Below are 125,221 nucleotides of genomic sequence, written 5' to 3'. Positions count from 1 at the left end.
CTGAAAAGCCTACCTTGGTCTTTAAATTGGCAACTGAGTGGAGCAAGGAGTTGTACCTCCCTCTAGTGGAAGAGAATGGAATTCCCTCATCGGTATGTCCTTTAACTCTCCATAGGCCTGGTAATGAGCCACTGTTTGACTCAGGTGTATTAACTTGGAGCACAGAAATATCAGTAAGTTGCCGGGTATCAACTGTTTTTCCTTGTGGGGAAGCTGAAAATGTCTTGTATTCTTTGGAAACTAGGAATAAGAACGGGGAGATTTTCTGCCCACCAGCTTCTGTTGGATAAAAATAAATAAATAAATAAATAAATAAATAAATAAATAAATAAATAAATAAATAAATAAATAAAAGTGGGAAAAAGAAGTGTCACACTGAGTGCTCTCTCTCTCTCTCTCTCTCTGTATTTAAGTTAATAATGTATTTTTCTTAAAGTTCTCCAATCAATTGATTAAGGCTGGCTGAATATCTCAATCATTTTAGATAGAGATATTCTGTTCACCACACGGGGGCGATAGACATCTTCAGTTCAGCCGGTTCCTCTCCGATATAGGTGATGTTTAACTCCACTGTGGTATTATTAAAGTAAAAAAACAAAAACCCAGTGACTTGTAGTTCTATTAAATTTGCTTTGTAACATTATTAAAACTAGTTTTACATTCATATTTCTCTACAATGCTAGTTAGTACAAATTAGCATAGTTTAAAAGGCCTGAGGCTTAAGACTGGTACTGATGTAGAGAGATGTACATGCAGAAAGCCAAAGTACAGAGACCAAACATTGTTTCTACAGTGCTAGAGAATATAAAAGGGCATGGCAAAGATCTATCAAGCCTCCCCTCAGCTGACATCTCCATTTAGAGTTAAAGTTCTCCCATTTCTCACTCTTGCCTCCCACATTCCCAAGGTGACCATTATTAGCATTCCTCCTCTGCACCTTCTTGGACTCTTTTCTCTAAAAACCTACACGGTTCTCTAAGTCTTTTTACTCCTCATAAATTTCATTGTTATTTATAATAAATAAGTAACAGTGAGCTGAACTCTCCAGCAGATTTTTTTTTTTTTTTGTCACTTTATGCCAGAAAAGGCAGATCTGTTCCAGCCCATTAATGCGTGTCATAAAACCCAACGACCAGCTCAGGAGGACACTCAGCACTTTCAAAGGACGCATGCAAAAGTCACAATGAACCATCATGAGAGAAGAAAAAAAGGGCATGAAAATCGTTTACAAGACAAATGGGGCCGTATGACTTTATACACATGGACTATTTTGCACGTTTGATTTGTTGTTGTGAATAATTGTGTCTCTTTTGAGGCGATTATTAACACGTGTGGCTGTAAATGAATGCAAGGTAACTCTAGAAGCAGAGTTCTGCTGCTGCCACTTGTTTAAACGTCTGAAAAGGATTCAAAGTGAGCGCCAGGAGTGATTTAATTTGTTGTCCATTGATGCTATTAAATAAAACAAGCCGGCACAATATCCTCTCCTGTTGTTGAATGAGAAAGGAAGCAATTGTGCTTCTCTTCCTCTTTAATAGCATTCTGTAACTTTGTGTTCTGCAAAAGAAAACAATACAAGAAAACGATGAACATTTGCCAGTATCTGCCTTTTTCATGAGTGAGGAGTTTTACTTTATAAGCACACTTTCAGACTGTTTTTGTGTTTAAAGGAAATGATGCGTTCAGCGCATGGAGAATAATGAAGTGCTTGTGCCTTTAATGTTTTCAGTGTTGAAAGCTTCTAACAGCCACAATACCTCCTTTATAGGAATATAAGATTTGCTTTATTTTATGCTCCTTCGGTTTTCATGTTAGAAAAATATGCTCTAGGTTTGTGCATTTTTATTCTTTCAAATAACCTCAAACACAAAAGTAAAATTTTGTAGAATTGTGCAACTCTAATTTGCACAGAACTGTGTGTTTAAACATACAGTGAAATACATTGACTCTCATTTTACTGTCGACCAAAGACACCAAGTACGTTTCTTCTAATCCTTTCACGGTTTGAATGAGGAGTTATTTCAAAGTGCTAAATAAAGATGTGTGTAAAGACTCGTCATAGATTTAGTTACTGAATGTTTTCACTTATGGAAAAAAAAATGAAAAAAATTGATTGGTAATGATAATTCTTCCCCTCACAAATAAGTAGGAGATTCATATAAGAAAACACGTGCTAATTACTTACTTTGCCCAAATCTATCATACTAACTTCTAAACTTATCATGTTTGTTAAATCCTTTAAATCCAAGCAATTACACTCCTTGAAAAATGTACACTAGTTTATATTTTAATATATGTCCCAAAAGTGGTTGAAATGTAGACCACTTACTCTTGTAATTGTCTTCCACAGGGTGATCTATCCTGGTTGAGGTGTCACCTCTACTGTTTTGCACATTAGAGGCATGTTAAACATATGCAGGAATATAAAAGTGTTTTCAAATTCAAAATCTTTGACCCTACTCTAAAAGAAAATGTTGTGACATTAACACATACATAAGCATAGACGAGTCTAAAGTCATAAGATAAAATGTTGAAGTTTGATGGACAAATGACTTGAGGCGAGTTCAGAGAGTCCAGCTGCTGCACACACTAACAATATGACTCAGATTCCACATCACTAACCTGGTTTACCTGGCTGATAAATTTACCATGTTTTTTTTTTTTATGTCCTGCCAGTGCAGTTGTTGCTTTATATCAGCACCGCAGCATTCACCTGCAGGCTCTGAATACTTACTCATAGCTTTCCAATATTATTATACAAATGTTTTCTGGGGGATTAAATTAAAGCTTTAACAAAAAAAAAACAAAACAAAAAACAGTTGTGGTATGACGAGATATTCCAAACTTCAGTTTACAGTATTTTTTTTGTAAAATAATAATAATAATAATAATAATAATAATAATACCAACCAATAATAAATATAGACTGCAGTGTAACTATTAAAGTAGATAGATTAAATTTGTAACACAAGCTAATTAGAAAAGTTGGTAACACTTTATTCACAAACATGACATAACATCTGTCATGAACATGAATAAGTCCTTATGAATGTCTATGACTGTTCTCATGAAGTGTCATTTGGTAAATAATGACACCTTTAATGTAAAGTTGCTTTAAAAGTTGCATTAAAGTCCATTAAAAGTGCCACCTTTGCAGTAAAGTGTGTAAATTTACCAAATAATGCAAAGTTGGCACTTTTAATGGACTTTAATACAACCTTTGAAGCAACTTTGCATCAAAAGTGAAATTATTTACTGAATGACACTTCATGACAACTGTCATAATCACCCATACAGACTCCTTCATGTTCATGACAGGTGTTATGTCATGTTTATGACAGTATCATGTCAGTCTTATGCACACAACTTCAAATAAAGTGTTACCAAAAAGTTTTCCCTCGCCAGGATTTTTCTTTGTTTATTTTTATGTAACTACACATGGAGTGTTGAAGGTGTGAACTGGAAAATAAAATAAGTCTGTATAATAAACTTTTGCCTACTTATATTTCATATTTTATTTAAGAAAAAGGGGGGAAAAAAGTTAAAAATTGACTTCTCGGGACAGGTTTTGTGTGTTGATGTGCATATTGATCTGTTTGGATTCTATAAATGGATCCCGCTGGATAATCCTGACGAACACATTTCAAACTGCTGTAAGTTTTCTGTGCTTCAACGTACAGTCATCAGTGAAAGCACTAATAAAAGGTACAGGAATCCTCTGTCATCTACATATTCACTGATTGTATAACTGAAGTACTATTATTGGCATATAAACACAATAAAATAGTAATTTACCTTGCAGGGTAACCTGAAAGATAGCAGGTATGTTACTAATAATGAAATTGAAAGGACCTGTATTGAATCAACTGTATTGAATAAATTTTTATTTCAAAAATAAAATATTTAATGTGGCTTTGAATGGCTTATTTTGGAGGTGTCCTTTTTTTAAGCCATTGGGTTTATTATTACGTCAGGCTATTGATAACACACTGAATAAATCATGTCTGTGTGCATGAATAATGTAAGAATGCCACTCTGAAGTCTCGGCATTGAAAAGTTGACAGAAAGACTTGTGTGCAATTGAAAAGACAAAGCATGTTTTCTCATTTACTGATGTCTTCTCGGCGTCTTGATAAAACGCAGCCACACTGTGCGCCCAGGGATGTTTCAGAAACCTTTGTTTGCAGTTTCCGAGAGACATATAAAAAAGTGAAACGAAACTTAAAGCAGAGAACAGTGGATGCTTGAGCAAAATAGGAGAGGCAGCTGGGATTATATTAAACACAGACATGACTTAAATGCATATTTTAGCATGCAATAAACTCCATCTTGCCTTCAGCTTGGTTATAAACTGAATGTTAAGTTTGTGCTTTGTTGCCTTCCTAATGGCCATAATTATGTTAATGGGTTATTTTTGAAATTTGAGAAGGCTGTGTGTTGGAGGAATCCACGTCTCCCACGTAAGTATGCTTGTGTGTCCATCTGTTAGCTTAACACGCATGTTAGCATTGGATTTCTGAGTTAGCTGTCTTTTCCTTTAGGTTCGGTTTGGGTAACGTTTTCAGCACTAGTGACATTTATTGAGGACTCTTTATCACGCGACCTCAGATTAATGCACACTTTTGAAACGTCAAGACACAGGGTCAACATTGAAAGAATTGATAAGCAGTACGCATTGCAAAAGAAAATAATTTAACTCATATAATAACACTGACTATCATTCAATAGCACATTTTTGTCAAACTAACACAGTAATTTCCCTTGTTTACGTCATTAGGAGGTGACGACGACGGGCTGCATTCAAGAACATAAAACAAGTCAAATATTGACAAGCATTTTGTTTCAAGGTTGTGTGAACTGTGTGAAAAATTCTCAACTTACTTAGATCAATAGATTACATATAATAATTATTAAATAATTACTTGTTTACCATCCATTTCAGTAAAACATCCCATGCCCACAACTCTCTTCAAATAAGGGCTAAGCTATTTTAGTGAAGGCAAAAAAGTGAAATTCTCATACTCATACTACAGTCATATACGGTGCAATTGTATTAAAGTATTGATTAATTTAACATAATTTGGAATTAAGCTGTAACATAACAAAATGTGGAAAATGTGAAGCACTGTGAATACCCTCTTTATGCTCTTAAATTTTATAGATACTGTCAGTCTCACTGATGGCTGTTTCTTTGTGCTAGGATGTCATAAATTGTAAGAGCCGCCATCTAATGTTACTTGTTGTGTTTCTCACTCTATTTTTCTGTTTTTATGAATATGATAAACTGTGTTTTTTTGCCTGTAAAAAAAAAGAAAAAAAGCAAACCCAGATTTAAAAGGCTTGCGGGTAAAATAAATATGCAACATTTCTTAAAAGAACTAAATATATGCATAAGTAGGAATATCCAGAGACAGTAACCCAAGGTGTAAATAAATGTGGTGAAAAATTTTACTCAAATGTGACAAGATCCAACGATTTCACAAAGAAACCAACAAGCAGCTCATCTTCCCAGGAGCTGAGCTACTTGTTGACTGAACTAGTGCTGTTGTCACTGGTCAGTATGACTTAGCATACAAAACAAAGATCTATAAATAAATCACTGATCCGTCTAAGCAGCCCAGTAAACTTTACACCAGTGTGTACAGATTGTACTAATGCCTTGTCCTTTGTAGCCAAAGTAATTATGAAGGATTTCTTCCACACAAGAATGCAGAAAATGAAACGAATGATTGGCTTATGATATGAGGAAGTGGTTGTGTCCCCTGATGCCTAAGCAGGACATCCCTGTAGAGACAACTAGAAAACCCATATGTTGTTGAACACACAGTTCCCTTTGAGGACTCAGCACAAGAAGCCCTTGAAAGAAAAAGACGGTGACATTGTGTCCTTGCAGCAGAGGCTCAATAAAAGCTTAAAGGACTTGGTTGCCAGGGCTTTGCTGACAACATAGAGATCTTGACATTAGAGGGCAAGCCTTGCACCGAGCCATCAAAGAAATATTCTTGTGAGTGAGAGAGTGGAGCGGGTTGTTCCTCAGTAGAACAGAACCAGCCTGGTTTCCCACAGAGGAGCACTAGATGCATAGGAAAGTGGCCTTGGGACTCCAGAGTTCTCTGTTGCGTCCAATGCATTGGACACAGCTTCACGTTTTTTTTTTTATGATTTGGACAAATAACAAGAACCACACCCTGGATGAGGTTAAATATTTCTTTATTTCCAAACAACAGAATGAGCAAGTTGGTCGGCAGCAGCGTCAGCGTTTTCTGGTTAGACTCTGTGGAGGAGATAGATTGGTGGGTGACAGGGATGAATTGCATCATCAGGAAATGCAGGGTTATCCTGGAGATCCTCTCCAGAGACTCTGAATTTGATTAATTTAGATCCTCTTGGATAAAATGTAACTGAGGATTCACTGGTGTGAGTTTACTGGGGACTGTTTCGCCTGCAGGACTGCATAAAGGTAAAGCATCTATATGCTGAAAACCAATGATGGTGATGTCCTGAAGTGCGGAAACTCTGGTGATTGGGTTAGAGAGTTTATACACACCTCATAATCAGGTCTCAAGATAAAGTAGAGCATAGCTGCTTGGTCTGTAATCTAAGCCTCAGAGGTCAGGTAAACAGACCAGATGGGCAAAAGGGCAGGTAGAACAAGGAGAACAGATCCGAAACAGGATTTCTTCCTTTCATGATAGAGAAGCATGTGGTGAGATAAGTCCTGAAAGAAAGCAAATTCTCTCTCTCTCTCACACACGCACATTTTTTCACACGACATATGGGCCACTTCCACTATTTACTTTTACTGCTCTAAACAGAACTCTGAAGAACATGGTAGACTGGCAAAAAATGTTGCTAAACAAACACAAAGTCTCTGAGGCCTCATTTCTCTGAAACTGACACTGTTGACATAAACCAACGAATAGGGTCGAAGATAAGAATAGCAGTTCCAAAAACTAGAGTTTTTTAGGGGACACCCTAAAAAAACAAGTTATAGTTCAAACTTTTACAATATAGTAAGAAAATTTGCATTTTCTGCTATGATTATTTATGTTTAATTTCATAAAGCGAGTTTCCGCCGGATCTTCATAATGTGTTAAAATGGGATCATTTTTTGCAATTTCAGTAAAAGCGTTAATTTGTTTGTATGCAAATTTTGGCGGGCTACAATGTTTCAAGTCCCAGGTATTTAAGATCCAATCAGCAATAACATATTTAGAAAGTTTGTCTGATTTCCCCTGCCCTGTGTGGCAATATGTAGAGGCCAAAATGCTCACGGATAGCAATGGGATTGTCATGCAGAGAAGAGAAAGGAAAATGCAATGTTATTCTTTTAGCAATAACATCAAAAAGTCGTGTTTTTTATTATTGTACAGAGAAAATAATCAGTTCTAGACAAATTAGCTGCACAGTGTTTTGATGTGTTGCTCGAAGAAGTTGACTACATTGATGACCATGCAGTCAGTTAGAACCACACATTGTAGTGTGTAGTGATGAAATGCAAGCAGAGTGGGAAAAAGTACAATAAAACATAATGCAAATAATGATATAATTGATTTAATGTGTTTGCTGTATTCAGTTTATAGGTTTCTTCAAACTATGAAATAATAATCGTAACACTGTATATTTTAACAGCAAAATGCAATGAAGTGAGTTGTAGCTGATAAATGCATTTAAAATACAAGTGACAGTAAGTGAAGGGCTTTTTGTAAACTGTAATAGTCAATTCTTAGAATGCAGAACCAAGATATAGAGTTGTACTTCCCATCTCTGCCATGGCGTTTTTGTTTTGATGACCAAATCTAAACTTTTAATCTCATAAAGAGGAAACCCTAACGTGCATTGATATGAACTGCTCTATAATGTTGCACTAATGCTAATCTGTAATTCTGAGAATCTGGAGTTATAACACTTGGTAAGTTTTCACAAAGCAATCAACTGTCTTTCAGCTTTACTTGCTTTGCAGCTGGTGCAGCCAACTAATACTTTGTATTTGTACTTTGTATTTGTCACAACTATTGAAAGGTTGTGACAAATTGATTTGCTCTAAATTTTCCACAAACTGCTTTGAAAGCATCAGGAAGCTGGGTCACCTGGGTGCTCCACTAAACCGGTTTGGAAGAATATGTAATAAGGGAAGGGAATATGAATATGTAATAATGGCAACATATGAGCAACCAGCGAAGAATATCATTTCAGGTTTTGGAAAAAAAAGATCGACTAATGAAACATGTAGTTACCACAGGCAGAAAATCATAAAATGTTTAATATAGTTTTTTTAGTCATTTGCTTAGCTTATGTTTTCATCTAAAGCACAACCTGTCATTACTCTTTATTTCGACCTTTCTCGTCAAGCACATCTGAGACACAAAGTGCAAGCCATCTGTTTCAACAAGGGTGTTTAAGACAAATAGTTGTTGCACTTTGGAAATGGGTACGGCATTCTGACAGATGACTTGGCACGTTATTAGCTTTTATGAAAGTCTGAGCCAGATGTCAAAGAAACCCACATTTGTCCCTGTCTTCATTTGAAGCTGTTGCAGACATTACAAATTAATGAGACATCAATCACCCAGCTCCGCAGAAACAGCTCAGGATCAGGTAATAAGTACAATAAATAAGATTGCTGAGCTATGCTGCTGAAGCCTGTTGAGCTCATCCGGGATGAACTCGCCGAAGAGAACGGAGTGGATGGGGAAACGTTCACCCGGAGAGGCAGAGCCACAACTCGAGTGTTGTAAATAAAAATCTATGATTTTAGGTCTATAGTTCAAAGCTCTTAACATGGCACGAAGAGGGATGGTGAAAGGAAAAAAAAAAAACAGTTGGTGTCAGTTTATCTCTTAGAAGGCTTGTTTACTTTGTTCTGACAGGGATTAGGAGAAAACATCTAACATACGGAATAAATAGACATTAATAAAAGCATATAGACATTTCCATGAGTGAATAAAAAACGGTCATATTTAATGACCCAATTTATCGACATTAACTTCATCTTTGTAAGAGAACAGTTCTTTTAACAATGTTTCACTGAAATTTATATATATATATATATATATATATAAAAAAAAAAAAAAATTCCCTTCTCACCCACCGCGGGTGGTTCTTATCCTCTGAGCTCGGGTCCTCTACCAGAGGCCTGGGAGCTTGAGGGTTCTGCGCAGTATCTTGGCTGTGCCAAGGACTGCACATTTCTGGACTGAGATGTCTGATGTTGTTCCTGGGATCTGTTGTAGCCATTGGTCCAGTTTGGGGGTGACTGCCCCGAGGGCCCCGATGACCACAGGCACCACTGTGGTCTTCACCTTCCAGGCCCTCTCCAGTTCCTCCCTGAGGCCCTGGTATTTCTCTAGTTTCTCGTGCTCCTTTTTCCTGATGTTGCAGTCGCTTGGTATTGCTACATCTATCACAACGGCTTTCCTCTGTTGTTTATCCACTACGACAATGTCTGGTTGGTTCGCCATTACCATTTTGTCTGTCTGGATCTGGAAGTCCCACAGGATCTTAGCTCTGGCGTTCTCCGCCACCTTTGGGGGTGTTTCCCACTTTGATCTCGGGGTTTCCAGTCCATATTCTGCACAGATGTTTCTGTACACTATGCCTGCAACTTGGTTATGTCGTTCCATGTACGCTTTCCCTGCCAGTATCTTGCACCCTGCTGTTATGTGCTGGACTGTCTCAGGGGCCTCCTTGCACAACCTACACCTTGGGTCTTGTCTGGTGTGGTATATCTGGGCCTCTATTGCTCTGGTGTTTAGGGCCTGTTCCTGGGCGGCCAGGATGAGGGCCTCTGTGCTGTCCTTGAGTCCAGCTTTTTCCAGCCATTGGTAGGATTTACTGATATCAGCCACTTGGGTTATTTGCTGGTGGTACATCCCATGTAGGGGCTTGTCCTGCCATGATGGTATCTCTGGCACCTCAACCTCCGTTCCCTGTTGTCTGAGATATTCACTGAGCACATTGTCTGTTGAGGCTTTGTCCCTGATGTATTTATGGATCTTAGTTGTTTCGTCCTGGACTGTGGTTCTCACACTCACTAGTCCTCTGCCTCCTTCCTTGCGGCTCGTGTACAGTCTCAGGGTGCTGGATTTGGGATGGAATCCTCCATGCATTGTTAGTAGTTTTCTAGTCTTAATATCAGTGGCTTTTATCTCCTCCTTTGGCCAGCTAATTATTCCAGCAGGGTATCTGATTACTGGCAGGGCATAGCTGTTTATTGCGCGGATTTTGTTCTTGCCATTGAGCTGGCTTCTCAGGACTTGCCTTATTCGTTGGAGGTATTTAGCTGTGGCTCCTTTCCTTGTGACCTCATCGAGGTTGCCATTTGCTTGTGGTATACCTAGGTACTTGTAACTGTCCTCTATGTCTGCTATTGTTCCTTCTGGGAGTGAGACCCCTTCTGTGCGGATGACCTTCCCCCTCTTTGTGATCAGCCGACCACACTTCTCTAGTCCGAATGACATCCCAATGTCCGTGCTGTAGATCCTGGTGGTGTGGATCAGTGAGTCGATGTCTCGCTCACTCTTGGCATACAGCTTGATGTCATCCATGTAGAGAAGGTGGCTGATGTTGGCCCCATTTTTGAGTCGGTATCCGTAGCCAGTCTTGTTGATAATTTGGCTGAGGGGGTTCAGGCCTATGCAGAACAGTAGCGGGGACAGAGCATCTCCTTGGTATATGCCACATTTGATGGACACTTGTGCAAGTGGTTTGCAGTTGGCTTCAAGGGTGGTTTTCCACAGCTTCATCGAGTTTGCAATGAAGGCTCTCAGAGTCCTGTTGATGTTATACATCTCTAAGCATTCAATGATCCAAGTATGCGGCATTGAGTCATAGGCTTTCTTGTAATCAATCCAAGCCATGCACAGGTTGGTGTGTCGGGTTTTGCAGTCTCGGGCAACTGTGCGGTCTGCGAGGAGTTGGTGTTTGGCTCCTCTGCTATTTACACCGATACCTTTCTGTGCCGTGCTCATGTATTTATCCATGTGTTTGCTTATCTTGGCCGCTATGATGCCTGACATGAGCTTCCATGTTGTGGAGAGGCAGGTTATTGGTCGGTAGTTGGGTGGGACTGGACCCTTTGATGGATCCTTCTGGATTAGGATTGTCCGCCCTTCAGTTAACCATTCAGGGTGAGTCCCACTTTGTAGCAGCTGGTTCATTTGGTCTGCCAGTCGCTCATGGAGGGCAGTGAGTTTCTTTAGCCAGTAGGCATGGATCATGTCAGGCCCTGGTGCTGTCCAGTTTTTCATACCTGAGACTCTTTCTTGGACATCTGTCACAGTGATGGTTACCAAGGCTTGCTCAGGGAGGTTATTATGGTCCTCTCGTAGAGAGATCAACCACTGTGCATTGCTGTTGTGGGACGCCTCCCTTTCCCATATGCCTTTCCAGTATTGTTCAGTCTCCAGCCTTGGTGGGTCTACTCTGTTGTTATTACCCTGCCATTGAGAGTACACCTTAGCTGGTTGAGTGGAGAAGAGCCGGTTAATCCTTCTGGATTCATTCTCCCTTGTGTATCTCTTTAGGCGGCTGGCCAAGGCTTGGAGCCTCTGTTTGGCAGTTTCGAGTGCTTCAGGTATGGGCATCTGCCTGTACTTTCTGGGTACTGGTCTTTTCATTGTACCCTTGTGGAGCTCTGACAGTTGGCTCACTTCCCTCCTTGATACCTTGATTTTAGCCTCTAACCATCTTTTCCATGGTGGGTATTGGGTCTCATGGCTGCTCTTATAGCCAAGTGTCTCAAGGATCACTGATGCTGAGTTGTAGATCAGCTCATTGGTTTCTGTTATGGTGTTGGTAGGGATTGTTCTCAATGCTGCATTCACATTCTCAATGATCTCTGATGGTACTTCACTCAGCCGTTGTAATTGGCGCCGAGGAGGTCTGGTTGTCATTCGGGTCATGATTTATATATAAATATATATATATATATATATATATATATATATATATATATATATATATATACAATATATAGTATATATATATATATATATATATACTTTTAAATAAGCAAAATAAACCTTTTTTATACAACATACCTGATGAGAACAACATACAGAAAACAATTGTGTTATAGGCTGCACGCTCCAAGTCCTACACAAAACAAAAGTACATAACAAAAATTAACTTAATAGATCTATAAATAAACTGGACGTATTTAGATGAAAAATAAACAGCACACACCTCTCCTGCAGGACAACATGACAAAAGGGGAGGGTCTAAGGGGCGCAAACAATTTAAAGACAATACCACAGAAGAAGAAATAAAAAGGAGGGGCTTCCGATCTTAAAGTAACACGATTAAAACAAGGACAAAGGGTTTTTTTTAGAGGTGTTTCAGTCAGGCAAGGAACAATACAAATAACCAAAAAAAGACATTTTGTGTAATTATAACAAAAGAGACATACAACCAGGTTACACAAAGCCGCTCTCTGTGGTGGTGAAACTTGTAAGCTCCACTGTTGCAGGAATGTCTATGTTGTAAAGTTAAATTATCATGAGCTTTATTATTTGGGTATAGGGCCCGGTCATTAGCCCGACACTGACTTGTTCCGCTAGTGGATGAATCATTATTAATAATAAAAAACTCTGCTTGATCTGTTTAGAGTACCTTCTTATTTTTTCTCCTCTCCAGCTCTTTGATGTTTGATCATTGTGCAGCTCTCCTGCTGCTCCACTCCATATCACAGAGATCTCTATAGGTGCTTGAATATCAGACAGTTACTCTTCCTCTGTTGCTTTTGTAGAACATGTTGGTTGTTTCTTTCTGGCTCACATTTCAATTCTCGTCCAAACGGACATTTCTAGTTTTAATCTTGAATGGGTATCAGGTAAGTTAGCAAACAATTGTATAGCTTTTGTATTTTAATCTTTTTTCTTTTTTGCTTTGGGGCTCTCTAATGCAATGTCATTTTCATATAATCTCTTTCTTTCTGTTGTACCATAAACACTGTCCTTGGCTGAGACACTGGGGGCCTCCAGTGCTTCAGATGTTGTTCTGGGTTATTTTGTGGACTGTCTGGATCAGGAGTCAGTGTACCCAGAGGAATATATCTGTAAGCCAACCACAAGTGGGAAAGTTTTCCATTCTGTTTCCTCCATTTATTGATCCCACTGTGATTTACTGGAGTCACGAAAGCCTGGCAGACACAGACTGATGTTCAGACCAATAACAAAAATGTTACAATTTCCGGTAAGCTTCATAGCGTCGCACTGGAATTACATATATCACCGCCAAATGTTAGAAATTGGCAGAAAATTTTAAATTTAAACTGTCAATAATCCACACCTCCATGAAGCAATCGTTTCCCAATAGCCATCTGTATGAAGAGAAGTGTAGAACAATAAGGTAGATTTTACTCAGTTTGTGCTCAAGTTCCTTGTGTTAGAATCTGAACTAAAACGTCTGTTCAAATTCAAAGATGCTTTATTGATCCCAAAGGGAAATTAAATATGTTATGCTATGTCATGTTGTTATGTTGATCTCTTTTTTGGGCCCAATTTATCACTTTTCAAACATTTTTGTAAATAAATTACAAATTCCTTTTGAAAATGTCTCGTGTAGCTGGCTGGACTGTGCAAACCCCGACAAGGTGTAAATTATATCTACACGGGGGAAAAATTGCCTCTTAGTATTTCAACCTTTCTCAAATATGCTACATTTTTAATAAAGCTCTTTCAACTTTGACAAAAGGCTGTAATTTAATGTGACACAAATAGACTTTTAACGTCCAAACTGTCGGCTGGGAATATAACCATTTCGGTCAAATGTCCAATTCCCCATTTTCTTCTTACTTTCGTCAATATAAACAGGATAGCCATCCTCTTTAAATAATCTTTATTGGCGGGAGAGTAGGAGCTTGGTGTCGGCAGTAAGTGTTTGCTGTCTTTGTTGATTAAGTTCTTTTGGCCTTAACATTCAAATCTGAAGTGCAACAGAACAAAAAGAAAAGAAAAGTCTGAAGTTTGTCTGCTGATTACGGCTCTAAACTGTTATTTCCTTAAAGTGAAAGGAACCCGATCACATTACAGAGACTGATTTAATCTTTCTCTGCAGCCACTGCAATCAGGGGAAATGGTTGTAATCCCATTCTGGCATGTTTGATTAATATCACTGACCTGATTTGTATTGTGCTCACTAGGCGTGTCATGGTGTTTATGTAATATCGACACCCCACCTATATATAATCTCTCACTGCGGTTGCACAGATGCGAACAGTGTTTTTTCCTTTTCCTTCGTTTCGGTGGCTTCGTAAACCTCAGCTAGCGTTTGTTTTTGGATTTAAGTGCTTTCCACAATAGAGCTGTCACATTTGATTGATTTCAGTTCGACTGGGCTCCTCACAGTGTCTTTGTCCTGGCTCTAAAAGTAGATGTTCGAACTTGTGCTGCTCATTTATGCAACTTCCTATTCAGTTCGAACTGAGAGGAAGTCAGGTATTTTACCGAGGCGGAGAGGCAGAACCCGGAACTTGGAATCCACTTGGGAGTCCAACACGTACGCATGAAATGGTCAGGGCTGTAATTTCAAGCTTTAAATTTTCCAATTCCAGCTGCTGAAGGTCAGGGATCCTTTGAGTAAAACTAGATTTAGTTTTAATATACTCAGACACCGTGCTTAATAATTTATTCAGTAATCACACTGGCGTTTGCTTTTGAAGGTGTCACTCATTGATGGCTGTCCATCTCAGTTAAAATAATTATAATAAAAAAATCTCGGCTTTCACATCTTCCATGAAATTGAAGATTTAATATCTGACCATCAAAAATTAAATTAAACTCAAATTCACCCTCACAAAATACAGGAAAATACTTTCGCCTCATTTTTTCCATACAAGTCTTTAGCTCCATCTATAAGTAAAACACTATGAATTTTTTACAGTCGTGTTAAATGCTTCTTGATTGGAATTTATTTTTTTCATTATTATTATTGGTTTGGGATGGAAGAAACCCTGCAGGGTTTTACTCCTCTCATCGCTCTGGACATTAAGCCATGCACTGCTAATGAATGTGTTTGCTGAATCTGTTCTCGATTGTTAAAATATAGAAATCATCCTGAGTTTGTGTTGAGAGTTGTTCATACAGTACAAAAAGTAAATACCTATTAGCAATTAATGGGCTCCACTTCAGGTAAAAATGTGGTCAAGACAGGTTGGAGGCATAAATTCGTATTCAGGCTCAAACTTTCACTCTTTGCAGCTCAAATCCTCTTGCTTTCCAAATATGCTTTCCTCTGGCAATAAATCCATCAGACTGAGTGAAAATGCTTCAGCATCTTTCCAAAAGTTGCTTGTCCAGAGTTGAGTTTGCAAAAACCATCAAATCACCCTGAAAGGTACTTCTGTCAACATTCTTTTTTTTTTTTTTGTTATATCAAATATTCTTATGCATGATACAACACAAAATTGAGTTTTCAAGATCCCACACAAAAAAAGACACATGCTAAACTAGCAGCCATACATACATAAAACTAAAGACAAAATGGGACTAATAATGACAACTAACAGCGATAGTGTGAACTGTGCAAATGAACAATTATTGAGCCAATTTGTTTGTTAACAGTCTCTCTGCCTCGGGGAACAAGCTGTTCCTCAGCACCTGATGCTCCGCAGCCTTCTGCCAGAGTTTGTTTCTTGGATAAGTTTTCCTTTTTGTAAACTTCTGACTTTGAGATAGTTTAATTACAGTTGTACAAGTACTAAAAGGGAAATGCACTTCTGGCTCATTGCTCGCCGGGGTCAGCTGTGGCTGCAGTCCAGCAGCTCACCGCCGTCAGTGTGTGAATGTGTGTGTGCATACGTGAATGACTGAATGTAGTGTGAAATGCTTTGGGCTCCTCTGGACCTCATAAAGTGCTATACAGGTAATTTACCATAAGTTAAAAAAAACTGTGTTTCAAAAAGGTTTTAATTCACCTGTACACATAAAGATTGGAGTAAAAGAAAGTATATATTTTCCAGATTGTTTCATTGTAAGTGAAAAAAAGTATAATCAGAAGTTTGAGTTTCTGTCTTACTGTTTGACTCCAGCAGCCACGGCTTAGAAAAGAAACTCTATATGCACAGATCCACATCTTAGAGCCCTTCAGACCAGGGGTGTCTAACACGCTTTTGTTTTGGGCCAAATCAAGAGATCATGAAGGCTCTTAAAGGACCGGCTGTGCCAAAACGTATTGATAAAACCCGTTCACAAACTGTTAAAATATCAACGAATTGTTCAAATGAAATATTATTGAATATCTTTTCAGTCCCTCCATGATTTCGTGCTGCTTTTTGTGATTTTTTTGTAATAAAAATCAAAGTGTTTGTGGTACTAATTTGGAAATATTTGTGTTTATTTGTCACAGTAAATGTGAGGTTTTATTACTTGCTGTATAGGTTGACTATGATCTGAGATCAATTAAGAGTGAAGCAGCTCTTTAGTACAAGTAAGAAAGTTTTGACCATTTTTGAGAAAAACTTGCAATAAACTCCCAATTATTAGCGCAAAATTAGTGTGTGGACTTTAGAGTTTGCATGAATTTCCATGACAATTCTCAAGAAACTGGAGGGACTGACTAATATAATTTGGCAATAAGCAGATGAAAACTGCAGTGACATAATTGATGACATAATATTTAAGCACACTTAGTGTTTAGTCTAGAATCTAGAAGGCCACATAAAAAGCTAAGGCGGGCCGGATTTGGCCCACCGGCCTTGAGTTTGACACATGTGATTTAGAGTAACCAGTTAACCTACTAATTGTGTTTTTGGATTGAAACACTTGGCAAATCATTCCTGCCAATACCAAATCCTTTTTGCTTCATAATCGACTGTGTGGTGTTTTTATGATGCAAAGCACTTTGATCTGCCTTGTTGAGGAAATGTGTTGCACAAATAAACTTGATTTGACTTTTTAACTGTGTGGTTATTGGATCAGAGTAAGTAATTATGTCCATGATGTTGATCTATAATGTGTCTTGATCTAGTTCCACACTAAAAGCAATCCTTACTGCTGTTTGCTCAGCGTTCATCCACAAGACATTCCCTAATTAACTATTCTCTGCTGGTTTTCTCCTGTTGCCTCCAGCTGTTTGTGTTTTCTCTTATATGTAAATGTACACCAGGTAGAAGTGATATTTTCATATTGATTTCAGGATCAGTCACACACAACGTAGCTATGCATACATTACTGGGTGTGTGTGCAGCCAATACATAATTCATCAGTTCAAAACATATTACCTTCTTCACCAAAACAAACAAATAAATCAAAGTAATTTTTATGGTGCGTTGACCCAACATTCTTCATAATCAGTCAATCATCTATTTTTGAATGATGTACACATGTCTGCAAATTTAAACGTTTACGCAGTTTATTTGTTTGATTTCTTAAATCAAATTATTTTAGGTTGTGCCTAACAGATGCAAGCAGTCAGCATCTTATTTGCTGCCAGAAGAAAAATAAATGACTTCAGTGAATTGCTTCACCTTTGCTTATGAGGAACATACACAGAGTTCAATGGTGACTGTGTGTCCTCAGTCCATTCCTCCTCATCCAACGCTAAACAAATGCTGTGACATATTTTGTGTACAGTGAACCTGGTCAGAATAACTATCTGAAGCAAAAGGTAACGAGTATTAGGGCCAAGTTAAAAAAAATAAAGTAAAAATAACATGAGAATAAAGTCATAATATTTTGAGATTAGTCATAACAAACATATTAGAATCAGACTATTATCAGTAACAGATTAAGTATTTCCTTTTCTGTAAAACTTATAGCTAAGTATAACTTCACAAGATGCTCAACATTCCTCATTTTACTGCAGCCATAAAACTGCTTTGTTTTGTCTCATAATATTATGACTTTATTGTTGTAATTTTAAAACCTTATTTTCGTAATCTTTTATTCCTTAGCCTCTAGTACTCTGTTGTAAAAAGCTTACTCTAAAGTTTTGCCTTCTCTTTACTTCAGGATGATTATGACATGCTTTGCTTTTCTTCTGTGGTTTCTCAGGTCTGTAGACAAACAAAAAAGTGCCTAGCACTAAATGTTGCTTGATACATCTGAAATTTTAATTTCATTTTGCAAAGTTAGACGTATTTTTTCTTCGGTTTTTGTCCATTTTTATCCAAATTGAATGTTTCGGATCAGCAAACCAATTTTATTATCAGAGAAAGAAAACCTGAGTTAATATGACCAACATTTCTTAAAATATGGTTCCATTTACTCAACAATAAACCCTTTCCAAATCTGGTGTAGCTTCAGCAATGACGAAATGAGGACGTGAACAAGGCCATCCAGTCCATTTCCGACATTACAAACACCACAGCCAAACCTTTGCGATTTTGTAAAATCAGATCCAATCGTTTCAAACTTCTGAGTCCATGCTTCCAGCAAGCAATCATTTCTCAATTTCCGAGTGTCCAGGCCCTCTGAGTGAAGCAAAGCGTAGATCAAAGGGCTGCTTTTTTACGAGACGAGTCTAATACAAAAAGTAAAAACACACACATCAAAAAAGTTTTATTTTGTGTCACCAGTTCATAAAATGTTTTCTTGGGGATCATGACGATTTTTTTGAGTAAAAAAGCTTTAAATTTGGGACTTTGGCCTTTGTGGGGTGTCCAAGGAACACAAATATTTCCTTGGAACTCCTCCATTTTATCTAATCCCTTTGACTCATGAACTTTGACCCTTACTTAAGTAAGCGAGGCCTGCAGTGCTTCAGATCTCGCTCTGGGTTCTTCTGTGACCTCCTGGATGAATCATTGATGCACCCTGGAGTCATTTCAGTTGGTCAACAACAAAAACTTACTCATGAATATATAGCCTCTCACAGACTGACAGATGTCACTTAGTTTGTGCCTCAAATGATCTTTTCTTTGTGAAAATAAACCCATCTTTCCTCAGCTGAGACCTTAAAGTTTATGAGAAACAGAAGTCTGTAAGAGGCATGCAACTCTGACAGCTTACTGAACACTTAAGGCGTCTTCAAAGAACCTCATTTCCAAAAATACGATCAATTTCTTTAACCTGAATCAGGTGCAGTTTTTCACTCTAACGTGTTATCCTTATTGTATTTTTCTTTTTCTGTGACAAACTTGGCAAATGTATCCGTCAGTGTGCCGAGGGAATGTTCGAAAAACTCAATATGTATCCAAAGAGCAATTCTTTGCTGACAGAATTTATTTTTTATGGATTCACAAAAAGAAATTAGACACAACCAGTTTTTTTTTTACTTAAATCTTTTAACCATGTACAGTTTGGCGACCTCTTGACAAATGCTTAAAGTTTAAAGTGGGAATTAAATATATCAAAAGTTAAGTTTCAACCATGTGCACTAGAAATAATAATCTGCCCCTTTACCCACCTTCCATTAACATTTTAATGTTTAATACTTTAATATAGTTACAATGTACACGCCACATTCAAACACAAACTGTTTTCTGTCTCTTGTTTTGTGGAAATCCTCGCTGGTTCAATTCTTCTAGCACAACATTATAAAAATGGTTCTATATTTTTACAACATCTTGCTTCTGAAAATAAATATGATCCCTGACTCAAACTCCAGACAGAATAATATAAATACATAGAAATTAACTATTGGTGTTCTTTACATCACAATGTACAGGTCAGAGGTTATTTAACTGGATATAAAACCTTCACCAGAGAGTATTTTCATCAAATTTAACATCTTTACTTGGTGATGCATTCTGCTTAACACGATCCAATAGAAAACAAAAAAGTATGGGTGCATAGAAAATGGCTGTGCAATTGTAGCAATTGAGAATTACATTCACTTTAATAAGATACACCAAATACATTTTCATAAAGGAAAGTCTTTTTTTCAATTTTTAGCAGTGATAGTGAATCTTTCACACAGAAATTCAGAAATTTAACATAAGCACTATATGGACTACATGAAGATCAAATTATATGCAAGCGACAACAAAGTAGTTTAAATTTACTTATTTTTTTTTCCCTTTAGAGCAAAAATGTTTGTAAAAATGGATAGAATGTTGCCATTTGTATAAAAAAAACATAAAGCTTGAAAAATTGTCAATGCAGAACCCAACTGATGCAAAAATGTATATTATATTTATAGAACTGTTTTATTTTTTGGCATCGATTATTTTAAATCACAGTCATTTCAACACAATCACAGAGTCTTTTGGAAAATGAAAGCCATCCCCGTCTTCAGTGCGGCTCCCTCGGCATGATGCGCTTTTACTACCGGCATTAAGTGCAACAATTCATTTGTCTCGAGTGAATCCCTCAGCCTGGCTCTTCTCATAACATCTGAGAAAATAAGAGCCGCGCTTGCTGCGCTCTTAAAGCCATCCTGTACCATGAGCAAGCGCCCGCTGCTGCAAGCAAACCCGTAACCCCATCAGTCCTCATGATGACAGACAGCAGCGGTGAAGGTTTGATGTTGGACATGTGGTCGTCCAAAACGTCTGCATTTACAGTAAAAAAAAAACATGCTGCGCAGTCACGCTCATCGTTAAATCATTCTTACCGTCTTTCATAATCAATAAATATTACATTAAACATGGTAAGCTTATCTTTTGATTCCTTTTAGGAGTGATCTAAATGCGGTGTTTTTTGCATATTTTTTTTCCATTTAGGTGCACAATCTTTAGAAAGCTGAGAGTTTTGTGCTAAAAACAAAAACAAAATGTCGTCTTCAGACACTTGTTTCGTCTCCCTCCTGTGGGTACGAGCGGTGCTGCGCCCGATCCTCCAGGCTGATGTCCTCTGTCGTGCTGCTGCCCCTGCTGGTGGCGCCTCTCTGAGGTGGGAAGGTGAACTGCAGGGCTTGTCTATTTTTGGCGGATCTGGCTTTGCCCGTCCCGTTGCTGTAGGAGACCACCAGCCTGCGGTTTTCCTCAGCGGAGCAGGACGGGTGGCAATTGGCCTTGTTGGACCGCGGCGAGTCATTGCTTGGGTCGCTGGCGTTGTTGTCCTGAAGGTCGGTCAGGTTCCCGGTGGCGATGCTGCCGCTCTTGACGTGCGGCGTCTGGCTGTGGGTGTGGCGGTATTCCTCGTCGATGTCCTTCCCCAGCTTCCACCTCTTCCACTTTTTCAGCATCTCGGACTGAACCTGAGAGGCGATTGGAGTGGAGAAGCACAAAGGAGCACAGACGACACGGAGCACTTTCGTTAGATGAAGGACAAGTTGGCCAACGACTGCATATAAAAGCTTAGATTTGTAGATGGCTATTGTTGCTGCACGATTTCTATTCAAGCTCAAAATGAAATAGCTTTTAGCTTTATAAGAGAAATAATAAGTGGTTGAACCAAGAACTTTGGCAATATAAAAAATGCTTCCTCTCTACAAATATCAAGCACTGCAACAATGGCAAAGATCAAATTAGAGTTTTTCTGGCATAAAAGCAAAAGCGCCTCACCTCTTTATTGACGAAGCAATACAGTATGGCAACCAGCAGGCCCTGCATTGAAAGTTGGACATTTAATCTGAACAATATAGACAATTTTGACATATTTTAAACAAATAGCTAAAACATGCAATACTCCTGCTTTCTCAATCTGCTGCTGTGAGTTGTTTTTAGTTGTTCTCGCCGTAACATCACTCACAACTTCATTCGACCAACCCTGGGAAGTAATTGAAGGAGTCATAGTGTTGGCATGATTAAATCACGCTAATCGTGACTTAATCAGTTGTGGGACATCAGTTCAGGAACGTTGGACCCAAAACAGTCAGAGCGTTTTCATGTCATACAAGCCTAACAACGCTGTGCCAAGTGGTTGTGTAACAAATTGGACCAGAGAGTGGAAGCAGATTTAAACATCACTTTTCAGCTCTTTGAAGTTTATTGAAGTGTTAACACTGGTTTAAGGGTTGAATTACTCTTTTTCACCTGAATAAATCAAGTGAAAGCTGGAAATGTCAGTTTGAAAAGTACAACTACAAGTGCAAATTTATGGCTAGTGTGGCAAAGTAAAAAGCTTTTTCCAACTTTAAGTACATTTAGCAATAAAAAGTGGAAGAAATACCATCTTCCAAGTTGTTCGGAAAGACTAACACACACTCGCTTCTTATTGAATTTAATCTCGCCCAGAAGTTTAATTTCTTTTAGCAATTTATTAAAACATTTGAGACTCATTTAATAGATTGCATAGAGTCACATATTTCAAGTGTTTATTTATTTGATTTGGATGAACATGGCTTCCAAGTAAACTCAAATGTTGTCCTTTTGAAAAATGTAATTTCACACGAGAGAATTTAAACATATAAATGTTCTGAATTGTTTCAGAGAAGCATTCAGGCGTCCTGCTGAGGTATTCAGGAAGCCTATGCTACTTTAGCAGCAGCCATGGGTCTGATGTCTCCCTCTTGACAATACTCCATTGATTCTGTATGGGGATTAAATCAAGGCTGTTTGTTGACCAATCAGGCACAATGAAACCATGATCAATAAAACAAATATTTGTACTGTTGGAAGTGTGAGTAGGTCCAAGTCCTGTTGGTAAATGATTTAAGCATCTCCATTAAGATTGTCAGCTCAGGGAAGCATGAAATTCTCTAACATGAAGAGATCTGCAGTGATTGTGGTTCTGTGGACCATTCGGTTCTGTGTCTCCCTACTCCTCGTCCAGTGAGACTTGAACACAATAAATTCAACAGTCGCCGCTCACGTCCTGGATACGTCTGTCTGCAGTGGCTCTTTAAGCTCTGACTCAAGCTGCCGTCCTCAAACTCTTCAAGGCGTTTTATTTGTTTTGTTGTTTTTTTTTAAATCACCTCAGGCTGCAGTTCTCTCCTGCTGCTTGTGCACCTTTTCCTACCACATTATTCTGTCAACTCTACTCTCCGTTAAAATGCTCGGCTACAGCAGTCTGTGAACCGCCATCTTCTCTAATCTTCTTTACTTTTTGTGATTTACCTTGTGCAAGACTTTTATGTTACGCAAGCTGCTAGCAAAGCAATATTTTGCATTTGTCATGTCATATTTGCATTTTTAGAGCTGCTGACTCTATTTATCATCAATGAGTTTATATTTTTTTTAATTGAATTGCTTAAATAAATAAGGTAATTAATTAAATTTATTAAAATGCATTTGTTAGTGAAAAATAATTGAATGTGTAACCACATATATATATATATATATATATATATATATATATATATATATATATATATATATACAGTACAGACCAAAAGTTTGGACACACCTTTTAATTCAATGAGTTTCCTTTATTTTCATGACTATTGACATTGTAGATTCACACTGAAGGCATCAAAACTATGAATAACACATGTGGAAATATGCACTAAACAAAAAAGTGTAAAACAACTGAAAATACCCCTTATATTCTAGTTTCTTCAAAGTAGCAACCTTTTGCTGTGATTACTGCTTTGCACACACTCTGCATTTTCTTGATGAGCTTCAAGAGGTAGTCACCTGAAATGGTTTTCTCTTCATAGGTGTGCCCTGTCAGGTTAATAAGTGGGATTTCTTGCCTTATAAATAGTCATGAAAATAAAGAAAACCCATTGAATTAGAAAGGTGTGTCCAAACTTTTGGTCTGTACTGTATATATATATATGTATTGGACGGCTGGCTTTTAAAAGTACAGATAAAGCAAAGAAAAAAAACTTGTTTATTATTCTTATAAAGGGTATACTGTATACAGATAAAGAATGGGATTCATAATGCTCATATACTGTAGAAGGAAAGGTTGTGAGTTCAGACCTGGAAGGAGTTGAACAGGAGGTCACAGAAGAGGCGAATGAGGCGAAGCATGGAGCCCTTCGGGACAGACTCATCAATGACGAAGGTGAAGAGGATGGCGTGAATGCCGAGCAGCGGGATGAGAGTCAGCGTGGATTTCGCCAGCCTGCGCACGATGAGGGGAAAAGACAAGAAAACCAGTGAAGACTTTTTGAGTAGGACACATAGCAAAAATATAAACTCTTGTTTAAAATTCAACCACTTCAACAGACTTCCTCTGCAGAATATGTGGTGTAAAATTAAGATAGCAGAGTAAAGCTTTTAAAAACAGAAAGTGAAAAATACAATATGCTGTACAAAAAGACAATGGTTGATTAATAAAGGTGGATTTGCAATGCCATTTCCATTTCTAATGCTGTCTTCTGTTTGATTAAATTAATATAACATAAAATAATCATTGTTTACCAATCCCGGGCAGTTGTGATTGTTTTACTATGTAGAACGGACCCAATTAATTATACTGAATATATCATCTAAAATATCTTAAAACAGAGTTACTTTCTGCTGAGAAGCACCTTCACTTCCTTTCATTAAATATTTCCACCAAGGTTTGCTGATTCATCAATGTATTTGAATTTAAGCTCTGTGCCAACAAATGCTATTTAGCAAAGATGGCTGCATTTAAAGGTTCTGCTCTCAAACAAAAATGAAACATTTCTGTAGAGAAATTCAAGGTTAACAGTAAATATGATCTACAGAAGGGGATAGACTGGGAGACGATTGAAAGACATTACTGGGACTATTCAACCAGTAAGGTCCGTGTCCCATCACAAAGCTTCATCTTTGGTTCAGGCTCTAGTATTTTTACCTGTTTTTGTCAGTTTTGGTACTGGAAATGTATCTTTAAGATTTACTGTCTTTTTAAAATTCTTCATGTTGTCGGCTTTCAAAAGTACCTTTATCTACTGATTAATTTTCAATAAGAGGGCATTATCTCACCTGAATTTGTAGTCAGTGTATCTCATCTGATGAGCTCTAAGTTTAGACATCAGGATTTTAATTATTCGGATGAAGATGAAGAAGTTAATCTGAAATATGACGAGAGTCACAGAAAAACAATTTAGAAACTGAGGAAAGAAATTTATGGAAAAACAAGGTTGACATTTTGAAGCTGCAGTAGATATTTTTGTAAAGGTTCTGCACATAAAAATGCATCACTTTGTTATGGGAATTTTCTTCTTCTTTCACTATTACTGATGGGGCGGGAATGTCTGAACATGCAGGCGCATTTGTCTCCAAAATAAAAGCATTACATTGAGACCTACGCATGGTGATCAAATTCATGTCCAATTCTGAAGATGCAGTTTCTAAAATTTTCTGTAGACTCTTAATAATACAGCTCTCAAGTTTTTGGAGTTCTAATTTCGCCAACATTTATCTTGCATGGAATCAGCAGTAAATCTTCAGAGGTTCTGATAAACTACTCTTAACATAAGCAAACATCCACATGTGAAAGTCTTGAACAACATTCACGACCATAATTATTTTGCATTCATTTACTAATTCTTTATTTATAAAGTACTGGTGAATGTTTTTGCATTCTGCCATGCAGCCTTAAATTGCATTCATTGTGTGGTCATGTTGTATTTGCACGGTGAGTGCTAGCATCTCATTTCTTGACTCCTGCTATGAGTTTATGTATATCGAAGCACAAATTTAATATCAGAAAACCAACAGGTGTTGACAGCACTAATCTAAACATTTTGCAGTCAGCCTTTCCGCTGGTTTTCAGCATTGTCCTGTAAATAGGGCTGTAACGCACATATCTGCACTAAATCAAAATGGAAGGATGACTCATCATGTGGAACAGAAGAGGGTCTTGTTATTGCAAACATTAACAAGAGATTGTTTGGTGACAAAAACAACATTTTTTAATATATGCAAAGTGGATGAGGAGACCGTTTTTAAGCAACTTCAAAGAAGAAGGAATGAGATTATTTTCTTTTCGGGAGAGCTGGGCGAGATTTGTGAAAGTGAACAGGTGGGAGGATTATTAGTTTTCACCCCACCTTTCTCTGTTGTCTGAATGTAAGTGGCATCACCTACAAGGTTAAGGACAACCGAAAAGGTGTAATTCTGGTTATTTTCAAAGGCCTGAGAGTTTGATAAGCTGCTCTATTGAAATCCAAAGTTTCTTTAAGCACAGCCTTGCCTCTCAGACCTCTGCTCACTCTGGCTAACACAAAAGGTATGCTGATGTTTGCGTTCCCCCTGCACAGTCACCTAGTGTTCTTGTATGTAAGGATTAACCTGAGACACAAAGCATCAGGAGGCACAGGCTGTTTAGTGAGCTGCTGTTAGAGGAGGTGATGCTGCAAGAATTTATAAAACAAATAAATAAAATGAATAATGTTACTAACGCAGCAGCTTTTAATTTGAGGAAACCGTGAATTAGAAAACAACTTTGAATGAAATGAGCTAACAAATGCTGCTATTTTGGAAACTGCTGCAGGATTCAGAGTAGAATAACACAAGGAAAGGCTTCCTCTAGTTACTGGCCGCATTACTTTTCATACAACCTCTATCAAAGTTGTAGTTTTAAAATACTGAATTCATCCATTGTTCACATGTAAACTGGTAAAGGAGGGGAGCTACAACATAAAGAGAACCAGAGTGACAGACACAGACTTACCAAATAAGCAAACAATATGGGAGAACGGATTATCCACCAATACCCCATGTTAATATTCCTCTCCCAGCACCTAAAACACACACACATACACACCCCCACACACACAAATATAATACACTGCAGCTTATTGAGATTCTGTAAACGTTTTTTTTTTTTTTAAATTCTCTACAATATGAATAACCATCTGCCACTAAAAGCTTCAACAATGAAATCTCTTTCACATTTCATGTACTTACTCTATGTTCTCATACAGATATTTCACTGTGATCCACGGCAACACAAATATGAGAGGTGCACCTGAAAATAAGAGCAAGGTCACAAATGATCCGACTCAATCAAAGCAGCCTTTCTGGTCATGAGCAGACGTAACATTTATTTATTCTCTAACAATTTTATTGAGTTGTTATGCGGAATTAGACTGGTTCATTATCTGAAAAAAATTAAAATATCAAGGTTTTCATCTTACTTGATGAGTACTTTAAAGATCTTTAACATGGACAAGATATCTATGGGGATCTGCAGCTGTTCCAGTTCACAGAGCAGTAACTCAGTTGCATCATGTCAGCCAAATAGATAATTTAGCATGGTCATGAGCTGATTTCCACTCAGTGTTAGACCAGTCTTTCATTTCCGCTGTTGCATTAAACCAATAAAATGTAGCGTCATTGTGTCATACTGCAAATCTCGCAGTAAAACTCACAATATTTAACCAGATGACGGAGTTAAAAATAATTAATGCACTACTTAACAAATTATAGGAGTAAGTTGTGTCACTGGATTAGAAATGTAATCCTTATAAGACTGATTTCTGAAAACAATGAAATAAAATGTATATACTGTACAATCATACAGAATCTCTGTGACATAAACAGGCTGAACTGTAAAACAAAGAGGACGTTTCTGTTACGTCGCTGTTAAAAGAGCTGGCCCTGCTCTAGTTTATGTGAGTGTGTTAAAATGTGAACATTTGGGGGATAAAAATTCATCTTCTAACTCATTTGTTTGACCTGCCACTAACATATTGATGAAATAAACATCTTGGAATTGTATTAAGCTCTGCTTTTGTCTTTGGGAGTTCTTATTCTGATTTCTGTTCTGAGCGCTACTCTTGCACGTTTTTCTTTTTTCTTCCTTTTACATTTTGCAGATACAGTATTATGAGGCTGAGCATGAAATGATCTCAGACATCTGTCAGCAAAGACGTTCCCTCGCTTCACAACAACTCCTGCATTTTTTTTTTGTTTTCTTCTTTCATCTGGTCTGAAGATATAGATGGTTTGCAAAAGGAGCAGATATACTTAGTCTTACTTTGTGTCAGAAACATGTTTGTATGTCTGCTCCAAAAGCTTTGAGAAAAAAACACTTTCTGTCTTGCTTTTGTAGTGATGAAGTGAATTATTTATGGGATCTTGTGAGTTTTGGGTGTTTTTACAATAATAAAAAAAAAACAACAAGAGGGATTATTCACTTGATACCATAAGCAAATTATGAGACTGAAGCAATGTAATACTACGCCCAAGACGCATAAAGGTTCTACAAGTTTTAATTATGAGAAAGGTAACGGTCAAACATAGAGATTGTGGAAAAGATTGTGGGAAACCTGAAGCTCATGTTTGTAATCTTATTGTTGAGGGACAATAACTCCACATACTGGTAACCAGTATAAGGAGATACAATTGGCGATTTGATTAATCCAGAAATGCTAGATTTGTTTATGGAATGCTAACTAACTCTAGATCAAATTCAAGATCAAAACACTGAGAGACTGTTTTCAAAAGCAGTAGTGTAATCATAATAAGTAAAGACAGCTGTGACGGCTTGCTAGCAGGTTAAGCTTTAGCAACGCTCCAGACTGCCTGGTTTGTACTTATGTACTTAACTTTTTCAATAAGCTGCACAGTCACTATATTTGGGTGAACCCAAATATAAGAAGACCTTTCAACTACATGTCAGGTGTCTAATAACTCTGTTTTGGTAGCAAGTTAAACAAAACAGGCAACTGAAGAGCTCACACATCTAGCTAAATGCTAACTGATGTTGCATTTGCTGCAGGCGGATAATGCAATGGAGGAAAATGAAGTGGACAGGTGGAGAAGGAGGACTTAATTCACTCTGCTCACAGACTGAAAAACACTCCTATTTTTGCACTAAAACAATGTCTCCCTTCTGTTTTTATCATCTCTCTTGTTTTCCTATCCTTGGCACTCAGAGATGCAACTTAATGGCAGTTGAAACTTTTAAAGTAAAACCTTAATTGGCTGATTTGAATTCATTTAGGAATTTCAAGCAAAAGTAAAAAAAAAAAAAAAAGTATACTACAGCAGTAGTCTTGATTATTCTAAAAAAAACTCCAGAGTTCAGCTTCCCCAGGTGAAATCAAGGCGAAACCAAAACGTCAAATATGTCGTCTTGAGACTGAGACCTGCCTTGAGTGAACTACTTCTAACACTCAAGCTCCTAATATTAGAATATCTCCTCACATCGCTTAAGACTCCATGAATTTAATTCAGATTCTTGAAGGCAAAACAGTTTATCGTCCCAATGCTAATCCAGCACCTCTGTATAGATGTTGTTATATGCATAAGAATTTGCATCAAACCATTTATAGGAGGAGTCTTCAAATCCAGGCCTTGAGGGTTGGTGTCCTGCATCTTTTAGACACGACCCTGATCCAACACACCTGAATCAAATGGCTGAGTTGCCTCCTCAATACGCAGTCAAGTTCTCCAAAGTCCTGCTCAGGGCCTTATTTATTCACTCAGGTGTGCTGAGTCAGAGACGCGTCTAAAAGTTGCAGAACACCAAGCCTGAAGACCCCTGGTCTCTGGTATCACACACACACTGCATGAAAAGTGTACCATAGATAAAGTTTGACAGGTAAATGATTGATTGATAGAGGTATCTCGGTAAAAGTTATGAAGCATGAGCCGTTGGTGGGTTCAATTTAAAAGAGTAACAGAGTTGAAAAAGCCCAAAAGGCTCAATTGAACTCCTGGCTGTTCTGGTGCCAGGGGGCGATTTATTAATGCATTTGTTAAGAGAATGTCTGACACAATGTTTCAGAGTCTTTCAATGCCTGTAATTGATCCAGAATAGATCATAAAACATCTATTTCTGCCTAACCATTATCCTGATAACTTTGCTATCAGACAATAGAAAATGTAAAGTCTCCCCGTCTGTCAGATTTTGTGTTGCGTAAACGTGTCTGTGTCTCAGTTTGGGTTCTGACCCCAGCCGATGGCCAAGTAAATGTAGAAGTATTTCTTCTCGCTGAAAACGGTGATGACGAGGAGGCTGTGCAGATAGATGCCTTCCACCAGCAGCCAGTAGTTGTTGGCGATCACGCTGTACTGCATCATCACCATGGCGCCTCGGCACCACATCACGGCCTGAAATACAACACGGTGAAGGAGAAGGAGAAAAACAAAGCTAAGACACTCTTACGTTTTAGGACACCATGAGTGATCCATCTACATTCAAAACCTCTACATGCAGATGTTAATCTTTATCTTGAGATAAAAAATATTGGTATCAAGTAGATACATCGAAGTGGACTTCAGCTTTTTAGTTAAAAACTGCTGTATGTTGTGTTGACCACTTTCCTGATGAAACTACATAGGACCTAAACAATGAATTTGTGGAAAATGTGCACTGGTATCATCACCAGAGAGACAGTGTCAGGTATGGAGTTTAATTGGGACAAAGCCAAGACTGCTATTGGAGGACAAAGAATCTCCTGATTTAATTTGAACACAAAGCAATAAAACAGGGCATCAAAAGTTCCTCGGCGTTTTCCCTTAAATAGAGAACATTAGCTAAGATTGCTCTTTCAAAACAGGTTAGTTTTACACACCTGATGGTATGTTCCTGTTTTGATTAAGTACTCTTCAGATTTTTGGTTGATTGGTTCAGACACAGAACTGTCCCACTTGAAATGAAACAAATATTTACTAAAGTCCAGGTAAAGAAAAACTGTGTTGTTTTTTTTTTCATTTAAATATCAGGGAAGAACTTGAAAGAAGAAAGACAAGGCTGAGTAAACAGATTGCTGTTGATTTGGAACCATAATTGATGTAATATGTCTCGACACAAAATCAATATTTAATCGGCTTCTTATTCGGCGACAGGCCCAGTGCAACGGCTGCCGAATTTTAAAACATATGTGGGCTGGGAACGCTAAATGTCTCATTGTGGAAAATCTGTAAGTTTTATAACAAGTAACTTTTTCCCAGTAGCTGTGTTATGCTCCTTTTCTGAATATTCTTTTCTCTAGATACACCTTATTAGGAACATTTATGCTGTGTTCGGTTTATTCTAGGATTTTGGAGTCGCTTGGATCTTGGAGTAGCACCGAACGCGAGTGCAGCATGCGCTAATTAAAAGTTGGAAAACAAGTATGATTTGCTCATTTTTGTGTTCCTAAGAACTAGTAGTGATTTAAGCTACAAGACAACAGTTGAAATAAATCCCCGCTTTTCTCAAAGTGTCATAATGAGGGCACTGATTTGAAAAAAAGAAAAAAGAAAAAGCGTGACAGCTGGTGATCTTGATGTTCTTACTGGTATGTTGACCCAGGCCTGTGTCTGGGCATCGCTGCCACTCTTTGGGTCCAGCATCGGGCTCAGCAGAGCGTCTTTGATCAGAATCGAAACCGCTCTCAGGATGAACGAAGCAAACAGGTTCATGTGGATGTTGTTCCTCATGCAGTGGAGCTTCCTATGAAGAACTGACCATGTGGATTATTTATATTTTTGTACTGGTTACATTTATAAATCAATCCACTATAGTTTTCTTTTTTATTACCTACTGTATCTCTCTTTCCCTCATTCCCCCTATCAATTTTTAGTCTTCTCTATCATTATTCTTCACTGCTTAGCTTTCTTCTAGTTTTTGGATCGTCACATTTTAACATCAAGTAAAGGTATCCTGGGTAAATACAAAACCTTTTTCAGGTGAAAATTAAACTTTAAAGACATAAGACACATCTTGGTCCAATGGGAAATTATACTGCAAATTACAGGTTTTTGTTTCAGTTCAGTTTACAAGTCTAGGCAAGATTACTTGCTGTCCTGCAGAATCAATAAACTAAAATAAAACTTGTCTGTCCTAAAAGTCAAATGTCATAGCCCCAGCTATAGAAATTCAGCATACAGACTCTACATCTAAAGAGAAACTAAACCCCAAATTAACTTCATTTTGCAGATGAACTGCCTAAATTGATCCTTATCCTAAGTGAGTCTTCAGACATACCTCCTTTACACAATGAGGCAGAAATGCACAGGGTATACATGTGTTTTCTTGACAAAAACACATGTATAAGGAAAAGAAAACAATATATATGTATATCTGCTTTTATTTTTAACTATGTTAGTTTTGGTCCTCCATAAAAACCCTCAAACATGACTCATTAAGATAATTCAGCAAAAAGGGTTAACATTTCTCTGCAGTGATAAAAGAAGAAGTCACAAATGCTTGGTGGTAGTTGTTTCTGGCAGCAGTGGAGCTGCTGCTTGTTAGCTACAAGGGGCCATTACTTTTTCACATAGTACCATCCGGCTGGTTTGGAAAACCATTTATTCTTTAAAAACTTATTTACTCAAGGTTTCTTTGCCTGTTGTGAAAAGTCGCTTGGCAATCAACAATGTGTTGTGAAACAACAACAACAAAAAAGAAAATAGAAATAATTTGTAGAGGGGAAAACTACTTTTCACAACAATTTATTTTTGCCTTTTCATCATCTTCCACCGGTTTAATTCTTGAATTGTCTCATTTCCATTCTTATACATTTTTCCTCTTGAATATCTATATCATGTGGCTGTGTTTTTATTAAATGTATTTTTCAATTGCTTTCTTATTTCCCCAGATTTCTACCTCGGAACTCTGTTTCCTGTCTCTTTCTTTCTTTTTTTTCCCCAGAAATGTATTTTCCCTCGTCTTCATACCTGCGGCTGTTTCTCTGTGTTTTATCCATATCGTACCTGAAGCTGATGAGAATGGCCAGGGCCAGGAGCAGCGCTCCGAGTGACAGAGAGTATCCCACTGTGTACATGATGCGCAGCTTGCTGAGGATGCGGCCATACTGCTGCTGCAAACCCGACTGAAACGCAAACATGGTTACCTTTAAAGCATTAATGCTCCTCTCACACACACACACACACCCCCACACACACCCGCACACACACCCCCCCACACACACACACAAAATGTAGAAAAGAACTCTCTGTGAACAGATGGGAAGATTTCACATTCTATCTTTCTAGATTGTGTCAAAGTCAAAGAATCACCCGACCATCTGTCATACGTTCAGAGCTAAATATTCACAAAGATTTCACACACCTCGCCGGGATCGTCCTCACATTCGCTGGTGTTCTTTTGTCCCCATTTGCCGTCTTCGTTGCAGACTCTGTAGACCAAACCCCGCTGAACTGTTCACAAAGACACAGCATATGTCGTATGAGGCTGGGTTCAACCGTTCAGAAAGAAAGAAAGGAAGAAAGAAAGAAAGAAATAAAGAAATAAAGAAGAGATATTTATCTCAGAATTGCAACAAAATGTCATCATGTGGTGAAGAAACATCTCCACCTGGAAGCTGTGTTTAGCTCACCTTAACGTCATACTGTTGAGAAAAGTATGTTTTGTTTTCACATTGAGTGAGTGGTCGGTTCAAACACTGTGGATTTTCAGTGGAATGTATTTACAGTCGATGTTTCGTGATGGAGTGCAGATTTGTTGCATGACTATTTTTTTGTTGACTCTTTGGTCACAAACAAACCCTCTAAACCAAGATAGGAGCAACAAAGTCCGTCTTTGCTGTGCTGAATTCCTATAAAAAAGTTTATTATTACAGTTTGTTCAGTTTTTCACTGCTATCATCATTAATGCTAAGAGTCTCTCTCGACTTCAGTAACATAAATGTAAAAATGACTTATGATTTAATTGCAAAATCACACTGCTTTGATAGAGTAAAGCGTATCACACGATTTCCTATTATTTGGTGGGAGACCAAGACGGATCTGACCTTCAGGGTTTAAACTCTGGTAAAATCCATTTAATTTATCTCTCATCCAACAAATGGCAGGTTTCACTTCATTCATTCACTTTTTTTTTCTTTCATTTGATTAAATTGCAAGGGCACAGGAAGAGCTCGGTTTTTGTAGTGAATCCTTCTCCTCCATTGAATCCACAGTATCAAAGGCACTGGATGAGCGCTGCATCCTTGATGTGATTTTCAAAGAAGCTGATGTCAATCAGTTCTGACGGCTTCAGACTAAAACGCCTTGTAAATGCACATTTGAAAAAAAAAACTGCTATAAGACTTTTATTATTATTTTGAACAAAAGAAAGACCTTAAATGTACTGGTGTTTTGTTGGTTAGGAAGAGTCCTAATCCTGTGATGTAAAGGCCCAGTTAACCTTTCTCTTCATGAGTGTTCATATAAATCGAGATCTTTTCAAAGCTATTATTCTGTACTGAATGTCAATAATAGTAAAAGCCTTTTAGCTGTTAGGAAAAAAACCCAAAAACATTCCTCTTTAAAGGCCGAAGATGTGCTTCCACAATTGAAATTTCTAGTTGCAACTTTGTAAACAAGCGCACCACACAGACGCTGACTTTGGCTTATCTCGACATAATTCAACCGCTATGAGCGGTGCAGCGATAATGAGAAAACAGCAGCACTGCGCAGTTAGAAATTTTACCCCAGAGAGTGAGTTCAATTTAACAAGCTGTAGCACCAACACAATGTGATAACAGAGGGAAAATTATCTTTAGAGTTTAATTTTAATTAACGGAAAAAAGCTCGGGTCATAATTACGTGTCTGAAAGTTCAATGATGAGCATTTTATTACAGTACAAGAATCTGTACCAAGAGTTGAAAAGAGGCAGATGGCATGGCAAATAAAATCATCTACTAACAACATTTATATCGTCTAGAAAACGTTTTCACCACCTTGGATATTTTGACCTATTTATTGCTTTTATATATCAATCATGATGAAATTTTACATGGAAAAACAAAAAAAAAATAATAAAAAAACAAATGAAAACTAACAACTACAAAATAATGACAATTAAATAAAAATATGTACCATACAAAGAGCGATTGCAAAAAAAGTTTCACCCACCTTTAAAGTCAATATTTAGTAGATGCACCTTTGGCAACAATCACAACTCAAAGTTCTTTTGTAAGAGCTCTAGGCAGCATGAATTATCCTGTTTCTCTTTTTTAGAAATTTAAGAAGCCATGGCACTCCCAAATAAAAACAATAGTTATTATTTTTACTATTTTAAACAGTTCAAAAACATTGGGATGTTTTTCCTGATGTTCTGGACTTTGGTTTGGACAGAAAACGTAAAGTATGTAGGCAAAACTCATTACAGCTAAACATGGAAGGAAGACATTCAGGCGACGGATTAGAACGTTTGCATGAGGCAATGTAATGATTCGCTGGACGTTGCTCGATAATCTCCAGTTGAAGGTTCAAATATTGTCTTTGATTTAATCTTGTAGAAGAACATTAACACAAGTATCAGTTGTTCAAATTGACCAAAGCAACAAAGATAAATTTTTAAGCAGCAGCATAATCTGATACTGAGAGCATTTTGGAAATTATAACGTTTGATTTAACTGTGTTTAATTAATGGAGCGGGGTAGGGGATAAAACATCAATAAATAAATGTTTTGTTGTTGTTGTTGTTTTTTTACCCAAATTAGTTGCATCCTGACAGATTGTACAAAATCAACTTTCAGCAGATGCTATAAATTCTATTAAATCTAATGCAACTCTCTTTTTTTTTTAAATACAAAGCTATTTGCTCTGGCTGCAATTTGCATAAATGTTTTTTTTAAAAAATCCCTAAATATTTGTATAATTCCTGGTTTGAATGGGAATCTTTTAACTCTGTGAATTTGTCTTAAAAGATCCGCCTTAGCTTCTGGTTCCTGAACAAGAAGACGACTCAAACTCAGGTTTGCTCGTGTTTAGCACCTGAAAATACCTCGGTGAATTTATGTTTTAGACAATAACTTATAAAGTCGACCTGCCATTAGTAACCCATGAATTTCTGTTCTTCTGACATAGAGGCCAATTTCTCTATAGCAACCACTGAAAGTTATAACATTGCAGTTTCTCTCATCCTGCACACACAATATGGTGGTAGCAAGGTTTTAAAAAAAACAAACTCATTCTTATACAAGTGCCAACATTTTTGTTCTTGCTATGTCATGCAGTTTTACTGTGAATTACCTCCTTTTTTTCTTTTACCGGTCTTACTGACCTTTTCGATGCCATGGCAGGAATGTTGGGCAGGAGACATTTACAGTAGTACCTGGACGTCCATCAGGCCAGCAGGCATACAAATCAAAGGTTCTGTTACACACCAACCCTGTAACACACACACACACACGCCCACACATAACAACACTTAATTGTTGCTTTGAATGGATGTAAGTCAGACATTTAATTTACCTTCATGAAGTTCAATCGCTCACCTGTGGCAGGGGGCGTGGAATTGATCTGGCTTGTGCAATTGTCCTTGTAGTTGCTCCACTTCTCCTTCACAAGCTCCAGAGAGTTAGCAAAGGACACCTGCAACGGAGAGGCTTCGTGAGGCTTCAGCAACACAACAGCCTCTTCTCTACGGCGTCTCAGTCTCACTCAGCGGTACCCAAGGATGAGTGGATTAGGGAGGGATTAAAGTTGTGTTTAATTTTATGTGTGAAAGACAGGGAGGGTATTAGTAACACTGTACCTTAGTGCAGCTGGAGAGCGTAAGCAAGGCCAAGAGGAGACACACCTGGGACATCCCACCGATGCTGGGAAGATGGGGGTTGGTGGGGACCAGAAGACAGAGGAATCCCACATGAGGCAGGCTCGGCCCTATTTCACCCCACGGCCTGAACACACACACGCATACAAAAAAAAATAAAAAATAGAGAGGATTTATTTTCTGAGAGTGTGGTGGAGGTGGCTGGAGCTAGACGTTTATGGCCTAACATTTCGCAGCATCAATGTCAAACACATGCTGTTCCATGTCTGCCTTTAGAAAAATAAAGATGCCCATGAGCACAATTTACACCCCAACTCATTTCAGGTCAGTGCACAGCTTTTCAGAGAATGAGCAATCCATAATGTGATGCAGCGCTGTCACTAATGGTCTACAGTACATACACAGGATCTCTTGTCAATAATTCAAAACAGAGTTTTTAAAAACATCAGCTCATGCCGTGCAACGATTGGTTCATCATAACAGACACTGTGCAGTACCTAGAAGAAGTATTTGTACTTTTTAAAAAATGTATGCATATTTTGTTGTATTACCACCACATAATTCAAAATACTTGCAGTACCTAGAAGAAGTATTTGTACTTTTTAAAAAATGTATGCATATTTTGTTGTATTACCACCACATAATTCAAAATACTTTATTATGATATTATGTGACAGATCGATGCAAAGTGGTGCACATCTGTGAAGTGGAAGGAAATTGATGAATGGTTTTCAAATTATACTGCAAATACAATCATGCTTATGGCGAACATTGCAAATAAGATTTCAATAAACGTAGATTATTTTAACTTACATTTTTTTAATAAATCAAAAACATATATATTTTCTTTAAAAAATATAGAATTAAAAATGCATGATTTAAAGAGTTAGTAGATTCTGTTGTTTTAGTTTTGTATTACTGTTTATTTTCCCTTCAACTTTATAATTTATACTGATTTTATGCTTTTATTATGTTCGAAATAAACAAATAAATTTTCTAAGGGCCCTGCAGTGCCTCCTGACGGCCCTCAGGGGGCAGCGGCCTCCACTTTGAAAAAAACATCGTTAGAGAACATTAGCGAACAAATAGCATCATGGAGAACCACAGCAGACAGACAGGTCAGTGAGAGTGACGTGGAGAAGCTTGGTTAGGCATTAAAATGACATTCCAATATTTAAAACGAACAAGAAATACTTTTCAGTTTATCATCCACAAAGAAAATATTTGGCACAACTACAAACTTAGCGGGGCCGTCAAGTAGAGCATTAATCAATAAAATTGCCAAGAGGCCCATTGTGACTGCAGGCGTCCAGGTTGGAGGCTCTGTTAGTCTGACAGCTAGAAGCCCCTCCACAAATCTGGTTGTTATGGAAGAGTGGAAAAAAGAAACACATAGTGGAGACGTCCTGTTTTAACTTACCACTACTGCCAGGAGCCCTGCTGGGGAAACGAAATGTAGCAGAACGCTCTACTCAGATGCATGACTGAGGCTCTACATCAGAGTCTGGTTAGCTGAACAACATAGAACAACACTTTACCCTGAACACACCATCCTCACAATGAAACACGGCAGTGGCAGCATAATGCTGAGCAGGTTCTTTTCTTTAGCAGGAAAGCGGAAACTGCAGCTTGGCATAGTTAGTGGGAAGATGGGTGCAAAGCCAGGGTTTATATCAAAGTATGAAAAAATTTTTGAAGAATCTAAGGCAATTCTTGAAAATTAATGTTTACACACAATTTCCATCTAATCTGACTGAGCTTCAGGCATTTTGCAAAAAAATAAAATAAAAGAATGGGTTAAAATTTCAAGGTGGCATGAGGTTGCTAATGAAATGTGTGGCACACTTTTAAGACAGTAAATTGTAAAAATTGTTGAAAATCATAACGCTCTCATCTTCCAATTTACAATTTTTCACTATTTTCATCTAATATCATTACAAAACTCCAAAGTTGAGTTTTTCACATAACAAAATGCAAATAGATTCACACAACACAAACACTTTTGCAAGGCACTCTCCTTTAATCATGTTTGCTTTTTTTTTTTTTTTTTTTTTTTTCCAGGCTGGGATCATGTGGCACCGGTTGACCGTCTTCGCCCACGCAGTTGGAGAACAAAACGAAATCTGAAACGTTTCTGCAAAAAACACCTTGAGCATGGAAACATTTTTGGCTAAAACGTTTCAAATTCCATTCTGTTCCAGTCGGTTTTTGCTTCAGACGCAGAGGATCCCGTGTAGCGCCGAGTCCGGGCTTCTCACAGGAATCTGAGCAAAACATCAATAGCCTGTCATGCTGTACAGATTAGAGCATTCCTTTTTTTTTTTTTTTTTTTTTTTAAAAGGACTACAGAACAAACAATAAAACAAATTGCTGGGATTTGATGCTACAGTTGTAATCCTCTTTTGCTATGAACACATTGGATTCCTATGTGGATTCCAGCAAACGAGCGCAAAGTAGGACCATAAGTTGTTTTGGGACTAAATACAACAAAACCAAAGGGATTAGATAGGCAGGAATAAATATTCTGAGAAATGTATTTGCTTTTTTTCACAATAAATTAGAATCTTTGAATCTTAGAATCTTAAAATGCATGAAACGATTTAGTCACTAATTTGTTTCCATTCAGCATTTCTAAATAAAAAAAAAAAAAAACTTTTTCATGTATATAAAATCCATCACTGGATTACCTTTCCCATATTTTTAGAACTTTACATGCTGAACAAGAGGATTTAGGAGGATTACGAAAGATAAGCTTCAAAATATGACAGGTTTGAAAGACAAACTAAACATTGTTGGTTTTGCTCTTTCCATAGATTTGTTCGCAACAGCAAAAATAACAATAACAATAATAATCTGTTCTTATCCGCTAAGCTGCAGCGGCTGAGATTATGAGCCATGCCTGCCACTCCCTCTGCTTTGCTGACGGGGTTCCCTACAGTGGACTGAGTATTTTTTTAAGTGGAAATACTTAAATATTAACTCCCATTGTAAATACAGCAGTGCTTCAAATTGAGCCACTGTTGTTTATTTGTGTCATGAGCTGAAAGAAACGCGACAATAACACTAATTGCGGTACTTACTATCACATTGTTAGCGTTTTGTTAAGCTCTTCTCTATGTGAAGATACTTTTGCCCTCAATTTCCAGAAGATCTCTGCAGGTGTCAGGAAGAAAATCGAGGGACTATAAGAACAACTTGAAATAATTTGTATAATAGTTGAAAACATGTATATAATGTTCATTATGTTAGAAAGGATAAAGGATAAATGCCATGAACACACCTCTTTTGAAAATACAAACATTTCTATGCAAAAATCATTAGTGCATGTCAGTCCATAAAAAAGTTTGCTCTTTGGTATAATAATTTTTTAAAAATCAGTTTTTTAAATTATTTTAATAAAAAAATATTTTTTAATTATTATTTAAAAAATGTAAAACCTTAATTAAACCCTATTAATTAAGGTTTTTAACAACCTTAACAACCTTCAAATGTAAGTAAAGATAATGTATGAGGGATTTAGTCACAATTTTGTATTGCAGTGGATTAACCAGTTTGGATATTTTTCTGTGGAATATAATTCTTATTCATGAATAAATTACCCATTTGTGCATACTTTTGCATTTGAAGGACTATAAATCTTGAGAAGCCGCATCACGTTGACTCAGTGCTGTTGGCTGGTGTTTGCAAATGAGCCAATTCATGAGTGGCATTTGTTTTCGTTGGTGCTGTTTCCCAAGGAGTGGAAGTAAGGACGAGCGTGGACGTTAGCTTCTGCGGTAGCCAAGGACAAATTGCAGTCTCAGTGTGAAAAGGTAATAGGCAAAGGCTTCATACTGTAGTGTTTGCACAAGCAGTGAAAATACCATGAGCTCTTTTAATCCTCTTTAAGCGTACAGTCTCATCTTTTTTATTGTTGAATGTTTTACTCCAGTTTCTGAATATTACAATAAATATTTCTCAAGGACTGGAAACACATTTAGTTTGAAAATATGAAATCGCACAGCAGCCACAGTAAAAACCTTTTGGAGATGAAAACCTATATCCCAATTCTCATGACACACGTAGTTGCAGAAGCAATTGATTTGGCCAGATAAGTCTGCATAAAGAGGTTAACGTGTTCATGTTAATATATAGATGCATGTATGGGTTATGCAACAGGCCACCGAGTTAGTGTGTCTGTTTTCATGCAACCAGAATACACAGCAAAGGACGGCAGGCGGAGAACGACATATAACTGTCTCAAACTGATAACCTAATCGACCGCACAGGCAGGTTTAACATTATGCACACACACAATCACAGATAACACAACGTCACGGCATGACGATATCTGACTATAATATGCCATCATATTTATATTCAGTGCAGAGGAAGCTGGGGCTGAAAGCCGGACATTAAATCCTGAAAGCATTTTTCCTGATCTTTAATTTATACCCCCGGCGGTATCTTGGGATCTGGAAGCTTACCTTAATCTTGGTGCACTTTAGAGCTTTGAGGGATAGTTTTTGTAGTCAAAAAGCCTAACACAAAATTCTCCAAATTTGCAGCAGATTTCATTCTCGAAGCTCAAGTTTAGTGCTTTTTCGCATCTTGCCATAATGACTCACTGCCCTTAAAAACTCTGTCTCATCTGTTCTTGTGACCTTGTGTTAAACCCCCATTAAGTATTCACTTTATTTGCCATAGTTTTACTCCGAGACCTCACAGTGAACTCCAGTGATTATTATAGTAATCTACCTGAGATTTCAACTCAAACGTCGCAACGCCACAGAAAAGACTCCGAAGCCATAACCTTCTGTGTGAGGAGCGAAGAAGAGAGAGAGACACAAATAAGCGAGTGATAAAAATAAGAATGTCTGATAATTGTTGTGTGACCAAGTTACTCGGCGTGGCTCATTTGTTTTCCTTTGCGATATTCAGAGCAACGAGTGCACTATGTAAATTACCACACATTACGTACTGTACACTTTGTGTGCATCTGGGAGCCACTAATAACTCTCCATTGCCTGCAGTTATTTCCTTTAACAAACTGTGTGTAGACGCTCATTTGCATTTTTTAATTTGTCCGCGCACGCCTACATACACACACACACACCCGCATGTTTTTTTTAAAGGGACAGTAAAATAATCCTGGTCTCGCTCTACTGCATGTTTCCAAGAATAAGTCTCACGTTACAGCTTGTACAATCATCAGAGGACACTTTGACCTGAACTTTTGCCCTAATTCAGGTTTTGTCCCATTATGACACTAAAGTGTCAAAATGTGCCAAACTTGCTGGTGAAACATGTGTGAACTGGTTACAGTATGTGCAAAGACCTAAAAAAGAGATCATCACTTAAATCACAAGATGTTTCACACTGCTATTTACTACTGATCATTTCTTTTAATTATTTTTGTTGTTGTTGTTTTTTATGCATGATGCAGGAATTTGTCTTTCAAGAAATAAGAGTTAGATTTCTAAGTTTAACTTGAAAGGCTCTTCCAGTCTCTTCTTGGACAATTTTTCTAATAAAATGTTTGCTGAAGAAAAGAATAAGTCTCATAATTTCAAAAGTGGTAATTAAATTATAAAAGGTTGTTTTCGTTTCACTCTATCAAAAAATGTAGTTTATTTGTTACTATGCAAACTAGCAAAATCACTTTTTACTGTCTTTGCACATTTTGTCTACAGGATCTATTTTTTTAAAAAAGAAATAAGAATAGCTTCAGCCAAGACCTTTTCAGCCGCGTTTGTGTTTGATCATAGTTTGGTTTCTCCTCCTTTTGATATCAAATTTGTCAAAATGAATCAGTAAGAATGAAATGTAATTTGACACTGCCTTTTAACTTCTTGTAGGACAAACTCTGGTTTCTCTGCTCACTGATTTTCTTTGCCCTCTCTTGAGACGAAGACGTAATTTTGCAAAGCCAGCAGTTCCAGCCAATAGAAAATCAGCTTGACTGCCTTCTTTTGGCCGCACAAAGATTTCAAGTTTTAATCAGGAATGCTTGAGCAACGGGAGCAGAATGTAAACAGCTTAAACAGAAGATACTTGTGTTAGAGGCATATTTGTAAGCAAACCAAACTTTTTTTTTTCAAATGGAAAAACTGCACTTAAAATATGAGTGTAAAAAAATAATGAATCCTGCAAATCATAAATGTGTGTTTTCCATTTAAAAACTAAAATCTTCCCCACTGGGAAAGACCTGAAAGATGGTGTAGACAGCAAGTGAACAAACACAAATCGAAACATGTTTCCTTTTTTACATCCCAATAAAGTGAGAGATGCAGAGTCCTCCCTTCGCACGTCTCCATTTTTATTTAAAAAGAAAAAGATGTAAACATACCCTGAATGTTTAATTCTCCTCTCTGCATGACCAAAAAAATAATGTCTGCACATGAGAAGAAGTACTTGATATAGAAGATGCTACTAAGTAATGTAGAGTCAAGGAAAAACAGACTCAAGCAGTATTCTGATTGAGTCTGTGTAAACAGCGCTTTCATAGATTACACTCACTATGATTGTAAATAAATGTAGCTCACCAGTGAAAGGGTGAAGCTGAGGAATTTCAGACCTCATGCATGTGTTTATTAGCATAACTACTGCAAACACATGCTACTAAAGCTTTAGGTTTTTAGCAGCAAAAAGCAGGAAGTCACTCTATTGCAAAGGTGCCATAAAGAAAGACTTCACGGGATCCCGTCATGTAAATCAAACTGGTACCCATATTATTTTATTAAGACGTGTCTTTACATTTATTGAGTTGTCATTGGAGGTGAATACACATTTATAGGTTTATATACTGCTTCCTTGAACAGTACATAGATGATACAAAACATATTAATTACACTTTTTACACAAAATCATTCATAGATGATGACATTTTAGTCTGGTCAGTTAAGCTCCTTTCCTTTTAGGGGCTCTTGTCTCTTTAAATTCAAACAAACTGCAGCAGGCCACGCCCACCAACTCAACCTTTACACTCACACATGAAAAAGGCTGTGCAGGAGATGTGGAGCCTCCTGCACAATAAGAATGCACCAAGTGGTTTCTGGATGGTAAGTCAGCAATAAAAACACTTATCTCTTTCAGCAGCCATTGTACAGCGCAAACAACGGTAAAACCAGCTGACCAAACGTGCTGGAGCTCAGCTTGGGTTGCTGGGCGACGCAGTCGTTTTTGAATCGGCTCATTTTCCAGACACCAAAATCTGCGTTAACATAATGCCAAAAAAAGCATCTGCGTGTTTTTTTTAAGTGCTTGGATTGTGTTTAGAAGCAGCTGAAACCCTCCTGGAAGTATAAAAACGTGAATTTTGCATAAAAGGTCCCCTTTAATTGCTAGCAGTGTTGCTTTAAAGAAATAGACATATATACTAGACATCCAGATTCCCATGCTTGGTTTTGTCCTATACAACCTTGCTCTTTGTCCCGCATTTATCTGGCATGAATCTGCTCTCTCTAATGACACATAGTAGTCAGCTGATTTTTTTTTTCTTTTACACTTAGTCTCATCTATAATCATCTCTGCAATATTAAACTGAACAGCTTCCCCTCTTCCTTCCCAGACCGTACCAATGCGTCTGCCATGAGACCGTGCCTTTCTCTTCTCCACTCACACACTTTCATCAAAGTGCACAAAACTGCACGATTATCCTGAGAAAAAAAAAAAAAAACATTAGTAAGACGAGCCAAGAGAAGTTGAGTGAGCGTGCGACTCCGGATCCTTTTAAAGCTTTGACCTTAAATGATCAAATGACCAGTAATGAAATTTATGTAAAATGTAAGCTGTTGTTGATTACTGTTAACGTGACACTGGTCACCCGTGGGTATGGGGTAGTGTTACGGAGTAAACGCATTACCCACATTGAGCGCTTCCCAATTCTGTTGTTTAAATCAATCAAGCCTTCCCAGGGAGACAAGGAGAAGATAATTAAGCAGAGTGTGGAGACTACGTAGGAGGTAACAGAAACATGCGAGCAGCGGCTGTAATGGGACTAAGCTGAGCCGTAATTATGTTGTTTCTGCTTCGGTAAGCCGCTGTGCCCTGTATGACGAATGACACTAAACTCTAATGTTATTCCTCTCTAAAGCTTTTTTTTTTTTTTTTACTCTTTCTGTACTTTATACCAGAGAAAAGAAATGTTGTTTTTTTGTTTGTTTGTTTCAGTCTGTTGTGTATTGTTTTGGTCAATTTAACCGGATGATTCAATCAGGCTGTGATCGGTTTTAATAGGTTTTAATCCGTCGCGCTCAGATCGATGCGCTTTCATTTCCTTTCACAGTTTAACAGAACAAAAGCAACTGGCCATCAGCCAAGTGGAACTTTTGCTGAGAACAATTATTTACCCGCATGCAGATTTCTTCAGCTTTTGCTTGCAGAGGTTTGTCAGCATCAAACAAATCTTAATATTAAACACAACCTGAGAAAAAACAAACAAACAAGAAGCTGTTTTCAAACTGCAATATTTAATAAGTGGAGAAAAGCAATCCGAAACAACCTCGGCCTGTGAAAAAAAAGAAACTGACTTTCAAACTTTAACTGTACGAAGAACGATTTAGCTAGCTGATATTTTGGCCTTATGATATTTTTTTATGCATTCTCCCAGAGAAAGAAATACTGAAACACAGTCACTACTGAACAAAACACAGAAGTGAAACAGTTTATGACAAGTCGCCCAGATCATGAAGCATCAAACCACCCCACACCGTCGCACTGTCACCATTTTCTGATTTTCTGCATGTTAGTTTTATACTGTATAGAACAGGATTCACACCCTTTAAAAAGGCACACTTATGTATCAAAAGTCTGCAGAACAGTTTCCCAAAAGTCTTTTAGATCAGATGCTTTTTGGCAAATGTGAAGAAAGCCTTTTATTGCATTTTTTTCCATTTCTGCCCAGTCAACTTCTTAATGTTGAGCGATGAACGTAATGAAGCCAACCTGAGGCGAGACGTTTTTCTGGGTTCTTCAGTTCTCCCGGATGAGTTATTGATGCACTCTTAGATTGCATACTGTTTTGCTTATTTAAATCTTTATTTTTTTTACCCACATCACATTTTGAGACAGAAACTAAAGTGATTTTTCTCTTATTCCATATGCCAGACAGTCATCTGGTGTATCTTCTGAGATTTAGCTCAGTTGTCCAACAACGTGTTCAATCACAGTTGGTTTGAATATTTTCTTTTCTCTTAATAAAATAAATTCTATTTTGAACATACTGTGTTCATTTATTCAAGTTATTTTTGTCACATATCAAAAACTGTGTAACTAAAAAGTAAAACAGACAACATGTGAAAAGGTGCAAATGCTTTTCTTACGTCATTTTTAAATATCAATTTTCACATTTGAATCTATATGCTCTTGAACAGAGGCAGTAAAAGTAGTTTTGTTTTGTTTGTATTCCTCGTATTCATCAGACCTCATTGTCTTTTCTCTGTGTCTGTGCAAAGAAGCAATCCCAACGATGCGTTTTGACAGCTGGTAATAAAGGATTCTCAAAGCTTTGAGCACCGAACAACAAATCCACTCAGCTCATCTGCATGGAGGTAGCAGCAGAACCTCGAACGCCCCGCCCGTTATTCAAACTTTACGATTTGCATTTTTAGATCCTACCTGTGTTTGGAGAAGACTGCAGATAAGACTTATTCAATTCTGCTCCGAAAGTGGATCATTTTAGGTTTAATGAAATGACTTGTATGATATCGCTCGCATAAAATAACAGCATGAATTTGTACATTTATATTTTTATGATGCTCCGAGCACAAATTTGCTGCAAGACCAGTCAGCCAGATAGCATTTGAAGTACTCTGAGAAAAATAGTAAGAAATGTAACTTCTCTTACTTTAATACATCTCTCAGACCAACATAGTGTGATGCTGCAGATTTAATTGCCCTGCTACAAAAAATTAAGCAGCATGAATGCAACGACTGTGAAACATTTCTTTCACATAAGTAAGTTATATTCATACTACCCAGAGCTCTCCACCATCTACAACAACTTTATGACACATATTCTGTTGTCTTTATCATCAGAGTCTGTTGGGACTATTCTCAGACACCCACATGTTAAATGGTGGCAGCAAATACATGTGAGATAAAAAAAATACAGTTTTATAAAAATTTAAATCTGTTTTCCCCCATTTAGTTAATTTATTGCTCAAAAACAGGCATTGATACAGAGTCAAATTTAGATAAAGGGTGAAATGACACCACATTAAACAGTCTGCAAGTCGTGCCCTACATTAGTTTCTTTGGTTGTTTCAGATGAAAACAAATGAGCTTCTGTAAGACAATATCGCTAAACACTAGCCCTTGCATGTTGGCATCTGCGTTCGATTTGACTATGTAAGTTCAGTCCATTTACCGTTTATGATTTAAAGGACTGTTTAATTTTTCATTTTTCATTGGGCATTTTCAAAATTGAAAACACTGGTATAATCTGAGTTGAATAATTCTTTACCTATGATAAATTCTGCAATAAAACCCTTAATTTCTTCCTGAAATTTCAATGTTTCAGACAAAGACTCCCCAAACTGAAACATCGATCAAAACCGATTTTCTACACTAACTGAAGGTGGAAGAAATGGGGACAGAAGGAGGGATTCGCTCAGGTCCAGTTAAGTCAAGAACTACTGCATTGATTGGAGATATTACTTGCTTTTTTTTTGCTTTCAGTTCCTTCCTTCCTTCTTTTTGTTTTTCTCTTCTGAGTTGACATATCAGTGGATTGTTACCTCCCATGAGGCTTTATTTAAAAACGTCTCCAACTGGACCGTCCGGTTCATCAAAACAAAAGCCGATGTTAATAGAACTGGTGGCGTTAAAGTGGCGTGCTTTGGCAAAGAATTCTGGGAACTTAAAGGAGACACACCTTGAAAGTTGAAATGTACAAACAAGCGCACTTGATCTCCTCATGTTTGGACCGATGAAGAAAACTCCAGCATATTTTTTACAACCAAGCGACTGTGACCTAAGCATCTAAAGTCCCTCCCGACAAGCAGGAGATGATGAAAAAAGGTTTAAAGTCACATAATTTAATCCTTTATTTACATCCAGCTCACCGCTCTCATGCTGCATAGTGGTGTCCAGATGTGGTCGGGATGTTTTTCTCAAAAACAAGGAGAGCTGTTCCCTTGACAGCCAACATCTACTTTATTCAGAGGATGCTTCTCAGAAAACAAAGCAAATGTCAACCTCATCTTTCTTCAATTGAATTCTTTCCTGCGTCTTGTGTTTTCAAAGAATTCCTCATTCCTTCTCCATCTTGTTTGCCTGACTGTCCTTCACCTTTTCTGACGTAAACTGAATTGTGAACAAACTGAAACAAACAGCCAGAGCTTTGAAAGGGTCCAATACTCTGTGTTTTCTTGGTACATCATCTTGTTTCCTGTCTGATTTAGGAGTCTTAAGCACACAGCGGGTCCGGCAGGGACAAGTTTCACTCCCTCATGTCGTCCGTGTTCACGTCAGTAAATCAGTTCTTCCAGGATTGTTTGTGTGATTTTTTAAAAATAAATGTCACAGATTTTGTGACGCTACTTTAGTGATGTTTGTAAGATATTTTGCAATATTTTCCGTCACGCAACCCCTTTCAGAAATAAGAACAAAATAACGCGCAAACAGATTGGACACACAAACATTTTTTTGTCATTGAAAAGAACTTAAATAATTAAAATTTTGTTAACTGTCATGTCAGTCACACACTACAACCTGACATTAAGTAAGGCTGAGGTAGCAGTAGCACTGCTGCCTGCATGGAGGATGCAGCAGTCACTTAAAGCTGCAGTATGTCACTTTTATAAAGAATGTTTTTCACATATTTATTAAAGCTGTCACCATGTCATGACAGTTTGCTATGAGACAATCTGTGAAAAGACTGATTAAAAAGGACAAGTAGGGGAGGCTATGTGCAGCGCCACACATGGTAGTGATTGACAAGAGTTAAGTCCCGCCTCCTGACTCTGATTGGTTGTTTCTAGTTAGCAATGGGAGCACTGGGAGGAGGCAGAGGAGCTCAGTTTTTTGCACAGATTATGTGTTACCGTGCTGTCACGACATAGTGACAGTTTCAACAAATATGTAAAAAAATAAATAAATTTTTAAATAAAATGTGCACACTGCAGCTTTATACCCAATATTTTTCACCATTTCAGCAGAAAATTAACAATAAGCATACAATTACACATTGGCATGAAAAATGCGGATATCTGTTGATTTGAGTGAATTTCTGCAATCGCAGAATTGCAAAAAACCAGAGGGACCGGCAGATGAAAACACAGCCTTAACGCTTTTCTGGACTGTTAAAGTGTAAATAACAACAATTTATCCTTCACTGACGTCCATTCTTTGAATTCAAATATCACGCTTAAGAACTCGAAATACTAGTTTGTTATTAAGGATAAAGTTCTTCAGTCTTTGCTGGCTACAGAAAATAAGTCAATCCATGAGTTTTCCTCATGGTTAACACTTGGAAATAGCTTAAATACTTTCAATAACCAATATGCTCAAATTATCAACACTTCCAATGAGGAGACATCTGGACTGGAAAGAAATTTGGGAATCAATGAACTGCTGGCAGGTGGTTCAAGTGACTCGGGTCTGGTTGCTACATTCGGATTTGACAGGTTTCTGTCAAATCAGATGAGCGCTGCACAAGGAAGGCGAGCGGCCAGTTGTGCATTTGGATGAACGCGGCAACATCCAAGTGAGATCGTAAAAGCTGTGTGCGAAAGAGAAAAAAACAAAACAGAAAAGCAGCAGAGTAAGAAGCAGCGTGGTGGGACACATGTGGGAAGATGGCCCGGCCAGCACATACCATTCTCAGTGTCCCATGGAGAATGCCCAGTGCGAGACCCTAAATCCTCAGCCGTGCTCTCTGGGCCCCATAAATCTCCTGCCACCCATATCCTGCTCCCTTTACATTCTACGTTAGGACTAAATCCATCCTTAGTGCTCCCCCTCTGCTCCCGCCTCCAGTAGAAACACAACATTTCACAATTTCCCTCACCAAATGGAGCTCATGTGGAAGTTTATACTCCTGAATCTGAGTAAGATGTAAGAAAAATGATGTGAGAAACAGGTTTTTGTTTTTCAACCCATAGTCACTTAAATCATCATAAAGTTGAAAAATGACTCACAGATGGTTTCAGTACGAACAAAGTTAGAGAGCTTTCTAACTTTGAATGTCATTGTATATTTTATATGTTTGCTGTTGGTAAAAAGAGGCCAGAAGGAGGCTACTGATTATGATTTGGTTGGTTTATCTAAAAACCAAGTCAATTATTCAAAAACTATTTAAAACGTCTTGTGATCGGAAGGTTGTAGGTTTGATTCCAGCTTCCTCCTGCCACGTGTCGACGTGTCCCTGGGCAAGACACTTACCCTCAATTTGCCTACCGATCTGCGTATCGGTGTATAAATGTGTGAGCGTTCGTGAGCGCGTAGGGGTGAATGTGACTCTAGTATATAAAGCGTTTTGAGTGGTCAAAATGATTGGAAAAGCGCTTTATAAGTTCAGTCCATTTTACCATTTAGGACAATTATTAAAATAAAAATTGAATGAAAGCTTCAGTGGCTCATATAAATGTGCAAAAGCCAAACAGCAAGAAAGGATAAACCCAGTACTGGTCAGAAATTTACAGACACTCATCATCTGGAGGAATCTCATATCAATTTATACATTTTATCAATTCAAATAGTGGAGGACTAAAGGAAGACGACACAAGAGCCGAGTTCAATCAGCAAATCCAACCCAGAACAACAGAGTGCCAGAACAGCAGCGCAAACACCCCCCCCCCCCCCCCCCCCCCCCGGCCCCCCCACACACACACACACATCCCCTCCTCATTTGACATTCTTTAACAAAACAACTTAAAGGGACAGAACTTACAAATCAAAGCACTTTACACTACAGCCACTCACACATTCACACACATTTATACACTGCTAAGCAGATTGGTTGGCATTGTGGGGTTAAGTTCCCTGTCCAGGTGCCCAGCGACATCTGACAGGAGGAAGTCAGAATCAAACCTTCAACCCACTGTGGCTCAGTGACTATTCTGCCACTGAGCCACAGAGCCCACGAAGAGAAACCTGATGTACTGAAGACATACAGGAAGGGCAGCAGCTTTGATCGTCTCCTCCAACAAGCCTGTGAGCCTGAGTAAAAATGTCACAAGTTTGCGTGTTTTATTGTATCACATCCAAACTGATCCATGAGCCTGCTTGTCATGCATTTGCAGATCCCACATCGGCCGACATGCATCATCAAACCCTGCGGCGCTTGCCAGCATGGAGGACACAAAGTGATGACACAACACTGTAATATCCCACAATTAAAACACAGAAACAGTCTGAAGCAACTCAAGGGAAAATTAACTGATAGCTCTCAAGATCATGATTAAAATTTTGACTTATAGCAAGAAAGGTATAAGGAATAGGCAGCATCAACAATTACCTCCAGCAGTCTGTATGTGTAGGCATGGCAATGCCTGCATGTGTGAAAATCTTCACACCTTCATTGTGACTGTAGCGCATTAAAACAGGTAAGATGATGGTTGATGGGGAAACACAAAACTGTGTGGCTTAAATCAGACCAAAGCAGAGGGAAAACAAAAAAAATACACAATACATTCAGCAAGGTAAAGTTAATTTCTCTGTTTACAGTGTGGCTGACATGCAAAATGGCGCTGCTGCTATTTGTACAAGTTTAAGAGCTCTGAAAGTTGCAATGGAATAACAAAATCATCAGTCATAAGCCTCAAAGTGCAGCCAGTGTCCTCCAGCGAACTCTAAAAAATAAACCAGCAGATAACGTTAACATCAGTCTAAATTAGCTGCTGCTTTTTGAGGACGCAGTTTGGATAAAATAAAGTCATTATCCAGAATGAATGAAAGAAAAAAACTGATGAATTTCTGGAGCCCTGAGGCTGTTTAAAAAAAAAAAAGAGAGCAGTGTTTAGTGGAAGTGGGAGAAGAACTGCAACCATCTCATGTCACTTCACTCATGTTACTGTGCAGATTTTGCACAACTAAATGCAATATTTAAATACATCTTTAATAGCGCTCATTCTGATCTCAAACCTGTCCTTGAAATCTATTTCTTTGACGTTGATGTGAGTAGTTGGCGTTACCATGACAGCAGTGAATCGCGTTAACAGAAGTATCTACGTAAGGGACTACAGTGAACTCCACGCAGTTTGTTTTGAGTACTCTTCCCTTCTATAAACCTCAATGTTTTAATGCCAGCATGGCACAAAGAAGCTGAAACCGTGTCGCCACGTGTGTGAAAAATACACTTCCTGTAAAACTCTCCTGTTGTCATGTACAGCGTTGTGCAGAAACTGAATACTTGTATTTATGGGGCTGATTGCTGTGTCATGCAGACACAGCCATACAGTTACCTAAAAAGAAGTAGTAACTATATTATCACTTTTATTTTTATGACAATAGTACCACAAAATATCATGATAAAGGATAAAGTCCATGTTACCCTATACTACTAAATCGTTAAACTCATCGGCTGCATGTGTCATCACCTCATCGGTTCATTTAATCATGATAACGTCTGAGGAAATTACACTTGGCTGATGCACAGTGAGCTGCATGGCAAATAGAAAGGCCACCTTATTAAACCAGCTATGGTGTAGTAATTAGGTCACACCTTTGAGTAGACGTTGCAGCTTTCTGCAGACGACGAGTCTGCAGAAAGCTGAACCCCAAAAATGGACGCCCACTACAGGGAGAACTGCTACTGCTTTTTTTCTTGTGTGACTCGGGTGACACTTTAGCTGATGTTGATTCTCTGACTCCAGTGGAGCATCATGGACCTTTTCTTTAAGTTTTTGTCTTAGGTTTTATTGATTAAATAATATTTGTTTTAGTTTAGCAGTTTATCTTGAACAGTTCTGGACAGCAAGAGAGTAAAAGTCACAGCAAAAATATTACAAAAAATAACAAATACCCCTTTTTCCAGCGCCACAATATCCTCAGCTTTGTAGAAAGAAGGAAACACTTTAACTCCTATCAACTAGAATACATTATAGAGTATTAATAATGTTGTTTTCTACTTTCTTTTTTAAAAATGTCATTTTGTAATCTGATTATTTTCTGTTCCACTTTTGTTTTATTTTTGTTTTTTTTTAGCATTTTCTTAATTTCCACCGCTTTTCTCAACTTTTTCTTTTTCCTCAATGTTGTTTTTTTTTTGCACCTTAAAGACGTTGCATTTACTTGAACGGGATCATTCACTGTTTTCATAAGCGAGAATGTTTTGCCACTTACAAAACGTCCATGCCATTTCCAGGGGAATTGGTGCGCAACCTGAGATTAACGGTGACATAAGAAATAAAGGCAACATCATTTAAAGATAATCCAACCTGATGGACATGAGGTCCTGAACTGTCTCGACTGCTGGGCTGCCTATTCGATGCACTTCACTCAGCTGCCCGACTGTCAGCCTTCTTCACATATTTAACTCAAGTGGAAAAGCTCAAATCGCTTTGAAGCTTAACTGAATCATATTTAAATTGTTCAGTCTTTGTTCCCTGTTTTCTGAGAATCTCAAAATACATAAACCAGATTCTCCTGCTGCATTCTGCCAGTGAAGTAAAAGCTCTGAAAGTGGTAATGCTTTTTGATCAGAAAAACATTAGAACAATTGACATCCAAGTGCAAAATCTGTTTTTTTTTTCTTTCTTTCTTCTTTTCTTTGCAATAGAAGAATTGGTTAATTGGTCGATGAATTCAACCAATTAACCCACAGATTTACTATTAATACTGAAGCTTTGCAACATGATATTTGGAAAGACCTTAAAAGATGAATGTCCAAAAACACAAAAATCAGCAATTAAAAAAAGTTATAGTCATTTGCTGTGTAATATGTAGAGGCCTTAGCATAAATGTCAGATATACTGCCTCACAGTTTCTGATCAGAAGGTTGAAAAGTATCATTTTTCAACTAAACTGAAAAAAAAACAACAACAAAAAACATGCAGGCCTACATTCTACAGTCTTGATCATATTCTCTTTCAAAGCCGGATTTTTTCCCCTCAGATGATTAAGATGTCAATGCAGATTAAAAGGAAAAGGAACCAGGAAAAACTGTATTTCATCACCTTTCTAAAAATAATGACCTACGTCATTTTCTGACAGTAGTGATTTATTATTTGGATAAATCATCTTTTGGCACAAAAATGACATATGCTCTTACTAAAGGAAAGTGATGACTTGAAACAAGAAAACCATCAAAAGCTGTTTAAAACCAGGGTCTTCTGAAAATGCCTTGAAATTTATCAAGTACACCTGAGACGTTCGTTGGGGCGAATTCACAAAGTGTGGACTGAGACTTGAGTCAGACCTCACAGAGCTACCACACAAAGACACGTGTGACAAAACTGTCACTAGTGTCAAACTCACTCTTGCCTCGGCTTAGTAGAAAGAAGACCGGACAAAGTCTTCTTTTCACGTGGAAATAAATTTTTCATTTAATTTGTAAATCAACGTCCCAGAGTCTGGACTAGAATGGAAGAGGCACAGAATCCACAATGCTTGAAGTCTAGTGTGACGTTTCCACAGTGAGAGGTAATCTGGGGTGCCATGTTGTTGTTCTACCGTGTTTTCTGAAGTCAGCCATTAAACCAGCCATCAAACAGGAAACTTTAGAGCACTTCATCCCTCCTTGAGCGGAGAGATGCTGATTTCATTTTCCAGAGGGACTTGGTACCATCACTTTCTTTTAGTGGCAAGCACACCCAAAGTTTCTCTTTTGGGTTTAGGTCAGGAGCTAATCTGTATTAAATGTGTTGTATTTTTAATCTAGTGGCCAATATGTGACCATTTATTGCCATATTTAACATCAGAATGACTGATTGTAGGATAAATGTAAACATGGTCGAATGAATCTACAGGTGTCGTTACACACCATCTCTTTACCTCATCCCTATCGTATGGTTTTTTTAAGTACGAGCAGAATCATAGGTTGTATTTAAATATATATGCTCCATGGATTCATCCTTTGTGAGTCTGACATCGACGGTAAGTTTTTATCTGAAACAAAGCAATTGCGAGATCCAAAATCTGGAGTGAATTGAATTTAGATGTATAGTAATAAACAGTGTATTCATGAGTGGTTCAAACATCTTGTTTTTCTTTTTTCATTTTAATCAGAATCAAGTCATTGTTAAACTCCTTCAATAACAAAAAATTAGATCAAATGTGATTTATCTTTTACAAACCGGACCACTTTAGTGTTTGTTTAAACCTAGCTTGACTTTAAACCGATTTAAAAATAGAATAACGGTTTCGTTTTTTTACAGATTAGATTACTGACTAAATAGCAACGGCACTTTGCAAGTAGGAGGAGTAACCCACATAAACCTTTGCACAAAAACAACCCATTTTTCTATGTCAGGTGACATACATTTCATATTTAAAGGGGAAAACTAATTAGATAAGTCTGTTGGATGTAAACAGACTCATATTTGCCAGAGGCACCGCAACACGCAGAGATACAACGCTTAAATTTTCTGCGCGGCTCGGAAAGACTCGCAGAAAAGGCTGTTTGTGTCGCTGTGCATCCCAGAGAACGCGGCTCATAACTCGGCTGGGTCTGTTTGGTTGCAGTCGTCATCCTCGTAAACCACATTACAGATAATTACATTTGTTGAGTTGTCTACAGAGAGGCTAGAAGCAGTTGAAAAACACACAAAAAAACACAGCTTCTGTGGAAGCAAAGACTAATTTAAAAACTGAATGAGATTCTTAAAAAGGCATTAAATTTGTCAGTGAAAAGAAGTCACGCACATGTGAACTAATCCTTCTCAGTGTTACGTAAGCTTGCAACTGTCTCCGTTTGACAAAAAAAAAAGACAGAGTACAAATTTAAAGCCTGAGCTTAGATATAAGGAAGCTAAAAGGCTACGCTGCCATAATGGGAACCAAATCAGTTATCGTCTGCACATCTTTCTGAAAGAAGCTTTGCATTAAAACAACCATTTTTCAGAGCACTTTGGTTGATGGCTGAAAACGTAAAGAAAAAAATTCCTGCTGTCGTGACAGAGACAATGAGGCCAGAAGTGGAAGTGCGTGCTGGCAGAACTTCCACTCTCACGTCTGGGGCTTAAGCTGGACTCCCTGGGGCCAAGGAGGCGAGGCTTTTAGACTGGCAAAATACCACTGGGCCAGACAGGGCACACATTCATTCGAGTTGGCATTAAGCTGGAGGCAGGGCTTACCTGAGTGTGGAGAGGAAGAAATTAGGTGCTGACAAAGTTTTACAGTTCAACTGGTCAATATTTCCTGGTCAATATTGTCAGGTGTGACCCAGTTGAAAAACAATACAGCAACAGAGTGGGCGTACTCAGGAAAGGTCTCTGTTCGATGTCTGTACAGAAGATAATCTAGAAAGACTTTACTGTCCTCAGCTCTGTAAAACCTGATGAGTTATTCAACTACAATATTTTGAGAAAATGAGTACAGCGTACAAAGACTCTACTAGCTTGGTTGGTAGCTGTAGTTAATCACGTCGTCCTAATATTAAGTATGGGGTGGTTACCCAATAGGGCTGAGTGCCAAAATATTTTTCAGCGTAGTTTTGGTTTAAAGATGATCTATTATTCTTCCTTGAACATGTTAATCTAAGTCTATGGGATATATAAAACACGTTCATTATATTTTTTTGCACAAATTCATCCTTAGATGATCAGTTCTGCCTGTTTTGAGCTCCTTTCAGAACAAGTTGTTTTAGAGTCTCTTGTCACTTTAAATCTAAATAAGCTGCTGCTGGCCCCAACTCAACACTTACACTCTCAAACAGATGCATAACTATTGAAGAGCAGAAGTGGAGCCTCCTGCACAATCAAAAAGGAAGAGGTTTCTGGATGGCAAGTCACCAACAAAACACTTGCCTTTTCCAGCAGCCGTTGTACATTGCCATTGTAGATCGCTGTATGAGCTGTGCTTGGAGTTCTGCTTGAGTTGCTAAGTGACAGTGCCTGTTGATTGTGATTCAACATTTGGGAGGGTTTTGAAATGGCTCATTTTCCAGACTTAATTAAAAAACAAAAAAAAAACTTGGTGGTTTTTATAAACACTTTGGCTGTAAAAAAGTAAACAAATGTCCAAAATGTGAATTTCACGTAACAGGGGGTGCACAGTTATTCCAGCTTTTGGGGTTTTCCCCCAGCATATATTTTTTATTCTTTTCTTTCTGATTAATTAAACAGAGTACATGTCATAATGAAGGATGGATGGAAAGGTGGAAAGAGTTTGAAATTATTTTCTATGATCTCAACCTTTTATATTTTAATGGGGGTGTGGAGGCTTTTGGGAGTCAACGTTTCTTGTTTACTGAAAGGTTGCCGCTTCAGGCTTCCTCCAGTCAAATAATTGCAACATTACATTTGGCCCACTGATTTACCACCCATTTAACTAAAGATAAAGATTAAATTAAAGTCTTTTTCCTCTGCAAAGAAAGAAAGTCCATCTTGTTGACTTTTAATACATTTGGCAAAAGACAAAAGTTCAGGAGTTCCAGCTTTGCTACAATCTCTCAGGTCAGCTGCCCTCATGCTCAGCTTGCTGCCCTTTGGTGAGGATGAGGATATGCCCCCTCGACCCTTGACCTGTTGTCCTGGTTTGAGCAGCAGCTTTGTTGTACCTCATCTGTCTCTTGCTGTGATAGTAAATTCTTCTTTTTGAACATCATAACTGAGAGAAAAGTTGTTTCTCAGTAAGTCTGGTTTCAGAGTTTTTCAATAAACATTAGCATTAGTAGCATTATAGCAAACCAAAACCAATAAACACTCAGCTTGAACATTAGTATAAAGTCTGAGGGGTACACTTCAAAGCACATTCAACAAGGCTGGGCTTTTTTGTGCTTCCTGTATAGTTGGTTACACTAGTATGGAGGTAATAATGGTACTTTGTACCCTTACACTTCACATTTAGTGTGCTTGCCAAAATTATATGTTTAATGAGGTTTTAATGTGCTAATCATCAAAAAAGGAAAAGAATAATTAAAAAAGGCAGCTCATTCTGATTTTGCTGAATGAATACAGAGGGTGAAACTTGCTGCTTAGCTTGTAGGCTGAAGCTTGAAAGTTAAGAGTTCAAGTTCAACAGTTGTGCAGAAAATATGACCACAACATGGTCATATTCTTATCTATGTCCATTACTTCTGCTGGAAATCATAATTAGTTCAAGATAGAAAAATTCTAACATATTTGTTTAAGGAAATACATTTATATCTGCTTCATATGAAAATATATTATTATTGTATATATTTGACCTTTTGCACGGGAGCTGCAATGGAAATTTCGTTGAATTCTGTTCAATGACAATAAATGCTATCTATCTATCTATCTATCTATCTATCTATCTATCTATCTATCTATCTATCTATCTATCTATCTATCTATCTATCTATCTATCTATCTATCTATCTATCTATCTATCTATCTATCTATATCTGTTGCCTATTGCCATGTAATTGCAGATGGTGATCAGGGCAAGAGGTTGACACGGAAACAAACAACAAAGTGTGCACACATTTGCTCCTAAGGGAAAATTATATTGACCAATTGATCTAAAAGTCGTGTTTTTACGACTATTTTGGAGTTCCTCAACATGCTACAAGTTCAGTTAGCTGGTTCAGGGTGAGCTAGCTGAAACAGATTCCGATTTGTTGTAATGAAATGAGCTGAAAGTCAGATGTTTCACTACCACACATGGGAATCCATTCTAGTTATTAGATGTACGTTCCATCATTGTCTGACAAGCATGTGGACAACAAGACAATGCACAATATTGTGATGAAGTAAACATTTCACAGCAGTGAATCTCAGCAACTGAGATCGTAAGAGCTTTATTTATCTCTCATAGTTTTTTACCGACGTGTGCAGACTTAAACTGGTGTCAAACTAGATTCTATGATGGTTGTAGTAGTTTTAGATCAAAAGATCAAAAAATATGCACAGCTTAAAAATGCCTTCTATTGCCAGGAAATGCAGAGAAAAAGCAAAAAACTCTCTTTTTTTTGCATTTGATTTTTACATTTCCTTATTTGTTACATGAACATTTTAGTGTGAAAGCAGTTTCTGAAAACAATCCAATCTATTCGCAGTTGATCTTTTTCTCTAGATGTAATCAGTCTCTGCAAAAACTGGGACTGAGACAAGTTCTTTAATTCTGATGGTTTTGTGTGCATATCTGCAGCTGAGTGTAACTAACAAAGTAACGGGGATTGAAGAATTATGTAGCTCTGCTATATAAATACAATATCTAAGCTCAATTTCATCTTTTCCAGCAACATGGGGTGGTTTCATCCTGGAAACTAGGCATGGTTTACACGTCCAGTAATTCTCCACACAGTGCAGCCAGTACAAGAAAAGTTTCTTTCTCCCCTTTCGGAAGATAATTTTAACTTGTAGCACGCCCCCGTCATGTGATGCGGTGATAAGAAATCATGCCTCTTTGAGTGTATGATCTCTGTGGCTAGATGGTTTATGAATGATGGAAAAATTGCTTCAGGAAATAAAAATAAACTTAGAAGATTAGATTTGATCAAGCTCACAGACCCCTTATTTAAGTTTGTCTACTGACAAATGGAAACAGAAGGAAAACATGTTTTTTTTTCTGCTCATGTTATTACGCAGAGAGCTAAAATTTATTTCCTCTTGAGCCCATTTTGAACATTGTAGCTAATTTAACAGGAACAAATATAAAACACCATCTGTAGTGCTTGCAGCTGGTATTTCAGTACTCCTTTACTCTAAAATTGGACTCAAGTGAATTAATTAGAAATTCAAATGTATATTTCTGTACAGTGGAGAGATTAGCTGCCATGTGCAGAGGCTCTTGGAGAAGCCAACAAGGCATGTGATGATGAAACGCCAGATAAAGAACTGGATCATCTGGTCTCTTCAACCGTTCGCATGTGCTCAAGTTAACTTTCATTTCATTCACAATAACTAATTTATTAACTAATACATTATGCATAAACTTCTTGACCAAGAAACAGAGAACAGTTTCCAAGTGTGTAACACAGGATATATGGAAATATGAAGTGCACACAGACAACACAGAGCTTCTCCCTTATCAAATGTGCATTATCTGTGCAGTGACTTTGTTATTTTTAAACGGTGCGCGGTGTGCTCTGAACTTACAAATAAAAGGGTTAAATAATTCATTCAAGATGAGACATAAAGCTGGCAGGAAGGTCTGAGTGTAACATTTGGAAAGAATGGAAGTGATGCTTGTTATTACTTCCTCATTTCATGAAGCTCTGAGCCCAAAATACTGCAGAGGTTAAAAAGGTCAGTCCTAAGCCAGTTAGGTAAGTGGGTTTTTCCCTGCGGAGAAGTCAATGATAAAAAAGGAATCTAAATGAGATCTTAAATATCTAGAGACACAACCGTATAAATTGGCTAAATCTAAACGCATGAAATGAGCAAACATTTAAAACACCGCATTTAAATTTTCAAATAGAGATTTACACAAAGCTGCAATAGGCCAACCTAATATCCACTTATCAGGCTAATATTAAGACCACCTGATAAGAGTTTGCTGGCGCCCCCTCTAATTGGCAACAGAGGTCTGACCCATGAACCCCAGAGGTTAAGCTGTAGTATTTATAAACTTTAAACTTTAGGTTCTGTAAGATGTATCTTATGTCATACATACAGTAGACCTGACTTTGTTTGTCTAGAATGACCCACAGATGCTTAATTGGGAGAAAATCTTGGGAAATTCTTGCCAAGGTTAACACCTTAACTTTGTTGCACTCTTTAAGTTATTTTTTGGACCATTAGGTCTTTGTTTAAATGTGCATTGCATTAGAAAGATGCATTAGACATCAGGAAATAAAATCTGTATGTCTTCTGCAGCGTTAGGTTATGCCTGGTTCAAGAGGCAAGATTTTAAAATTGGTAATAAAAACTCTTAGCTGCAGCAGGTTTGGTCCTACGGTGTGTGGAGCAACACGCCTCCCCCGAACCGATTTCACTCACCAACATTTAGATGTTAGACGGGAAATCTCATGAAACAAATACGGCCAACAAGGAAGAAGCTATGGTGATATTCAACAGGTCGCAATCTTGGTTGTCCTCCAGGAAAACACCCCACATGCTGGAATATCAGGACAAGACAATCCTATGTGTTGAATATCATAGATTTGAATATCATAGATCGGAGAGGTCATGACATCCTTCACAGCGGACCAGAACACTCTTAGCACACCAAACACAGCAGGAATATCTCTTTATGTGATAATGGGGCTATTCTTAAGATTGTCAGAAGGTGGAGATCAGGGCAAAAATGGCCCTAAAAGCTTCACCATGTGAACTAGGCGTCAGTGTTAAAGGAAAATTCACATGGCAGCACCCATGACTCTAAACTGAAGATTGCCCAAAGCCTCACACCGCCTTTACCAGCTTCCTTTTTCCCTATCATGCACCCTGATGCCACGTGTTCCCCAGGAACCGAGCACATGCTTCCAGCAAATCCACATGAGGCAAAAATAAAATATGAATAGGAACAGCTTGCTATGTAGATATAAAGTGACACAGAGGCTTGATTCTCTAACACACTCTTCAAAATGCAAAAGATTATAAGAAAAAAAAATGGAATTCATAGCTTTGTAAGTCAGAAAATGGCTGCAAGACAATAATTATTTGTCCAAAACTACCCGTCCATCCGTCCTCAATTTTCAATACACGATCCTGCTGCCCATCCAAAAACAACTGTTGTAAGACAGATATAAACCCTGCACTGGTCATCTGCTCGTTCACTGCAAACAATGATTCAAAAGTGTAAAACAACTGGACCTGATTCAAACGAGACTGAGTGAGGACCCAAGCTGTTCTTACACCAAGGATGAAGAGGGAAAATCTCCAAACCTCTTTTTCAGAGAAATGTGCCAGTGTTTTTAGAGATTAAGAGAGTATGCAATGCAATAGAAAATCAGTTTATTTTAAGGCCTTTTAAACATCGTTACCTGGATTGTCAATAAATATGGAGGTCTCTGTCTGTGCTCATGAGTGTAAACTATAACACCTTTACCAGCACGAGTTCACAGTAATTTAATAACTTAAGTGTTCTCCCTCTGACCGGTTTTTAAGGGTGATGGATTTTCACTTAACAGTCTGTGTGTGCAACCACTCAGTCACTACGCCTCTATGAACTAACTCTCCATGCACAGTAAGATCTTCAATCCCCTCATCCCTCTGTAATGTTTGTGCACAGCTACCTCACTGTCTCCTGTCCATGCTTAAGCTCTCCCTCATTTATTAATGAAGCTCTGTCTGTGCTACAGAGGCGGCAGCCATGACAAAGCAAATATTGACACTGAACATCTTCAAGAATATAGTATAGCTGTATAACTGTGCGAGGATCTGTCTATATGAGAGAACTTTTATTTCAGCACTGATACGCGGAGACAGGCTCAGCGGGAGTATTGCTTTGCCGGTAGCAGCAATCCTGACGGATCAAACCTATGAGACAAGTCTGCCGCTGTCTCTGTTCGTCCAAGAGTGTTTTTAAACGTGATGAAGGAACCCAGACCAAGGAAAGACAAGTGTTAATGGCACTAAATCAAACCTGACAGGTGTGACTGGTTGTACTTTTCCTTCCTGCCAATGTGAAATTGAGAAAAAAGGGAATAAGGAGAAACTATTCAAAAAATAGATCTAAAGCATAGTGACAACAAACAAAAAGATTCAGTTTAACTGGCTTTTTTTTTCTTCAGCAGCTTGACAGATTTTTTTCAGTCAGGGAAAACAATATCTGATTCCACACAGATTTAATCTTCACATTACAACAGTGTTGTTATGAGTCTTATACTTAAAGTTCTCATTTTCTGTCTTAAAAAATAATTAATTGCCTAAGTTAATTATGTATAAAAAGGGTATTATATAAAATCAACTTTCCTTTTAGCTTTATGTCAGTATGAAAACAGAAAAGATGAGTGGTTTCATTAAAAAATCAACATGACAGGTTAGCTCTATTCTGCCAGCCTCAGATTCCCTCTGGAGAAAGATGAAATAGTAATATAGTATTAAAGAAAGGAAATTATGTTGGAGATGGATAAGAAGATAAACACACAAAGGCTAACTGATGCGGTGCACTGACAGAAAAAAACAGCTGAAAGTAGAAATTTGAAATGACCCAAAAAGACCTGAAGATGTTTGTTCTGACTGAAAAGTACCTGCAGCTCCTAACAAAAACATACATTTCCGTGCGTGCATCTCTCTATCATGAGAGATGTGCTGCTTTGGCAGGTATGATGAAGATTTTATTGCAACAAGTTCAGCTTCTGGATAAAAAGTATTCTGCATGCCAATCACACTTTGTTAGGACTTCAAAACTACCTTGACTGCAGAAAACCTCGTCTTATCCCAAACAGAGACCAAGCTGAAAGAAGTCAGAGTTACAATTACAGTTTGTTGAACAAATAGCATCGTATTCTCCAAATACAGCAAACAGTGTCGTATCTGTGTTAGATTTTCAATTGTATTTCAACTACGACAGCAATTTTCTCTACTCAATAGATGTAACTCATTTAAAGTTAGAATGGGGTTATTGTTCTATGACATTGTTTCCATGCCAGACAGTTTTGAGTTTCTGAGTTTGTCTAAAGGTTTCTGAAGAGTTTGCTGGCTATTTGATGTCAAGACCATTATGACTGGTCGTTTCTATAACGCCTTGATTTCCACTGTACAGTTAATTGCTGGGTAACAAGACCCACTTCACAGGATGATTATCTGTTTTACTGCCATGCTGTCACACACAGACACTGTGTAGCATGAACCAGACACACAGATTTGGTCAGAGGTAAAACATATTGTGACAGCAAACACACCTCTGCCATACACTTCATGGAAAACCATTAGGACTGAAACCTCAACGGGTTTAAATTCATCCAGTAAAGAGTCAGCTTCTTCTACTCTGTCAAAAATACAGATATTTATTTTGCTAAACACAAATGACGATTGTGCGATCCATCTCTAGCATTTAAAAGTATCTGCTCGTCTATTATTTACACCAGTTACAGCCCAGTTTTTACCACCTGAGAGTTGTGTTACAGGACGGTGAACTAGCTCAGGATATGGTTCAGGTTTGTCCAACATGGAAACAGTAAGTCTCCAAAAGCAAGTGTATGGTAGTAGCTGGTGGTTTTAGTTTTCACCTGGTGGAAGATTGATGATATGTTGGGTAGAAGTGAAACCCAAGACAGAAACTTTTCAGCTTTTATCAAGCCTCACCGTGCCACGATGATTTCACTTATTTTTGAGTACGACAGCTATGTAGTCTTAAGGCTCCATAATGATCATGTTGGTAATGATAATGGGAGATGCTTAAGTTTGATTTAATATTTTTTGAATTAAAAATATAAAAATAAACCACTTTAAAACTGATGAATCACGACTTATCCCAGACATAGTGTCCTTCCCTATGTTTTACCAAACGTATGGGATAAAATAACACTAAACAGTGCACCAATGCGAAGTGATAAGAAAGGTATACATGCAACTGATGAAACTCTGAAAAGTATACTAGTATCCAACTCCCCTCAATACCCGTAAAGTACAGATTAAAGGTTATGCATGAAAATATCTAAACCCTTTTGGTAGAGAAATGCATTTAAGAGATATAATGAACAAAAATGCCACTGCAATAAAAGATGAGTTCGTTTTAAAGCTTTTTGAATATTTCTATCAGGAATGCCAATAAATCTGAATGGTGCTGAATATGTTTTTAAATGAAAGCCTTGACAACGTTGGCAGTAAGACCTCACAATAATTTAATAACTTGAGTGTCTCTTTCTCCTCATGTTGTCAATAGATCTTCACTTAACAGTCTGCGTGAAACAACACAAGCCCTCCATGCGCAGTAACCCAAGAGCGAGAAGTGAGATGTTTAATCACTTCTTTCCTCCTTAACATCAGAGCACACCTCAGTGTCTCGTGTCAAAGCTTCATCTTGATTCTTGTTCAACAGAAAGTCAGCAGCTATGACCAAACCAGTGACTGCGAGCAAATATTGACACTGAGGAGCCTTCTGTTGGCAGAGAAACAGTCAAGATCAGATAAAAAAGAAAACTATTTTGAATCAGCTTGAACTCAAATGGTAATGGAGAATGAATCATACAACCAGACCAACAACGGATTGGTTTGGATCAAAGCTAGCCCGCTCGATTCTCATTTCCCTTCAGCGCTCCATCTGGACTTTCTCCCTTTGAAGTGAATTTAATTTCTCTGGTAGAATTTCAACCGAGCCAGAAAGAGAAATTGTGAACGATGACGTAAATTTTTATTTATTTTTATTTTTTGCGCTGTTTTAGAACTCAAACTGTCTGTAGTTTTAGCAATTTCAGCGTTCACTCCGTGTTGGTCACGTTTCCAAATATTGAATTAACATCAACAGCCATGCCTTTTGTCTCCGTACTTCTCTCTTTGCAGTGTAGGATGGTTGTTTACAGCGCAGGCAATTTCTGGTAAGCTTCATAGCACTGAACTGGCGCATCATATACATCAGCGGTCCCCAACCTTTTTCGTCACGTGGACCGGTCAGCCCTTTGCAATTTTGCTGCTTCCCTGGGGGTGGGGTACTCCATGAACCATCGGAGTACGCGCAGTACTCCGATGTTGTTTTGTTACTCATTCTGCTGCAAGTTGGCTCAATTTTGACGCTCAAGACGTAACCGGTAAAATCCGGTTTAGGATTTTCAAAATAAAAGATCCAGAAGTAGTTCATTATTTCTCGCGCGGCCCAGTACCAATAGGTCCGCGGACCGCCCGGTGGTTGGGGACCACTGATATACATGATGCGCACTAACGTTGGCAATGGGGTAAAATTTTAGACTTCAACAGCGTCCACGTCTCCATGAGGCAGTCGCTTCTCAAAAGCTAAGAGTCCAGACCCTCACTACGAAGCAAAATGTAGGACTAAGTGCTGGTTTCGACCTGGCTAGATCAAAGCAAATTCAAGTGTTAGAATGGCCCATTAAAAAAAAAACTAAATCCGATTAAGAATATTTGACTAACTTTGAGAACCAGTATTCAAAGACGCCCTTCATCCCATTCTACAAATCTTGGGCTGCTTTTGCTATGAAGAATGCACTGGAAATGCAGTCTCCAGATGTGCACATCTGGCAGAAACATACCCCGAAACAGTGACAGCTGTAATCGCAGCAAAAATATTGACTCACTGGGACTGGATGCAATGCAGGCCACATTTTCCAGGTGTTTTATTTGTAAATAATGTTGAAAACCATGCACTCCTCTTACACTTTACAATTATGAATCCTTTTTCTGGAGTTATTTCAAAATAGACAATAAAAGTTTTGGTTGTAAGGTGACAATATATATATATATACTGTATAACTGTGAACTCTTTTGAAGACATTGTATGTTTGTATGCATTGTATGCAGAAAAACTGCTACTTTACTATGGGAGTTGGAGCTAAAGCAATAGTTTGTTATAAGCAGGTTTTACTGAGCTGTAAAAAATAAACGATTAGACCTCCAAACTCCAAATCTTATTCATTCTCTTAATCCACCTTAGAGTCCAAAGCATACTGATGGAAAATGTCTGCAGTGAGCTACACTCCTAGAGTTAAATGTTCTCTTGTTGCAGGGGAGACTTTTGTTTAAAATGCAACTGAGTCAGTAAACTAATCATCACAAGTACACAAAAACCCCACAAAGCAACTCATGTTTGCAAGTAGATTGCTTCTTGTTATTCAAGATCAATACTGCTTGTTGCTGTCCCTGAATACTTGCCATCGACCTGGATGTGCAACATAATTCAGACATAATGAGAGCCAGACCTGAGGACATGTCAGCCGCTCGAGTGGGGATGACGCCTTAATCTGCTGGATTCTGTCATACTTTGGTGACAAGAACAAAAAAGAAACGTTCAGGCTTTCAGCAGATATCTACAGGCACTTAGACGGGATGGATTAAATGCACAAGAGCCTCTCAGACAGCAGTCCCAAAAGATTTAGTCAGTTATTATCTCACACATATTCCACCCTGTTATTCGTGTCCCATTTCTCGTTTTTCTTCCCCAAACACAACAGATATCTAATAAAACCCGCCTCCCCGGTCGGCGGTAACTGTTGGTTCTTCCTTTTTCCATTTCCAGATCTTGTTTAGAAAGAATTTATTTTGTCTGCGAAGCATCAAAATGCACAGCTGCTACGTAAAAAGACAGCTAGATTGACAGATTCATGGCTTTAAAGTATTCTAGAGGAAAAAAACAAAACAAATGTTTTCCTGTAGTTGTTTTGCCTGTCAGGGATCTGACCGCTGTTTTCTGTCACTTTCCCGCTAAACTAAATGAATCAAATAAAAAAATACAATAAAAATATACACTCTACCAAGCAATGACTACATGTTCCAATGCACTCACATCTTGTTGGTGTCAGAATTAAAAAATATCAACTATTGTTATATCAAAGATGTGATATCTTTCCGTCAACATGAAACAGACAGTGAAGTAAATTTACTGGAATCATTTGTAAAAGAAAATAATGACAGAAACTGATTTCCACAATGATAAATTATTTCCATTTCTCACATAATTCATATATATTCTAACACAAGACAATGTAATTACAGAAGCCAGGAGGCCAACAAAGACTTGGCTGATGCTTTTTGTCTCAAACCATCTGCAAATGTCTCATTCCAGCAAGATTTGGAATCCTAATCTGTCTGTCGGCGTTTCAGGCTTTCACTGTGTGGTTCGTCCTACATGCATTTTGACTGGAAATGTTTACACTCTGTCCAGATTCTTGGGTAAGACAGAATAAGAGCATTCCTACTGCATAAAAAATAGGATTGTTAGTTTTCACACAAGGGAACCAAAAGAAAAAATGTCAGGCTATAAAATTAAAGCACATAATGAGCAATTTTTTAAGGTTATGAATAAAAAAAAATAAAAAAAACACAATCTGAAATGTGCATCATCCGTCAATTGATCAGATTAACTGGTCAATTGACCTTTCCATTAAAGTGGGAGAAAAAAGCAGTTAAATAAAAGAAGATATCCAAAGACCTTTAGTATTCTTGAAAAGAATTTTAATTTAATCTAATTGTTAAATGTATAATGACATTTTGATGATGACCTCTTTAGAACATTATAAAAAAGTGAGGCTCCTTTGAGTAAATTAATGATATGAGACATTGTGTAACACTTCTTCATAGTACAGTGATTGACTGAAAATGCTCTGGACCATTAAAGTGATATTCGGTGATATTCTGCATATAAATATGCAAATTACTCAAGTATACACACAACAGACGCTTCATAAGACGCACACATTCACCTGTTAGCCAACTCAAACAGTGGAACAGCCAATCACTGGGAAACAACTCAATATTCAAGAGTTCAAACCCAACAGTATCCTCTGCTGGACTTTATCTCTCAGCTTTACAGAGAACGGTTCAAAGAAGACAATAATATCCCATGATTGTCAGCTAAGTGGATGGAAACGCCTGGTTGGTGATGGGGATGACCGTTAAAATTAAGGTTTTCAGTATACCATGTTTAAAAGCAAATCATGTTAAACTCCTGAAAAGCAGCGGAGTAACAGCAGCTGAAGACCACACCGGGTATCATGTCACCAACAGGAAACATCGCCTGGTCTGATGGAAATAACTTTCAGCAGTAGAAAAATGGATCCATCCTGCCTGGTTCACCACAATGATCTTAGTGTAATAGTTTGGGGCATATTTTTTTGAACCTTTTTAAGTCCGTCCATAACAATCGAGCATTGCTTCTTTGGTTGCTTCTTACGTCCATCACTTGATCACCACAGTTCACCCAGTCGGCTGCCAGCATAATAATGCTTTACATCAATTTGAAATACCTTTAAAACTTGCAACAGTGTGGGGACAGTAGTTCCTTTGAACAACTGCAATGCTTGTCTCAACCAGATAATGGTTGTCCCAACAAGAGGAGCAGTGATGATGGACAAGCAGCATGACTAAAACATAAGGAGTTGAAAAACAACATAGAGCTCAAATTGTAACCCTACAGGTTACTTGTTCACCTGTTAAATTATAAATATTCTACCCTAATCTCACCTGGCTTGTACATAATGGTTCAAATTGAACACCCTGGTGTGCCACACAAGTCAAGTTTCCAGTCAAAACAAATTTTATCAAAGCCTAGACGATCATCACCAGTAAAGATCTCGATGCTGAACACCCTTTTCCTGCTTCTACTGAAATCATTTGTATATCACGGAGAGATGGAATAGATTAAAAACCCTTCATGTGCCCACACACAGGACTGCATAAGCATTCAATGATGAGTTACTTTAATATCAATTACTTGTGGTCAGTACCATGCATTGTTCAGAAAAGACGTATAATTGCTTACGTCCTACGTTTATATTTTATCACAGCATCCGCTGTGAATAGCTTTGCATAACCCCTCAACCAACCCGGCGGCTTTGACCAAACGGATCCATGTGCAGCCGGCAAGACTTCAAGTGATGCTCACTTTAAATTATGTCCAGAGTAGGTTGCATCATGTTCTTTGGGTTTTAATGAAATTGAATTCATATGAAAGCCGCCATTGAATTTTCATCCATTTTTATACTTCAAAAACAAACTAAAAAATTGAGTACTAAAAATGTTTTCATAATGAATAAAGAATACATGTCCTTCCTGTGTCTTCTGACAACATTTTCTGAGATAAGAAAGGAAAAAAATTAACTTTTAAATGGACAGTCAATGAGAAAACTCATGACGTGAGCGTTCTAGGTTAGTTGGCGTTAAATTTGATTGTTCTATAATACTTTACGGGGGAAAATCAGCAATTCACAGATATGGGAATCATGAGTTTTTACTTATGGGGGCATACGTATGTTTTACAAAATCACTAACGCCAATGTGGAAAACATAGTCACACCAAAAAAAAAAAAAAAAAAAAAAAAAGCCCACTGGAGTTGGTGCTAGATTGACAACATAAACCATGAAACTCTTTTAAGATACCATACAAATCCTTTATAGTCTGCCTCCATGCAGACCCGTGTGGAGTAAAGAACGCCCGAGTGTGTTAACAAAAAAACGGGAAGCAAAACATATGAGGCCTCAGTTGATCATTTAATTTATTCTCCTAAATAGTCCGACTCTGTCATGGTCGTTGCTGGATTTGAATAATTTTGACAGGCTAATTAGCGAGATAACTCTTTAATATGTTTATCTCATTTAAAATTACCGGCACTGAAAATAACAGGAAAAAAAAAAGGTGGAAAAACACAGTGGAGCAGTTTGTAAGACGGGGATTTTTCGTCACAAAACAAGAGCAGGTTGTTTGTGTGCCGTGAAGACTTTAAGGTTTCTCACTTCAGCCTCAGAAGTGAAGCTGAAACTCATCAGTTTGTACTGAACTCATCAGTACAAACTGAACTCATCATTCTTCCCACTTTTCTCTCTTTTCATATTCCCTTTTTTTTGTTTCCTTTGGGCAATCCACAGTGGATCATATTATAAATTAGCTCCTCATGTATAATGGATCGGCTCTGAGGCTGTGGATTGCTCGCCAGCGTTAAATCGCTTTCCCCCATTGTGTCCAATGGTCCATTGACTGCACTCAGTGAAGAACATTTATAGGGACACGACAAGCTGTAGGAAAAGTGCTCTTGTCGCCTCAAAGGATGTCTGCATGCTTACTTGACAACGCAACCTTTTAGAGCGATGCAACATGCAGTCCAGTCACATTCTCTTGTGTTTCCTCGTTATTTGGTCACAAGTTTGAATTTAGCTGTTTGAGGTCCATTAATTTCAACTGAAGAGTAATTCCTACTTTTCTAACAGAGGAGGGTTTTGCAAGTGATGTCATTCCCAAAATCACCTGTGATACCCATTGACTTGTCATAAACTGTTTATGCATCTTTAAGACAAATAAAACTACACTAAAAAATTTGACATTAAGTTTTGTGCAAATATACAAAAACAACGTCCATAATTCGCTAAAATGTCTGCAAAATAAGTTCAGAAATGTTGATTTGCAACAAAAGTGTTTTCCACCTCAGGTTAGCTTGGTTTTGTGCTAAGCTAGCCTCATTCATATGCTTTTCTATTATCCTCCAGTTCAGTTATTTCCCCTGTGTTTCCTCTGCCATGTTTGCAGCTGGTATTAGCAGAAGCTACAGTCCCAACCAGATAATGTTCCAGTCTGAACTCCAGATGTCAGAACTGATTTCACTGGATTTATTTTGAGCGGCTCTTAAAAACAGGCAACAAGATTCTGTTAAACAGTGTCACTGCTTTTAAATTGTTTTCTATTATTTTACACTTGTGCATATGTATTAATTAGTTTTATTTTGTAACCAGACTTCTATTGTATTACAGACTTCTGCCCAGGTCCCTCTTGAAAATGAGATCTAGATCTCAACGATGTTTATCTGGTTAAATAAAGGAAATAAAAGAAAATAATAATGCCTGGCTAATTTGATTGTAAGCAGGCCAGCCTAGCAACGACTACTCACACCTGCCACATGTTGTCCACTTAACATGCAAATAAACAACAAGTGGGCCGTCAGCTGGGCCATTACTGCGCTTCTGTAACATCACAGATATAATCAAATTACCTAAACTTGGTTATCATTCAAACACGACTAGACGGAAGCTGAAATGTATCTTCTGCAAGATCTGTGGATTTGGAGTTAAATTTTTCCCTTTGTTCCCATAATTTTATATAGAGTGGATTGTGGAACATTTTGACAGCAAAACCCACTTCACAGTCAGAGTGAAACATCAGGATAAAATGTCATTTTCAGCATTTTCTTTGGTTTCTCTGTTCTGCACTTTGCTATCTCTTTTTCTGTGCAGTCATTCTCTTTACGCCTCAAATATCGTCATATTAAATCTCATCACACATCATTTATTTTGAAGCATATGATGAACATTAATCTTAAACTTTCAACTGATAAGATCAAACAAAATTTAAGACCCAAATCACAAAAAAATGATGAGCCTATAATATAGAAAACGATTACTACATTCTCTCTCTCTCTCACACACACACACACGCACACACGCACACCCACCCCCACACACACACACACGCCCCCATGCATGCACACATGCATGCATAAATCATCTATTGAACTTTGTGGACCGGGTAGAGGAAGGAAAAGTTCAATTATATGCTCCAAGGATGAGACAGAGAAAATGTGGGGAGGTTAGGTTTGAGGTAATTTGAGAGGAGGCTTTGCAAGACGAGTGGGTGAGTGTAGTAGAGGATGGAGAGACGGCTAATGTGGAGTAAGGAGATAATGCAATCAAAAAGGAAAAGGATAAAGTAAGACATACAGCAGAACAATAAAGGAGTAACAAGAAGAGATTTTTAACCTTTACTGTGAGTGAACAGGGTGACATAAAAACGATCATTCAGGAAGCGATGACTAGCTGAAGAAACGGCGCAAGCAGATAATGACAGCGATTGCCTAATTCAGGTCTTTCAATTTCACTGTCAGTCAAAGAAAATCAATTCTTGCAAATAATCATCTGTGAACTGTTGCGGTCAGACAGTTTCTGGGAGGTTGACAGGCTGGTCACTGGAAATCTGTGTCATAAATTGCGGTGTGGGGTGGTGAGGCAGACGCAGATGACCCAGGTTGGAGTGAATAAATGAAGAATTTAATGAAATTGTCAGATGTTCAAAGTCCAAAATCCAGGCAGCACAGGAAGAGCGGAAGGCTAATGCTCACAACTGGTAGCAACTGGCATTACAAACAACTGATGACAGACTTGACGGTGGACAAGATGACTAGACTAGACAGACTACAGAAGGACGGGACAAGAAACAAGGAACGCCGGTGGGTATAAATACACAGAGGGTAATCAGGGAATGAGACACACCGGGGAGCAATCAAGGGGTAGACAGTACAACATGGAAACTCAATAGACACAGAAACCTAAAACAAACACAGAAAAACTCAAATCCTTACAGTGTAGTTCAGATTACTACACTGTAACACTGACATAAGTACTTAGTGCCTTTTATAATTTCTTTAACATGTTAAACTTTTTTAAAGATGCTCATCTTAATGACAGTGTTGAAAGTAGCAGCAATGGCAAAGCAATAGAGAACAAAACAGGAGTCTTAAGGTGATGAAAATATAAAGTTATGTTATATACAGTTATATTATATAATCTATAATTCTTGATGGGAAAATTACAGAGCGTGTATGATTTATTTTTCAGCAATTGAGTTCCAATTCTTATTTTCCATGAAAGTCTCAGAGGTTTACGAAAACAATGGAAAAGCAAACTTGGCTTGTCCCTCCTAGGTTGGGCCAATTATCAAACATGAGCAAAGCATATGTATTAATATTTTATTACGATTAAAACTGTCTTAGTTTTCTTAACCCCAAGGCAGTGAAGTAACAAAGAACATTTAGCGCTCCACCTTCTTTTTTTCATTAGTTTTTCTTATCAACACTAGATGGACCTTCAGTTTGTTCATGCCATGGTTGGAAACTTTTTTCTTAAACAAAACAAATCAGCTGTTTCAACAAAGGCTGCTTCGGGAAACAGGCTCGGCTCGTGTTGATTAAATAAAGAAGGATGTTGATAGAGCAGACCTTTTGGCACGCCCGCATTAAAATTTATACACACAGACACGATCCTGTTCTCAACATACAACGGTGTGTGTTTTGTTTCCAGTGACATATAAAACTGCTACATACATGGAGTGCAGTGAAAAACTCTTGGTCCCCTTGCAGACTCTTCTGCTTTTGCCTTTTTGGCAAAATTGAATATTAAAAATCAAACATGACGTTAATTTACTAAGACAAAAAGCTTTCAGACCACCTGGATCTTGTGTGAAGAAGAGATGCCCCACCATCGCCAATTGTTAAATCATGACTTGCGATTAAAAACATTTTTCAGACAGGCGGTTTCAGTAGCCGCACAATGGCCACCTTAATGCCTGATCCGTAGAGTGACGGTTTTGAGTAAGTTTAACTTATCTGAACACATGAACTAGCAACACAATCCAGCCTCAGTCACAGGACGTCCAAGAGAGAACAGAGAAACAAATTCTCAGTATGGAAAGAGAAAGTCTAAGTGTTTTGAACTCCAGAAGGTCACAATAAGAGTCACAATCTGCAAACGGACAAAACGTGGAGCAGCCATGAAGCTTACAGGAAAACTTCCAGGAGGTAGAAAAATGACCAAGAATATCTGAAGGACTGCAGACGTTGCTTAGCACAGCTAAGAAGTTCATTAACCAGAAGAAGAGACTGAGAAAGAAATTGGGCAAAAATGGCACCCATGGAAGAGTTGCAAGGTGAAAATCACGGCTGACCAAAAACAAAACAAGAGCCTCAATCACTTTTGCCAAAAAAAAAAAAAAACATCTTGGTGATCTCCCAGACCTGTGAGAAATTACTATGTGAACAAATGTGATAAAAGTAGATGTTTTTGGAAGTTGTATGTTAATATGGCATAGTCAGAGTTGGTGGTGATAGTGTGAGTCAGGAAATGCTTTGGCACTTCACCACCTACACAACCTGCCTTTATTGAAGGGATAAATGGTTTTGGTTCAATAAAGGAACCAAACCATGTCTGCCTGATCTATGGTTCCTTCAATAAAGGAACAGTTGCAAAACACACATAAAGGCAGTAGTTTCTTGTGAAGGTGACAACTATTATTAGTTTTAGGGAGGCAAATACTTTTAACATAAAGCCAAGTTGGTTTGGATATCTTTTTCCAAGTAGACTGGTCAGAGCCTGCAAGTCCAGAGTCCAAACAAAACAGATACACAAATCCAAACATAGACAAAAAGTACAAGCTGTTAATCTGCTTTCACTTTTCAATCCCAACATTGAAAATAATCCATATGTAAAAAGATTAATAGCAAGTGCTGGTTGTTCACTTTTTGATCACTTTTTTTTCTATTTAAAAACTATGTTGTTTGTTTGTTTATGCTATGTTTGTTTGACATTAAAATTTGCTGATAAGCGGCAAAAAAAGAAAAGAAGAGAAAACAAAGCAGAAGAAATTTGCAAAGGAGGAAATACTTTCTTTTTTATACAGCACTGTACATGACGGCATTACATGTTAGAGAATTTCGGCAAGCGGGAGCTTCAGCAGGGAATCTGTCATCCAGCTGCATCATTACTGTATATGTATGAGAATGTGCAGAATATAGACAAGCCCATGGGCTTTTTTTTTCCATTCACCCTGCAATTTAACCAACACTAATAAATAAATAACAAGCAGATCAAATGCAGAAGCCCACAAAAGAAAATTGGCATTAAATATGCACATCTGCTTTGAGATATATGCCATTTTTATGGGGATGGCCACGCATTGTTTGAAACCGTGGAGTTTCTGCAAGAAGCACAGATCAGCTGTGCAAAGATTTGTGATTTATTACCCACAAATATCTCAAATATTGCTTGTGCATGCATGTGTGTGTGGGGGGGGGGTGCGCGGTTTTCTTTTATTATCTTCATTGGTTCTTGAAGCAGGATTTCAGTAATGACTTTGCTCTGCTGCACATGCTGGCTGCAGAGGAGAACAAAAGACTTCTCAGGCAAGCCGATGTACTGAATGTTTGAGATATCAATCTTCATGCAAGTCTTTCGTTCATTAATTACGCTCCTATCAAGCAGCTTTATTTTCGCTCTGTGATCACAAGCACGCAGTGGGACTCGGTGGAAACCGGCTGCTCGAGTGAGCGCTGTCGTGTCAGTGGGTGTTTACATCATCCTCCAAGTGTAGCTTACAATGTCAAGCATGAATGAAGAGCAGCAACAAAGAGCAGTCCTCGTGCCTCTGTGGCTGAAGTAATACAGCCGATTACCCAGACACAGTCATTGATCTTATGGAAATAATTTTTTTATTTATTTCTACAAGCAGAGTAGTGTAAGCCTACCCCGACACTTCCGGACGAAAGAAACTATCAGGTTAAATCAATTTCCTTCTATTGTAAGCCGTAGGTTCTTGTAGAGCGCTTTATCTAGTCCAGAGGACTCCAAGCATTTCACACTACATTCACTCATTCACACACTGATGGTGTGAAGATACATTGTACACTCCTCTGCCCAGGGCAGTCTGAAACAAGCCAGGCTGCCATGCACCGGCGCTCTGACCACCATGTAAGTGTCTTAAACTGGCAACCCACCGATTACATGACAAGCTCCTACCACCATCGCTCCACTTGCCACTTGTGTTGTTCAGTTTAAGGTCAAACATCCTTGTTTTGTACTAAATGAAAATCCATCCCAAGTTCACAGATCTTCCAGTGATAAAACAGCCCAAAGTGTTTCAAATGGAAAGGAAAAGTGTGTGAAAGTAAGTGTCTGAAATGGTTTGTTGTAGCTACAGCCGATTGTGAAGGGTGTCAGGTAGAGCCATCATCCCACGGTATTATTGCGCTTGATGGCTGTTTTCTTATGTTATAATTCTAACATGCTGTTGTTTTTATGCGTTGAAACTTTCTACTCAGTCTGGATCAGCAGCAGCAGTAACATCATAAGGCTTCATAATAGTTTTTTTTATGGCGTAATCATTTTTCCCCCACCTAAACGTAAAACACGTACTTTCCCCCTTGGACACATTTCTATGAATAAACCGATTAAGTAACCTTGAGCACAAGCACATTTATTAATCTTTGCATTTAGATCCCGGCACCGTTCTTAGTATTGCTGGTATTTTTACAAACTGGCAACCCAAAGAAAGCAGGTATTCTGACCAGAGTCCTTAGAAGATCTGAGCATCTGTGTAAAACATAAAGCTTGTAGTTGATAATCAAAGCATTTATGAGGTTTTAAAATCACTGAGTGACAAATTTTATTCTTGACTGAATACATCTTAAATTTCTTATTACGCTAATCAGTGCATTGCATTGAGAGAGAAATACTAAGCAGGTATGACACAAGTCAATGTCAGAAAATGCTTAGAAAAGTTATTTAACATGCATTCAGAAGTAAGATCATATAAATCAAAAGTCAGAGAGCCGATTAAAACTCGCCCTGTCTTTATTTCACAACAGCCCGTTGTTGTTGTCCACATATCGACTGAAAAACTTCCACTGAAACCTTGTGCTTTTAGGTCAGTTGGTAGAAGTTAATGGAAAAAAGTCATTATCTCATTTCACCCTGTTACATGTTTGTAGACCAGCCTCTTTGAATCAATATCTGTCCTTTTGCAAATGTTCCCTCTGCGGGTCCATACTGACCAGATAAATAAAATCCTGTGGGCCCCACGCTGTTACAAAGAGACGCCTGATGTCTGGAGGGAAAACAATGAGCCTGAGGGAAGAGGAGTTCGGCTTACTAGAAAGTGAAGGAAAGCAGACGGACACGAGCAGATTTGAAAGGAAGGGAAGGAGTTTAATTTAAGCAAAGCAAAATATGGGGGGAGATTTTTGGTGGTCAGAGAATTCAATTATTCACAGCAGAAAGACGTAACAGATTACTTTTAAGGGACCTTGAACAAGTACCTGCCTTGAAGGAGAAAATGAACTCAGAGATGGAGACTCTCAGTAGCAAGAATGAGCTAGTACACAGAACCTGAGTTAGTGCTGGTCATTTCTCACTGTTGCCTTTCTGTTTATTTGCAGTTCTTGTGTTTTTGTGCCTAGATTTTTGGGGGAAATAAGCCATCTTCCATACAAGGCTTGCATAATTCTTACCCACCATGGAGGCATTTTCCACAAACTTTTGAGTGCCAATGATTTTACAGTCATTTTTCATCTAGTTACAGTTTGCTCTAAATTTATGTTATCTGAGTCTGATAAATGATATCCACCAGCAGGAAGTCATTGGGAGTTTTTTTTTTGTTTGTTTGTTTGTGTGCTTAGAGTCATAATCTCCTATATTTCATAAAAAAAACTTTACTTTATAATGTAAAGTAGGGTAATGTAAAGTTTCCAGTAAATTATAAATGAGATATTTTTTCATTTCTATGATCATTTATTATAATAGAAGTATATCTAAGCACATTGGGCTTAGATATACTGAGCAATAAATCCATAGCAACATATATAGTGATAGACAGAACTTTCTATAATATCAATGAACTCCAATCCGGAACCGCACAGCATTCTGGGGGATGTAGGAAGAGGAAAGGCTTGAGCCACTCGACCTCTCACTGACAGCGAGGCAAGGCCTGGAGCATCAACTAACTCACTCACTCTTTGGTTTCCTAGCAACAACTTATTGAGTAACTTGTGCAGCAGCAGCTTAAGGTTTCACCACTGTGCCTCTTAACTGCTTACAAATAAATAAAAAAAGACAACGTGGAGAGAAAGAAGAAAATGAGAACAACAGCGCAAGAGAAAATTATTGATAAAACAGGACAGTACATGCTTTTAGTACTTTAAATATTTTGAAATCTAATCAGTAACTATTGATATCAACTGATATGAAATGCTTATATCATGATATTGTCCATCCCTAGGATATGGAAGTAGAGACAAACTAGGAACGTGTAAATATAATCAAAGGGGTAAATACAAAGCGTGCCAACTGAATACACCAGCAACAAGTCAGTTCAGGCTAAATTGGTACAAATACCTATGTGTCCCAGCTGGAAAATGTAGCTCTTTAAGGCTCAGTAAGTTTTAAATCAATGTGATTCTAAAGTTCAGAAATGTACACACAACTATACTTCACATGCTTTGGTTTGCTTGGAGCTGTCACAAAAGCAAGGTTCACCAATTTTACACACAACATCCCATAAAATAAAATGTTGGGATGCATCCTTTATTCAGGCTACATCAAGATGTAACATTTTTATGAGTAAAATGATGCATAAATAAAACAAAATGGTTGAGACATCCATGTCATGTGAGAATCACTATCCTTCGTGTCAAGTGACACAAACACAGCTTAGCAAAATGAACAAATGTAGATTCTTACCAACAAATTAAAAGAAAAACAAGACATGAAACGAAAAACTATACTGCTTTATGCTTTATAATTGCTTGAGGGTAAAATACCCGAAATGGTAAAATGTTAAACATTCTAAATATGTTTTACATATAATATTTACTTTGCTTGTTTTACTTAAAAAACTCTCAAATATTTTACAGGTACAAAGCTATTAAACACTTAATGAAATTTAGTTGAGCAGCTCAACATATTATTTATTTTTTTGTAGAATTTAAGGCGGACTGCATTGAACCTTTTTTAAGTTTCACGAGTCTCCAAAGACGCCTTGCTGGAAACCCCTATTTCGTATTGACTGTAGATTACTGAAAATTCGCTGAGGGGGACATTTATGATTTGTTTTACTGCTGGTGGCTGCTGCTGCTGTGAGGACCTGAATGTAGCCTACATTGGCAGCTGCATGCATAACTCTTCTCTACACGGTTCAGATGAGAAAAGCAGTATGGCAGAGATCGCCTGCCTTGATAGATGAATGACTTATGAGTCACAAGACATTACGTCTAAAAATAAAAATAAATAAATAAATAAATAAGAAGGTACCCGTGTTTGCTGAAAATTGACAAATAAATACGGAAGCCGGCTGAAAACATGCACAAACACACGAATGCTTGTAAGCTCATTTTAAGTCGGTAGGGAAAGAAATGTAAGCAGCATAAGTTTAATCAAACAGGCTGTAACAACATCAACGGACTCGCTAAAAGTCCAGCATTTGTTATCATTTCTGAGAAAACAGCCGGGTTGCAACACACAGAATTGTTTCTAGCATTAAGACACGCAGATAAATATCACTTGGGGAAAAAAAAACCCCTAAACATTCTGATGTCAATAGATTATCGAAATATTTGCTAAGAGGCCAGTTGGAACTTAAAGTGTAAGAAGGCTGCGCGCATCCAGCAGCTAACAACCGCGATGACAGAAGCATAAAGTGGGACAACAATACAGGCAGAGATATGATTCATATTTGTTTACATAAAAACATAAAAAGTTTTTAAAGCACCGGAAAAAAAAAAAAAAAAAGTTCAGCATCTATGTTTGTGGTGATAGACGGAACAAGAGAATCAAAAGTTTAAGGTTTCCAGAAAAACAATGCGTCTCAACTAAGATGAATGAATGAACGGATTTAAAAAAAAAGAAAGAAAAGAAAGCTTGTTTCTTTACCTTTGGGTTTAGACCTCCTTGTGCGCACCTGGCAGCCCCACCAAGCCCTCCGTTCAGCTCCCGGTCCGGTCCATCACAGGAGGCAGCAGAGCCAGAGCGCATCCAACCCAGTTGAACAAGAGCAAGAAGTACAAGAAAGAATGAAAGGCAGAGAGAAGGAAAGAAAGAAAAAAAGTCTTGTGATGATACAGATAGTCTCTGATCCAATTAGATAAAGTCCAACTTCTTATTTTGCATATATACTATTTTATTTTTAGTTTTGTTGCTCTGTTTATAAAGACGTGCGTTTCTAAATTAATTCTCGCCCCTGTAGCTGACCCGGAGCGTGGAGTGAACCGGACTGAGAGCGCCTGAATGCTGAGGTGTCGGTGTTCCCACCATCTGCACAAAGCCACTGAAAATATACAGGATCATTTCCGGCTTAGTCTTTCAAAATAATACCCTTTAAAAACTCCGTAGAACGAAATAATTATTAGGGATAGGGTTAGAGTAATGAATTATTGTCTCTGTTTTTGGACACTTCTTTATTTTTATTTTTTTTACTTATTTTTTACAAGCTATGACATATTTGAGATCATTCATTGAATAAATTACTGCCAGTAGAATAGAATAGAGGCACTGCTGTCAACAAACATGACTTATGTCATACAAATTAAATGAAAATAAGCAAAAAACAACAAAAATAAGAAATTCTCAGAAAACCACTAAATGAATAGAACATACATTATGCAGGATGCATAATTTATGTGAGGTCGGTTCCACTTGCGACACAAGATATTGCACATAACAGTGTGCAATATGGGTTCACATGCTCTCTATGAATAATTCAGTGTGAGGTTGGGGGCAGCAGAGTGAGCTTGAGTAATAATGTGTTCATAATAATACTACAGTTGCATATAAAAATGCTTAAATAAGTCTTCATCTGATGCAAATTTCTTAACACGCTGAAGTTTAGCTTCCAGTAATACTATCACAGTCACATTCTTTTTCCAGTTAAAACAAGAACCTTGAAGAAAAAGAAATATGTTTATTCATACCAACAACTTATCAGAAACCAACAAAAAAACAAACTGTTTCTTAGTAAAAACTGAAAATAGCATTAATCAATAAATAAAAAAAAACCTCTTAACACTAATGTAAAACTAAGTATAGATTTATGTGGTGAATCCTTTCATCCTGAAGCTTCTTCCCTTCCCCCCTCAGGTCTCTTTCTGTAAAATGATCTGAAATCTTGAAAACTGACTGACTGAGATTGAGATCTAAAAGATGGGAAATGTTGCCAGTTTGTCTCAGTTTATTGTGAAACGGGTGACTTCAGCTTCCTGTAAGGGTCCTAAAACCCGGAAGCTTCACATAACTCTGAGCTTGACTCCAAATTAATGTAATTTAATATTTTTCCCCCTTTTTGACCCAAGAGAGGTCATGTTTTGCTTTTAACTATCCAAAAAAAAAGTGACCATAGGTTTGTATTTTATACAACTCCTTGATTAATAATACTAAACAGCATCCCTCCATGGTGAACACAGAGATTATAGAGTCCCTATGGGAAAATGTGATTTAAAAAAAAAAAAAAAAGGTGAAGTAATGTGGGTGGGGAGCGTCTTTGAACTGCTTTTTCCCAGGTGGGTGTAAGCTGCAGTCGTCGTGGCGCAGTGAGCAGAATCAGCAAAGCAAAAGCAACAGCATGATCCACAGAAACTCCTACAAGCTTCACACGGCGCTGTGCTGCGTTTTCTGAAAACTCCTGGCAGCGTAAAAAGCTCGCAGCAGTTTGTGCAGTCATTGAGGTGGAACAGATGTTGGCCATATGGAAGAGCAGGAGGGTCACCTTTCAAAGGCTCCGATCGTGCTGCACGATCATGCCTGCTGCTCGGTGTTTCCATCTCGAAGGTGCAGCAACAGGAAGACGAGCGTGTTGCTTGTTTGGCTCAAGAATATGAAGTCAGGCGAAAGACAGGCGCACCAGTGGAAAGGTTTGCTACGTAGGCTTCCAAATATCCATCTGCAATGTTGCACAACCGATAGTGATACCAACGAGGTCAAAAAGCATTTTAAAGTCTAAAGCCTCTTTTAAATTAATCTGCAGATGTTTGTGTAAAAAAAAAGGCTAACATCACATTAAATAAAGAAGTGCACAACAGACTGTCATTTTCTCTTGGCCCTCTTACTAACATGCAGTTTCACATATACAATTTAGACAGATTTCTTTTTAAGCAATTTTTAAAGCAACTCTTTGCTCTTCCTATTTGCATATTGTTCAATTTCTGCATCAACATGACGGCATACAACATAAAAGCGCTCTTAAGTTTTCAGGCACAGCATTGCACTGAACATGTTAGCGGTTGCGGGCTAGACGGAGAACGACGTGGCATCGGAATTGAGAAAAACAATCAGAACTTGTGGAAAGACTGAAGACGCTCTTAGATAACTGGATAAGACAACTGGATGGCTGGTATGCAACGTCAGATAACGAGGTTAAAAGTGATCTCACTGTCAGATTGTCAATGCGCCAAGCTTTTTTTTCAGCACCAAAAAGAAAACCCAGCAACACAATGTGGCTCCTAACAGGAAGCATTCCCTCCAACGAACTCTGTCTAGAATGTGGTTTTAAATGTTATCGTGTTTAATGGGAGGAAAACTGTACAGCAGCACATAGAGCTTTATGTTAGGAGAATAAGAGATGAAAAAGCAATAGCAAAAAGTTTTAAATTCAGGATTTCTGTCAAAGACGTTGCGGTTTTATGTAAAATAAGCAGCTGCACCAAAAATGGGGGTGAAAAGAAGACAAATAAAAAAACACACACACATAAACGATGATAGTGTGAAACGACCGCAGTCTCAGAACTGTGTTTAGAGGTGCAAATAAAAGCAGTAAGAGGAAGATTACACCAAATTAAATATGGATCAGATTCTTTTATATTAAATGCTAATGGTAGCCCCTGGTTTATTGTGCCCTAGGTGGAGAACCTTCTCACAAATAACAAAAAACCATCAATGGGCTCTACAGGTTATGAGACGCATGACATTCTTATAACGACACAAAACCTGTACTACAAAATGTCACAACCGGAAGGCTCAGTCTTCTTTTTTTTACTTTAATTGGTTGGAAATATGAAAAAAATCAGACTAGTTTGACGGCATCCCGGAGTGACCTGCACGCTGAATGTTTCAGACTGCAGAAGACAGTGGGTGATGAAGAGCAGTCGACAGTGAGATGGGCTGCGGAGTGACATAAAGGAGCTTTTAAAAGCCGAGACACGAGAAGGACTGAACGAAGAATAACGGGGTTAGATGAGGAGGCCTGGGTCAGCTTGGTAATAAAGCCTGACATTTTCAGACTTCTCACTGAGTTTGAGGGGGAAAAAAACTCTCCATCCTTACATAAGGAAGCACGATGCGGCTCTGTGGCAGCAGAATCATCATGCAGATTTAGGTGTGGCAAACTAAAGCAAAATCAATGCACTTCCTGCTGGGATAAGTTAAAACATTTGTGAATTGCAGTTGCATGCAGTCTGTTAGCCTGAACGCAAATTGCACTTAACCGCTCTGATCACTTTACCGTGAGAGAAAATTAAGTCTGAGCAGTGAGAAATTTCCAAAACAAGTTCCTCATGTAGCGCAGCAGAGTCGAGTTCAGCAATAAGGCTGTTTTACTAATGAGCCAGAGCATCAGCTGAAGCATGACAGCAAAGTGAGGGCAATGTAACAAACAAAACAAAAAAAAAAAAAACACCCACGTTGACAGAGCAGAGAGACTCAGGAGGGAGCTGGTACAGGACACCCTGACCACCATCGTCTTACTCTCCTCGTCTCTCTGTTATCCAGCTGAGTGCCTTAAAACTCAAAGTCAAATCTGTCTTTTGGAATCACAGATTTAAAGTGATTAAAAATTAAATATGGCATTTGTTTTGTTTATTTTTTCTGTCAGATCTATTTAAATATCTAACAGCCAGAAATTAACTCGGACTGATTCACTTAAAACACAGTAACAAAAGTGAGCTTTTTTTGACATCGCATCAGATTTGCTAAAGAAACCAACTTTGTATCTTTATTTAAAAGAGACACATTTTTGAAGTAATCAAAACTAGTCAGTTTGAGGAGAGAAAAGTAATAGTTTCATTCTTTGAAAAGACCCAGTAGGTTCATGGAAAGATGAGAAAAGTAAAGAAGAGAATCTTAAGTTCTCATAAAGAACCCTGTAAGTTCAGCAAAGTAACCAGTAGGTTCTGAGCATTTTAAAGAAAGCACCTTATGGATCTCAGGATGACATCTTGTAATTTGTTGAAGTTAAATAATCAGGGTTTTAAATATGTGACATAAGTAACCCGAGTTTACAAATGTTTCAGAAAGTGCCATGAAACCTTGAAGGTAAAAACTAAATATCAGACATTATCTGTGAGATGTGTACTAAACAAGTTATTGTTGTCAATTCTTTTTGTATCTTATTGGTATCTACCAATAAGATACAAAAGGAACTCAGTAAGATCAAGAAAATATCTAAGAAAGTTCTAGGAAAAGCTACCAGTGAGTTTTTGCCGGTACCTCATATTTCTAAGAAAAAAACTCATTTTCTAGAACATGTGTGGTACAGTCAAAACAAAACTAAAAAAACTAAAAAACAAGTAAATTCTTGAAAGTAAGTTAAATAAGATCTTGTAGGAAGGATCCAAGAAGGTTAACATATAAATTATTGAGCATTTTGAGCATAGCAAGAAAATTTCATAAAGTAACAAATAAGTTCCACAAATGTACAGGTTATATTATTTAGTGTCATGTGATTTTTTATTCCTATATGTTGGTATGATGTAAAATTTTCGGTCTCATCTTAGTCATGTAGTCATTTAATTTATTTTTATTTATTTTTATTTTATTTGCTAGCACCTTTCAGGACACAAGGTCACTTTACAAGAAAAATAACTTTATAAGACCACATTAAAAATGAAAACAGGTATGCAACAAAAAAATAAAGATAATATTATATATAAATACATCAATCGTGTCATTATCAACCTTTTCCCTGTATAAAAGACCGGTATTCTCTGTTATGTGTATGTAACATATGACTTGTTTAAACAGGTTGGTGTGTACATGTATGTCTTTCTATCATGAACTCCCACAGGGACAGAGCGTCTCTGCAGGATGAAAACATTGTTGGAGAAACACCAGTTACCATTTGAGTTTCTCACCGGTGTTTAAACAGAGATGGAGGCAAATCTGAATGAAGGTGGGAAGCAACAAGAATACTGGATGAAACATCACAGGGGAGAAAGACTGCAGAAGTCCTTCCAGAACAATAATTTAAGAAATATGTCCAGAAACTGGCAGGCAAAAGGTTTGAAGATTGCCTTGCTAGTTTTTAAAAATAATTTTCCTTTTGTTTTCGTTAAAGATTGCTTTTAACGGGTACTGTGTATAATACATTTTTTTTGTACCGGCACCAATTGGCAAACACCCGGTGGATCCGCTGATCTGCTCCTAAGAGCACCTTTGAACAACATAATGAAAAAGCATTGCTGTGATGATGTGCCAGAAAGAGTAGGAACTTCTTAAAGAGACAGAGACATCAAATTAGATAGTCAAATTTCCTTTCAGTCATGTTTGATATATACAGCATTTTCAAAACAACTGAACATGGCTACTTGATTATGCGATGAAAGAGTGCCTGGATAATACAGAACTCCACTCATTAAAAAGATAAAATATGTGTATAACTAACCCTAATCCTTATTGTCTGTCACATTTTTGTAGAATTATCTTCTTAATATATTCCTTTTGTATGATTTGTACGATTGACTTTGTGTTCCTCTTCATTCACATTTTTGAAAAAGTAACTCAAGTTTATACTATCATGATGTGGGAGACCCAAAAGCAGAAGGTAAAGATGTGGTGCGGTTTGGAAATTTTAATGAACAAAATCAGAGTTCAACTTGCAGAAAATGAACAGCCAAGGGAACACAAAACAATCCAAAGCAAATCCAAAACTGAGACACGAGGAGGTTCTGAGGAGCACAGGGGAGGGGAAGAGCATAGCAACAACCAGGGTAACAAGACAGACTGGCCAGTTGCAACTGGGATAGAGGAGCTTAAATACTGGGAGGTAGGAAATGGAACAATGGACCTAGCTAGATGAGATGACTGATTACAGGTGTGAGTACTTGGCACAGGAGCTGGCTGAGGGGTGGGGAGAAGATGGCACAGGGAAGCTAAGAGGATCTGCTGGGGATTTTGATAATTGAAATGAAAAAGCAAAACCAAACCCAAAAACCCAGAGTCCTGACATATACATACTGACACTTCATTGATAGAACTGAAAAGTTAAAAGCAAAGCTCATTCTCCTGCTCAGACATCAACATAAACGCTTTACTCAGCACTCTGATTATCTTCATGGAAAGACATTGGCTGGTGACGCAGCGAAACCTTGAGCCGGAGAAGAGTGTCCGTTGCTGTCGCGACCCTTGCTACCGGCGTTGAATACGAATGGCCAAAAGCTTTCAGATGCTGTCAGATTCTTTTTTTTTTTTCCGTACCAACCTGGAGATGTAATGAGGAAGACAATGATCTGAGGTCTGACTCAGCGTTCTCTGGTGAGATCTGATCTCCAGTTCGATGGTGACCAGCTGCAGTTCAGTTGTTGCTTTGTCGTGTCGCAGGTCTTCCTGAAATATGCAGTTTAATATATGCATGGCCTCTAACCTTGCACAGCTTCAGCTGCATCTTTGCTTGGTAACAAATCAATATTTTCATGGGCATTATATGTGTGCATCTACATATAAATCCACATTTATAAATGTTTATGGGTTGTTGCATTTTTTATATATATATATATATTTTTGGAGTGTTTTAATAATGGCAGTGGGAAACGCTTTTAAAGACGTTAACCAGAAAGTACCAGCAGTGGGTGAACAGTTTGATTAAGATATGGCAACTGAAGCCACAGCAAATCATTCACGTAGTTTTCAAATTCACTTTGCTCTTGAGGCGACAAGGGTAACCAGCCCATTACAGAAACATCCCCTCCACATTCGCATCATTACAGCTTGAGCCCCTGGACAATTTAAACCACTGTGGAGGTCAAATATTCAGATATGGGGCTCCTTCTCTTATTGCAACACTCAACGCAGTGAAAGAATAAACCATATAAAAAGATATTCAACTCTTTAAACCTATAAAATCTAACAAGATCAAATGGAATCATTTGGCATCAAATACCTTCGAACGTATTCTATAAAGTCAGCAGTATTGCATCACTCCTCCAAATGATTAAATTTCAGTGTTTCTGACATTTTGTGTCAAATAAAGTGGCGCAAAACACATACTATCTGAATTCTAGCGTATTGGACGACATTCTTTTCTGGAGTGACAAATCATGTCTCTTTGTCATTCCAACAGACAAATGCAAATAAATTACAGTGAATACTGAGAGTTAGGTCTTCTCGTCCAACCTCAGTGTCTGATCAGATGAGTTGAAAGTGTAGCAGTTGCATATCATGGGCCAACACCAAACTAAAATGGGATCTTGTAACAGGGTTTGTTGTTTAGGTATGAGGCCCAGTACATTTGGCAATATAGACTATATTTATTTACACATAGCTCCTATCTGCTGTTTTCACAAACAGCAGATAAAATTGTTACAGTGTTCCTTATGGAAGTACCGAAGAAAACATTTCCCACTTCTGCTTTTTCTATGCGTCAGGCTAATCCATAACTATAGCATGATGTGAAGCTCTATAAGGATTTAGACAATCATGCAAAATGTTCTCCAGTTAAAACCTGAGTCCTTTTGTGTTGATTTCTAATAATTTCTCATAAAAAAGACAGAGAAAACGTGTTAGTGTATTTAATCAAACCAACTTCAGCCTTTTCTGCATTTAAGCACATTTCCTGTATAAAATCACATTCCCCCCCCGTAGGTAGTTCAACCCATAGAGACTCACACAAAGAAAAGGCTGCGATTAGAAAGTTTTATTTGACGTGAATGAATAAAAATGTTGGTGCTTGGAACCCGGCAGAGGACGTGGGCGTTGTGAATTTACGCCTTGACTTTATTGTGTTTTCCAATAAATTTCTAAATTAATTTCTTTTCTTTACCTTGACTTCGTCATTTTTTTTTTGCATTCATTTGAATTTCCAACAAACTTCAGAACAAAACATTTCTGTGGAGAATAGTCAGACAGGCTGATTGGAGCATATTAGACAGAGAGGTTTTTAGTGTAGAAGCACAAATATGGGCAATAAATTTTATATATAAATACATTAAGCTGATGGCAAAAGCAGATGCACATAACAGTATGACTAAGGCTGATGTGTTTTTTTTCTTGCTTTGTACATACCTCAGGCAGTTATCCTTTTATATGCCATATCTCTCTATGGGGTAATGCTTTTATTCATGAATATGTGAAAATACTTTCAGTGAGTTTTTTTTTATATTGTCAAGTGTCCTTCAGGACTCATCACAAACAATGACTTAAAGAGTCCCAAAAGCACAAGGAAACAAAATACCAAAGAGCGATTAAAAAAACATCACATGTGATAAATTGTTAACAATCACGTTGCACAAACTCCTGCAGGACATCTGCAGATTTATTGTATTTTGTAGTATTTAAAATAGTATCCAGATCAGCGTGTTTCAGACAATGCTGGGAGAAATCTTGAGACTGGATCAGTTGTTTGTGTCGAGCAAAACATTTTAAAATTAAAAAATAAAAGAGCCTCATTAACCAGTCACACATTTTTATACCTTTAAAGCAGATTTTTCAGGGCAAGGTCAACAACAACAACAACAACAACAACAACAACGACAACAACAACAACAACAACAACACATCTGCTGGAGAATTCTTCCTGTTAGACGTTTTCTTTCCACTGTGGCCAAGTAGTTGCTCTTAGTGTTAAATAGCAGATTTTCCTCCATATGTTGTGGTCCAAGGTAGCCTTTAACTGCGAGTTCCTAAAGGTGCAACAAATTAAAGTGGTTTTAAAGTTTAGTGTTTCTGACCCCACATCTATCAGTTGTTAATATTTTGCTCTTTTGTCCTCTTTCTGCTATTTAGAAATGGAACGAATTTGTATGAATGCAAGAAACACTCTGTTCAAAGCTAATAAACCTTTTACTGCCTCGGCTCGGCGTTTGCTAATGCACAGCTGCTCGAAAATAATGCACACATATGCAGTGAATAATGGCTTTGATGTTCAAGCGTTCAGTGGAGCTGATTACAAATGCACACGATCGGCCTCTAAAATGTGACTTTGAGTCATACGAGTCAGCAAAGGCTTTTTATACTATTAAATGTATTAATGACGAAAAAATAATAAATTATTTTCTTCACCATGGACACTTGTGGTTTAAAGATTTACGTGTTGTAAATGCAGCTTTTAGAAAAGAGTCTACTAAAAGGTCTGTCTGGCCTTCAAATGAACTGCAGTCATTGTGTTCATGAGTTCTTTGCAAAGGTAGGAGTGATGAGTCTGACCCTGATGTGGCAGCATCGCATAGACTGAGGAAGTAATTAAACTGGCATGCTTATTATTGTAAATAATATCCACCTCTGTAGGTCTGCCTTGTTGACCTGAGAGGGCTAAGAATAAAGCGCTATTGATCCTGTGGAGCAACAGAGCTGGGTCGTTCTGAAGAGAGCACAAATATCACATGCATTGGATTTCCCACGAATCAAATTCCTGCATTTATAAAGACGTCTTTAGTGGAAAACTAAAACAGGTGTCATGTTTTAAGTCAACTTCCCAGCTGCACAGGTTAGGAGTAACCGCTCATAAACCAATGGTGCTGGCCAACCTTAGACTGTGCATCATTTATTTCTAAAGCAGGAGGACAAAGTCCCCATTCTTTATTGTAAAGTGTCACTCTAGCTGGTTGATGTCTGGTTCAGTTCTAGCCAATATGGGTGTGTCTCCATTGGCAGTGTGTTGCTCACAAGGGAAAACGTGGGCAGGAACGTGGGAACGCGAGCGGGCACATGAGTTGTGGTCGACACTCTGATTATGTCATTTTGTCATGTACCGTTAGGTGGCTAGTTTCTCTGAAATCTCTGGGTACATTAGTTTCTTACAGGTTGCCTTATCCACTGTCTCCAGTCTCGAGAAAAAGGTTTAGATCTCAAGGTTTTGACCATGGAATTGTCAATTTCAGCTCGACAGTCTCGTCGCGCATTGAAAAATAGGGGTTGAGATGTTGATATAAATCCACTGGCCAATCAAAAAGAATGCAGACTGCTGCCAATCAAATCGCTTGTGCCCAAAACGCAGCTAGAAAATGTTGACACCACTCTTGTGGTGGTTCCAAAAACAGGGAAGAACTGCACAGTTTCTGCGATACTTTTCTGACTTTAAAATACTTCTGTTTGATTTTAAATAAGTGAATGACTTGGCACCAAAATACATTAAAGCTCTGTTGTATCAATGCTTCAGACCATTCAGGTCTTCTGGTTCTAGCCTACTGTGCATCCCCAGAACCGCAGCCAGAGATGGAGAAGCAGCATTCAGTTTACTAACCTGGGACAAGCTTCCAGAAAACTTCAAAAATGTTGAAACATTGAGTTCTTTCAAACACAGGCCATAACTACACCATTGTACAGTTGCCTTGGATTAGAAGTGGAACATTTTTCAACATATTTTATGTATATTTGCTTGTTGATTTTGATTATGGTATTTGACAAAATGTAGTGTTTATTGGTTGTTGCATAACTGGTGACTGCAGTGGCCAAGGCTGAGTAAGAAGTGTTTAAAACCACACCACTAAAGAAGGGGCTTAGTAGCTTTTGGACATGCCCTCTGTTCCCATGGGGACCATCATGCTGACATCTTTACCATCCATTCATTTTCTAACCCCCTTGTCCCTTAGTGGGGTCGGGAAGTGCCGGTGCCTATCTCCAGCTAACGTTCCGGGCGAGAGGCGGGGTTCACCCTGGACAGGACGCCAGTCTGTCGCAGGGCAACACAGAGACAGACAGGACAAACAACCATGCACACTCACACCTAGGGAGAATTTAGAGAGACCAGTTAACTTAACAGTCATGTTTTTGGACTGTGGGAGGAAGCCGGAGAACCCGGAGAGAACCCACACATGCACAGGGAGAACATGCAAACTCCATGCAGAAAGACCCCAGGCCGGGAATCGAACCCAGGACCTTCTAGCTGCAAGGTAACAGCTCTACCACTGTGCAGCCCCATTTTTACCATCAATGCTTATTCAAATCATCCATCCAAACAACTTCTAAAATCTTCTTGTTCCGCAAAACAACTTTTTCAAGTAACATCTGAGTCCAAAGTTCTCCCAACACATCTCTCGTTACTCAGTCCTGCACTGTTGGCAGGTATTGTGGAGAAAACAGTAATTTGCAGTGGAGTCAGAAACACCATCAGGATGTTATGGGTGTACAAACACAGATCATTTCGCCGTCAGCTCAAGTTCGTAACCATTTGACAGCAACGTTTTCCAAACAGCCTTTTCAGCAACTAAATGCCCACAAATAAACTATTAAGTCCACCCACAATGAAATACATTTGCAGGTTTTTTTTGTCTTCTCTTCATCACTTCAAACCATCCCCACCCACTCTCCCAAACATCCATCACACCAACTGCTATTCAGGCACATGTTCAGATGCCAAACAGATCATTCTTGTCTCAAAGCACTTGTCAGTGGTTTTGATGGGGACAAAGCACAGAGCATTACGACTTTGGGTAAACAGGAGCTTCATCAGCAGTCAGAGAGCACAAAATAATGATGTATTTCCTAAAAATCCCTAGTTAGGAGAGACTCTGTTCATTATTGCTTTAGTATCCTCACACCTCACTCGTTGAACACGAACAACAAATGCCAGCATTCTGCATCTGGCCCCATGTTTGCACCACATTCAGCTGCAGGGGAGAATGTTTTCCCGCAGAAAGTTGTATTGAGATGCACAGTCATGCAGAGAGAAATGAAGTATAAAGATCCTCCAGTCCCAATTGTGGTTATTTCTGCTAAGTATTTTTTTCTGGTCCTACCGCTCCGTTACTCTTAACAGTCTCATGTGTAACATTCGTGCATCTCAGCATTTAAGAAGTACTGCCTGACTGCTGAACGAGTGAGGCAATCATGGTGTTTATTGCTCCAGAGCGCATATGGCTTAGTTTTTTGTTCTTCGTTTTGTCCGCAGCTATAAAATGAATATTTATATTGAGACTCTTCATATTTAGCAAAGAAGATTAAGATACACAAGTTTTAACACAAGTATGAGTCTGCAACACACAAAGGATTCTAGCAAACTCCCTTTTTTCCCCCCAAAACATTTTAATGATAAATCATTTCAAAATCTTCTCAAAGTGAAACCCAGTGGAAAAGCAGAGAGCTGACTTATCCATGGAGCAAACAACAAAGGGACGGGAAGGGAAGATGTGAAAAGGAGTAATTAAAACTGAAAGGTGATTGGTGGAGACCAGGAACAGGTGAGTCCAATCAACAGAATCAATAAAAGGTATAAGGGGAGAAAGTCTTAGGAGCTGAGGATAATTGGCGAGTGACAGAGCAATTAAAGCAATACAAGTAGGCACACTAACAATGGGAATACTGAAACTATGATTAAAAATAAATCAACACAAACAAGTAGCTCAAAACACAAGAAAAGGGATAGAAAAAGGCATAATTTATATGAGTGTGCGATCACAAATTGTTTGAAAGTATGGCAAAGTTACAGTATGTAAACTTCTGACTTTGAAGTAAGTAATGAAAATGTCAAAACATTCATGTTTCTGGCATTTGGAAAATGGAAATCATTTCGGTAATCCAAAATGATTGCTTAAATCATTGCTTTATATTTCAATATGTAGAAGAGAGATTGTTCGTGTAGCAAATTTTGGTAAGTTGTAACTATTTGTTCATTATTCATTTTATATCTTTGATGGCTCTTCACTTTTGGATATCCATCACTGCCTCCAAAGCTCAAACAAACAAAAACAAAAACTTCAAGTCAGGTGAAGACTTAAAAAAATCCTGAAATTCTGCAATGATTTTGGTTTTTATGTGTCAACCTTGGATAATCAGTGAGGCCCATGAAAATCTGGAGGCACTCCCCTATAACATCAGTATCCTCTGGTGTATTGATCCATGGACAGCATTAATTTATCAAATCAGTCTTTTAATAGATTGAAATACTGCAAATAAAGAACACATCCTGGTTTGTTGGGAATATTTCTACCAGATTAACTCAAGGATCCGGGGCGACATTTATTTCTCTGTTGTGTGTTGGCCTTCATGCATCACTTTGAAAACACTCTTCATGCAAGCAGTCAAAAAAACATGGTGGGTTTGAGAGTTTAACAGTGAAGCTAAATAAAGTCAAATATTTAATCTGTAAACTGCACAACTAAATTCATAAAGATTTTTATGAGGAACTCCAAAGTGCGTGACTTCATCTTCGCCAATGTCTGGCTGATATACAGTAACAAATTTGTGATTTCATAAAAGTTTGAGAGAACTTGTCGTTGGTCAGGTATTTAATAGGTGCTTCTGTGGCGTGGTTTGCATTTATTTGGGCAGAGAAAACATTCTTTGGCCACAGGATGTCTCAGGTTTTACTGCCAGGTGGGAACGCTGCTGCTTAAAGCTATCAGCTAGTAACCGAATCTGCCAGAAGGCATGTTACTGCCAGAGCCCAAAGGGATGACTAATGACCCTTGTTTATTGACTCGCCTGTTTCCAGAGCAGCAAAACTGCAAAAAAATAAATAAATAAATAAAAAGAATATATTTTGAATTGACTCCAGGGTTTAGCACTCTAAAACGTGGATAAACTGGATTTGTGAACGATTTGAACCATCAGTTCTGGGTTAACATAAAAATGAAGAGTAATTTCCAATATTTTGTTCTCCTGCTGCTGCGTGTAGGAATGTGGGTTTCTGTGGAACTACAAAGCAGAACTGTCGTGTTTTCAGTCCTCATGTCGAGGTGTCCTTAGGCAAGATGATGAGATATTGTGCGCTTGTGTGTGTGGGGGTGGGTGTGTATAATAGAGATTGTCAAGAAAAGAAAAGGCCAATGAGTGAATGTGTGTGGGACCGGCTGCATTTGTAGAAACCCCAATGATAGCTTCTTTTTTTTTATCAATTCAGTTATTCCCACACATATTTACTTCCATTAAAGGAATCTAAGAAAATCATATTTTTTATGTTAATTTAAGCCAATAATATGTGAAATGTTTACATTGAAAATGTACTATTTAGCTTCTTTTTTTTTTGCCAAATTAAAACGTCTTTTCTAATTGTGATATCTTTTCAATGTTGTCACATTCTAGTCATAAGCAGGTTCTTACTGTAAGCAATGGCTTCGAATACCAATTTTCTCAGTCAGATTCCAAGAAAACTCAGAGGTTTTGTCCTTTCCACACTTAATATTCTTGCTTTTTTAAAAGACATGTTTCCTGGGAAACTGATTCAAAGATCAATTTGTAAAGAACTCACGTGGTGAGATGAGGGAGACTCGCTTTCCAGATGGAGGTGGAGGCGTCAATCAATCAACTACACTTCGCTTGCTTAAATCTTTGTATTGTTTTTATAGCAAGGAAGATAAAAATAAAAAATAAAAAAAAAACACGGAAGATTTAAAAATTAGATTAAAAATGCAGCTGTCAAGGTTGAGCGGTGAGAAGTTTGTTATAAAAAAGAAACAAAATCTAAGCCCAACAAGGGCATGAGGAAAATTTCATGAACTAGAACCAATGGTTGCAACAATCCCTTTCACAAGTTGTTACACTTCTTTTAATAACTGATAGAAAAAATGGGTGCATGGGTTTTGCAAAAAAAATAAAGTAGTTTTATTTATGAAAATGCTGTGTGAGTCATAAAGCCACAGTGATTAAAATTATTATAATATTCTCTTTAACAAACCAAAAAGATTCTCTTTGTCCCTACTTAACATTCGCTGTTTTACTCTCAAGGTTGTTGTCGAGCAGAATAAAGACATCCTGCTTCTAAGACATTCATTATTTCAAGGTTGAGTTTTGTCAACACATTTCTAGAATATGACTGCAAGGCCAATTCCTTTATTTCCTTCATGACACATTAGAACATTGTGTTGGTTTTGTTGTGTTTAAAGCATTTTTCTAATTGGAAAACGACTAATGGGGATTCTTTGTACAATGTCACTGTGACGTTAAATTTTACGGTGACATTGCCACAATGAATGTTTTGACATTCTCCAGCAGCCATTGTAGGCGCTGTGACCTCCATTCATTGTTTTTGTTTGTCAATATTCTAGCAGAGCAAGTAACCCATTATGAGATACAGATTATCTTCAAAAAACTGAATCAGACATTGAAAGCAGATGAGCTAATAATTTGATAGGCTGCTGGGTTGGAGACATCAGTCTACCAATTTACTGCAAAAAGCAAAGAATGAGCTGGTTTATCTGTCTGCAGAGCCTAGAATAAGTTTTACAAACGTATTCAAAACCGCCTGGAGTTGTTTACGTTTTAATGTCCCAACAACTACAAAACTCAGTGTATCACACTGTTTTGACAGACCATCACAAAGTAGTGTGTGACTGTGAAATTAAAGTAAAATGATGCAAGAAATATTTCTGACAAGATTTCTAAAATAGTAAAGTTGAAGTAGGCAACTTTTATTAAAAATATGTTTTTGTATATTTATTAAAATTCTTACTATGTCCTGGCACAAAAAAATGAAACAGAATCTATTATTATTATTAATATTATTTTCTTTTTTTTTTTTTTATATTCTATCTCATGTCATACTGTCAGGACATAGTAAGTTTCATTAAATGTGTAAAAAAAGTTACCTTCTGCAGCATTAAACAAAACAAAGGATTTAGCCTTCAAATTTTACAGCTACTCTCATTACTCAGTGAATTTTCCAATAAGCAATCAGATAATTCCCAGCTTAAACAAGTAAAAATATTATCACTTCTTTTTTTTTGTTGCTCCCATCATCCTTTGTAAGGGAAAATGAAAGTTGTAGCGGTAGAAAGGTTCACAGTGTCACCACTGTGCTCCAGCCGCTTGGATTCTTTAGCTCATGCAAATAAACCCAGGTAATCATTTTTATTATGGATATTTTAGATAGCTGGGTTTTGTCACAGCCCATTTTCTGAAACGAATTATCCTTCATCTCACCAGACTTTCCTACTTTTGGTATTTGATTTTTTTTTTTTTTCATGTTTTGCTCTTTCTGCTGTTATTCCTACTTTAACGCATCTCTGTAGAGAGTTACTCCTAACTATGTAATTCCACATCTAAAATAAAATACGTTTTCTTTTCCAGCATACTAAATATTAGCAAAATTTGTGCTTTATTGTAGCTGTGTTGGAGTGTGTGTTGGCACATCGACATGTCAAACAGCGGACTGATGTGAGCACAGCAGCCCGTCCGCTGAACATTTCCTGGAAAAACATGAATCAGGAGCAAAATAAATTGCACTTTTTCAGAAGCAAAGAAATAGAGCCCAACATACGTATCTCTGCTTGTTTGTTTTTTGCAGCACAGCTAGCTCCTTTTGGGAACATAGAACAGCAGAATCTTTTTTACCCACTACTTCAAAAATCATAGGGTTGTAATCAGTTTTTTTTTTTTTTTTTTTTAGCGAAAGATCAATAGCAACCATTAACAGAGCTTCCCCACCAGTAAGAGGAACAAAATGGTGCCAGTGTTTCTCAGATGCAGATCAGTGAAAGGCAGATTACATATTACTCTACAAATACCAAAGTCAAAGGGAAAAATATTTTTGAAATGATTTACAGCACAGATTGTTTGCCCACAGACACAATTGGTGTGCCTGAAAAGACATGTGAAAATGATTTGTGAACCAGGGTGGCATGTAAAATTCATAAATCTGTGGGACTTGTCATGAAAGAAACAAATGTACAGAACGCAGGAGGGATTTTCAGCTGATTAATAAACATTTGCTTCATGAATTCATTTACAATGCATGTCATGAATCAATTAATTTTTCCTACGGCAAAACCTTCAGAAATATTACTCAACGGGTTTCCATAAAATTTTATTTAGATTTTCGTTCCTGGTATTTTCTGTACCAAAGCAACAAAGTAAGATTTCGTAGAATGATATATCCTGTATCGATGGGGAGTCACACATCTGCAGAAAACCACGAACGCACAAAAATAGCTTCCTTTACAACATTATCTCTCTAAATGTTCTCACCAGGTTTCAGTTTCATATTTGACTCACACCCTGAGTTGAGGCTGGATCCAGCGTTTTGATGTTTTCCTACAGGCAACAACATTTATTCTGAAATCCACCCACTGCCCGAGTTTTCTCCCTGAGGATTTTCCTTTTTCCAAAGTGATGGATGACATGCTAAGGAGATTCATAAGAACAGACGTCGGCAAACGTCGTAGCAATGATAAAATGTTTGATTTTATGTTAAAGTGATATAACATATAGATCAGCTACAATAATTTGCACGTTTGATCCACTTCTCTCAATAAGCAAATGTATTTGTGACATGATGAAATATTGTATTTCCGAGTTTTCCTTCAGGCTTTGAATGAAATGCATTTATTCGTAAACAACATCTCTGTTGGACGAAACGTCGTGCGCCTGTCTGAGTTTGTGTGATTGAGTTTGGAGTTTTGTATTAAGTTTATTGTTATATTACATCCAAAGCTTAGAAGATAATCAATAGAAATGAGCAAAATATTGAGATGTTAAACTGCATGTCAGTTGCCAGAAAAATAAAAGTAAAGGAAGAATATAAAGGAGAACAAAATAATACATCCGCCATTATTGCTACCACCGGTAAAGACGGATAAAACCGAAAAAAAGAAAAAATGAATTCATCTTTATCGAGGTAGCTGAGTCTCTCACTGGAGCATTAATGCAAACATTGTTTCACTACACTCCTCATATACTCTTTTATTCTTAAAGAAAAATAAACAAACGTTTTTTTTTTTTTACATAAAACAAATGAAAACCAGTTTTAAAGAAATATTACATTTGTAAGTGGATCTGTATCTAGGAATTTTTATTAAGTAATCTTCAAAATTGGAAATACAAGAGAACACGTTTTTTCAATTATTGCAGATGAGTATTGATATTGATAAAGTCAGAAAATAAAAATTCAATCTTAAATTTTTCTCTCCACCAGCAGTTTTAGATTGAAAATAATTTTTTAGTCAAAGCAAAATGTATCTCAGACATACTTTTAAATATAATAAAATATCAAAAGTATCAATTTAAAGAAAAAAAAATCTTTAACTTTATTTCCTTAACAACTGCAAGGTTGAAATTTATGTAAATAAGTAAATCTTCAAACCTTTATGAACATACCTGACTTAATTTCTGGGAAACATTAAAGCTGTAATATGTAACTTATTTTAAAAATAAAGTTTTATATATATATTTGTTAGAACTGTCAGTATTTTGTGACAATATAATACAGACAATAATACAGATAATGTGTGAAAAAAATCAAGCTTGTGCATGTGCTGCTCACAACCTCTTCCTTGCTCTCTGCTACACTACAGCAGTCTGCCATGAATGCTAAAGCTAGTTAGCATGGCCACCAATGACAGAGGACGAACAGTTTTCCTTTAATGGCAAGTAGTTTCTCCACTATTACCACATTTAGCCACAGAGGTGACAGAAGATGATAGAGGTGAAAGGTCACAGTCACTAATATGATGTATTAAAATCATAACGGATGGGTTGATTATGTTCATCTTGGCCAAAGAGCAGAATGCTCCCCAGATTTCATTAATCATTGCTCATGAACGTCACCAATTAACTGCCTCATGCCCACGGAGAGGCCACGAGTCTGGGAAGTAAGGCCTGAGATCAAGACGGTAGATGTGTGGACATTAAATCGCGCCCTGGCTCTGCCGAGACCAGAACCCTGAAGGTGAAGGCTGATTCACAACCCCAGCCAGCTGTGCTGCGCGACCTTGTAGCGGTGAGAAGCTGAAACTCTTAAAATGAATCACTTACCACCCCAAAGGGTCAGCAGCTGACTTATTAACTTCTTAGATTTATTTAGATAAAGAAAAACTGGTTTGATTTAGAGACACTCAAATAAAATCCCCAAAAGACTACAGTAAAAATCTGGAGACACAGTTTCAATTAGTCCTTTAATTCTCAAATTTATTAGTGAAAGATCTACAATATTAAAACTTACTGACCCATAACTGTCCCAACAGTTTCACTTCAGTGAATGTAAATACAGTAGATGACACAGGTTTCATCCTGAGATGAAGATAGGAAACCTCTCGGGTGCATAAAACAGGACAATTCACATGTAACAACACTGCCCCCTACAGGACAGATACCATAAGGCAGCAAGACTTGCGCAGGCACGGCTACAGAGGGCAAATATTCTTTACATCTTATACCTGATGAGTGAAAGAGACAGAAAAATATTTGCAACTGGATTCATCCACATTTTCAGTTTGAATATTTTGAATCTTAAATGTCATCCCTTAAGCAGGTCAGTCAGTGTTATATCAAGTTTTAAATACAGTGCATTTTAAAACCAATATTGCAGACTGAAAAAGAGCTGCCGTTTAAAGGGGCAGTATTATGTAGTTTGCAGGCACATAGTGCCACTTTATAGCACAATCAAGTAACTACGTTACCTTTAGTTGTTACAAAAATGCTCTATATATATATCGAGAATCACTTAATTCGACTTTGCAATATTACTCATTAAAATTGGGCTTTGTCTCTTTAAGAAGCTCCTGCTCTTTCTGACACTCTGCCTTTAGCAAGTCATCACAGCAATGTTCCTCTATTAAGCCTTTAACATTGTTCATAGGAGCACTGCTCTGTAAAGTAGTTTGTATAATGAGCTCAGCAGATGTGGAGTAGTTCCACCAAGTGTTTGCTAATTGCTGCTGGCTAGTCTGAAGGAGCTGACTCAGAAAGTCATGGAGGTGGGGGGCTCTGTGAGGCAGAGGCTCGACTGGAAACTGCAGCTCCAGAGAGGAGCTGCGTGTAAAAGGCAACATTCTGCAAGAGAAAGCGCTTTGCACCCTGAAATGGTTGCCGTGGGAGATTCAAAGATTTCTCTATCATACATGGAAGAATCAAGGCAGAACGCCAGGTTTGTTTTAGACGAGTGAATGCTATTATAACAGAGTGTAATGCTGAAAATTGTTGATTTTATGCAACACTGCCCCTTTAAACAGTATCCTAAGAATAGACAAAGAATGCTGTTAGGATCTTAGAGAAAATGTTTTTTGTATATTATCAGATGTCTTTATGCATTTCAGGCCTAGTCCACATGTAGTCAGATATCTGGGGTAAAAAAAAATATACCTTTTGGTCTTTCATCCACAGGAAAACTCAGTTTAATATCACTAAACATTTATGAACTCCAACCAAAGTGGACGAATAATGCGACAATAAATCCACATAATATAATTTGTTTGACATTACTCCCAATCAACACTGACTTATGTTTGCTTAACTTTATAATCTAGTACTTTATTTAAACATATTTCAACTTCCTGGCGCCTGTTTAATTCCCAACAGGACGTTGTGGTTGTTTTTAAGCAATCTGATTGGCTGACACAGGTTTTAGCTTTGTGCTACACTGCCCCCTATGGGTTTGACATGTTTAAAACGACAGCCAGCGGCAGCTTTGTGCAAGGTGATGTGGTTGAGAACTTTTCTAAAAACCAATCCCGTGTGCACAATATTAGTTTTTTTTAAACAATGTGGTGAAGATATTTGTTTTTAAAAAGACCCGGCTACATATGGAGAAAACCTCAGTTTTCTTTTAACTCGCTCTGTGTAAAAAGTGATCCAAACAAACTTGGTCCTCTCCGTTTTTAGACGTGATGTGAAATGTGACAGTGGAATGAATTAAGGAAGCAACGGAAAGAAATTAATTACAGTTTAATCAGCCAGTGTTTTCATTTTGTAAAAATATTAATGAGAAGGAAACAAAAAGAAAAAAATAATTTATATTGTATCAACACCGCTGTTTGCTCACTGATTGCAGAGTGAATATAAACGGGCGTCTTAGATTTATGGCTTTGTAAATCCATTATAGATTGGTCAGATGGGTACTGATAAAACTATGCTGTGTTTGTTTACAACTTCTGGATGATGTTGTGCTCTGTTGATAAAATCAAAATTGCTTTAGAGAACTGTAAACAACTACAGTTTGCAGTTATTCCTCACTTTGTGTCACTTCTGAAATTATCACAAACAACTAATAGATTAGGTTTTAGGTCAGATTAATAAACAGCACGTGATTTGGAATTAGCTGAAGTCAAAATTTTGCCTGCGACCAACATGTAATGTTAAACACATACGATCTGAACTCAGTTTCCACAACTACATCATGATTAAACAATAACAGTAATCTCTGACACTTGATTAACATTCTATTGATGTTATTAACCTCAATCCAGCAGCTCTGAATCTGTTTTTTTCCCCCATTTCTGATGTAAAAGACCAAAAGAACGACCAGAACTGTTGGTTTTCGATACCAGTCGTGTAAATCCACTTGTGGGATGGAGGTAGAGAAAAAATGAGAGGGAAAGCACCATGACAAACTGTTCAAGTCCCCCCTTCCCTTCTTTCCTTGTGAATAATGAGGAGCAGGATGAAGAAGGAGGACATGATTGGCGGAGACGGAGCCAAGGAGCGGCTCAGGAGATGATGCGAATGCCGAAGTACTTCTTGAGTTGCTCCAGGAAAACAAAGGTGAGAACTGTATGGGGAACCAAGCGGATCCCGGCTGGGACAAGACCCTGCAACAAAGTCCAAGGTTTTTAATTTCTACACGTTGATCTGATAATGGAAATAACTAACAACACTGACTGCAGCACACAGAACAGAGTAAACATTCAGTGTGAAATGACAGCAGCAAAACCAGCAATAACTTACACACACAGTTAGGTGTAGCGAACGTGTTCAAAAATTCACTCATTGCATTTAGATTTATTACACAGAATGTTCTCTTTCTTTTCATTTTGATTATTTTGGTTGTAGTAAATAAAACCCAAAATTCAGTTTCTCTAAGAATTAGAATATTACACAAGATCAATAAAAAAAAGCATCTTTAACACAGAAATTGTGTGTTATGGGCAGGTTAAAGCCTCAAACACATTAGGAAATCAGTGGAGTTGGTAGTTGTCCAGCACACAGTCACAAACTTTCTCCACAAGGAACATCTTTGCATAAGAAGCTGGATGTTCTCAGAGGGCTGTAGTTGAGCATATTAACAGAAAGTTGAGTGGAAGGATAAAGTGTCATAGAAAAGGCTGCATAAAGACAACCACAGCCTTGAACGGATTCATTTAAAAAGTTTGAAGAAGATCAATAATGTTTGGACTGTAGCTAGAGTTAGTGTTTCAAGAATCCAGGATGTGGACCACAACTGTCACGCTCCTTTTATCCCCTGACGACAAGCTTTATGGAGTTACTGATTTAATTCATCAGCAGGATTTGGCTTCCGCTCACACTGCCTAAACGATCTGCTGTAATGACCGTGGTATCAATGGCCACCTAATTATCTCAACCTAAACCACACAGAGGAGCTGTTTCACAGGCTGAATGCCTCCATGTCACATTGCATTTCAGCAGTAATTCAAGCAAACCAAATCCCGATCAACTACTGAGTGGACATACTGTGGAGCAATGTTGTCCTCAAGGCACACCACCGTGCATGTTTTAGATGTTTCCCTGCTTCAGCACACCTGATTTCAATTGATGTCTGACTAACAGGCCTTTCCTGAGCAGCAGTCATCTCTACTTCGGGTATGTTAAAGCAGAGAAACATCTGAAACATGCGGGGTGTGAGCCTCGAGGACAAGATTTAGGAAACACTGCTGTAGAGAGATGAAAGTACTTTACAGATGACCAACATTTGTGCATAATAAAACTCTTCTTTATCAGTCTGATGTAATGTTTTGTATTCTGAGAAAATTAATGTCACTTTTTGAACTGAATTAGTGAAATAAGTTACTTTTAATTTAACAATTAATTGATTGAGATGCATCTGAAATTCACATATGGAGATTCTGAAAACGGTTGAGATCTACACAAAAAAATAGCTTTTTCTGCATCAGTGTGGAAAAATAAAATCTCATTGCACAGTTCAACTTTTTAATACACTGATTAAAATTTTTATAAAAGGACTGATTTATGAAAGCACAATGAATAGAATAAAAGACTAATTTGAAGCCTTCTTATATATCAAAGCTGCTGAAAAAATGAAACAGCCACCATTTCAAAACGCTGACCTTTGTAGCTATTAAAAACACATCTAAAGTGAGATTCATAATGTATTTACATCAAATATTGCCACTATCATCCAGGTCTGAGTGATTTTCTATCTTTCTATAAATGAGACTAAATTGTGTAGGACTATTTTTTTCTTTTTTTACCTTATAAAATGCCAGTGGACCCAGTTTGGCTGTTTCCCGTAAGCAGTGCATTACTCCCTGCAGACATGGGGAGGAGAAATATTATTAAAGTGAGTTTAACATAGAATCCAGAAAAATTCTTCCAGAACAGGAACATTTAGTTTTTAGGATTACTTAGTCAGTGTGGAGGATTCATGACTTTTACAAATTTAGAGCACACTTAGAAAGTCCAGAGAATACTTACTTACACTTATTTAGCAACAGGGAGAACAGGGATTAGAACAAACTAAGAATGCAGAAAAACTGCCTTAGCAACTACATTTTAGACTCCTATTCTTCCAAACCAGAAAAGGAATTAGACCAGACTATACTAACTTATACTTATCTACCAACCCTGAATAGGAGTATCTAGTTTATTTACTTTGGATCAACATTATTAGCTTTTTCTTCTTTTGCTCTTTCCTTTGGTTTGTTATGTTGTTTGTATTTCCTTTTAATTCCTGTAAAGCACTTTGTATTGCCCTGTTGCTGAAAATGTGCTATACAAATAAAATTACCTATACCTTTAAACTGAAACCTGAACAAGCAGACAACAGAATAAAAGAGTGATTCACTTACTGTGTACTCTCCTTTTGAATTCATCAACCTGGTTTTGAGCACATCCAGAGGTTGACACAAGAACGTAGCGCAGCCTCCCTGTAGAGGAAAAAAAAAAAGGGATTAAGAAGAAGCTCTGCAAGCTGCATTAAATCAGTGGAAGAACTCAATTCTTACAGCTATGAAGCTGGAAAGGAAGTGTGTGAGTATATTGTCTCCCATCACGCCTGTTCCCAACACCAGCTGCTTGGCCTGGTCATAACACGCCAACTGCAAACAAAAATAAAATAAAAAATTATATATATATATATATATATGAACAATTTGGGAAATGTTAATTTTAAAATAGGTTTGTTCAACACTCCTTCACTTTGAGGCTCATTTAAATATAAATGTCCATGCATTTTGTTTTATTGCCAGCTTATTATATGAAAGGACGAAATCTCCAGCGCAGCCATTGTTTCTTAATATTGATTTTTTTTTGTCTGCCCTCCAGGAGGATTGTTAGATCAGAATATTATCTTATTTTTTCAAAAAAAAAACATAAATAAGTTAGTCTGATCCAAAACAAAAAAGAAGCTTTTGATATTTAAAGAAAGTCTACACCAGGCATGTCCAAAGTCCGGCCCGGGGGCCAATCATGGCCCGCGGTCAGATTTCATACGGCCCGCAGCTTCAGTCTTATAATGTATTATTTATGGCCCGCCTGCACTGTCAAACAGAATAAATAAATCATAAAACTTGAAACTGTAATTCCTCCTTTCACCAAATGGTGGCAGTACCACTTTAATACTATCAGTCTGCCTTCGTGCAGCGAACCCCTCTCCACTCATTTCTGCCATGGCCACTGCAAAGAAAACAAGTTAACAGTGAGGGCCGCCGCTTTCAAGAGAGATGGGAATTACAATACTTCTTCACTGAAAATCAAGGCAATTGTGCTTGTCTAATTTGTGAGACGGTTGCCTTGTTTAAGGATTTCAACGTAAAGAGACACTACCAGACTAAACATGCTAACACATACAACAAGCTAACAGGGAGTGACCGTGCTGAAAAAGTGAAGCAGCTCCAAGCTGCACTGGCATCACAACAGCAATTCTTCACGCAGGCCTGAGTCAAAAGAAAATACCACCAAAGCAAGCTACGAAGTGGCCATGTTAATAGCTAAACATGGCAAACCTTTTACTGAAGATACTTTTATCAAAGACTGTGTTATGAAAATGGTGGAGAACATTTGCCCTGAGAAGAAGCAAGAATTTGCGAATGTTTGCCTGGCACGTAACAGTGTGGCACGGAGAGTTGAGGACATGAAATTGAGTATTTTGAACGATAACATCTGTCACTATCAACAGTGAAGAGCCAAAAGAACATTTATGCACCTGGATTTATGGCACTTATTTTTTATTAAACTCTTGAGTAAGATTTGGTTATTACTGTTGATGTTATGAACCTGTAGATGTGACACAAACTATTACTTTCTGAAAGATATTGTAAATGACAAGAGCAAAATTAACTTGTTTTAAGATTTAATAATAATCAATCAATCAATCAAATTTTATTTGTATAGCACATTTCAGCAGCAAGGCATTTCAAAGTGCTTTACATCATAACAAACACAGAATCACAATGCAACTTTGCATTACTTATAACTCCTGTTTAAAAGGTTCTTGAGGCAAAGATATTTTTAAACTCATGTAAATTTAAGGTATTTCATACAGTTTGTTCAATGTTATCTGACTCTCCAGATATGAAAGAATTGCAGAATTTGTGTTTTTAGAGTTGTTCTCATCTGCCTGAGTGGCTTATATTTGGTTTTTTTGTCATTTGAAAGATAAAGATAATTGTGACAATGAAAATAGTTTTATAACAGAGTGTATTTGCATGAAACTTTTGTAGTTAAAAAATGTCCGAACAAACTATTGGCCCCCGGGCATCTTCACTTGATCAAATCTGGCCCTCTTTGCAAAAAGTTTGGACACCCCTGGTCTACACCTTTCTGTCTCTGCTGCGTCACTGTTTAGCTGCAGGAAACCATCGTTAATCACTTAGAAGAATATTTTGTGAAAACGTTAACATCTGATTTTTAATGCAACTTGCCTGCCCCACAGTGACCAGCGCCCCCCTGCCAGATGCCATGGAAACTCCTGAGAACAGCCTTCTTACACCCTCTGCATGAAAAAATAAAGACCAGACTTTGATTGCGATGCCAGATGATGCAAAACACAAAGTGAAAACTTGATTTCGTGCTCGTTATTTACCTTCTCTAAAGACTCTGTAGAGTCCATCAATAGCATGTTTATAGCTGCAAGCAAAGCACAAATACAGTGATAAATTACATGAACACCAATCTATACAGAGCATCGTTTAACCCCAACACTCACTTTCTTCTCTGTTCTGGTGGTAGCTTCACGTCATTTTGCATTCTAGAAGGGGAAGAAAAACTTTTTTTTCAGATCTCATTTATCTTTCCAGCTAATACCGCAATTCATGAGCAAAATATACACAAATGTTCTTGTTTAAAGGGAATGTTGTCATGTAGCTTTACCTGACATTCACCAAGTCTGATGGAGTCCCAACAAACCCACCAGTGAATCCTGTAGGCAGATAAAACGTGTTGGTAAACAGTCCTTCACAGGCGGCAACTGCACATTTGGGTCAGCGTGAAAGATGAGGAACGAATGTGTGTGTGTGTGCGTGCGCGTGTGTGTGCGTACCTCCAAATGCTCCCAGCAGGACCTTCTGGTAAAAAGGCATTGGTCCCTTGCCAGTGTTACCCACCATGTCTCTGACTGTCTCATAGATGGCAAATCTGGTGAGGGAGTAGGTAATCTGAAAAGCAGAAACATCAGCTCAGTCACTTTTTTTTTTTTCCAAACGAAGAAGTCTGAGCCCAAGTAAGCTAGCGATGCAACCTCAAGAAATCTGGAAGGAAGACAGATTATCTTAGCAATACAAAGCAGGTTTGCATGTTAGTGAAGCATCACGGTTGCTTACACCATTGTATTTATGTTCTTGGGTTAACACATGACCATGATAATCACATTTTAGTACATTAAATTCTATTTTTTTTTCATTTTAAAGAAAAGAAAATTACAAATTCTACTTTTTACGTCTTAAATAGAACAACGATAAACCTGCACCTCAACAAGCTCCAGCTTTTATCAGTCATATCTACTAAGTTAGATTATAATAGAGCAGCAATACAGACAAACCTAATAAAGTTATGTCATCTAACAAACTAGTACGTCTCCTTCAGTGGTGGCGTCACGAGGCCGCTAGGGGGCGCTGTAACCCCCACTGGATAAGTCAGTGCTGTACCTGGGTTGGTCTGTGTAGTCTCTGACAAATAAGAAAAGCATTTTAAAACGGAATAAATTCTGCTGTATTTGTCCAACTTGTAGCAATTATTCCACTGTTATTCTGAGGCACAGTGGTAGCAGAAATGTTTAGATTTAATTTAAAAGTGCAACAAAATTTAATCTGACTTGTACAAAATAAGCTGACTATAAAAGTAGTATCTCTGAAGAGGAGCGTTGAAACAACAGCACAACATAACTAGAGGCACCCTAAAAAAAGACAGGATAGATCGATGTTTTCAGGTTTTTTCTGACTCCACCATCTGAATATCCTAGCTCAAATCAAGGCTCATTGAACCAGCCAAACCTTTTCCAATCTGTCACTGTCGAATTTAGGTGTGTGAGCTTCACGGGGAATTTCCCTGCTCTTAGCTGATGAAAGTGGCACCCAGTGTGGTTTTCTGCTGCTGTAGCCCATCTATTTCAAGGCATTTTCCCCCCGCATCTCAAGCCAGTCTGCCCATTGTACTCCGACTTCAACGAGGCATTTTTGTCCAAACCATTGCTGCCCCGAACAAGAAGATCCGAACAAGAGGGAATGACCTCCTTTGTTCAACTTATTCCCAGTGCACTTGAGTGATGGTTATAAATGAAAACCCAAGTATAACAGCAGTTTCTGAGACACTGGTTTCAGTTTCGGTGTGGTTAAACTCCCCAAAAAGAAAGTCCCAGCAAAAACTTGCTGTGAAAAGCAGTTTGTTATATTGCCGACTTTATTGGTGACTGTTGAAGATTTGTGCTTGTGTGCTTTCAGAACCGTACAAATAAATGATCCCTTCATAGCATTGATTGTTCCTGCCTAAAATTACTGGTTTGTGGCAGCTTTTCATTACCATTACATGGTCTTGCGAGAAAAATAAAAGTTGAAATTGCTGTACAGGACTTTCCCTTTCCTTCTCCGTTTCTCATCAAGTTATAATCCCTCCTTACCTGAGAAGACCCTGCATCATCATCCTGCTGCTGGCCTCTGGTCTAATGTCTCCTCCCTGACCTTTTGCTCTTTCTATTGTGACAATAAAGATTTATTTTAAATTGGTGGAAAGAAACAGTGAGCACAAATTCTGAAAAAAAAAAAAATTAAAGAGGACTGGGTTTATTCCTGACATAAACTAACAAGCAAGGGATGTAAAATAGGAAACAATATTATTATTGTTGTTAATAAACTTAATATATGCTGGCATTAATTAATTAATCATCATTTTGCATATATCTGTATGCAGCAGCTTTACTCAACTTACACGATTTGTTTGAGAAAAAAAACTGCACCTTTTTTTGCCTCGTTAATGTAGCTATTTTTATTATTTTGCTAATGGCTTTTTTACACACTCAGACTGATTCAACAAATACATATGTAGATGTGAATTAAGGAACAAACTCTTCAACGCTGAAGTTGATGATCATGCACATAATTTTTTCAGATTCTGACAAAATTTAGCTTAAAACAAATCCACCTGTCGACACAGGGAGGCGGAGAGGCCACTGTAGAGAGCCAGCACCCCGTCATTCTTCACCACATGCACAGCCATCCCAACCATCCTCTTCTTCACTTCCTGCTGTGTCTGCAGGTGGACCTGAGAAAAAAAGAGAGAGCCATATGTTGAAAAAACTTAAAACCTCACACATCGACTTAGAGCTTAGATGCAGAACCCAAAAGGAGGAATGCACAGATTGATCAAAGGTATCTGAAAGCCTAATTTGATTCAAAATCAAATAGTTTTCTGAATTCAGCTGTTTTCTTTTAATGGTAAAACACCAAGATAAATCTTATTTTCCACGTTGTTCTTCATAAGGTGTTGCAACAATCTCTGCTTGTTGGAAGAGGGCCTCAGTGGTTTCAAAACATGACCTTTGTTCTTTGTTTTGATGACGACCTCAGATTAAAGGTCAATGACCTTTCTGAAACATTGCTGATCTCAGTAAACTGGTTTGTGTGTTTCGGTTCAACATTTAAATCACTGCAGCAGCTTCTGTCAAGCACTTCTTTTGTATCTGAACATTTTCAAGTCAGACATTTTAAGTTCGAAGTCAAGCTCCAACTTGTCTAGTTCAAAGTTCCTCACCAACTCTACTTTCACAACCTAAATTGGATGCTGATTTAGTTACATCTAGGCCTGTCACGATAGCAAATTTTGCTGAGCGATTAATTGTCTCAAAAAATTATTGCGATAAACGATAATATTGTCTGAAGACCTTTTTACACTGATTTAATGTAAATGACGTAATAATGAATGCAATTTCCTGCCAAAGAGAGATACACTTTATTTTCAAAATAATATTTAACACTGGAGCTGATAAACACAATAAACAAAACAACCAAAAACAAAATGGATTCTCAGTCTCCATTAACAAAAAATGTACTTGATAAAAATTAAACAACATAAAGCCAAAGTGGAAATAAATACTGCATTCAACCAAAAGAGTGCAGATTATGAAGTCTGTATACTATGTTGCCCTTCAGTAATAATTAGATTTAAATAGAGAAAATGGGCACATCGACTACCTGATGCAATAATTCACACTACATGATTTTTTGCTCCTATTTTTCCCCTTAAGACAATCTTAGACCTTTGGTCTTTCTAAGATTGTGTGGTTTGTTACGGTAGATCGTCCTTGCTGCTCCGATCTAAATCAGGGTTTTCCCCGACTGGGATCGTTAACGCAGCCTGTTGAATGTGACAGGCAGCCAATCAGAAAGCGCGGATTCTCCTCCGTGTTTTCTGAGGGGAAATTACGTCGGGGAATCCCAAACAGCTGACACGGCGCAACCCGAAGTCCAGCCGACGTGGAAACAACATTAATGTTTATTCAACATGCAAAGAATATAGAAATGACAAGAGGAGGAGTTGGAGCGAAATTGCTACCGCAGTTGATAAACCCGGTAACTTTTCAGCTGTTCTTCGTTAACGTGACGTAAATAGGTTATAATGATTTTCATTCAGTCAGGACTTTAGCTGACACTAGCCACATGCATTGCAGGTAGATTGTAGTAAAGCATTGATTAATGCCTGGTTTTAAAATTAGTTCACTGGACTTGTAGCCATTATTTTGTGCCCATTGTTGGAAACCACACGGCAGGAACGAACCCGATCGAACCGTTATACCTAGGATTTCTGTCGGCTAATGTGCGGTCTGTCAGGTTTTAAAATGGGCCGACAGCTCTAAGATCGTGTAGTGTGCGCTGGGCTTTACACTAAGGAAATGAGGAAGGGAGGAGTCAGTGGAGAGCACCGGAGTTGAGCCTTTTTTCATTCGGTGTCATCAACAGAAAGAGAAAAAGGCCGGAAGAGACGATAATGCCGATAATTGAAATGACGTCGATAGTTTTAATTTATCGTATGATTAATCGATTTATCGTTTATCACAGGCCTAGTTACATCTACTGAACAACATGTTGCAAAAGTGTCTCAAGATACAAAATAATGAGGAAACACATTGGCCACAGAACCACATTGGTAACAGAGATTTTGCAAATCTAATGTTTTCAGATTTTGGACCAAAGTTAAGTCATCAAATTCAGAAATCAAATATGACTTCTGGCATAATTTATTACCCACATTAGCAATCCATCACCCTGTGGAGTTGCAGTAGAGGAGACAATAAGTTGTTGTTAGTTTTTCAGCCCACAAATGCAAGTTATTAGGATTCTGTTGCAAAACATACAAGCGAATCTTGGTTAACATGGTGCTGCACTCAGTTTCTTCTTCTTGTGTCTTTCTTTAAAAAAAGAGTTTTATGGAGGTAATTTGAAGCCACCTGGATTGTTAAAGCTTCACTTGCCAGACTGAAAACATGCAAGGAGAACAAAAAAAGTAGGAAAAGCAGGAAGGTACAGAATGACTAAGCAATATCTTGATCACCAACTTCACTTAATTTCAATTCAAATATAAAGAGAATCTGATTTAAAGAAACCACTGAAAAAAGTATCTCTGAAAAAAGTCAAGTTCTTCCTCCGTTTCCTCACTAGAGAAAAATCTGTTAATGTCACAACTATAAAGATTAATTCGGTAAAATTCGATCAGGGCTCAAATCAAGCTGTTAAATTGATACATTTTGAGAGGGAAATTTATTTTTGAAGGAAAATTAATTAGATAGTGTTTTAAATAAATCAATCAACATGATTATTTTATAACCATTTTATAAAAAAAAAAAAAGAGAGAAAGTTACAATTTAAAGCAAGACAGCATCAGAACTGGTCCCATCCTTAATAAATGTTTTATGTCAGTGTTTGTGCTGTTGGCAAACCGCTTTGTAACTTTAAAAACTAAAACAGATGAGGTCAAACCTGTGTTTGCTTATTTTCCAAATCCGGTTCTATGTTGGCATGAAAGCAAACATGACTATGTGGTCTTTGCACTGCCGTAACTGGACTTTTCAGCAATGTGGAAATAGCACACTACAGCAAAGTGCAAAGTGCACTTTTTTTCTATTCTGGGACCTGATTCTGTTTTCACTGAATAATGTCTTTAAACTAACTAGCTGTCAGAATAATTGTCACAACAAAATGTTATTCGCTCTTAGAAATCAAGCCGTTAAAGCCGGCTGAAGGAAATAAAAAGCCTTTTAAGAGTCTTGACCTTGAAATTGAACACTGTACTGGCCTTAAAACTGGATTGTGAACATTTTGATTATTACATAGATTTTTACTTGAACTCTTGAGAACACAGCAGTGACGTTTACATTTGATGGAAGATGAATTAAAGCTGTCTCACACTAATCCCAGAGTTAAACATGAAAAACACTTTGCAGAAAGACATTCCTAATGATAAGAGCTGTTCAGTACTGACTTTTCATAAATAGGCAATTAATGGTAACCCAGTGTCAAAAACAGCAAGTTATAAATTTCATAATCTCAGCCAGCTGACCTGCAGTGCACACAGCAGCAGGTAGGGGAGGGGCAGTAACGTCTTAGTCCACTCTCCAAACTAGACGACATCTAGCAACTAGAAGGGAGTTTTACCAAGGTTCTGATAAGTTTTGGATTTAAAGCAACTAAAATGTTGAGTGATGGGAGGCTCAGTTGGTAAATGACCTGTACTTGTAGAGAACTTTATCAAGTCCACATGAACCTGAAAGCACTTCACACTCCATTCAGTCACACACACATTCACGTGCTGAGTGTAGTGTGTCGTAGAGCTCTCTCCTCCCCATTCCCTGTCCAGTTACTGCTAAATAAAGGCCTCTAGTGCCTAAAAACAAAAATAAAAATAAACCTAACATTTTCTATTACACAGTTCCTAACGGTTTTCATGCTCTCCTTCTTTCTTAAAATAATGAACATTTACATTTCTGAAGCATGTGCTTTGTGTGTAAAACCCTGCTTTGCCACTTGCAAGTAACAAGTAAGGGCAAGTAAGGCCTTTCAGAGAGCCCTTCAACTGCAGTCTGGTCTTTACCTTTCCTCCCTGTATAATTACACAACACATGATTTCCTGAGCGCCACAAACTTTATTTGAGTCATGTGCAAAAGTCTCTAGAGAAATTAAAGAAGATTTAGGTATAGATTAACAGGACTACTGTGTCTGGGAAACTTTGGGTTGAACTATGACCTAGATTCAACTTTGAACATGCTACCTAACACAGACAAATTCTGCCAACTTAAGATCTCAGGACGTTTACAGTAATCTCTTTAGTCTAGCAGGGCACTGTGTGAAACCTGCGAGACGTGAGGTTTGGTGAAACACGCCGACTTGTGCAAGAACAGCTGGAACCAGCTGTGCCCTGGTGTTAAGGCCTGCACTCTCCTTCACCCCCCGGCTCTGTGGGAGAACTACTGCGCCCCTCACCTTGACGAGATCCAGAGGATGGGTGCAGCACGCGGCTCCGCAGGAGGCCAGCCCCCCGAAATACCACCGCGACATCCGTTTCTCAGTCATGATAACGCCGGCTCCTCTCCCGACCTCCTTCCCCAGCGCTGGGTTCCCTCCGCCCGGCTCGCCACGGCCCTCCGTCCGCCTGCAAGTGCGTGGCTCTGCTCGGACCTGGAGCTTCCAGCGGCTACAACAAGCGAGTGTAACCCACGGGACAGCCTCGTTAATCTTCAAACATAGCGATAAAGGAGAGCGGGGACTTTCACGTCGCGAGACCAGCGTGCACGCGAGAGCTCGTTGGAGCTACGATGTCGCGGCGCGGCAGGAAGCAGCTGTGACACTGAGGGAGAGAGAGAGAGAGAGGAGCCCAGCCAATTGTCAGTGCGGACGGAGGAGCTGCCTACCCGCTCGGTGGGGAGGCTGAACGCTGAAGGTCAGCAACGTAGTGTGACAATGCAGAAAATTTCTGCACACAATAGGCTCGTGTACTCCTGTTTCCCCACTTTTAGCTGTCATGTGCTTTTAAAGCGACACTCACCCTCTCCGATGCGATGCGGGTGATAAATGGGAACACTGTCCCTTTAAGAGGACAACCGTTCCCAGGAGAACAGACAGTAACACTGAAAAACGGGGTCGGTGGTGTTTAGTGCTCAGCTTTCTTTGCGGGAGCATGTGGTTTTACTGTGTAACTAGATTAACGCTGCCCGTCTTTTAAAAGTTGAAATCCGCGTCCATAAAAATAAATACTAATGTTTTTGATAGTTTCATTTTGTTAAATTTAACTTGATGAAAAAATGTCAGCATAGTAAATGGTATGAAGAAGATTAAAATTACAATATAAGACAGAAAGAAAGCAGTTGATTGAGGGGTATGTTGATTGTTTAATGTAAAGTTTTAGTCAGACGTTTTGAGACTAATTGTTCAGTTTGTTATTCTTCCCGGATGTCCTTGATGGTTTTCCTTGGAAATTAATGTTTGTTTTTAATTGCTTTCTTTTGATCCACCTTTCTCTCTTTTACCTTTGTGAGCGACAGAATAATTACAATGTATGAGTTGTCAGACCAGGTTGCTAAGTTGTTGTCTTTATTTTCCTAAGTGATTTCATATCTTGAGTAAAAAATGTATGCAGCAGTGCTTAGAAGTCATAATTGGTGGAATGCCTTATGAAAACAGAGTATGAAAGTAGTTATAATGTCCAGTAAACACAACTAAATATAATAAATAAGTGACTTTAGTAAACTTTTAAAAATGTTCTACAAATTATAAAACACTGGCAGGTAAAGAGTGGTTCCTTTTGAGAGGCTGGCTTGATGAAGAGTTGTCAAAGTGATTGATAAGTGGTCGATCAGCTTCTGTTCTGAAACGTTTGCAGACATAAAAAGCTTTTTTGAGTTGGAACTCAATTACATTGACCATGTTAGTCTTAATCTATATAAAATATGTTTCCTGAACATTTGAATGAGACCCAGAATCAGTGTGCTTTTATTTCTCACTGTTTTCAATGTAGAGCCTTTAAAACTACAAAATAAAATCTGAATATTTTTCTATATAAGGCCCAATGCTTTAAGTCTTACGTTTAAGTTATGATACCCCCCAGATATTCATTTCTATCTGCCTGCTGGTTCTCCGTCACCCAGCACATGACAAAACTAAAAAAGGCTTAAAAATAAAGCAACTTAAGTTATAATTTAAATAGCTCATAACTTGTATTGGGAGCCATTACAATAAATCAATGTTTATGAGGAATTTTATTAAGAGCAGTGACTCATTACAGCTTTTTTATTTAGAACCATACATTTTTGTAAAGGTGCAGCAGAGATTATATCAGTCATACTGAACAAAACTCGTATGTAAGCAACATTTGAATTTTAGTTTTACTTCTCAACAGTTTGCTTACTTAGAAAAACACGTTTGATGTGCATTACTAGTCATTTTTGGTCCTGCAACTTGAATGTGGTTTAAAAACTTCACATTTTACGTTACATTTCACTGTAACTTCGCCGAGCCACCCAAAATTGCTCTTAAGAAATTTTCCTGTTTATGGTCCCCCTGCCCCCAATAATGAGGTGGGATTTATGCCCTTGACAACAGAAGAAGAAAATTGATTACCATTCCAGAAAGAATCAGATGACTCAAACACCAAATTACCACATATTAGAGCAAATGGATGAACAACAATAATTTAAAAAAGAAGCTAAATCTCACAATAAAGTTATCCAGTCTTGTGTAAAGTTTAGATAGAATATAATTTTAACTAAACTTATTCTTTTAAAAAGAATAAGCGTCCTGAATATAACGCTCTAGATTTGACTCATTGACAGATCGTTAGTGTCTGCTGCCCCCTAGTGGAGTCTGTCTATCATCACAACTGATCATAGTTCAAATTCGGAAATTGTGATCTTTTAGAGCTAACTCTGTTAACATGCTTTAATAGTAATTAAATGTATTTCACATAGATACTTAAGTCATTTTGCACATGTAAGGGGAATTACTTTGAAGCAACCGACAAAGATGTCACACAAATTATGTAAACTGCATTGTGTAAGTGTTATTGGTGCATAAGACCTGTAGTACCTTACTTCTGTTTTTACTTTGGGTCAGAAAATGCACAGCATTATTATTATATGTATTTGGTCAGTTTGAGCTAAAAGTAAAAGTGATGCTGTTCAGCTTCTGAATTACATACATGATCATGAAAAGAAGTACCAAACAATTTGTGTTTGCACCTGAGGTTCCAGACATTTTACTCATCATGGACATAAAGATATTAATAACGTGAGGCTTTTAACAAAATACATGAATAATCTGCTTTCCAAGGTGCAGTTATTTCTATACCCTGTGTTGTTTTAAAATGATAAAGAAAACTATGGATTATTCTGAAAATTTACATTAAACTGCAAACACTCAATATGTCAAATATTTCACCAAAAAAGAAAAGAGAAACAATTCAAGATTTTAAATACTTTACAGCACACTATTACTGCACAATATAAGCACTTTGTATGACCTTGTTGCTGAAAATGTGCTACATAAATAAAATGACCTTCCCTTCCCTTACTGTGCACTTTAAACTTACGGTACTTAAGGTATTAAGGTATTTGCTAGATGAAGCACCATGACTTATTCTGTACATCTCAAAATCAGGTAATCACTCTCCAATTTCTTAGTTATGAAGTCAAGAAAAACAAAATTTATCTGGGATACTAATTACTTTAATATATGAAAGTCAAAGAATACAAAAACATTTTTTTATTTGCTTTATTGTGAGAATAAACCTGGTCAAAATAAAATAAAAAATCATCAAGAAATATTTCAGCTTAATGCTTTTCATAAACAGAGAGGAACAGCGGCCGTTGAAGAAAGAATATTGTTTATTAAGAATAAAGGCATATTACAAAGATAAGGTGACAAAGAAAAAAGTAAATACTCACACATACTTTCAGCAAAAACACCAGTGTAAACTAATGTACAATGCACACTGGTCTTTAGTACACCACCCACACACACACACATGCACACGCACACACACAGGCAGAGGCAGAGGGGAATCTGAGAAATGTGAGCCACGCGCATTAGTGACCATTAAAACATTTAAAATCCTCCCACGGTTCATTTCAACTCCTACTCCAACACAAAGCCCTTAAAGTTAGAAAACCTTCTTTATGTGCATTAATATTTCTAAAATGAAATATGCAGGCATCCCAAAAAAGTTTTTATACTTTATCAAAATTTAAATTTAAAATAATTTCCATTCAAATAAGTAGTTGTTGTTTTTTTATAGGAAATGAGGCTTCTCTGAAAATATAAAAGTACAAAAGAAATATGAATTGAAAAACAAAAGTTTTTATTTACATTTAAATAAAAAATGGTGTGTTGAAAAAATAGTGCATGTTTCCAAGTTTTTGATGTTGGAAAGCCTCATAGCCATCACCCTAATTTTTAGGATGGGACGGGTTGGGTCACAACAAAACATTAATATTACTTCAAATCCTAAATCTGCCAGGAGTATGAATACTTTTGAGCTGAATTGTAGATTACAATCTAATTAGCATACATCTTCATCCTAGGCAACAGTGTAAGTAAGACATAACTCTAAAGCTTTAGTACTTCTAAGAAGCCCCTTCTTTGGCTGCAGGTAGAACAGGACATGAAATCAGCCTCTCTTTGGAAGAAATCCAACTAATCAAATAATACTTATATAGATGTCATTTTTAAAGCATGTAATTGTAAGGTGTTTAGACGTCCAACAAAGTGATCTCATACAAATGACTTTTCCTGCTGCTTCACTTCTCCTGCTGCCCCCATGGATGGGCTGGGCTTTGCTCTGGCTCCAGATACGGGCAGCGCTCTTCCTCCAGGCGCAGAGGAGCCGACGTGAAGCAGAGCTCCCCCCAGCAGGAGGAGCACGCTGGCCCCCCACCCCAGGTACAACGCAGGCCCCAGTTCTCTCTTTAAAGGCGCTGCAACATTTGGATCATAAAAGTCTCTAATCGTGCCATAGGCAGTCCAACAGATGGGCGTCAAGTAGCTGAGACCAGCCACGATGAGGAGCACCCCTGCTATCCTGGCCAGCCGGGCTTTGGAGGCCTGGTTGCTGTCGCCCATGCAGTGGGTACACTTGGCCCCAGCAACACCGAGCATGACCGCCAGAACGCTGAGAAGCAGGGAAAGAACCGTCAGTGCTCGAGCTGCCTGGGCTGACGTAGGGAGGGCCAAGGTGGAGTCATAGGCCTTGCACTGGATGTGGCCGGTGGTCTGAGACAGGCAGTTCATCCACAAACCCTCCCACAACACCTGGGCAATCACTAGCTCTCCCCCCACGAAGGCCGATATGCGCCACAGCGGAGCTGCACACACCAAAGCCCCACATACCCAACCTAGTAGGGCCAGCACCAAACCCAGCACCTGGAGACCGGTTGATGCCATGGTTGATCCGGAAACCGCCTCCGTCAATAAGTGAAGAACCTCTTGACTCCAACCCTGTAGCTCTAACTAATAACTATTTACAGTTAGGAGCCTTTATCCACTTAATTCTTGGTCAATCAGTGAGATCTTCAGCACCTATCCAACTATGGAGAAGAAATAGTCTTTTAGAAAGCACACTTCATGGCAGTGTTTCTCAATTCCAGTCCTCAGCGACCACTGCATTGCATGTTTTAGAGAAATCAGGTGTCCAGAATACTCGATTCAAATGATTGCATGACTTCCTTTGCATGCCATCAAGTGCTACAGAAACCTGTTAGAAGGGAAACACCAAAAGCATGCATGGCAGTGTTCCCTGAGGAACGGAATTGAGAAACATTGGTTTTCTGCATATATTTTCCCAGATGGGTTTCTTGAGATAAGTTAATTTCCCAACGGTTTTCTCAAGAAGCGTTTTTCTTGAGATCATGAGATGATAGATGTGTGATGATTGGTGTGTGTGTGTGTGTGTTAAACCCGACTCCATTCTTGAAATGCATGCCGTTGCATCTCGTGATTTCAAGAAAATATTTGATTTGTTAAGATTAAGATGACAAAACCATTGGGAAAAAGTACATGCTGAAAACGTCAGCTCTGGGATTCCATACAAAGTGACTTATGTTGGTCAAACTTACTTTAGTCAGAGGTCCACAGGCGTCTCGATGATCCTCTGTGCGCTTCCACATCCACAGTCCCTCCACAGAACAACAGATGTCCGAAGCAGTGCCTCTGTTTTGACAGTGCAGCTTGTCTCACTGCAGCTCACACAGGGTGGAGTGGGAGGCCAGCAGCGTAATACTGCATACTAAATATATTCGCACAGAAAACAGCACACAGATAGTTGGTTAGACAAAAAAAATGAAAGCCATTCCATGACAGAAGGACACTAGGACACTTTGTTGAAGTTCCAGCTGGCAGCGGCCATGTTGTCATCACATAAACTTGGAGTGGGCCATAAAAGGGGAAAAGATCGGGGTCATTTAGAAGCTGCTGGACATCACTGGTCCCAGTTAGTAGATCAAAATGTTTTTGTTGTTTAATATTTTATCATCTACATAGTGCCTTACAAAGACGTTCGTGCCTCTGAACTTTTCTACATTTTGTCACTTGAAAATTACAATTTTCAAATGCTATAATGGGATTTAAGTGGTAGATCAATACAAAGTAGTGCATTGTTGTAGATTGGGAAAAAAAGGATAATTGGTTTTAATTTGTTTCTCAACTAAAATAAAAAATGTGGCGCGTTATTTAATCCCCTTTGCTCTGATACCACATTATATGAATTTACTTTTATGTAATTTAATCTCATTATAAATCTACGTGCGCTGAGGATTTTTAGAGAATATTAGTGAACACAAACACAAAGAGAGAAAAAAGGTAAGGGGCAGATTTAAAACAGTGGTAATTATATAAAACAATAGCCCATGCGTCAACATTTTGCAGAGCACTGTTCAATCCATCATCTGTTGGACGAGTGTGTCGATAAATTTAAAAAGATGTGGCAGTAAACCTTGACATCTAGACAGGCGTGGAATGAAGAGGATTAATCAGAGAAGAGCAGCTAAGTGGTTAATTTTAACTATGGAGGGTTGCTTTTCATTGATACAAGTTTGTTTTGTTTGTCTATCCCATAAGATCCCAATTAAATAAATCCTTAAATAAAATCCTTAAATAAATCCTTGCAGTTAGAAAATATAAAATGTAAAAATGTAAAGAAAATGTAAAATATGAGAAAGCTCAACAGCTATGGATACTGTTGCGATGCACTGTAAATGGAAGTTTGATTTATTTTAGGTAAATACTGTACACATCATTGTTGCCACTTGGTGGCGATAGAGGCGTTGCCACCTTTTCCACATTCTTTGTTTAATTCCCTTTGAAGGTCTGAAATGTACGGAAGAGGATTAGGGCCACCGAAAAAAAAAAAAAAAAGAATTCTGAGTTTAAAGTCAGGATTCTGAGATTAAAGTCAGGATTCTGAGATTAAAGTCAGAATTCTGAGATTAAAGTCAGAAAGTCAGAATTCTGACTTTAAACTCAGAATTTTGAGATTAAAGTCAGAATTCTGAGATTAAAGTCAGAAAGTCAGAATTCTGACTTTAAACTCAGAATTTTGAGATTAAAGTCAGAATGACTTCAGACTTTAATCTCAGACCTTAAAGTCAGAATTCTGTCTTTCTGACTTTAATCTCAGAATTCTGACTTTCTGACTTTAATCTCAAAATTCTGAGATTAAAGTCAGAATCCTGACTTTAATCTCAGAATTCTTTTTTTTTTTTTCGGTGGCCCTAATCCTCTTCCGTACAAATGATTCTCCGATCATTTTGTTGATCCCTTTCTTAAAGGCCTGTTTTGGTGTGAAGAATAAAAAGGTTCCATTTTCCAAAATAGCATTTCTTTCCAATTCAAAATCTAATTACTTTTTAATTGTGTTGTCATTAAAGCTCACAGTGTTTTAAGGAAAGAAAAACATTTGTTGGAAAAAATGGTATTTCAACAAAATCAGAGTTTTGTTGATGATCTTGACTTGATCATGTAAATAAAGGATCATGATGCATGTTTGAAGGTGGGAGGTTTATAGATCAGACGGAAACTAAAGCAAACATGACCAGGCTGCATGATCATGAACAGAGGACAACAAATTACTCTGGTGTCCTTGACATTGATACTATAAAGTACAACTCCCTTCTCCCTGTACAACAGCACCAAGTTATCTGTAACCTACATGATTACAACATACATACTGATTTACTTTCACCTTGGGGATTGTTTTGTACCTAATAAAGGCACACTGGCTGACGTGGTAGATGAAACAAAGATACAAACAAATCAGAGGCATATAATTTCTTTGTATTCTCATGACGTAAAAATGCTGATTTGGTGCTCAGATTGCATAAGGATTAATGACCAGAAACTAATAAATGTTAAAGTTGCTGAACTCCAAAGCATAATATGAAAGCTGCACCTTTCCAAGAAGGTTTTTAAAAGGCAACTTCATGCTTAACCTCATTGGACTCTGGATTCAAAGGTAATGAAGGTCTAACAAAGTATGTATCCACTGCAGGGATGGTCAAATATTTCTTCATCAAATGTTTTATTATATTTCCTGGATTATTAACAAACCAAAGATCATGAGATTTGTTTTGAGTTGTCACTCCAATTTTTACATTTTCAACTACTAAAATACATATTATGTATGTATGTGTAAATCGCAATTGTAAAATACAATTTTGTCTAATTTAGTCACATTCTACAACAACTGCATTTATGTGTCTACCCTCTGTGAGCTGAGGTGGGATTTCAGCACCGATTAAGAGTGAAAATGACAGAATAAGGAGAGATTTGACCAACTGCTCTTTTTATTTGGCCTGGGAACCCTTTATTGTTTTCAGCTGTTCTGTTAGTTTCGTTTTTCATGAAACGGGTCACGTGTGGCGCACAGAACAGTTTCATTTTACCAGAAGTGCTGCAGAAAATCAGACAGCAAGAACTGCAGGAAGTTAGAGCCACGGGCAGAGTCATTTTTTGTTGTTTTAAGTCAGATTTGGTCCAGATTCGTTTTTCTTATTTTAGTTTTGCCTTCTGCAGAAGATGAATTCAACCTCAGCTAAAGGTTGGTATTTCTTCTTTTAAACACCTGGCTTACTCATGCTCAGTAAAAATATCGTGACCTCACTGTAAATCAGACGTTGACTTTTCATGTCTCAACACATTTTGTTTTGTCCCGTCAAAGACCTGAGAATCGTCCTCCTGGGAAAAACCGGATCTGGTAAAAGTGCAACAGGGAACACCATCCTGAAAAGGGACGCCTTCATTGCAGAGATGTCTCCTTCCTCCGTGACTAAAGTATGCCAAAAAGAAGCCATCCATCTGGATGAGCGAACAGTGACTATCATTGACACTCCTGGTGTGTTTGACACATCGAATACAACAGAGAAAAAACTGAAGAGTGAAATAGAGAACTGCATCATATGAGGGGCCGTTTAGGACAAAATTTACGTTTTGTCTCTCACACACTACCAAAAACTCTCGCATACTCCAAAAAAATAGCCTCGCACACTCCAAAAAATTACGTTTTGTCTCTCACACACTACCAAAAACTCACGCATACTCCAAAAAAATAGCCTCGCACACTCCAAAAAATTACGTTTTGTCTCTCACACACTACCAAAAACTCACGCATACTCCAAAAAAATAGCCTCGCACACTCAAAAAAATTACGTTTTGTCTCTCACACACTACCAAAAACTCTCGCATACTCAAAAAAATTACATTTTGTCTCTCACACACTACCAAAAACTCACGCATACTCAAAAAAATAGCCACGCACACTCAAAAATTACTCACGCACATTCAAAAAATACTCAAATTGCGTATACACACACTACTAAAATGTCACACACACACAAACGTTAACTTTCTCGCTCACATACACTGCTAACAGCTCGCACATTCACAAACGTTAACTTTCTCGCTCACATACACTGCTAACAGCTCGCACACACACAGACGTTTATCTCTCACATACACAAGACTAAAGTTGAACACACACACAGTACTAAGACTCGTTTTATGTATGTGTGAGAGCGAGACTTTTTATGAATGTGTGAGAGCGACACTCTTTATGAATGTGTGAGAGCGACACTCTTTTTGAATGTGTGAGAGCGACACTCTTTTTGAATGTGTGAGAGTTGTCACGGAAGAGGCGGGGCATAATTTTTGGATCAAACTGCGCATGCGTAGATCCTAAACTATAAGTTTCGATTGTTGACTCACTGTATGTTCTATTACTTAGTATATTTGTGCTTTTAAATATATATAGAACGTTTAACTTTCTTGTAGATTAAATGTGCTATAGAAATAAATGAATCTGATTGATTGATTAAAAATAGCAAAATTGCTGTAGTACAATCTGTCCACTGGGTGCCAGATTGTAGCACTGCGGGCAGTCGTTGAATCGTTTAATGCGCCTGTCAAAGTGCTGGTTGCCTCCGGAGAAGATAGAATGGTGTTTAAAATGGCAGCTGCCTGACCAATTCTCTCTCGTTTCGAATTAGAGTTAGCCATGTTCGGTATAGCAAACTCTTTCTTCTTCGGCACTAGTTGGCGCCGGTTAATAATTCCTGTAATACTGGCACCCAGTGGACAGATTGTACTACAGCAATTTTGCTATTTTTAATCAATCAATCAGATTCATTTATTTCTATAGCACATTTAATCTACAAGAAAGTTAAACGTTCTATATATATTTAAAAGCACAAATATACTAAGTAATAGAACATACAGTGAGTCAACAATCGAAACTTATAGTTTAGGATCTACGCATGCGCAGTTTGATCCAAAAATTATGCCCCGCCTCTTCCGTGACAACTCTCACACATTCAAAAAGAGTGTCGCTCTCACACATTCATAAAGAGTCTCGCTCTCACACATTCATAAAGAGTGTCGCTCTCACACATTCATAAAAAGTCTCGCTCTCACACATACATAAAACGAGTCTTAGTACTGTGTGTGTGTTCAACTTTAGTCTTGTGTATGTGAGAGATAAACGTCTGTGTGTGTGCGAGCTGTTAGCAGTGTATGTGTGCGAGAAAGTTAACGTTTGTGTGTATGTGCGCGAGCTGTTAGCAGTGTATGTGAGCGAGAAAGTTAACGTTTGTGAATGTGCGAGCTGTTAGCAGTGTATGTGAGCGAGAAAGTTAACGTTTGTGAATGTGCGAGCTGTTAGTACAGTGTATGTGAGCGAGCTGATAGTAGTGTATGTGAGCGAGAAAGTTAACGTTTGTGTGTGTGTGTGACATTTTAGTAGTGTGTGTATACGCAATTTGAGTATTTTTTGAATGTGCGTGAGTAATTTTTGAGTGTGCGTGGCTATTTTTTTGAGTATGCGTGAGTTTTTGGTAGTGTGTGAGAGACAAAATGTAATTTTTTTGAGTATGCGAGAGTTTTTGGTAGTGTGTGAGAGACAAAACGTAATTTTTTGGAGTGTGCGAGGCTATTTTTTTGGAGTATGCGAGAGTTTTTGGTAGTGTGTGAGAGACAAAACGTAATTTTTTGGAGTGTGCGAGGCTATTTTTTTGGAGTATGCGAGAGTTTTTGGTAGTGTGTGAGAGACAAAACGTAAATTTTGTCCTAAACGGCCCCTCATAGCATCATGCTGTCTCTCCCTGGACCACATATATTCCTGCTAGTCATCAGTCTCTCTGCACGCTTCACATTGGAGGAGAAAAATGCCATCAACTGGATCACGGACAACTTCGGCGAGGAAGTCTCGAAGTACACAATCGTTGTTTTCACCGGGGGGGATCAGCTCAAAGACACCATTGAGAACTATTTGCACAAAAGCCCTGAGATGAGGAAGCTGACCAGTGAGTGTAAAGCTGGATATGTTGTGTTTGACAACACGTGCAAAGGAAATCGCACTCAGGTGGCTGATCTGTTCGAGAAAATAGACAGTACGTTCCAGTTGAACGGAGGTCATTACACCAGCGAGATTTACAAACAGGCCCAGAATAAACTATGGTGGCACCAGGCCAGGTCCTCTGTGGGGACTGCAGGAAATTATTTACTGTGTGCAGCAGCAAGCGCAGCTGCGCCTGCTATCGGTGGTGCTATAGTGGCAGAGGAAGTCGCAGCTTCATCTATACCACAAATGTTGGCTCTTGGAGGTGCAGCGATCGTGAAAGGTGTTGGATGGTTAATCAGATCTGGAACAGGCAAAAACTAAGGTTATTCAGAAAGTGACTGGACTGTAGTCATACATGTAGTGCTTTTACACTTATGCATGCTCTTTAGTAACGAATTGGGAATATTTTAATTTCAATTTTGCTTTCAATATGTTTGTTATCTATGTGATTCTAATTTTTAAATGTTGTGATTTATGCCAGATAATGAAGACATACTTCTATCTCGATCGTGATGGACAATACACCTATCTAATCACTGTAATAATGTATCAATTATGTGTGGTAAGCATTACTTTATATTTCTGTTTTATTTGAAAATAAAAAATACATAAATGGATGTTTTATGATAATGCCTCTCCCCCTTTTTTTATATATTTTTGTAGAATAATCCAATTTAACATGAAAAAGAATATGTGCATTTTGTTCTTAATGCAAAATGTTCATAAAGGAGAAAATCGACTCCTTTTCAAATGTAGTTTTTTTTTAAATGAAAGGACTAAACACCTTTGACTTTCATATATATAATACTACTGCATAGTCCAGATCTAATTCCAAACATTCATTAAAATCAGGCAAGTTATTTTTTTTAAGTTTCCTTCCAGGATGTCTCCAGCTGGCACTCACTGAGAGCGTCTGTAATCAGAACTGTGACTATAATAATAATAATGGAGGAAGTGGGTTGTGGTCTAAGAGAGAAATTCAAATGATTGACTTTAGGACAAAAACAAATTCTCCTCAGACAGGTGTGGTGTCTCAGGAATGTTGCAAAACTTGTCACATCACAGAATTAACACATTTTCCTGACAGAGGCAAAATTTATATTTTGTCCATGGCTAACTATCAGTAGCCAGGAAAATGTCATGTTTCCAGTCAGGCCAGGTGACAACCTTGTTTGTCCACAAATAAAATTACAAGTAAGAGGATTTTCCCTTCATTGTTTCACGTTTCCTTTGCGCTTGTAAGTTGCTAATAATACAGCACAGGAAACAGCAGCAGGTCATAGTTTAAATAAGGAGCAACAGATCACCTGCACAGAAAATCGGTTGGTAAAAACAAAAAGTATGCAAGTATAAAATTAAGAATCAATAATGTGATTTGTATAAATCAAATGAAAAAGAGAAAACAATTCAGACAAACAAAGAGCTTGCAGGTCATATCACTGTTTAATTGTCATATAGTTCTGCTAGTTCTGATTTAATCTAAAGTTTTGTAACTCTATAAGCCATACTGCATCAAAGGACAAAATGTATTTGATTTTCAGTTTCACTAGAACTACCGAAG

General features: G+C 37.9%; 4 protein-coding genes across 5 annotated transcripts; 1 reads left to right on the top strand and 3 right to left on the bottom strand.

The window, feature by feature from the left end:
• Window positions 1-19,145: 19,145 nt before the first annotated feature.
• On the bottom strand, window positions 19,146-80,263 carry gcgrb (glucagon receptor b). 2 transcript variants are annotated; one of them, XM_032563796.1, is made up of 14 exons: window positions 79,197-80,263; window positions 36,118-36,262; window positions 35,858-35,954; window positions 35,644-35,751; window positions 32,703-32,791; window positions 32,345-32,463; window positions 30,926-31,082; window positions 29,596-29,755; window positions 26,603-26,663; window positions 26,367-26,436; window positions 24,674-24,762; window positions 23,696-23,840; window positions 21,389-21,430; window positions 19,146-21,081 (listed from the first exon to the last, which is right to left on the bottom strand). In XM_032563796.1, the coding sequence occupies exons 2-14, from the start codon at window positions 36,169-36,171 to the stop codon at window positions 20,665-20,667; spliced, it is 1,608 nt and encodes a 535-aa protein (XP_032419687.1). In that variant the 5' UTR covers window positions 36,172-36,262; window positions 79,197-80,263; the 3' UTR covers window positions 19,146-20,664. The 2 variants fall into 2 exon arrangements, with proteins under 2 accessions (XP_032419687.1, XP_032419689.1); XM_032563798.1 differs by lacking the exons at window positions 36,118-36,262; window positions 79,197-80,263 and having other exon boundaries at window positions 30,926-31,092.
• Window positions 80,264-98,268: 18,005 nt separating this feature from the next.
• Window positions 98,269-112,833, bottom strand: slc25a10b (solute carrier family 25 member 10b). The gene is made up of 11 exons (XM_032563251.1): window positions 112,269-112,833; window positions 107,937-108,056; window positions 105,844-105,958; window positions 105,675-105,723; window positions 105,511-105,552; window positions 105,388-105,431; window positions 105,227-105,297; window positions 103,310-103,402; window positions 103,154-103,231; window positions 102,557-102,613; window positions 98,269-100,918 (listed from the first exon to the last, which is right to left on the bottom strand). The coding sequence occupies exons 1-11, from the start codon at window positions 112,356-112,358 to the stop codon at window positions 100,817-100,819; spliced, it is 861 nt and encodes a 286-aa protein (XP_032419142.1). The 5' UTR covers window positions 112,359-112,833; the 3' UTR covers window positions 98,269-100,816.
• Window positions 112,834-115,645: 2,812 nt separating this feature from the next.
• Window positions 115,646-118,437, bottom strand: LOC116720145 (claudin-4-like). The gene is made up of 2 exons (XM_032563252.1): window positions 117,890-118,437; window positions 115,646-117,361 (listed from the first exon to the last, which is right to left on the bottom strand). Exon 2 carries the CDS (start codon window positions 117,216-117,218, stop codon window positions 116,550-116,552), a length of 669 nt encoding a protein of 222 aa, XP_032419143.1. The 5' UTR covers window positions 117,219-117,361; window positions 117,890-118,437; the 3' UTR covers window positions 115,646-116,549.
• A 2,216-nt stretch (window positions 118,438-120,653) lies between these two features.
• LOC116719684 (GTPase IMAP family member 4-like) lies at window positions 120,654-124,283 on the top strand. Its single transcript, XM_032562289.1, has 3 exons — window positions 120,654-120,867; window positions 120,988-121,225; window positions 123,411-124,283. The coding sequence occupies exons 1-3, from the start codon at window positions 120,846-120,848 to the stop codon at window positions 123,979-123,981; spliced, it is 831 nt and encodes a 276-aa protein (XP_032418180.1). The 5' UTR covers window positions 120,654-120,845; the 3' UTR covers window positions 123,982-124,283.
• Window positions 124,284-125,221: the final 938 nt, after the last annotated feature.

The sequence above is a fragment of the Xiphophorus hellerii genome, chromosome 5 (assembly GCF_003331165.1).
Source record: "Xiphophorus hellerii strain 12219 chromosome 5, Xiphophorus_hellerii-4.1, whole genome shotgun sequence".
NCBI classification, from domain to species: Eukaryota; Metazoa; Chordata; class Actinopteri; order Cyprinodontiformes; family Poeciliidae; genus Xiphophorus; species Xiphophorus hellerii.
The sequence above is the reverse complement of the archived record's forward strand: the minus strand, read 5'-3'. Positions and strand labels throughout refer to the sequence as shown.

What these genes read in the sequence shown, in the direction of transcription:
- LOC116720145 (XM_032563252.1), bottom strand. Translation starts at nt 117,218, where the DNA reads ATGGCATCAACCGGTCTCCAGGTGCTGGGTTTGGTGCTGGCCCTACTA.
- gcgrb (XM_032563796.1), bottom strand. Translation starts at nt 36,171, where the DNA reads ATGTCCCAGGTGTGTCTCCTCTTGGCCTTGCTTACGCTCTCCAGCTGC. An exon ending in CCTGCCATGGCATCGAAAAG is followed by an intron (nt 32,792 to 35,643) that starts GTCAGTAAGACC and finishes CTTTGTGAACAG; the next exon opens with TTCAGCGGGGTTTGGTCTAC. An exon ending in TACACTGACTACAAATTCAG is followed by an intron (nt 23,841 to 24,673) that starts GTGAGATAATGC and finishes CATCGTGCGCAG; the next exon opens with GCTGGCGAAATCCACGCTGA.
- LOC116719684 (XM_032562289.1), top strand. Translation starts at nt 120,846, where the DNA reads ATGAATTCAACCTCAGCTAAAG. An exon ending in GAATTCAACCTCAGCTAAAG is followed by an intron (nt 120,868 to 120,987) that starts GTTGGTATTTCT and finishes GTCCCGTCAAAG; the next exon opens with ACCTGAGAATCGTCCTCCTG. An exon ending in GAAATAGAGAACTGCATCAT is followed by an intron (nt 121,226 to 123,410) that starts ATGAGGGGCCGT and finishes TCATAGCATCAT; the next exon opens with GCTGTCTCTCCCTGGACCAC.
- slc25a10b (XM_032563251.1), bottom strand. Translation starts at nt 112,358, where the DNA reads ATGACTGAGAAACGGATGTCGCGGTGGTATTTCGGGGGGCTGGCCTCC. An exon ending in CGCTGGTCACTGTGGGGCAG is followed by an intron (nt 103,403 to 105,226) that starts GCAAGTTGCATT and finishes TTTTGTTTGCAG; the next exon opens with TTGGCGTGTTATGACCAGGC. An exon ending in ATTCAAAAGGAGAGTACACA is followed by an intron (nt 102,614 to 103,153) that starts GTAAGTGAATCA and finishes CCATGTCTGCAG; the next exon opens with GGAGTAATGCACTGCTTACG.